The 107709-nt window shown below is 35.7% G+C and overlaps 7 protein-coding genes across 7 annotated transcripts; 5 read left to right on the top strand and 2 right to left on the bottom strand.

The window, feature by feature from the left end:
• Positions 1-5086: 5086 nt before the first annotated feature.
• Positions 5087-17412, top strand: LOC112058439 (SPRY domain-containing protein 7). Its single transcript, XM_024099282.2, has 4 exons — positions 5087-5339; positions 5941-6111; positions 6954-7280; positions 8665-17412. The coding sequence occupies exons 1-4, from the start codon at positions 5237-5239 to the stop codon at positions 8760-8762; spliced, it is 699 nt and encodes a 232-aa protein (XP_023955050.2). The 5' UTR covers positions 5087-5236; the 3' UTR covers positions 8763-17412.
• Positions 17413-26358: 8946 nt separating this feature from the next.
• LOC112058440 (esterase E4-like) lies at positions 26359-30125 on the top strand. Its single transcript, XM_024099284.2, has 3 exons — positions 26359-26989; positions 27605-28887; positions 29840-30125. The coding sequence occupies exons 1-3, from the start codon at positions 26744-26746 to the stop codon at positions 30075-30077; spliced, it is 1767 nt and encodes a 588-aa protein (XP_023955052.2). The 5' UTR covers positions 26359-26743; the 3' UTR covers positions 30078-30125.
• Positions 30126-32312: 2187 nt separating this feature from the next.
• Positions 32313-37356, top strand: LOC112058442 (carboxylic ester hydrolase-like). Its single transcript, XM_024099286.2, has 3 exons — positions 32313-32486; positions 33755-35037; positions 36994-37356. Exons 1-3 carry the CDS (start codon positions 32313-32315, stop codon positions 37346-37348), a joined length of 1812 nt encoding a protein of 603 aa, XP_023955054.2. The 3' UTR covers positions 37349-37356.
• Positions 37357-39282: 1926 nt separating this feature from the next.
• LOC112058441 (carboxylic ester hydrolase) lies at positions 39283-44198 on the top strand. The gene is made up of 3 exons (XM_024099285.2): positions 39283-39646; positions 42324-43591; positions 43942-44198. Exons 1-3 carry the CDS (start codon positions 39464-39466, stop codon positions 44141-44143), a joined length of 1653 nt encoding a protein of 550 aa, XP_023955053.2. The 5' UTR covers positions 39283-39463; the 3' UTR covers positions 44144-44198.
• Positions 44199-45643: 1445 nt separating this feature from the next.
• On the top strand, positions 45644-48940 carry LOC112058443 (cholinesterase 1). Its single transcript, XM_024099287.2, has 3 exons — positions 45644-45882; positions 47297-48576; positions 48721-48940. Exons 1-3 carry the CDS (start codon positions 45700-45702, stop codon positions 48914-48916), a joined length of 1659 nt encoding a protein of 552 aa, XP_023955055.2. The 5' UTR covers positions 45644-45699; the 3' UTR covers positions 48917-48940.
• A 2869-nt stretch (positions 48941-51809) lies between these two features.
• On the bottom strand, positions 51810-55122 carry LOC112058444 (esterase FE4). The gene is made up of 3 exons (XM_024099288.2): positions 54849-55122; positions 52393-53672; positions 51810-52036 (listed from the first exon to the last, which is right to left on the bottom strand). Exons 1-3 carry the CDS (start codon positions 55038-55040, stop codon positions 51838-51840), a joined length of 1671 nt encoding a protein of 556 aa, XP_023955056.2. The 5' UTR covers positions 55041-55122; the 3' UTR covers positions 51810-51837.
• Positions 55123-62394: 7272 nt separating this feature from the next.
• LOC112058445 (esterase FE4) lies at positions 62395-68769 on the bottom strand. Its single transcript, XM_024099289.2, has 3 exons — positions 67206-68769; positions 63438-64717; positions 62395-62776 (listed from the first exon to the last, which is right to left on the bottom strand). The coding sequence occupies exons 1-3, from the start codon at positions 67395-67397 to the stop codon at positions 62578-62580; spliced, it is 1671 nt and encodes a 556-aa protein (XP_023955057.2). The 5' UTR covers positions 67398-68769; the 3' UTR covers positions 62395-62577.
• Between the last annotated feature and the right edge of the window lie 38940 nt (positions 68770-107709).

The following is a 107709-nucleotide window of genomic DNA, read 5'->3' as shown; positions in this document are numbered from 1 at the left end:
TAGCCCTGTAGTTAATATCCTCCAACCACGCGCGTAACTGCCCTCCAGAATGGCTAAGCGTAACCATGCGCGCTCTCAAGCTGCGCACGTAACTGTCTTCAAGCCATGACTTCACCTACGCGGGCTTTGGCTGGGGATTTCAATCATGTATTGTGCCAACTACGTATTCACGTACAATTCGATCCATCCATTCCACAATCCAGTTTTTGTCATTTATTTTTTAAGACAAATAATTGCTAATTTTCGAAGCGATTTTAACCAATACAGCAATAATCCTTATCCAATTATATACCTTAAACTCATTAACGTCTTATCTATACTCGTACCTACACTAAATTGCATCTTTAAGTCAAGAGTCAATAAGGCAAGGCAAGCGCGTTTCACCATAGGCGGCATCATCGCTTACCATGAGGCGTGATTGCAGTTAGGCGCTCGCTTATACAAAATTAAAATAAAAAAAACTAGAAATGTAGTAGGTAATTTAGATTGACCCCTTTTCTATTTCTGTTTTCGTATTAGGTACCAAGCTAGTCCATTCATTTAAAACAGAAATATTGTTTCTTTCGTTGCGTGTTTCAAATATTGTCAGCTGATACAACCGTTGAAACAACGTTAGTCATGGTGAAATTTGTTTGCAAAACACCTTTAGGTAAGGCGACAGTGACTAAGGCACTGTAGAATTTGGGTGTTAAGTCCGAAAAGACAATGGCACATTGCGCAGAATGCTAAACGTTCGAGTACGCAAAAATCACTATCTGTGATCTACTCGTATGTTTGAAACATCAAAACCAAATGCAAATGATTTTGATCAATCATCGTGTTCTTCTTCGGAAGTTGGCAAGTTATTTAGTTGTAGCTATTAGTTGGCTCAAAACTGACTGAAATTTGAAATTAGATCAAAATTCGTTAACCAATCTGCCTTTTTATTGAAATCGGTTATAAATCACGAATACGCGGGTCATCACAGACCTCACAGTAATAGAGACTTAATACTTACTAGCGAACGCCCGCGACTTCGTCCGCCCTTAGACCTCTTTAATCCAGGCCTTACAATAGTATCGCTGTGAAAAAAGGTGTAACTTCTTCCATTTTTTCAACATTTTCCTTCACTGCTCAGTTCCTATTGATCGTATATAACTATAACCTGCTCAGGAGTTTGAAGAATAATTGTACCAAGTTTCGTTAAAAACCGTCGAGTAGTTATTGTTTCTTTAACGAACAGACAAAATTTTACTGATTGCATTTTTGGCATCAGTATCGATCACTATTCACCCCCTGATATTTTGGAAATATATTTCATGTATCGAATTGATCTCTCTACAGATTTATTATAAGTTTATTATATAGATGAATAAGCTAACTATTTGTTGACAGGCAATTTCTAAATGAAGCTGAGGATTACATCGAAGATCGTTTACAATCCTCAAATAACCATGTTTGGCACGTGCGTTTTCCTTTTCCCTTTACATGTTGTGTAACGTCTTAGAATTTTAATGAGTAGGTTTGTTTTCGGGTGTCATACAATGCTAATTTTACATATAAATCAATTGCATGTTTACCTGATTACAAGATCATGGTTATTTTGTGAGCTTTCTTACTTGCCTGGATTGGTTGAGAATTACGCCCCTGTGCCTCGAAGAGCAAGTTAAGCAGTCATATTCATCATCTAATAGTTATCGTCATTAGAGTTAAACAATAGGTATCATAGCCAAGCCTGGCAACCCCCATCGCCGCCGTCTTATACTAGGCTAGGGCCACTAGGGCCCTTGGGCACACAAGCATTTGGGGCCCCTTTGGAAAGTAAAAAAAGTGAATTATGCTAACTTTTTTTATTATAGGTAATTTATTACAGTAGGTAATTAAATACAGTGTGTTATTATATGTCATTAATGAGGTCTAAGATGAAGCGCGCTTGCCTAGAAGATGCCTATTCACTCTTACCTTGAAGCTTGAAGGTGCACAAATTATACGTGTCAGGAAACACAGACGCCGGAAGGGCATTCCATATTTTAGCAGTTCTTATTAGGAACGTTGCCGCAAAACGTTTCGTGCGGGTTGACTGGACATTGACAACAAAAGGATGCCATTTTTCACGGCGTCTCGCTGTTCTGTGGTAAAATGGGGAGGGAAGAACTAGATCGTAAAGTTGTTGACAGCGCAGCGGTGTAGCGCACCCTGTATCAAAAATTAGTTGGAGGGCTCGATAGACGAGCTTCTACCGAAAAATCTCTTTAGTTTTTGGTTTACTCCCACTAAACTCTTTCAACACAATGTATTGCTTTTTACTTTTGTCATTTCTGCAGTTTTTTTGTTTTTTTTTTCAGGGAAGCACCACCAAATTAAGTGATACTGTAGACAACGATAATAATACTACGTACTCGTAGGTACAGTAATTCGAGAAAACTGTTACTAAAGAGAGAGAGAGAGAGACATTGGTCGAATTGGTCTGCGGTAAAGATTACCAGAAACTATCCAATATTTCTTAAATGTGAATGAGAATAATAATCGACCCTCCATATAAAAGCTATGACAATATAAATGATTTCATTAATAACAGAAATACAGAAAGTGAGGTTGATGAACTTTTGAAAATTTACCTACCTACAAGATTTTAGTTTATTAACGATTATTTGTTGATACTGATAGGTACCTACTACCTGTTTGTTATATAAATGAGATAATAATAAAAACATTATAACTTAAAAAGTTGAAATGTAAAATATTTTTAACCGGTTAGATAAGACAGGTTCTGATAACGGTATACCTATCCTTTTATGATATTTTTCATAAAGCTAACATTTTAGAAAAACATGAATTCGAATAAGCCGTGATAGCGTGATAGATATGACCTCTGCCTTCAATTCGGAGGGCGTAGGTTCGAATCCGGTAACTGACATGCACCAACTTTTCGGTTATGTGTATTTTAAGAAATTAAATATCACGTGTCGATGAAGGAATTACGCGTTTCAAATCTTGAGGAAATCTACATTCCTGAGAATTTTGTGTATGAAGTCTGCCAATCCGCATAGGGATCTAGCGTGGTGGACTATTAGCCTAACCCCTGTTTTTTCGAGAGGAGACTCGTGTTCTCCAGTGAGCAGAATACAGGTCGTTAATGATAATGATGAGTTCAAGACGAAATTTACCAGTATAAAGGTCCAAATAATAAGTGCAAAAATTAATTACTAAAAAATTATGTAGCATTAGCCTTCCCTTTCAATTAGGTATTTTATATATTTACTCAAATCATTTACTATATGTATATGCCTGCATACAGAGAAACGGCGGGAATCGATTTTGTATGCTTAAAAAGTACGATTATTAATTCCAGTTAGTAAAATGACATTTCAGTGACAGTTGCACTTGTCATTTTACTGACTGGAATTAATAATCGTATTATGGTTCATTATAAGAAGGCGTACATACTTAAAACGTGTGTAAATCTAACTTAAAAAACAAAACCGACTTATTTTCGTCTTACCTACCTATATTGATCCAGTTACGAAATCAATGATAGGTAGGTACCTAGATAAGTATATGGAATTGGATTATTGGTCCAATATTTAATGCAAATAGAGTAATATTTGCTTAGCTAATTTAAAGTAAACTGTTTGAGTAGGTACAGAGCTATTAAGCAAATTTACTGTGGCCTCGGTAATTAGTTAAAACAGCTAAAATATTTTTTTCTCCGCACACGCTGATTCATTGCGTGTTTATCTAAGGAATCCAAAATTGTCCATGCTCTGACTGATGCCCGATAAAGTATGAATAGTCCTACACAAAATCCGGAGAATAGCTTAACTTATCCGTAACCTGCAGACGGCGCGCGAACTCCCCCTCCTACCTGTTCCCGTGGGAATACGAAGATTAAAATATAGGTATTTTCAAGTCAAGAGTGAATAGGCATCTTCTAGGCAAGCGCGTTCCACCATAGGCTGCATCATCGCTTACCATCAGGCATGATTGCAGCTAAGCGCTTGCTTATTCAGAATAAAAAAATAAAAAAAAAAGGTAAGTATAGTCTATAGATAGCACTTGGGGGTAGTGTAGTTTCCCAATAGTAAAATATTTTTTTCAAATCGATTCAGTAGTTTCAGAGTCTATTAAGGAGGTATTATAGGTAATACCTACTAGCGGACGCTCGCGACTTCGTCCGCGAAATCGATGTAAGTTTTCAGGGTGTTAAACCGTATTTAACCCCCTTCGTTTATGTTTTCGCATGTGTTATGTATACAGGGTGCTGGGGAGTAGTTACAATAACTTCAAGGTGTTGACGAGTCGACATACAGGAGCCGAACTGCATATCTAACTATTATTTGTTTAACTAATGAACTTTTTATGTTTCATACAAAGTAAGTAATTCCGACCATCCATATAATACACGCCTATAACTATCCTTGCATTTTATAATACGTAATCGTACTTAGTGGTAAGACTGTCGATATCTATGAGATATTGCAACTGGCACTCTGCACTTTACTGGTAAGCTACTTCATGATATTAATTTACCAATGAATAAGTCATAATAATTATAAGGATGCGATACAAGGGACACAACTTATGACCTATTTACAAAATAATATTTTTTACTCCGAAAATATTCATTTTAACCACACATTCCTCAATCATTTTTAATTAATTATCCTTATATAATTCCTAAAGCTATGAGAAATACTCCTGAGCATCCTGTATACTCTTTGGCTCCGCAGACAAAGTCGCGGGCGTCGAAAAGTATAAAATATTCTGCTACTGTAACGTCCAATAATTTTAGCAAAGTTTTATCGCCTATCGGAAAAAGTTCAAACTCAGGAAGGCTAGAACTCAGAGCCGTAAAGACAGTTATATAAACAGAACTATGGCGATCGTTGCATTGTTATCCGAATGCTTTTATTTAAATTGCTTAACGTCAGGAATTATTTTTAATTATTTTCTAACATTTAAACTATTTTTATTAAAATGTTGTACTTAATAAGTAATTGATGAACGCGATATTCGCAAAACGTCAACTGTGACGCAAGTGACCAATACTGACGGATATTCATAAAGTTGACATTTGACATTGACAACCCTGCCGTATGTCATTTGTCAAATCTAGTTCATTCAATTCAACAAACAAAAATTGCTAAATCGCTAAGTGAAATGAAATAGTAAATATACAATTTCTTGTATTGTGTTGTGTAGAATATTATTACACGTATCAAGTTATATTGAAAATCATACGTTGTGTTATTCAAAAATGTTTTGTTGTTTCAAAAACTGTATGAACGGTTTCACATTAACGCCTACTGTACCGATACGTATAAAGACTAATCCTGTACAGTTAGACACTTTACATATGGGTAAATGATCGCTTTTTACATTTATTTACAGTTATAAATAACTTTTTAATGATGTATTACAGTTATAACTTCGAAGCTTTGTTAGTTTGTCCGCTTCATTGATTTTTATGCAAAGTGCGTGGGTGGACTTATCGTTTAGAAACTTCGATGTTCTGAACACGAAACAAAGGTTTGCTGTCTAAATGCAGTATACCAAAATTCTACCACCTAATCATTTTTCATCTTTACTAGATTTTATCTTAATATAGACTAGATTTTATCTTAAATATAGATTATATTAATTTCTTGTACTCTTTCACATACAAAAGCTCTACGAGAAGTATGTGAGTTATTGCTTGCTTACTTATGAACTTCAGTTACTTAACTGATACTCTACCTACTGGTTTTTATTTACACAACATCAAACTGTTTTGTCAGATTAAAATCTTTTTTTGTTTTGTTTGTTCTAATATACCATATTCAGTATTATAAGAAAAGATTCTATATTCTATATTATGTTTATTATTTTAGGTGGTATAAAGTTCTCCAGATTATTGTGTATTGAACAAATAAATAAGAAAAATGAACCTTATTTTAAATTTCTTTAATTATGCATTTCCAGGACATGAAGTAGTCATTGTGAAAGGAGGCCAGCGTGTCTGTGGCTCTGGTTGTGCCCTCGGCAATGCTCCACTGGTACAAAACAAGGCATACTTTGAAGTGAAACTTCAACAGGGCGGCGTTTGGGCAGTTGGTTTGGCTACTAGAGAAGCTGACCTAAATAGAGTGCATGGTAAGATTATTAGATAACATACCATTTGACTGAATGTTAAAAAAAATAAAAATCCATTAATTAATTAAAATTATTTTTTTTAACTTAACCCTTGAGGTGTCTTGGCTTGTCACTTCATAAAATGAACAATTTTAGAGCCGATGGTTAGAATTGTAGATAACATTTTTTATAGTCTAAAAAATAAAAATCCATTACATAAAATCACAATAATGAATAAATCAAACCAACAACAAATTGTTATAAAATAAGTTACTACAAGATAGGCTTCAAATGTAAATTTAATGTCTTCAAAAAGAAGTGATTTATATTTGGTATATAAAGTTGCTTATTAAAGTTGCTGATAGTGTCCAGTAGGACTAAGATTACCTAGACAGACTTAGACCTACGTCTGATTTGAAAAATTCTTTTATGTATTAGATGATAGCCCATTTATCAAGGAAGGCTATATATAGGCTATATATTATCCCCGTATTCCTATGGAAATCGGACTCACAGGGGTGAAACCATGCGGTGTCAGCTAATATGTAGATAAATTTATCTCACACCTTAGGCCTGCAGTATAAGTTTCTGGAACACTAAATCTCTCAACTAAACAATTTTGCTTGCAGGGAAGCATTGATTTTAGCCTCCCAACAAATTGTAATAGGCAATAATTAAACAGTAAATGAAACCTGCATACCAGAGAATTTTCTTAATTCTCTGTGTGTGTGAAGTCTACCAATCCGCTTTGGGCCAGCGTGGTGGACTATTGGCCTAACCCCTCTCACTCCGAGAGGAGACTTGAGCTCTGCAGTGAGCTGAATATGGGTTGATAATGATGGTAAATCAATCGTCTATTTCAGGTGGTGTAGATAAAGAATCCTGGTGTCTAAACAGTGACAGTACTGTGAGACATGATAATGTAGAATTATATCACCTAAAACCTGCACCGCAGGATTCTCCAACCACAGAGATTCTCGTCACTACAGCGTCTCCCAACCATGACAATCAAATTGAGAATGAGAAAATAGAGAGTGAGAAGGGGAGTGATAAGGCAGCAGTGATGCCAGGAGAGGGGGATGTGATTGGAGTGGCATATGATCATGTTGAGCTTAACTTCTTCCTAAATGGAAAGAATATGGAGATACCTGTTCGGAATATAAGAGGCACAGTCTATCCTGCACTCTATGGTAAGTTTCAATAAATATTTTCAAGTTGCCATAGTTGTATGGTTAATGCTGAGAGGTTCAATAGTCGCCCTCTGAACCATTGTTGTTATCCACTCCAGCAGGCTAATTCACTAACTTTGATGTATGATAGTTACTATGTATGACATATATATGAAATTGAGGTTTTATGTCATCCGGTTCCTACTGACAACCATACAGTACAACCATACAGACAATATCATACAGTAGGTAGATGACATTTCTCAGTTGATTTGATGTTTATTTTAGTAGGTTGACCAAATTAGTGAATAGGCCAGCTGAAACAGTCTTTACAAGTATGGGAATGAAAATATATGTTTGAAGATGACAAATACAATAATTTTTTAAATGCATAATTAATTATGACATTAAAATACTGTCTGATACTGAATTATGTTTTGTGCTTTAAAAAAATGTTTTAACATTTTACATTGCATCATTTAATTTGATAATATTTACAATATTAAACAAGATAATAATTTAATCATTATAAAACAGTGAAAACCTCTTACAGAATTTATCAAGTGCATTTTATTTGCAATTATTTTTTGTACTCTTTGTTACTAAATGAAGTTGGAATTTACTTTACAAAATAAAACAAAAATAGTTGTACTAGAATAATTATTCTATTATAAGAAACAAAAATAGTTCTACTAGAATAGAACTATTATAATAGAATAGTTATTCTAGTAATATAGATAATATCTGTCTTAAATTACTGCCTTAATCAAACAGAAGAAGAAGTATAGAAAATGCATTTGTGTTTGCTTAGTACTCACACTTGTGTACTTTATCTCCAGTGTATAGAGACAATGTTTGGACCACTTTCTACAGTAGCGATGCTCCACGCGTACGACATCGTACCCGCGCTTTCCCCCCGTCGCCCGCATATCATGGGAGTGTCATCTATAAACTTTCCAAGCCCTACCCACAATTAAAATGTGTTATGGAGGAAAGGAGGGCTTTTCGCATACTGGCCACGAATTTCTATAATGAGGATGGCACCACATGATGAAGATGATAATTGAAACAGTAGAAGACAGAAACCTGTATTTCATACGGTAGATGATTAAATATCACACGTCTCAAAAAGTGACAGAAAAACATCGTAAGGAAACCTGCATATCTGAGAATTTTCTTAATTCTCTATGTGTGTGAAGTCTGCCAATTCGCATTGTGCCAGTGTGGTGGACTATTGGCTTACTCCTCTCTTTCTGAGAAGAGACTCGTGCTCAGTAGTGAACCGAATATGGGTTGATGATGATGATGTTGGCAAATGCTAGTCAATCACTAGCCAGAATTTGGTTGACATGGAAAATAAATAATGTTAGACACAATTTAATTGTTTTGCTTTGGTTTATTTTAGTTGACGACGGAGCCATTTTGGACATCATATTAGACAACTTTAGGTATCCACCACCATCAGGGTATGAGAAGATAATGGTGGAACAGTCTCTACTTTAACTGACAAATACTTAAGGAAGATGGTTGCTTGCAGTGTGTGTGAACTTTAAAGTTTGAAATCTACATAAAATACAATGTTCATATAAAAACTAGAATTTATATGTTATGCTTTCAGTGAAGAATTGCTGTAATGGCTTATGTGGAGCATCATTAACTAAAACAAAGTGATTTAACATAGACATAAATTACATAAACCTAGATATTCTTACGTTAAATTAAACTAAACCTGTTAATTATTTAAAAGAATAATTAGGGTTGTAGCTCATTAGAGCCACCCAGCAGCGTTTCGCCGGTCGGCGTCCAGACATTGTTGATAGGTGGTTTGTAGTGCTCACATTAATCAACCATTAAAGTTGAGTAGTACTCACGTTAATCAACCAGTGAACTTTGCGCGGTTAATGAATGGATATCGTGTTGATCTATAAGTTCAGTGCAATGCAATTGAGTTGATATTGTAAGCATATTACAGTGGAAGTTTATACGTACTATATTAAGAACACTAATGATATGAGGCAAGGTACAGATTGAGTGCCGGGTGGCCCTAATCTTTAACAGTTAGTAACAACCTTTTCACACGGGTATTTTTCAAATTATTGTAACTCGAAAATTACATTAACACAACGCTATCAGTGGTGAGTTTTGGGACTAGTGCGAAGGGACTGTTTTAAAAATGTAATAAATCGAATTAGTTCTTGTTTTTTAAATTAGTTGTTTGCAGAACATTGGCATAAAATTCATACTTAATACTATATGTACATTGTATTATATGCTGGTATTGTGACAACTTATCCTTGTAGCTGTCATATAACTCTAAGGACAATATGATATTCTTTTTATGTGTGTGTCTGGGAATGAATACTTAAATTTAAGACTGTTTAAATGTATATTACTCTTCTCCTGGTCCAGTATGTCTCCTGTATTCACAAACAGTATTCATCATGTATTTCACTATCATTATGTAAAACGTGATGTGCACTTCATAGCAGAAATGCACCCTGAAGATTCATTACAAACCTATATCAGAGAAGGAACTTTGAGTAGTGCCTACTGTGGTGCCTACCCTAGTTAAAAAGCTTGTGACTTCACAGTATTGTTTGTAAATATAGGAGTAATAATATTAGTATTATACCTGTATCTGTATTGTAAACTTTGTAAATATAATTTTGTGGTACATATTCATATTTATTTATTCATACTCAAATTATTTTTCAGTAATTATTTCAATTTGAAATGTTTGGACTACTCTGTTAAGTAGAATTTCTGAATGCACATCAAGTTATTGCCCACAGTACTCCATACAAAACATAGTAACCGCTTGAGGTGCTGATCAGGTGCACGTTGGATTGAATGAGCTATGCCTTAATTGTTTACATTTTACAATTCGAAAAAATTGAAATCGAATACAAAGTATGTAACATGGTATAATTATCGGCTTCTTTATATACACTCAGAGGCACAATTATCTGCCCACTTCAATATATTTGTGTCATAATAAAGTGGGCGGATAATTGTGCCTCTGAGAATATTTGGTGTTAAAACCCACCATGCTTCTCCAATGAAAGTCACAGATACATGCATACGTTTATTTACACAATTCTCATCACATAATTAGGAAATACGTTTTTAATTAATTAATATTGCTTTTGCATTGACAATGTAGTTATATTGAATTAAATTAAATGAAATTATTATATTATACCTATTAAATATGTTACTAAGTCATTCCAATAATAAATGTGTACTATAATAACTTATAACAATATTATATTTTTTTAATTAGATTTTTCTATACTTCTAAAACTTTTAGGTGCTAATTTTGGCATTATAGTGTTTTATTGAGCAATAATGTTGTTTCAGTTTTTGTTGCGTTTCACTCACTTTACATTAAATACTTGTTTTCAAATTAAATTTTGATTTTGATTATAACCAAGGTCAACGCTCCTGGCGCGCAAATTTATACAATCTGAGAATAGTATGACGTAAAAAGTACACCAGCTTTCTTTTTTGAAGTCAGTCAAAAAGAGGCGTTTGGTACGTATTATGTAGATATATAAGTTATAAAAAAATATAGTTTAACATGGGAGTTTTAAAGAAAGAAAGAAAAACATTTAAGACGTCTATGTAAAGTTATGATGTCTATTCTAGCAACATTGTCTATGTCTCTTTTGCTTGCTGAAAAAAAACGCAAGTAATAAAACATACGGAGCGCTATACCGATTTAAGAAGAAGAAGAATTGTTTATTTGAAAAAACTCAGTACATAAATTGCACAAGTAGGTACAATTACAATAATGGTGTAGTTAACATAAAATATCCAAAAGAATTTTTACAAGAATCTTAAAATTATCCTTCACACGCCAGGAGAGTTTACCCGTGTTTTGTGTATAGAATAGCATGGTAAAGTCGTATCAGCTTCATTCTATTATCCATTGTTTAGGGAGCTATCTACATCTTTTTAGCTTGAAAATTTTGGCTTAATGTAAACAAATTTGAAACATATCAGGGTGAATGTTATAAAAAACGGACAGTTAAATCCCAATTCGGATGTATACCAATCTTTTTCTACGTTTACCTGAAAACACACTTAATTGTCTCTTAATCTATCTACAACATATTTTACAAGAAAGTGACGAAAGTATTGTTATCCATTTCACGTATTTCATAACATTTCTAAGTAATTTCTGTATATCAAGATATGTTTTGAACGCTTTGTGAACTTTGTAAACGTATAATTATGCCGATATGTTTACGTATAATTATGTCTCGATTGAGCGAGCGCACAAGTTAGACGTGTTATAAAATATTTTTAAAATTCTATTAGTGCTGACAATCTAATTTCAACGTAATTACCATTTGTTAAAACTTTTAACCAAATACACAGTGCTGTGTCAATTACGTCGATCTTAATCTACGTGTCGTCAATCCGCACACTGGCCGGTCAACCTCACCCCCTCGGGGAAAAGAGACGGGCTCTGATTTTTCGACTCGCATTGACGCGCGGTAAGAAGTGAAGCGCACAGAAAAACTCGGCGCAAAAAAAAATGGATACAGAGCAATCAACTACTAGAAGCGGCAAAAATATCGAGCGTAGTGGATCTCAGCCGAATTTATCCACTAATAAAACTCAAGGTATGCCCGTTTCAGATTTATCTACTATTACCTTTCGCAATAAACGTAAATATGGCCTAGAAAATGATGTAGATGATCAACTAACATCCATACAAAAACAAATTACTGAGATGATGGCATTATTAGCGTCATCTACTAACACTCAACAGGAAAATTCCGTTAAAATGGCCAACGACATTGCAGCTATAAAAGAACAAATGACAGAAATTCAATCTGGTATTGCAAAAACGGAACAAAAACTAATAGCTATAACTACGGAACACGAAAAAATTAAAACTGATATACAAAACATCACTAGTGTAACACACACAATGGAGACAAAAATAGCTACTTTAGAATGTGACATACAGAAATTAAAGTCATTACCAAATGAAAAGTCTATGACGGCTGAAACATCCGATATACTTGCAGAAATTACAGATCAGACTATGAGAAAGAAAAATATTATCATTACCGGTATTCCAGAACCGCAATCAGCTGACTTTAAAGACCGACAGAATAAAGACAAAATTGAAGTTACGAATATTATAAAAGATATCTCAAAAGACAGTTCTGAACCCATCAAAGTCATAAGAATCGGAAAATATAGATCTGGTGAAAATCGTCCTATTAAAGTTTGCTTTGAATCTGAATACGCAACAAAGAGAATACTTCAAAATAGAAATAAATTAAAGAATAAATCATTAGCAATATTTTCGGACCAGACGCCTTTTCAACAAGCACAATTTAAAACTCTCAAAGGCGAATTGAAGCACCGGACTGCAAATGGAGAAGACAACCTACGAATCAAATATATTAAAGGTGTACCCAAAATTGTTAAGTCTATTCCAAAAAACGCCATGCTTTAAACAGTCGCAATAAAATAGATACGAGGACTACTTATCAGGTTTTGAACAATTACAATGACTTAATAATTAGCAAAAAATCATTGAAATGTCTGTATGCTAACGCACGGAGCATAGTTAAACCTGGAAAACTAGACGAGCTGCGATGTGTAGTAGCTTCCTTTAAATCTACCCTACATCTCATAATTCTATCAGAAACATGGATCAAAAGCGATGACGAGGCCAAAAAACATAATATACCGGGTTTCACGCATTACTATCATTATAGAAAAAGTACTACTGGCGGAGGAGTATCAATTTTTGCTAATAATATACTCAAACACAACTTCATTGAAGATCTTTCGCAAGAGGATAATCACTACCTATGGATACATGTGGAAAAGTTATCGTTGAACATTGGAGCTATATATAAGCCTGGTCGGACTAACGCCAAAAACTTCCTAGATACGTTTTCAAAACAACTAAATGAAAAGAAAAGAGCAATCATATTCGGAGACTTTAACTTTGACTTATTAGACCCAGACAATTCAGTAGAAGAATATAAGGACACACTCAAAGAAAATGATTATAAAATTATTAACAAGATAAGCATTAAACACTGTACTCGTGAATCGCAACACAAGAAAACTCTACTCGACCATGTATCCACAAATCTCAAGGGCCACAAGTTTCACATGGCTATCATCGAATCTTCAATGTCGGATCATAAGCAGATCTATGTAGAAATAGATCAATATCAACCAGAACCGACACGAAAAATTGAATGTGAAACTATTAATTACACTAAACTTAATGAAAACCTAGGAAATAATGTCGCCGGGAAAAGTAACTTTAGCTACGTAGTTTTTGAAAACAAATTACTAGAAAATATACAACAATGTAAGTCCAAAAAAAATATTATTGTAAACCCACCGAGAGATGGCTGGGTGAATAAAACTATAATACATAAAATTAACCATAAAAATATACTTTGGAGTCAATATAAAAAAAATCCGAAAGACGAAGATACTCAGAAAAAATTCATGATTGAAAAAAGAATAGTCTCCGAAGAAATACAAACTATGAAGAGTGGCTACTATCACAAAAAATTCTTTGAATGTAATAAAAAACCAAAAAAAATGTGGGATCTAATAAACAGCTTAACGAGCAATAATATTAGAGAAGTTTCGATACCAGCTAAACTAAAAAAAGGTGACAAGGAATTAAAAGATGGAAAGGAAATTTGCGAATATTTCAACGAATTCTTCTCAACTGTTGGCTTATTCTTAGCAGAGGCTATTGATATAAAGTATCACAATAATAAAATATATACTGATGCAACACCAATCAGTAAAAATCTTAACTTTGGTCTTTATGATCTAAACTTAACAACAACAAAAGAAATCACACAAATAATTAATAACTTAGACTCTAATACTAGTTCTGGTATCGATCGTATTAACACTAAAGTTGTAAAGTCCATTAAAAACTCAATAGCCGATGAACTTACTCGATGTGTAAATGATTGTTTAAAAAATGGTAGCTTTCCTGCATCTCTCAAGTTAGCCAAAGTGACTCCTATCTATAAATCTGGCACGAAATCAGACCCTAGTAACTACCGTCCCATTTCCGTTCTACCTGTAATGTCAAAAATATTTGAGAAAGTAATATATAATCGGCTAGAATCTTACTTGAATTCCATTAACTATCTATATCCTAAACAGTATGGATTTAGATCAAAATCAAATACGTTATCTGCTACTGTTGATCTAGTGACTAAAATAAAAAATAATATAGATGCCAAAAAAATAGCTCTAGGGATATTTATAGACCTTAAGAAAGCCTTTGACACGGTCAGTCATAAAATTCTACTAAAAAAACTACAGGATATAGGTATCACCGACAACGCATATAAAATTTTTGAATCCTACTTGACTGATCGCTTTCAAGTAGTAAAGATTGGTAGTTATCAAAGTGAACCGAAATCAATAACTTACGGAGTTCCACAGGGCTCGATTCTCGGATCCATACTGTTTTTGATTTACATAAATAATATAAGTAAACTAGGGCTTAAAGGTGAACTTTCACTCTATGCTGACGATACCACTCTGTTTTACTATGGAAATAAAATCGAAGACATAATTCGGGACGCCCAAAACGACCTGAACCTACTTAATATTTGGTTTCAATGTAATTTACTTACACTTAATGTTAACAAAACTCATTATGTAATTTTTACAGCTAAAAATAAAAAAATCAACGACTTTGAGCCACTTAAAATTAATAATATTACCATCAGTAGATCAGACTCTGAAAAATATTTAGGCTTAACTCTAGATAACAAACTCACATGGAAACCACATATTAAAAATATTAAAAATAAACTAATATCTCTAACTGGAGCCCTTCGCAGTATTGTTCGATGCCTACCTCAAAAAATTCGCTTTCTAATCTATAATTCCTTGGTAAAGCCACACGTAGATTATCTGATTCAAGTCTGGGGGTCTGCAGCTAAAACTAATCTAATGGAGCTACAAACAGCGCAAAATAAACTGATAAAAGTTCTATTTCACTATGACTTCTTAACACCAACAGAAAAAATATATAAAGAAACCAAATTAATGAACATAACAAATACCTATAAATATTATTCTTGCATCTTAATACGCAAATTGTTGACAAAAGAAATACATTCAAACATCACCTTTACAATAAAAAATAAATATCCGCAACTGCGAAATTTAAGAAGCGCCAACAACATAATTTTACGCCCACCAAGAACTAATTATGGTAAACGAAATGTTACTTATGAAAGTGCTCAATTATATAACAAGCTTCCAAAATGCATTAAAGATTGCAAAAGTATTATCCTGTTTAAAAAACTCCTGAAAGCCCACTTAAACTAATTATTATAAATTAAATAAAAAACTATATCACAGTGCCGCATCTAGTCGCACATTACTCTCTGGTAATGTCGACCGGCCGCTGTTGGTATTTTTCTTTCAATGACTACCTACAAATAGTCATTAAAAATTGAATTATTATGTATTTTTGTTTATCACGTTATAATTCTTACTGTATATTTTGTTATTATATTATTGTTTATAGTTTATTTGTTAGCACTACTATTATTACTACGTTATACTATTTCTTGTACGCTCAAACTGAAATGTACTAGCCTGTAAGTTTCACATAAGTGAATAAGTTAATTCTTAGTGAAATAATAAATATTTTAAACCCTATATGTTTGAAAATGTTTAGTTTTAGTATTTGATCTCATCGCTACAGCATCTAGAATTGTAAGGTAATTAAATGATCGTGGCAGCTGCGGCCATCAAACGGGAGAAGCGATAATTATGCTGTCTCGTTCATTATTAGGTACAGGCCTTAAGGTCTACGATGCGCCATATAAATAACTAGCTGACGGCGCGCGGTTTTACCCGCGTGATTCCCGTTCCCGTAGGAATATGGGTATAATATATAGCCTATAGCCTTTCTCGATAAATGGGCTATCTAACACTGAGAGAAGTTTTCAAATCGGACCAGTAGTTCCTGAGATTAGCGCGTTCAATCAAACAGACTCTTCAGCTTTATAATATTAGTATAGACTAGCGGAAGCCCGTGACTTTGTCTGCCCTTAGACCTCCTTAATCTGGCACTATCGCAAAATCCGTTCTTAGCGGGCACCTACTAACTATAAACTACCTCTCTGCCAAATTTCATCCTTGTACGTCAAGCGGTTTTCGAGATTTCGTGACGAATGGCCTGTTGCATTTATATAAATTAAAAAGATTATAATTAATTAATTACCTGTGATAGCCCAGTGGATATGACCTCTGCCTCCAAATCCGGAGGATGTGGGTTTGTATCCAGCCTGGGGCATGCACCTCCAACTTTTCAGTTGTGTGCATTTTAAGAAATTAAATATCACGTGTCTCAAACGGTGAAGGAAAACATCGTGAGGAAACCTGCATACCTGAGAATTTTCATAATTCTCTGCGTTTGTGAAGTCTGCTAATCCGCATTGGGCCAGCGTGGTGGACTATCTATTGGCCTGACCCCTCTCATTTTGAGAGGAGACTTGAGCTCAGCAGTGAGCCCAATATGGGTTGATAATGATGATGATGATGATGAATTACTTGTGCACTTGTATTGATGGAGAAAATTTTCAGCCTTTGTAATGGCTCTAGGTCCAGGATTTCATTCTTATCTGAGAAAGGACTTAGATAGATCTTAAAGCCACCACGCTGTTTCAATGCAGGTTTGTGGGCCAACTGGCATAGCAAAAGTGTAACCTTTTTAAAAGTTGTTCTAATTATGAGTGACATTTACCGATTGTATGACAATAAACACCTTGATGACCTTAGGCTTTTTGACTATAGAAGAAAACTGTTTAGAAACTTATAACTGTCGATAATTATTTCTCGTAGAAATGAAACTTCACTCTATCCAAAACTCGATAATGCGTCCAACCGTTTATGGCTTTGACTGCCACGAGCGTTTGCGTTTACTTTATGTTATTTTTTTGCTGTCTATCATAAATTATGCTGTACAATTTGGTAAATTTGGTTAAATTAAAATTATTAGATAGGTATTGCGCTATAATAATTTATTGGCTATGAAAGTATAGCTGAGTATAAATATAAAAAAATATGTACGTTATTTTTTGAATATAAATAAAAAAATCATAACTCTATAGCATTAATTGTTTTAATTACATCCTTAATCCTTACTAGCGGACGCCCGCGTCTTCGTCCGCGTGAAACTCGATGTAAACTTTAACTACCTCTACCCTACCCCTACCCTAAGTAGAATGTTTTCCTGAATTTTCTTTGCTAAAAACCTCACGGAGCCCGAGACCTTTCCAACGAATGCAAAACCGTGGAAATCGGTTGGTGCGTTCTGGAGTTATAGCGTCAGGAAGGAAAATCCGACTTAGGAGTGGACGATATACATCGATGTTTTAAAAACACTCGATGTATTGTATCGATGCGTCGTATTGAACCGATGTATTGTTAATACTTCAACATCGAATACATATCGATGTTTTTCATTCGATACATCGAATACGCAAATGGGGATCCACACTGCGTATTTATCCCGTCAGATAAATACGCAGTCAGGCGCATCGTCGATGGTTTGACTGACAACTGTCAATTTCATACATCATCGTGATTCTCAATCAGAATTATTAGGTTTTTTCTAATATGCCACTGTGTTAAGTACCAGGCTGTTTTAATCGTGGTAACCATATGGATGAATAGAAAATCCATTAGAAATCTGGAGAGATTATAAAATACAATTCCCGAAGCTGTATAAAACAGCTTTTAAGTATTTAATAATTTATATTTTAATAAAAAATTTAATTTAATTTAATAGTTGGCACGTCAGTCCCTTCTGAAAGACTTTTTTCACAGGCAGGGCTGGTTATGACGGAACAAAGAAACCGGTTAAAGGGAAAGAGGTTATACAAACTGTTGTTTTTACATAGCATTGAAAAAAAATATTGGAATTTATAAAGAGAAAAATGTGTTGGCTCTGTGATTTTAAATTTTAATACATATGTTTAAAAAAACATCGATGTATTTTTTTAATGTCCATCCCTAACCCGACTTATTTTTATATAGTAGAGATTTAATACTTAGTGAATAACTGAATAATATTTTCACATTTCAACAACAATACAGAATCGTCGTTTCGCAGTGGGAAATGATACACAATATACCATGAACGTATTTTGACATTAATTTACTTATACCCTTTATAACAACAAACGTTACCGAAGCATAACGGACTAGCAGCGCCATCTAGTAATACATTTTATAACTTAAATTATGATTTTACTTTAATCAAAATTAGACAACAACATTTATAAACACAAAATAATTAACATATTATGATATAATCTATACTAATATTATAAAGAGGTAAAGTTTGTAAGTTTGTAACATTCTTTAAATGGGGTAATCTTCGGAACTACTATTCCGATTTCAAAAATTCTTTCACCAGAAGAATGCTGCATTATCGGGGAGTGCCATATTTTATATAGGTATCATATATATTAGCCGAGTTATCACAGTTTTTATCATACAGGTCGGACCGAAAATCCTCTTAAACAAACTTATTCGCATGCGCTGCCTTAACTATTGTGTAAAATTGAAATTAATGTATAAGTACTTTATGTATCTTTAAAAGTTCTACAAAAAAGTCCGCGACACCATATATCTATCTATCTTCTATATAGATATTTGGTGGCAGATATAGTACCTTTTGTGTTTTAAAAATTATTAATGTTATGTACTTAGGTTTACGTCATTATTTATACAACTAAACTTTAATCCTTATTAAAATAAATTATTTAATAATCACATATTATGGAGATAAGATTTACCCTTTACAGTATGTTAATTAGTTAAATAGATTCGGAGATGATACAAAATTTCTAAAAGACTCAGAAATTCCGCTATATGACCGCCCCGCGCTTTCATTTACGTAGTTCCCGTTCCTGTATGAATATGGGGATCAAACATAGCCTATGACACTCGCGAATAACGTAGCTTTCTATTGGTAAAACAATTTTCCAAATCGGTCCAGTAGATCCAGAGAAACAATACCTACAAATAACAAACTTTACCTCTTTATATTATTAGCATAGAAGTCTCTATTTCCCTTGGTCATCGCACCACTCTCGAAGGGCTGGACCGATTTTGCTAAGGGTAGGAGTAAGATAGAGAAGTTATAGAGTAGGGTAGGGTACGGGTAGGGGACCGTCGGGGTAGGGTAGGGGGTAGGGCTGAGGTAGGGTAGGGGTAGAGGTAAGGTAGGGGTAGGAGGGTAGAGGTACGGGTAGGATAGGGAAGTGGTAGGGTAGGGGTAGGATAGGCGTGAGATAGGGGTACGGGTGGGATAGGGGTAGGAAAGGGATAGGGTAAGGGGAGGGTAGGGGTAGGGTGGCGGTAGGGGTAGGGTAGAGGTAGGGGTTGGGTAGGGTAGGGATAGGGTTGGGGTAGAGGTAGGGTAGGGTAGGGGTAGTAGTAAAGTTGACATCGAATTTTACGCGGACGAAGTCGCGGGCGTCCGCTAGTATAAAAGGCATAATTTAGTATATATAATTATGCCTTTAGAATACAAAATATTAATCAAACTTTATAAAAATAATAGCCCACCCAGTTGCGAGGCTTTTTTTCCTAGTCGTCATAATTGAAAATCCAATAAACCGTGCGTTCGTCACCGCGGCACAGTCGCGAATGTGTTCACCCTACGATCACCCTACGTTCGAGGTGCGTAGGTATAGCTCGCGTTTCGACTTCTAGTAGAGATTATAGAATTAGGAAACACTGACTTCGAAACACTTCCCTTCGAGTTCCATACCCGAATACAGTATAAGAAACGAAGAAGCAAGTTGCTTTGTACGAGTTCTAGGGATGTCAATGACAGGAAACCTACCCGGCGTCTTGCAATGCGATGGTAAAATATAATTATTAGGTAAATTGGTTTGTTATACAAAACCTTTTGGTAATCGGGCAAAAACAACATTAGGTACGTAGGGTGATTGTGGGAACAGTGAGTCACCCTTTTTTCCGAGTCATATATCTCAAAAACCATAAAAGCTATATATGTCAAACTTTAGTGGAAGAAAGGTAAACTAATTGGCTGCGTTTCGGTATACAAATATATGTATTATACTTAATAGTTTTTGAAAAATATATTTTTTTTAAAAAAATGGCTTTTGATCCACTGTGTCCTATATAGTGTATACAGTGAGTCAGTTTTCAGGTCACAGTGGGTCAGTTAGGTGTTTAACCTAAAATAAAAGGTAATATTTTTTTATCTATGTATGAAAACTGTATTTAGACTTTGTTTAATATATTATTAATCCGTTAATATTATGACAAACAGAATTTTTTAAATGTAGTATTCTTAACCAGTCAACCAAAAGTCTTCATATGTAAAATGTCAAAGTAAATGAAGTTCTTCTTCTTTATAAACATAAATATGTATTTGTTAAGTTGGTGGTGTTACGTCCTTCGCCCTGGAGAGCACGTTAAGCCATCGATCACAATATTATATAGAAATAGAAGAACCTCGCAGTTCTAATTCCCATAGGAAAAAGGTGATAATATAAAGCCTATTTTACTCCCTGATAATGTAGCTTTCTATTGAAAGAATTTTTCAAATCGGTCTAGTAGTTTGTGAGTTTATTTATTACCTACGAAAATACAAATATTTCCACTTTAAAATATGAGTTTAGAATATAGATTATTTCAATAGGTCCACAGTGGGTCGACTCACTGTGCCCACTTTGGAAACGACTCACTGTGTACTACTCACGCCATTTTAATTTAACGACGCAATAACAGAATACTTCACTGAGGAAGCTAGCTCAATTTACTATCAAATGAGACCTTAATAAGTACTTAAAACATAAAAACTTTAACTAACTTCTAACATTTGCAACTATGGAAGAAATAAAAATTAAAACTTATGTATTTTTTGTACTTTTGCAGTCACAAAACACAAACTAATTCCTGTACCGTTTAAAACGCTTCCTAGCGATCCACTGGCAAGCTTGGCGTGAATCATGTTGGAACGCGAATATAATGTGAAAGAGACGCAACTATAGACCGTCTCTTTTTCACCAATATATTGCCGACCCAGTGTTCCCACTTGACCCACTGTAGCCACAATGACCCTATAGGTATATTTTAGATTAAAAAACGATACACTGGATATGTTACAAATTCATATAAGCTCAGCATTTTCAATCAACACGATGACTATTCATTGGCGAGAACAAAACGTCCGCATTGGATACCAAAATGCAATAACGGGCTTTCACGAATTTTTTGCCCGAATGGAACTGGTATTTTCACGCACCAAATGTCTACATCCAACGATCCTATCAATGTGAAACTATTGTAAAAGCGGAGAAATTAAATTCTGCAAAACAAATATATATACAAAATTTATATAAAAAATACAAAATTTATATAAAAAATATTGGTATGGGGTAATAAAAATATAAACAAATATTTTATTTACCCCATACCAATATTTTATAGCTGTAGTTTGTAACGCTGTAAAGGGTAATTAATCTCTAGAGCTACTTCTTTCTTTGAAAAAGATTTCTATTACCAATAGATTGTCATGCTAGGCCTATTTACCTATAAGTGTTATAGGCTATAATTTATCCCCGTATTAACACGGGAATGGAAATTAGGAAGATGAAACCGCGGGGCGTGTGCTAGTGATTTATAATTTACAATTTTATAGTCAAGCCTGATTGTTCCACGAATGCGTCATGCCACAGAAAACGTATGTAGGTACAAGTTGTCATGCTTTGTTTTGCGTTCGGTGCGGTGTAGCTGCAATGAGCGATGGTCAGTTACTAGCATTAGCTGCGGCGCAGTCTACGCTAGGGCAGTGGTGTGCATAAGGTTATTAACTAGAGTATGCACCATGAGTACAAATGGTATAATTCCTTGTCTAACTACATATTATATGGTCGAACGAAGGTTTGTATGGAGTCCTTGGGGTAGGCGGTGCATTTTTGCATATATGAAGGGCTCGCCACTGCGCTAGGCGGTCAAATCAAATCAAATTTATTTATTTACTCGTATATATATTATAACAGTCCTTTGCTGGGCGCAATATAAATTGCATGCCCAACAAAGGACTGCTATAAACTTATATGAGTCTGGTTTTTGTTTATCATTAGATGCCATTTTTCAATTAAATTGATGTTTATTTTAATTTAGATGGACCAAAGATCAAAACAGTGAATAGGATACTGGTAGACTATTTACCATGTTAGCTATATATACAGGATGTCCCGTAAATTGTACAACATACTCTACAGGGGGATAGCTGACACCAAGGCCTACTAAAATAACGAAATATATTAGCCGAAATTTTATGGGTCTTAAGTTTTTTTAGTAGGTCTTGATGTCAGCTTATCACCATGTAAAGTATGTTGTAATATTTACGGGACAGCCTGTATAAGAAAGACAAATAAGGTATGAATTTGTGAGAGCGGCTATCACGTTATGTTATCGGCATATCGGTGCGGTGTGGATGCAATGAGCGATGTCTATAATTGGCTACGCGAAGCCGCGGCATAGCCGGCTAGGGACCGGCGCCGCGACGCCGTCAGTCCGATTAATATTCATTAAAACGGGAACTAATTAAATTTTTCAGCACCGGAATAAATTTATAAAGGCTGGAGTTTCTTTTGTTTGAACATTATTATTAAACATTTTTCCATTTTCGGCTGGTTTCAGTGAGTACCTAATAATTCAGAGGATTGGGGATTAAAGTTTATATTGATGCTATTATACTGCCCTGCGGGTATGTCTGTCCTAATTACAATATTCTTAATAATTTTCATCATCATTAGTTTATTAAAAGTTGTTACTAATCAAATGGATTTTTTTTTGCTGTTGAATAATTCATTAAAACAACTTAACAGCCACAATGTCGTACAAATTGCGTGGTACATTATCTCGTTCCGACGCTCATATTATTTCCTGGTAACTCAGTTAGCTACCAGAATCAAGAATTTTCGTAAATAAAAAAGTTGATCGTTTCATCGAGATGAAGCTACTCACGAAATATTAACTTGATAGTAATCAGTTGTACAAAATATTTTACTGTTCCCTGACTAATTTGTTTACTTTATTTCGCGTTTCTCAATAGGAGGTACATGTTTTCCTCACCTAAGGTTTTGCCGGAAAACTGGATCAGAAAATAGAGAAAAGGAGAAGATTTAGTTTAATATGGCATCGTAGCATAGTGTGTAGGTAGTGACCCTGCTATATGCATCCACGGCCGTGGGTTCGATTCTTTTTTTTTTTTTTATTCTTTTTTTTTTATTCTTTACAAGTTAGCTCTTGACTACAATCTCACCTGATGGTAAGTGATGATGCAGTCTAAGATGGAAACGGGCTAACTTGTTAGGAGGAGGATGAAAATCCACACCCCTTTCGGTTTCTACACGGCATCATACCGGAACGCTAAATCGCTTGGCGGTACGTCTTTGCCGGTAGGGTGGTAACTAGCCACGGCCGAAGCCTCCCACCAGCCAGACCTGGACAAATTAAGAAAATCTCAAACTGCCCAGCCGGGGATCGAACCCAGGACCTCCGTCTTGTAAATCCACCGCGCATACCACTGCGCCATGGAGGCCGTCACAAATCCCACAAATGGAGGTTTTGATAATCTGCTGCAACGTTTTCGTCGTAGCTTAACTTAGCAAACAGACAGACACAGTGATATGATTTCATTGTCGCTCGTAAGTTTTGTTTCCGATGGTTTAGGAAAAGATCTAATATGCATACATTTTTTAGTTTTCGAAGCGTTTGCGATCGTAGAAAGAGAATCGAAGTGCCAATTGGCTACAGGGCTGTACGTTTACTTTGGGGCTAGATAGTGATTGATGTAGTTATACATATATTGCTTAGTATATTTATTTATATAAAAAAAATAATATGTCGCATAATAGATCTTTTCCAAAACCAAGAGATACAAAACTTACGAGCGAAATCATATCACTATGTGTGTCTGTTTGCTAAGTAAAGCTTCGAGGAAACGTTGTGGCAGATTTTTAAAACAAACTTTATATTTTTAGCGTAAAATGCCATGGAAAGCGCCCGCTAAAGCACTCTACATGCCACTTCGCACGACAGGAAATAGGCAATAGATTTCAGTGCGGGAAATATTAAACAAAAGGTAAAAAATCACTAAAGGTCGCCATTGACGGTCAATTATTCTCACGTTCTGAAAATCAAACGGCAGTACCCACGCGGCATACTATACAAGTCATGTACGCAGTGACAAACACACGATCAATTATAGTCGTCGACTACAGAAACGTGAGAATAATTGACAGTTTGTGGCTAGCATAACATGGTACCCAACAGTGCGATGAGGTTAATAATTTTATATTTCCATTTTTGAAGTCCATTGAGCCACCAGCATCCGGTCATGGTCATCATTTCAGCATCTTGAGACCCCAATCTTGACCCTAAAACACAAAGACCCCAATCTTGTCGATCGGCTCTTCGGACTTTCTTAAGATAGCAACAATCCTTTGCGTATCGCGTACTTGTTTGTTTATTTAAGTGAAATTATGTTATTTTTCAAGTTGTTATTTTATTCATGCAACATTTTAATTTAATTAATTAAACAATAAACATTTGTATACCTATTAATGGTGAAACATTGTTACCTAATACATAAGAACATCTTTGTATAACTGAATAAATACTGAATAAATATACTTAAACAATACACATCACTATCTAGCCCCAAAGTAAGCATACAGAGTAGCTTGTGTTATGGGTGCCAAGATAGTTGATATTATAATATTAATATACAATTGTATACTACATATAAATACTTATATAATGTATAAATACAGACAGACACTGGAAAACACCCATGCTCATCACACAAATATTTTCCAGTTGTGGGAATCGAACCCACGGCCGTGGATGCAGAAAGCAGGGTAACTACCCACTGCGCCACGCGGCCGTCGAACTAAATGTAATGTTTCTTGCAAATAAATGATTCTTATTCTCATTCTTCTTAACATGCATTGCATGCCATGCGTTTACCTAGGTAGGTACTTAAAACATTCGTACCAGTTAACATTTGAAACTAAGGCAGGAACAGAGCAAAAACCATTCCTGGAACCCTGGCAGAAATAGTACTTATAGATATGCTATGTTACAAATAGTTGTGTGATATATTAAAGTAGAAGGCATGTTATGTAACTGATACAATATCTAATTAAAACATAATGTTAATGAACATAATAAAGAAATAAACAAGAAAGCGTTATACATTGATATAATACCTACTCGAAGACGCCCGCGACTAGTCCATGAGAAAATCGATGTAAACATTCATTGTACTTACGTGACTATTTTTAGAAGATAAAATGAGTACTAGATAATATAATGAGTGAGCAGTAAAAACTGCATGAAAATCCGTCCTGTAGTCTTGAGTTTATCGTAATCAAACAAAGAGACAGAGTAGATGACGACTATGAGTAAGTAGGCAGGTACCTATATAAATCGACAACAGGCAAATATAAGTACCAAGTTAATAAATCTTTTATTATATCCATAATTTTCATGAAAAAGAAATCGGATCAGATTTAATCTGGAAGCTTGAGTATTTTCCTTGGCTAAATCTATTGCAATTTCCGGTCGATCGAAGTGCCATACGGAGTGCTTGCATTTCAATTTGCTATGGTACCTACCTAAATGAGTTACTCGTAGCTATGTTGATATGCTATAACTACATTATGAGTATATTATTTTGACGACAAGTTAAGTCTCGAACCTCACTGAGAGGAGTATCATACATATTAAGTATTTTCATTTCGTACGTCTATTTTTTGAAAGGACGTACAAGTTGTGTAACTAGGGTCTTCGCTTATTCGACTTTTCTCAATTATGTCAAGATGTCGAGTATTATTTTTGCAGAAGACGAGACAATAATTGCGTTTTATTATTTGGAGCTAGGCATATTCAGAGATGGCACAGGACACTTCAATTATGCACGCACGAAGATTTTCTATCGTCACTTTATTCACTTTATTTATTTAAATAATAATAAATAAATAATAAATAAGCCGTTTATTCCATATCTAAATTTACATATCTAAAATTACGTTTCAAAAGTTGTTAGTAGTCTGTTAGCAAGTTTTCTTAAACTATGTTAGTAATATTAGTTAGTAAGTTCTTATTAAATATAGACCCCTGAAAGGGTAAAGGCCTCCTCCATCTTCTTCCACAACTCCCTGTCTTTGCCAGATTTCATCCATTCGTTTCCGGCTATCTGAATGATATCATCAGCCCACCGTCGGATTGGTCTTCCTACATTTCTTTTTCCTAATGGACCTTTCCATCGTGTTGCTTTACTTATTTGCTGCAGTGTATTTCCTGAAACATTATTATATCATTGGTTATTATATTATCAATTAAATATAAACTAGAGCGTTCGATACATACGTACCCGAGTGATGCTTCACAGGTCAATATTATATCTTTATCTACTAGAGCAATACGCACGTTTTTGTGATATGTTTTCAATAGTGTACGTTGTATTCTCCTGTTTTTGTGCTGTTACTTTATGTGAAAGTGATGAATCGCGACTGGTTCAGTTGGAGCAAGGTCTGGTGCGAGGGTACAAGGACCCCGAGCTAGGAATATACAGCTTTTACGGTATCCCATATGCTAAAGCACCGACAGGGACAGATAGGTTTAAGGTAACTGTCATGTATCATACCATCTCAATGCAGGCAGTGGTCAAGGCCTAACCTCTCTTATTCTGAGAGGATACCCGTGCAAATATGGGTTGTAAATGATGATGATGATGCTTTAGCACGGAATTCTACTGCCGGAATATAGAGAATTATCTCTTACGGACACGGAGCCGTGATAGCCCAGTGGATATGAGGAAACCTGCATACCAGAGAATTATCTTAATTCTCTGCGTGTGTGAAGTCTGCCAATCAGCATTGGGCCAGCGTGGTGGACTATTGGCCTAACCCTTCTCATTCTGAGAGGAGACTCGAGCTCAGCAGTGAGCCGAATACGGGTTGATGACGAATCTCTTACGGATATCTAAAAAACGCATTTTTCGGTCAGTGGTTTCCATGGACTGAAGTCCTGGCATAAATAAAAATCTCTTCTGCTATAACCTAAAGTTTCGTATTACGTGAGGCTTTTATTCACCCACTAAATCCCACACCGTATATGGGCACTGAAAAGATTAGATGCCTCTGTCTCCAATAACGTAAGAAAAGTAGAACTGTAAATGTATTCAATTTAGCAAAATTGTTATTAATTTTGAAATTAAAAAAAGATTTTATGTTTTTTAGGCACCTCTACCTGCTCCGGTATGGTCAGGCACTTTTGAAGCTGTCGACAATGAAACAGTGTGTCCACAAAGAAATTTGATGAACGTACTTCCGCCTTCCTATATAGCTAAAGCGGACTGCCTTATAGCGAACATCTACGTGCCTGATACGAACACCACAAACCTTCCAGTACTTATAATTATTCACGGCGGCGCCTACATAACAGGATTTGGGAATATGTTTACACCGAAGAAAATTACCGATACCAAAAAGGTTATATCAGTTACTTTTAATTATAGACTTGGGCCTTATGGATTTCTATGTTTAGGCACAAAAGATGCTCCTGGAAATGCTGGTATGAAAGACCAAGCTGCATTGATACGCTGGGTTAACAAAAATATTATTAATTTCGGGGGCGATCCTGACAATATTATCGTATCGGGCTTTAGTTCTGGTGCATCTTCAGCAGACTTTTTGATATTATCTAAAATGACAAGAGGATATGTTAAAAAACTTGTACCGGAGAGTGGTAGTGGTATTTCTCCATATAATATACAATTTGATCCCGTAGAAAATGCAAAACAGTACGCCAAATTACTAGGCTTTGATAATGTGGATGATATTGAGGCTTTAGAAAACTTCTATAAAACTATTCCTTACGATTTACTAAATTCGGCAAACGTTATAGCTATACCAAATTCCGAAGCTCTTATGGCACCGTGTATAGAACGAGATGTGGGAGAGGAAAGATTTCTTGATGATAGTCCAACCAATATATTAAAAAGGGGCGATTTCGAAAAGGTTCCTACTTTGTATGGGTTTATCGATTTGGATGGATTGATTCGATTCCGTGAGTTTGACAATTGGAAGAATAAAATGAATAATAAATTTTCCGAGTTTTTGCCAGTTGATTTGAAATTTGAAAATGAAATCGAAAAAGAAAATGTGGCAGAACGAGTAAGACACTTCTACTTCGGGGACAAGCCTGTGGGTGTAGAGACTGTGTTAGGCTTTGTTTACTATTTAACTGATGTTTTATTCGCATGGCCAATTTTGAGATCGGTTAAATATCAAGTTGCATCTGGACATGACCAGATTTACTTGTATGAGTATTTATATTTTGAAGATAGTACACCTTTCATTCAAGGCACCAATGTGAGAGGTGCAAACCATTGCGCTCAGACATTTGCAATTTTAGATGGATACTGGAATGACACAGTTGTTTATGAGAAAGATGTATCAGAAGATATAAAACAACGAAAAGTTTTCATGAAAAGTATATGGTTAAATTTCATGTTAACTGGGTGAGTACTTACCTGTGGTTGTTATATAGATAACTAGCGGACGTTCCTGATTAAGCGTTTTCATGCAAAATCAGCGGATGTCTACTATTAACTACCTCCCTGCCTAATTTCAACTTTGTACGGTCAAGCGGTTTTCAAGATCGGTATTCAGATTTTAATAAATTTAGAAATAAGTAGATACGGAATAAAACTTAATATAGGAGTCCTTTGCGTAATATTTTTGCGCACCATAAATTAATATCGTCGTCGAATCGTATTATACAGTATGTAATTTGTATAGTAAATAGTAGTCTAGAACGGATAGGACGTCACTCGATGTCGTGTTGGTTCGTGCCGACGCTAGGTAGTACGACTTGTTTCGTAAAGAGTATAGGGATTTAGTAAGGGGTAGCGATCAATTGGCGGGAACGACTTGCGATATAAAGCGCTCGTTGTCCGGTCGGCTTCAGTGTGCTCGTGGCGTTCGAGCCGTCCACATTATTTGTTGTATAATTCTCTATGGGTTACTTGGGATAGGCGGGGAGAGTGACGTGAGTGGAAAAGGGGAGTGTTGGTTAACTGTTAAAGACGTCTTTAACCCTACACACAACGTTTACAAGTGCGTGACTCCACTCAAGGTCATTCTCTGACATTCTAGGGTTTTATTTTGGTTACAGTTTGATTTTTTAATTAAGTTGTCCTGACAAATGTTGCGAATATACCATAACCTTTGTTCGACATTGGTTTTTTTATTTTTGTAATCCATTTCTGAGTCTGCTAAAAATAGACTAATAATTTCCATAGCGTTAATCGATAGAGCAACTTTTTAAATAGACTCCCACCCCTCAAAGATTATTTAAATCGATAGTCCTTCTACTGAAAATTATTATTTTCCAATGATATAAGAACGTGAGATGTATGAACCTGTAAGGGGCCGTGAAAATATTCTAATAATGATTAAATTATTTTTCAGGAAACCAATACCCGACGAGGGGTCAGACCTGCCGGCATGGCCACCAGTAGGCTTGGATTTGACCCCCGCTATGTCCATCAATAGAACTTTAGAATTAAAAGGACCTCTAATAAAAGAACGCCGCGAGCTGTGGGAAAATATTTACGAAAAACATTTCCGTCAACCCATACCGCCGACCTTGCCACCCAAATACAGGCACCTTATTGGCGAAAACAATGAATTACATATTTCAAGCTAAGTTGAGGGATTAATAAAAATACACTAACTTATCAGTTTTACAAGTTTTATTTGAAATCTTTTACTGCCTCGTAGGTCGAGTGGTTATTATGTGGTTTCGGATCACGAGGTTCTGGGTTCGAAACCTGGGTTGGGCTATAAGATACTGAGGTCTTTTTTCTCGTCAGGTCTGTTACAAATTCTATAGGGTAGGTACCAGTATAGGAGACTAATACCGTGACCGAAATTACTTCGTGAGGTCATTATTCGTTCGTTATCAACCCATATTCGGCTCACTGCTGAGCTCGAGTCTCCTCTCAGAATGAGTGGGGTTTGGCTAATAGCGGATGCAATGCGGATTTATTTTATTTTAAGAAAATTCTCTGGTATGCAGGTTTCCTCACGATGTTTTCCTTCACCATTTGAGACACGCGATAATTAATTTCTTAAAATCCAGGCAGCAAAATTTCGAAGTGCATGCTCCAGACCAGATTTGAAGGAGGAGGCAGAGGTCATATCCATTGGACTATCACATCAGGAAGTGTAAAAACTATAAATACTTAAATATATAATGTAAGTAAACACAAAAGTATGCGCTCAGTGAAGTAGCTAAATACGGTTCACTTTTTGCGGTGATTGAAAAAAGGTGCGTTGGTATAAAACTTATTAAAATTCACATAAACACGTATGAAGGGCGAAATGCGCTTAAAGCGCCTTGCATCAGAATAATAATTAGATATGACTAGATAACAGGGTCAGCTGGTGCTGATCAGCGAGTCAACTTTATATAACTTGAGCACTTAATCATTATTTTGATAATAAGGTTACTTTATTCATCTTTAATTATATCAACAGCAATTAATTTAATGCAGATTTAATGGTTCCGTAGGCTATTATTATAGGTGTATAGGCTTAATTAAAGAAATTATTATTATCTCTCATTTATTTATTAGTTCTTTTTTTTAATTTTAACAATATAAGTTTAAAATACGAAACACTATTAGAAATTTATAAAAAAAATCCACCCTCCCGGTGTGGGACATTTGAGTGCCCAAGCAACCAGTGGTCAGGGCTCCAGAGTGAGGAACCTCCTCACAATACGCGCCGTCTCAAGAATCACTGCCTTTTGTATCCGACTCTTGATCCAACAGTTAAGCGAAAGCTTCTTAAAGTCTTGGTCGAAGCTTTTCGCTATAAGACCATTGACTGAAACAACTATCGGAACAATAATAGTTGACTCAACATTCCGCTTTGCGATAATCTCGTGAGCAAAGTCCAAGTATTATAATACTTTTTCCTTCTCGGCTTATGGGTTTCTAAATCATTCATTATAATGTACCTACATAATGAAAATTGTTTTATTGTTCACCAGTAGGCATGGCAAGTTTTATGACTTCCCATAGGATAACGTGTATGTTGAGTAGCGAAAATGATTGGCACAAATAAGCACAATTGTTAAGGGATATAATGAGGAACAGAGAGGAAAGGGGAAAAGAGAATAGGGGGAAGAAAGATATAGCTTGGCAACTTCGTTCGTAACACTCCCGATGTTGCACGCGGGGCGGGGGGTGTGTTACGATGAATGAAAAACCCACAACTGATGCACGTCACTTCCCGCATGCACGATTTCACTCCCGAGCAGTTTATCCGCCCGTCACCCGCTTATCATGGGTGATGGGAGTATTATCAATGAACTTACTAGTTTGTAAGTGTGTGGCACTGCAAGACAGTCCAGAGGAGATCGTTTTAGTCCTTGCTAATTGGGTATGCTTTGTCAACAGATAAAAATCCGAAAGAATATTTTCCAAAAAAACGGCAATTGTTAAGAAATACAACAAACACTCACCAACCGGCATAATTTCAATAATGTAATCGCTATGGTGGAACTTGAATCATTACCCTCCTTTTTGCCTTTGCCGTGGTTGGGTAAAAAAATAATCTTAAAGTGTTTAACTTTAACTTTTTTACCCGACCACGAGCGTGTAGTTAAGGATAATTTTTTAACGATTTTTACGTTTACGTTAAGGTTTTCCAATTTAATTCCACACCCAAATACAAAAAAAAACACGATTATTACTTATTGATAATATGTGAACCTTGATCTCATTTTTAATTCAATCATAAACATTGATATATATAAGTTGCTTCTATTATATCGACGGTTATTATGAATTTTTCGAGTATTGGGTTTCTTTTTGCTGTCATGTTAGTAGTTTACATATCAATTCCGTAGTAATAATTAATTAAAAATTTCGTGATGTCTTCAACTTTGTCCATGTTGATGTGTCTAATGTTTCCCTGTACAATACACCCATGGATCGTGAATTTAACGCAAGGTCCGGTGCAGGGGTATTTAGAACCAGACTATGGGATCTATAGCTTTTATGGTATTCCCTATGCTACAGCGCCCAAGGGAAACGACAGGTTTAAGGTACGTACAACAAGGAGGAGGAAGGCAATTAATTTTGTATATAATCTACAGAGTAAGAATACAATAAAGAACTTAAGCTAACTTCTTTTTAGGGTTCAAAACGTACCTTGTACAAAAACGGAAGTCTTATATTATTACTCACACACATTTTAATGTCTGTCTGTTTTCTCCGAATGTACTAGACCAATCCAGTTGAAATTTGGTACTCATATCAATTTTTGTGACCCAAATACAGCGATGTATCGTGAATAGGTAAAATTTGAATATGTGTATCTTAACCCCATAAGTGCCCCCTTATGGGGTTAAGATGGAAAGTTGAAAAAAAACCTTTTTAAACTTCATCGCGTCAGTGGTATGACCAACTGCGAAGTACGTGCGACATTAGCTTTATAAAAAGCAAAAAGCCTTGGAGGTTGGACTCGCCACGCCACAATGCGAGTTGGCGGGCTTAGAATATTTAGTTTACACCTTTCTAACAATCTCTATTAGGGGTTAATTATTGTGACCAGCAGGCCAATTCACTAATTTTGTCGTGTGCTTGTAGACATATACGAAATTTATCAACTAGCTATTGTTAGTAAATCTTACGTCACGTGATTTCGTATTCAATATTTATTTAATGAATTACGAATGAGAAACATTATAAAATCCCAGTGGATGTCGCTATTTCAAGATCTAGACCAGACATTCATCCTTTTGTCCAAACAAACTAAGCGAATAGTACTGGTAGAGCTTACTGTGCACTGGGAGACTAACATTCCGAAGGACCACAATATAAAAGTAAATAAATAACCTAACAAATAAACTAACTAAAATGGCTATGTAGTTATAGTCTGTACGCCTTAGAAGTAGGTGCGAGACGATTACCAGCAAAATCTCTTTATAACTTACCTAAAGACCTTGGCCTCTCTAGAAGTGCAGCTAGATATTAGAACGAGTATCCAAAGCTGCTCTAATAGGATCTTAACAAATTTGGCTAGGTAGGGAGAACAACACGAGCAGAGAACGGGGAGTGTTGATCGATTGTCAAGGAATTCATTAACCCTACATCCTGTAGTCACAAGTTCAGGACTCTGCTCGGAGTTTTTCTCTCTACCACGTGATGGACCCGGCACCCGCACGGTGAATCCATGGAATGCTAAGGTATTCATCTCTCAACTGATCAAAAATGAGATTACATGAAGCAAATGTTATCCGGTGCTTTCTGACACTAAAATATCTATTAAATAATAATTAAATTTCTAATAATAATTAAATTTCTATTTTAGGCCCCTCTGCCTGCTCCTACATGGAATGACACTTTCGACGCTGTGGATAACGAAATAATATGTCCTCAAAATGATTTAATGCGTATCTCTAAACCAACAGAAACAATTCAAGAGGAATGTCTTATTGCAAATGTTTACGTACCCAACACAAACAGAACAAACCTTCCAGTACTTATAATTGTTCACGGCGGTGCCTATGTAGTAGGATGGGGAAATATGTTTACTCCAAAGAAATTGGTAAAGAGTAAGGAAATCATCGCGGTGACTTTTAACTATAGACTTGGACCCCAAGGCTTTCTTTGTTTAGGTACAAAGGATGTTCCTGGAAATGCTGGAATGAGAGACCAAGTGGCATTAATTAAATGGGTAAAGACAAACATAGCAAGTTTCGGTGGTAATCCTGATGATATTATAATATCAGGTTTTAGTTCCGGTGCAGCTTCTGTAGATGTCTTGATGCTATCTAAAATGACAAAAGGTTTTTTCAAGAAGGTAATATCAGAGGGTGGTGCAGGCCTCGGTCCATATGGTGTTCAATTAGATCCTATTGAGAATGCAAAAACATACGCGAGATTATTAAACTTTACGGATGTCGACGACTTGGATGCTTTAGAGCGCTTCTACAAAAGCCTTGATCCTATCACTTTGAATTCTGTCCAAGTTACACATAGGAAGGACGGTGTGACACTAATGTCACCTTGTATAGAACTAGACTTAGGAGAGGAAAGATTTCTTGAGGACAGCCCAATCAATATATTGAAGAGTGGTAATTATGAAAAATTACCTACATTGTACGGATTTACCGATATGGACGGATTGTTAAAGTTTCCGCAATTTAACGATTGGATCGATGAAATGAATACCAATTTTTCCAATTTCTTGCCCGCGGACTTACATTTTAAAGATGAATTCGAGAAGGAAGCGGTTGTGCAGAAGATAAAAAGTTTTTATTTTGGTGACAAACCAGTGAGCCCAGAATCATCGGTGGAATTCATTCATTATTACGGAGACATTATGTTTTCATGTCCGATGCTGAGGACTGTTAAATATCTAGTTGAAGCTGGACATAAACAGGTTTATTTGTATGAGTATTCTTTTGTCGAAGACAGCACGCCGGTGATACCACACTCTAACCAACGTGGTGCGAATCATTGTGCTCAGACGTTTAGCACTCTAGATGGATTTTGGAATGATACCTTAGTTGATGAACAGTATGTTTCAGCCGATATGATAAAACAAAAAGAAATAATGAGACCTATTTGGTTGAGCTTTATGACAAAAGGGTAAGTAATATTAGTAAGGGTAATATTGTATGTACTTTAGTCAAGTGGCTCTTTATGTTTTAACTTCTGGCCTGCCTAACCAAGTTATTTTTGGAGTTTATTGGAGTTTACTCCTTAAGAATCGATTTTTTATATATAAGGCGCCCGATATGAGAAAAATCCGAGGGGTAAAACCAACTGAACTAACGAAAAAGTGTCACGTTTTTGGTGCGCACCTTTAGTGCGCAAGTTTCTAATTTAGCTGTGAGTGTATTGAGACGTACATAGGGTATGCTGTATAGGTGACTATACCTATATACTATATGTTATCGGGCTTGTTTGTTTCTATTAGTGTCGATGTATTTATATTGCTATTTTTTTTTGGAGTTTACTCCTTAAGAATCGATTTTTCATATATAGCCCCCGGTATGAAAAATATATGGGCAGAAAAATTCGATGAACGAATGACAGCGTTACGTTTTTTGTGCACCTTAAACCGTGCGCTGTTGGCGGGCGCGCCGCGGACTGCTGCTCCTCGGATGCACACCTTTTACTTTTCAGGCGTAAGTATTGTGACGTACATAGTGTATGCTGCAAGGCAACATACACCTATTTAGACAGTCGATCTAAAAGAGTAAACTCCATTCATGTGTCGGAGCTGACACACACTTTTTTTTCTCTCGTTTATTTATTTGTTATATTTTTTACAGTGTTAATAAAATACAAAACACTATATAAAATGTATAAAAAAAAAATCAACCCTTCCGCTGGATATTTGAGTCCTTAAACAACCGTTGCTCTGGTCTCCAGAGTGAGGAAGTTCCGATCCAGCAGTTAAGCGAAAGCTTCTTATAGAACTCTTTCTTTTAGAAACATTTTGACTCAACATTCCACATGGCGGTAATCTTGTGAGCAAGACGTATTTTGACACTTTTTCCTTTTCAGTTTTAACCAGATTATCGTCATGTGGAACAGTATTATCAACAAATTATTGACTGATCGATCGACTAGCACTATATCAGGTCTATTGTCAACAATATACCTGTCAGTGATAATCGTTCGGGTCCAGGTAGAGCAATGCACTGATATTTTCAAGAACTGACACTGGGTCGTATCTAGTCGTCTCAAAATCGATAAGGCTAAAAGCAAGCAGTTGGTGGATTATCTTGGCTACTTGATTATGTCTGTGCAATATATTCGCCGTTAGCAAAATGAGAACACCCGGACACAATATGCCTGAGGAACACGCGCGACAGATGTCTAAAATGCCATCTTCCATAATAATTATGATTCCGGTTTCTCTTCTTTCCTTCTTCGTTTCTCCGTGCAGTCATAGACGATAAATTCGGCCATAATTAGAAAGAAAGAAAAATGCGTTTATTGCGAAATTATGCCAAACATCACAATATATCCAGTACTCCAGGTCATCCAGGACAATTCCCGGCGATGTGTGGCATAACCCAGAAAATTTCCCCACCTCAGCATATTGCTACATGACCATTTGAATTAGGACACGTAGCGCTGATTTTCAGCTGGGACCACAGATTGGGTAACGCCACGAACACATCCAACACAACCTTATAATCTAAACTAATACCTACATTGACATTAAACTGAAAAATAAACTTAATAATAAATAACAAAAAGGAACTAAAATTTTGACTGGTGGGAGGCTTCGGCCGTGGCTAGTTACCACCCTACCGGCAAGGACGTACCGCCAAGCGATTTAGCGTTCCGGTACGATGCCGTGTAGAAACCTTTGTTGTGTGGTTTGGATTTTCATCCTCCTCCTAACAAGTTAGCCCGCTTCCATCTTAGATTGCATCATCACTTACCATCAGGTGAGATTGTATTCAAGGGCTAACTTGTAAAGAATAAAAAAAAAAAAAGTTAAACTATAGACCTAATAAAAAATATTGTACTATTATTTCAATACATAATTACATTGCCAAATCCCTAATTTTTCATTATTTTTAGGTATCCTGAACTTCAGGGCTATGATCTGCCACAGTGGCCTCCAGTGAAGGATGATTGGTCTCCACATATGTCAATGAACAGGACCTTTGAATTAATAAATGATTGTCCTATAAAAGAACGCAATTCATTTTGGAGAAACATATACGATAAGTATTATCGCCGCCCTATACCACCGTCACAAACTGCATTAAATGTCGAGTTCACTGACCTGAGTAATAATACTGAGGCGAATGATTACCTCTGTGTTAATAATAATACTGGGGTTCCTGTTATACAACAAAATAATTTATTTTGTTATATATTATTATTATTTAGTATTGTACTCAGCTGTTTTATTTTACCCTACAAGTGCTAATATTTTGTAACGATGTAAGTACATTAAATAAAGTGACTATTATCAGATAAAAAATGTTTTTTTCACTACTCTTGCTCAAAAACACTGTCATATTACCACTCCACAGCGGGGCTAAACAAGCATATTAGCCTCTAGGGGCTAAAGTAATTTTGTTTTTTTAATTCTTGTCTGTTACGAGTACCTACTAGCCAAGTACTAGCTTACTATAAAACGGAGAAGGTTTTATTCGAAAATAGAATCATTATAGGTAAGGCACTGATTGTTTTGAAAAATAAATAAAAAACTTTAAATTGGAATGAAATGCAGCGTTCTTGTCTGTGGAATGCGTTTATTTTTTTATTTAATTTTTATTGAGTTGCGAATAGAGCGAGATTTGACGACATGGGACATCCTTTACGGTGTAATACCTTTGCCTTTTTCTCATATGAAAAAAAATAAATTAAAAAGCGAGAATTTAAAAAAACAATTGGCGTGAAAAATACACACTTGATTTTTTTCACAAATTCATCGTCAATTTGTGACCGTAACTTACATATTTTTCAACAATAATTGTTATTATTGTCTTTATCTAGTGAGAATGGTGATCCTAATTTGGAGATGGATGAAATTTTCAATCTGTTACCATCAAAGTCGAGACGCATTTACTTAAATAGTTACTTACCTACGAAAAATTTTATAAGTGGAGAAAACAACAACGAATGGATTCACTTAAGAAAGGAATTTTTTAAACTATTATCTCCCTCGTTTATCTTACATACTTATTATTCATCTTCACAGTAGTCGGAAATTATGTTACTGGGTAAAAGCATCTCCCTTAATATCCAAAATTGTAGACTTTGTATATTTAATTTTCAATTAAATTAAATCATTGAATATTGTACTAAACTATTTTATTTTCTCGCAATCGTAGTGAAAAGCAGAATGTAACACGTGGGGCTAAACCCATTATAAACTCGGTTTCTATTTAGGCGGCCCTCGCCTTCGTCTCGGGCCCTAAAAATACCTCGTATATAATGGGTCTTTTTAGCCCCTTGTATAACAATCTACTATTTCATCATAATATCCCAATCATGGATTTATTATAGAAGTGCTATAACAATGTTGACGGGTGGGTCAACATTGTATATAGCACTTCTATAATATGGGTGGGTTGAAGGGCTGCGTGGGTATAGTTAGTCACGCTTTTTTCTGCATCCACAGCCGTGGGTTCGATTTCCACAACTGGAAAATTGTTGTGTGATGAGCATGGATGTTTTCATCTGTCTGGGTGTATTTATATATTTATACATTATTTAAGTATTTATATTATGTAGTATTGTATATGAGAATATCGTACCCTATATCTATATCTATCTATCTTCTTCTTCTTTTAAAACCATAATACGGAGATTGTATGATACTTATTATTGTGAAAATAAAATCATAAAGGGGTGAAATAGGGGTTGAAAGTTTGTATCGAAAGTATTCCATTTTTAGAATTGCAGTTATAAACAATTGTCCAAAAATCATGAAAAAAATGCAAAATGGAATGTAATTCAAGAATTTTTAAAATTAAATTTATAGAAAAAAAATCAGCCTTTTTCAATTTTTATTTTGTATAATGTGGTCTACAAACGGTCGATAGATTATAATATACCGAAAAACAACACGTTATCTTGTAATCAGTATCTTCAGTTCACAATATGACGGCAGATTATAATATCACGAGTGAGATTATAAAGTAACGTATTTTACAATCTAACGGTGACACGTATATTTCGTCCGGATACAATGCGTCCGATACGTACGGTGCAGATTTGTGGACGCCTACCATAAAACACTCTAATTATTGGATTAGTGATATGTTATCATTTATCAATGTAATACGATAGCCGTACGACTGGACATATTTTGATTTATATTTGCTTTAAATACAGTAATAAAAATGTTACTTTATAAATAACCACGTTAAAGTCTCGACGTGTTACAACAATTGTTATACCTACCACTCTTAATACTGTGGTTACACTCTGAAGTAAGAATAAAACAAAAGAAACCGAAGACCGCCATAATTAATAATAAATACCTACAATTGGGTATTTTAAGGTGTCAAACTGTCAGTCAGTAGTCAGAAAGATGTTGTTCTGTGTAGGCGTCTTGTTTGTTGTTGTGACCTCAACAGTAGGTGAACCGACAGAATCACGACTAGTTCGTATAGACTCAGGTCCTATACGAGGTTACAAGGATGCCAGTGAGGATATATTTGTGTATTACGGCATCCCGTATGCCAAGGCACCGAGTGGATCCGACAAGTTCAAGGTAACAGTGCAATTGGTATAGCAACGATATTTTATGCTATAGATAGTTACATTGTTACGTGACTACAAAATCACCGCAAAAAGTGATCTGAATTTAGTTACACATGAACAATTTTGTGTTATATTTATGTATTTATTTATTTATTTTATATATTTATGTACCTACTTATACAGAGTGTTATCATCTATACTATAATAGCCTTTCTTGATGAGTACTGTTTACTAACAAAGAAATTAGAAATGAAGGTAGAAAACACATGTCTATGCATAACTTATTTATTTTAAATTATGTATGGTTTGTATATAAAATATATTAACCATATCTAATTGTTCTAAACTTATTAATCAAATTTATTTTCAATAATTTAAGAACAAGTTAATTGTAATTATTATTAGGTGTGAAATGACTAGTGATTTATACCCTCATTTTTAATTTGTTTGTTGTTAAACAGTACTCATCAAGAAAGGCTCTAGTATAAATATTATCTAAAACTAATTCGAATATTTTTCCAAAAATCCCTAGGGTGACCAAATTATATTTTTTTTTCGGATTTTTCAAATTTTGCTATCTTGAACCAGTTTTTTCAATGCCGTAGCTGCTGTGAAAGATGACCTGATCTTAATGAAAATATAATTATTGCACTCAAAGCTACTTCTAAAAAAGAAATAAAATATTATTTATTAAAATAGCATTATAGTACATTGGTAAATTGCTAATTTAATACGTAATGTTTGACAAATATCTGATCTTTAAAATCCTAATTACAGCATCTACAACATTCAAAAACTGATTTTAGAAAATTAGGTGATGTATCTACCATTTGTGTATCATCCATTAATTACGGGACATCCTGTATACAGTTTTTACACTTCATGAACTCACAAATAGACATTGCAGACACTATTTAGGTATTATTTATCTAAATAACTTACGTTGTTTGCTATGCGACTAAATGAAATTAAGACAATTAGCCACTTTTGTTCGCCTCAGTTTTGACATGCTAGTGTATATCTATAGTATAAAATCTTTAGTACAGTGATCGTGGGAATATTTCGCCACAGTTAATGTAAAGTATTTTTTTGCTAAAGATTAATTAAGTATTAAGTACGCTTCATGAATTTATAATAGATACAAGTAGGTAACATGATGACACAAAAGTCCTCCATCCATACAATACAATACGAGTCGAAACGAACAGTGTCAGTTTGTGTATTATTTGTGCACGATAAACTCGGGATTCCGCACTAAAATACACAGTGTTGGTCAACTTCCCACCAGGTGGACAGACGACATCAAGCGAGTCGCAGGAATTCGCTGGATGCAGGCGGCACAGGATCCTGATGTTTGGAAGTCCTTACCAAAGGCCTATGTCCTGCAGCGAACGTCCGTCGGCTGATATAATGATAATGATAAAACTCAGAAATAGCTGAACCGATTTGATTACAGCTTTTACTGATGTATTGTGTTAAGCTTAAAGAATTAGCATATGTTTGTTTCATTAAAATCAGTTCAAAGTTTGCAAAGTTACATTGAAATATCGTGATTTTCTAGAAACCAAGTGCGAGTGATACCAATCAACCATACATAATACCATGGTTAGGATAAGACAAGACAGGACGGGGAAGGGACGGGACGGGGAAGGAACAGAACAAAACAGGAATTCGGTTTTCTAATACTCGTAGTATGTATTAGAAATCCGAATTCCATGGACGAAGTCGCGGTAATGAATAAAAAACTAATGACCGAACTAAAATTTTACCTTGAGAATCATTGGGACCTTAAAACTGGTAATCAGTATTTCAGTATCGAAGTTGCTCAAACTAATAAAACTATGAGTTTAATTTAACATAATATTATAAAGTTTGATATTGACATTTGGATGTCTGTTAGGTTATCACAAAAAATCAACTAGACGCTAAAGACTAAATAAATATGGCATAGGTACATAATTTGGTGGGTGGCTATAAGCCAGACTACAAGACAAACAGAGATGACTCGATCTGTGTAGGTATCACGCTAATATCTAAACAGGTTTATGTAATTTTCACAGACTGTTATGTCTATCTTGCAACAAAAGATTGAGGTATTTGAGATTTTTAAGCAAAAAAGAACAATATTCGTCAAGTATTTAATTTTAAATATAATTGCTCTGGACATCATTTGCTTATAATGAATATCTTAGGAGATGTCACAGTTTTCTAACAATTCCGGAACAAAGTAATGCTGAAATAGGTACACGGAAGTCTAGCTCGCTCCCATCATAATATGGGAGCGAGCTAGACTTCCGCGGACGAAGTCGCGGGCGTCGGCTAGGATTATACGAGAATAATTATGTAGATTCTAGATACTATCTATATAGTTTATTTATAGATATGCTTAACTTTAGATAATGAATTCAAAATAAGAGGCCTTAATAAAACTTCATAATATGTGGGTTCCTATATACCAAACTATTATCTGAAATTACCTATTGTATCTAATCCATACTATTCCATTATAAATGCGAAAGTAAGTCAGTCTGTCTGTTTTTTTTATGGCCAGACTTTTGAACTGTTTTTTTATGCTTAAGTAGATTAATATTAAGAGTTGATGGTGGAACGTAAAGAGTTTAATTATGGAAATAGAATTAGTACTAGAAAATATTGCTTTTTAATTTGTGGTTTTTGAAAATTTTTAGGCACCTCTACCAACGCCACATTGGATAGAACCATTTGATGCCGTGGATAAAGGAATAATATGCCCACAACCTGATATTTTTGATTTAATCCACAATAAAACCATGCAAGAAGATTGTCTTATAGCAAATGTTTACGTACCCAATGTAGAAAATACTAATCTGCCTGTTATCGTCTACGTCCATGGTGGTGGATTTATAATGGGGTACGGAGATCTTGTGACACCAAAAAAAATCGTCAGTAACAAAGAAGTTATTGTGGTAAACTTTAACTATAGACTTGGAGCACATGGTTTTCTCTGTCTAGGTACTAAAGATATACCTGGTAATGCTGGAATGAAAGACCAAGTAGCATTACTTCGATGGATACAGAATAACATTGCAAATTTCGGTGGCAACCCTAATGATGTTACGATCGCCGGCTACAGTGCTGGATCCGCTTCAGTTGATTTATTGATGATGTCAAAAATAGCACAAGGTTTGTTTAAAAATGCCATTTTAGAAAGTGGCGCCAATTTGTCACCTTTTAGCGTCCAAAGTGACCCTGTGCAAAATGCTAAGGTTTATGCAAAGTTGCTTAAATTTGAAGATGAAGATGTACACTCATTAGAAGATTTTTACAAAAGTATTAGCTATGAACAATTACAATCAGGAAGTGATTTAATTAGAACTGACCTTTTGATGGCACCCTGTGTTGAGCGTGACCACGGTGATGAAATATTTTTGGAAGACAGTCCTTTTAACATTCTGAACAGTGGCAAATTTTTACCACTTCCAATGCTGTACGGATATGCTAACATGGAAGGATCAGTTAGAGTTCCTGTTTTCGAACATTGGAAAGACAAAATGAATGCAAACTTTTCAGAATTTTTACCAACTGACTTGAGATTTAAAAACAATGAAGAGAAAGAAGCTATCGCAGATAAAGTAAGACGATTTTATTTTAAAGATATGCCTGTAGATGAGAAAAACATTTTGTCATACGTTGATTACTGGTCTGACACGTATTTTGATTGCCCAACACTACGATCTGCTAGTCTTCAATTGAAGGCTGGTAATAATAAAATATACCTTTACGTGTATTCCTTCGTTGAAGACAGCACTCCTGTAGTTCCATATACAGAAGTCCGAGGAGCAGGCCATTGTTTTCAAACGGTAGCAATTTTAGATGGACTTAAATTTAATGTATCAGATGAAAGTGAGATATCGGAAGATTTAAAAGAAATGAAAGGAATAATCAGGGATCTATGGACGAGTTTTGCTAAATATAGGTAAGAAATTCTCATTACATTTTTGAAACGATATTTAAATATTTATTTATATAAAAACATATTATGTACGTTTATATAAAATCTACATTGTATGATAATAATAGATGATCTACAATTTAACAAAATAAACCTTATAAATATTGATATCTTCATCGTTACCGGTTAATCTTTACTTAAATTATAAGCAGAAGAGTTTGTTTGTTAGCTTGAACGGGATAATCCCACGAACTACTGGTCCGATTTGAAAAATTCTTTCTGTGTTAGATAGCCCATTTACCGAGGAAAGCTTCAGGCTATATATTATCCTAGTATTCTTACGTCAGCCATATTGATATTTTGTTATATTTTAGTCAACCTGAAAGTCCCGGAGCACCAAAATGGCCGCCTGCTGGAAATGATATGTCACCGTACATGGAGCTTAAAAAGAATCCCCAACTCGGGCAATCTTTACTAAATAAACGTTGCGATTTTTGGGAGGAAATTTACAAAAATCATTATAATATTCCTATTCCACCCCATATTCTTCCACCAAAAATAAAAACGGAATTATGATTATTTAATTACTGCGTGTAAATTATGACGTTAGTAATAAAATGTTCTAATTATGTTTTGTTGTTTCATATATTCCTATTCTAGTGATAGAAAGCTAACAAATCTGATGGAATTTTATTTAACTACCAAGCCTCAGCGACGTAGTGAAATACCTAAGGATGTTTTCCCCTTACGTTTGACCTTACTTATATAAAGCTTGAAGAGCACTCTAAGTTAAGCTTAATTTATCTGCAATTGTCACAAGTAAATTGGTCCATTTAATACGGTCAAAAATTTTACCAGTATTAATGTTTGTACCCGTATTAAAGTTACCAGCTAAATTGTTTTGCGCAAAGGGTTGCTGTTAAAATTGAAATAGTTTATCCACTGTTTACTTTTTGCTCAAGAAGTTTGTCAGGCACTGCATTTAAAAACAAAATACGTATTCTGCAGGTACGATTACATAGATTTGTATTTCTAACGATTAATTATAAATAGATGGATACACTCGTACCTACATTAGTGTCTTAGAAACCACTCCCATCGCCATTAAGGTTTGAGATTCTGGAAGCTGTGAATGAAGACATTATATGTCCTCAAATAAACGAGCCTACATTAAAAACCAGTACTTAGTTACATGCACGTTTGCAATGTTAGATTGACAGGCCTATTAGTCAATCTGGTTTGACTAATAGTTAAACCATTTACTGCCCTGCGCTGCGTGGTCAATTTCTTTTTTCAAACACCTAAGAACATTTGTCGAATTTAGCGATACTGTTAAACTCTATCCAACGAATTGGAAGATGCGAGGTAAAACAATATATCTACATCTATACATATATATATTCTACAGATATAGAAGATATAATATATATATAGCAACTAAATATAGAGTTATATATATATTTTTTTTATTTTTATATAATGTTTAGGTTAGGTTAGTTAGTAGTAATTTAATTTAATTTAAGTTTGTATTTAGTTGCTTATAGTATAGTCACAATTAAATTCAAATTCTTCTTAAAAAAAAATATCCAGCCATACATGATACATTACCCTTACATACTCCTATCAATAATTCTACAGATGTAAATTATTTTACCGCTAAAAAGCCAGAGTTATTTGTTTAATATATATTATATATATGTAATATAGGTGTAATATAGGTGTCTTGTGTGAATGTCATAGGCTATATTTTATTCCCTTATTTTCACGTAGTATTACAAAATATATGCGCGAAAAACAACCCTCTCTTGGCAATCAGGTAAATACTTACAGTTGAGATAATAATTATGTTATCAATTTAACAAGCTACTTGCACGCTATCATTGTAAATTACTGGGAAAATAATATTGATTTACTGTAATTTTTGCAGTATTACAATTTTTTAAGTACGACGATGTCGATAATGCCATTTTTTGTATTCTAAATCGAAGAAGTACTAAGACTATGCAAAAATAATTGACTAGTCAAACAACATTGTATTTCAAAGCGTCAATTTTAGTATTCAATTGATTCAAAGTACTCAAGCCGTTAGTCGTTACCATAGAGAACATTGAAATTACTCATTTGCCATCAGGATGTGGCTCGGTATAGTTGCTATATTTGCTGTAGTGACCTCAACAGTAGGTGAATCGACAGAATCGCGGTTAGTTCGTATAGATTCAGGTCCAGTGCGAGGCTATAAGGATGTCAGTGAGGATATATTTGTGTACTATGGCATTCCGTATGCCAAGGCACCGAGTGGATCCGATAAGTTCAAGGTGAGAGTGCTATTGGTAACACAGTGATTAGGTACAGGTTTAGTTGAGGAAGTTTGCTACTGTGTTTGTTTACCTACTACTTTGAATTATTTAGGTAGGTACCTATCATTACTTTTGAATTTAGTTTTATACTCAGGGTGTTAGTCACAATTCACTGACACACTTGACTTTACGAAATCGATTGGAGTGTTTATAGCATTTCTTCTTGAAAAATATGAATTTAAACTTTTAAATATGTAGATACCTGAAACCTTAACCAAACTAAAAAAAATAGTAACAAACATCACCTGGCGTAATTCAAAATATTAAAAAATAATGTTTGTTAGTTTTATGAGGTTGTACTGGAGGTAATCTCTGGATGTACTGAACCGATTTTGAAAATTGTATAATATTAGAAAACCACGTTATTTGGTATTGTAATTTGCTATGTTTAGTCCACGTAGTCCCATGGGAACAGGAACTACACGGGAGGACTAGCAGAAACTCTCAGTTTGACCCCTTATTCCCGTTGGCAGTCTGCTTATGAAAATTCTTAACTTTAGTTAAATTGTATTATTGATGATTTGGTCGTTCAATTATTTCTAATAATATAATGTTGTTTATCACTAATGCTGATAAGATACTCGCAAATGCAATAGGTTACGTGCAGGGGCGTACCGCCGTATCAGCTATAACAATGATACGGGGCCCCTGACTACAGGCCCCTTACGTGTAAAAGTGAAAATTAGTAAAGTGTAATCCACAATCTCACTGAATCTAATGCTTCTCGGAAAAAAGCGTTTATAAAAGCTGGCTATAGAATTTCAATTCAGAAATGACAAAAATCAAAAAAGCAATTTGTATTTCTCCCGAGTTTTAAGCGTACGCCCAACAGTTGAAACATCCTACTTATGTTAAAGTCGCTGTCACATTTATTTTAGGCAAAACATTTTTGTAAGTCGCTGTCGCATTCATTTAAGGCAAACATTTTTGTTTCTGTTTTGAGAAATTTTTGCCCTTTAAGGCTGGCACCTTTAACTTTTCAGTTGTGTGCATTTTAAGAAACTAAATATCACGTGTCTCAATCGGTGAAGGAAAACATCGTGAGGAAACCTGCATACCAGAGAATTATCTTAATTCTCTGCGTGTGTGAAGTCTGCCAATCCGCATTGGGCCAGCGTGGTGGACTATTGGCCTAACCCCTCTCATTCTGAGAGGAGACTCGAGCTCAGCAGTGAGCCGAATATTGGTTGATGACGACGAAGGCTGGCAGGCTGTGAACTTGAAAAAAGAAAGAAAAAAAAGCTCGAAATTTCATTGCCCGATCCAGGACTCAAGCCCAGGACCTTGAGCCTCATCATTCAGTCTAACCAATGAACCAGTTGAGGCAGTTAATTTGTTTGCTTAAATGTATTTAATTATTTCTTACTTTTAGGCACCACTTCCATCGCCAATATGGTTTGAGACGTTTGAAGCTGTAAATAAAGACATTGTATGCCCACAAATTATTATACCTCTATTTAATACAAGTAGTAAAACTATGCAAGAAGATTGCCTTGTCGCTAACGTGTATGTACCTGATACAGATAAGAAGAATCTTCCAGTTGTTGTTTATGTTCATGGAGGAGGATTTATTCTTGGTAATGGAAATATTGTGCTACCGAAAAAAATGGTAAGCAGTAAAAAGATAGTCGCTGTCACATTTAATTATCGACTTGGAGCGCACGGTTTTCTTTGCTTAGGCACAGAAGATGCGCCTGGAAACGCTGGCATGAAAGACCAGGTGGCGCTTTTACGTTGGGTGAAGAAAAATATTGCAAGTTTTGGAGGTAATCCTGACGATGTCACCATAGTAGGCGGTAGCGCAGGGTCGACTTCAGTGGATCTTTTGATGATATCTAAAATGGCAAAAGGATTGTTCACAAAAGTTATACCTGAGAGCGGCGCTAACCTTTCTCCATACAGCGTCCAAATAGATCCATTACAAAATGCCAAAGAGTATGCTAAATTATTGCAATATGATGGAGATGATGACTTTTATAAATTACAACACTTTTATAAAAACGCTCCGTACGAACTATTACAATCGGGGAATGTTATATACAGAACTGATTCTGTATTTCTAATGGAACCATGTGTAGAGGCAGATATAGGCCAAGAAAGATTCCTTGAAGATGATCCAGTTAATATTTTAAAGAAAGGAGATTTTGCCAAATTGCCTATGTTATATGGTTTTGCAAACATGGAAGGGCTAATGCGACTTGATATATTTGAAACGTGGAAAAATGATATGAATAATAAATTTTCTGACTTTTTGCCACCTGATTTACAATTTGAATCTGTAAAACAGAAGGAAGCGGTTTCTGAAAAAATTAAAAGGTTTTATTTCGGTAACAAGGATGTCAGTAATGATACTATATTGGATTATGTGAACTATTTCTCTGACGTTATGTTTGCTTGTCCAACTTTAAGATCAACAAAGCTTCAGTTACAAGCTGGTAATAATCAGATATACCTATACGAGTATTCCTACGTAGATGACAGTACTCCAGTAGTTCCGCATACAAATATACGTGGAGCGAGTCATTGTGCACAGACTACGGCGCTATTAGATGGAGTTTTTTTGACATCAATAGACGAAGAAGATATACCAGATGACTTAAAACTAATGAAACGTATAATGAGAGAGCTCTGGCTAAGTTTTATAACTACAGGGTAAGTACTTTAATATATAATATAGATATAAAAAAATATATATAAAATGAAGATGTATAACCTTGCTATGAAGATTGATAGATAGATAAACAATACGATACATAAAGGAGTAACTTAATGTTAAATTATATCATTTATTTACAGAAAACCCGAGAGCTCCGAAGTACCGGCGTGGCCACCAGTAGGAATGGATTGGTCGCCACATATGGCTTTAAAGAAGAATCCAGAACTCCGGGGATCCTTGTTAAAAGATAGATGTATGTTCTGGGAGGACATCTTTGATAAATATTACCGGCCGCCTGAACCACCTCGGCCGCACCAGATGCGCAATGAACTATAAATATAATATATGATATATATTGCATTTATAAGCTTTATTTATTTTTCCCATAGTCTTATAGCCGATTTTGATGCATTATTTAATATTTTTTGAATTAATTAAATTATACTTCCTACCTATACCTCTTTCCTATTTATACCTATACTCGTACATTTGCAAGCAATTTTTTCGAGTTAAAATAAATTAAAATATTTTTAAAGATTTACGTTCGTTCAAACAAACGTATAAACAAACTCTTCACCATTATAATGTTAGATAGGCAAGTGCCTCCAAACTATCGAGGAATTACTGTACCAACTCGCGCCCGCTATGTTTAAGAACATCTGACCACCAGCCAGATATAAGTAATTACACCAGCGCATTTTCTGATGACCACGCCTTTTGAATACATTCCTATGAGATCCTTTAATCCTGAAAACCCTAATTTAAAGAATCGGAAACAGTTACTCGATAGCCTCGAGTCATATTGGAAGAAATGGCGTTTGAAAAATAGCGTTTGGATTATCTGCACACTTTACAAGTCAAAGCCAAATGGTGAAACGGATAATCCAATCACCGCAGCTAAGATTGTGTTGGTAGAATTTGATGACGTACCTGGACAGGATGGTGTAATACGACGAGTCACTTTAGTTAATACTAAAATGGGTGAATATAAACGCCCAGTTGTAAAATTCTATACAGTTCCTATGCAATATTATTTTACGCAAATAATCATATTCTCTGTTTTATTATATAAGTAATAACAATAAATATTAATAATTAAAATTTAATTAATATTAATTAATAAGTATAAGTTTTTCTCTTTATAAAATATTTTAATGCTTAAATGTTTTTTCTTAGATATTTCTCATAAATAATTTATTTATGAGAAATATCTAAGAAGAAACATTCACTTTATTACTTAAGTACTTTAATAGTTTAGTATTTCTTTAGAATCCCTACTAATTGTTTCTGGGATTGTTTCGACTTCGTCAACGGGGTGCATGTTTGAGCGAATACGTTTATGTTTGTACTTTGTTTTAATTTCTAAAAACAATCTTAAATACGGTGTAGGTATACGTAAAATTGATTGACACCTATGGTTTAGCATGTAAGGTGCATTTTTGCGTGGCCTGATGCTAAGGATGCTCGCCAATCACACGCAAGAGCGATCCAATCTATACTAATATTATAAAGTTGAAGAGTTTGTTTGTTTGTTTGAACGCGCTAATCTCAGGAACTACTGGTCCGACTTGAAAAAATATTTCAGTGTTAGATAGCCCATTTATAGAGGAAGGCTGTAGGCTATTTATTATCCCCGCCTTCTTACAGGAAGATGGGCTTAATGACCACGCGGGTGAAACCGCGCGGCGTCAGCTAATATTATACAATTCAAATACAAATACAAATAGCCTTTATTACTGATAATAAGATACATTTCATAATGATTATTAGTATTTTACATTTTACATTTCATTATAATTATATTTTATAATTTAGCAAAGTAATACCTATAATGTGATTCATACTTATTTCATGCATTTAATTTTGATGTTATTAATATTATTTTTTGTAGTTATTTTATAAATCAATTTATTCTACTCTTCGACATCGGTATCAGAATTATCAATTTGCCTTTTGGCATAGGCTAATATTACCGACCATTTAAGAACAAAAATGGTCATGAATTTTTTTATACTTTTAAAGTTAGCCCTTGACTACAATTTCGAAGTTACATCAAAAATAAATAAAATCAATCAAACAACAAAAACAAAAATTTTGGATTTTTCCCTACATGCAAAGTGAAAATGAATTTTGTTATTGTCTATCCCATGGTGTATATAGTTAACAGTATTTTTGTGCATTACTTAGGCTATTAAATCTGATATCTACGGAACCCTACACTGCGCGTGGCGTGACACGCACTTGGCCACTTTATTCTGGAAAAATCCATGGAGGATTTTCACATGAACGAAGTTGCAGGCCATCCATTAGTCTTACGTATATAAAGTTATAATCGCGAGTGGCAGTAATTGCGTCTACGAAGTCTGAAAACGAGAGATGTGCTCGCGTAATTTCATATTCAAAGTTGTAGGTTATGTGCGTGCATTTCACTCGCATTATCACAGCAATTTGAGCGCCTCTGGGCCCGGAATGGGGCTGGAATGAAGTTTAAAATGCATATGAGGTTCTCGCCACTAGTTAAACGGTATGTGAATGTGGAAATGTGTTTCATAGCTTCAGAAAAGGCTATATACTTACTTACTTACAAAACTGTCCGCAAGTTTTGATAAAAATTGCATTGCCTCCCTGATGCACACCATTGACGATAAATTATTCTCACGTCTCTGCAGCACCCACGACTATAACTGATCGTGTATTGGTCGCTGCGTGCATGTCAGCTCGACTTATGAAACGTCTTCGCTGCCGTTTGTGCTGAAGAAACGTGAGAATAATTGACCGCTGACTTAAGGCTTCAGACACTAAAATATAAAAAAAAAAATATACCTACTTAAACAATGACATACATTGCTACATAGTCTTAAAATATAGGCCTGTGTTATAGGTACTAAGATAGCTGATTTTATAGTATAAATATATTGATTATACTACGTATATAAAGACATACTGTGTAACCCGTAAATATTACGACAAATTTCACAGGGTGATAGACATCAAGGCCTACTAAAATAACGCAATTTACGATCATGTGTAATAGTATAAAGTGACAGGAACAAATTTTAATACTAAATAACAATTATGACAAAGTGTTTAAAAATATTTTAAAGGACTTTTGCGTCCTTTAAAAATAACAAGTCCTTTTTGAAACTGCACACCTGCAACGTAAAGCGCAAGCTTAATTCATACAAAAATTACAATATCAGAATAGTTTAGAATAAAATAATAAACATAATATATTTTATTTATATATTTAGATTTACTTATAACTCCGTATGTACTAGAGAAGTAGGTGGCATAGGATTGGGGTAATACTTTTCATATATATCATCCCAGAATTCGGTTCTTTCTTTTAGAAGAGAGCTCTTCAGTTCTATTGTTTTACCCAGTGACATGTAAGGAGATCTATTTGCGCCGACTGGCGGCCATTTCGGCAAATCAGAACCTTCAGGTACTGGCTTACTGCAAAAAAAAACAAAAATTAAATGTTAGATACTTCTGTCATAAGCCTTATTCAAAAGGCTTATTCATGTTGGACTGATTTCTACAGTACCTATTAAGAGTCTAACGCATGGTAGTATGCCTTTTTGGTATTAGGTATAGGATAATAACTAGTTGATACAGATGATATAAACAGTCTGCTGAAAAAATAATTATGTATAATAGTAAGTCTTTGAACAGTGCGTGTTGCCAGTGAACCTTTCAGTCGCTAACTATGAACCTCATTAAAAGGCTCACACAGCAGGGGATGGAACGAGGAGATCCGCAGAAGAACCAAAATATAAATTATGTGTAACAGGTATCAAATACATAATTACCCAGTTGTCATAAAATCTAGCCAAATTTTCCTCATATTTTTGACATGTTTTTTGAACGCATCGGAATCACTTGTTCGGTTTATAAACTTATTCCATCCATCCAAAACGAACATAGTTTGTGAACAATGATTCGCACCGCGTACGTTGTTTGTATAAGGCACGGAAGGGGTTTCATCATCATAGTATGAATACTCGTATAAATATATCTGATCATTGCCAGCCTCTACTTGCAATTTAACTGATCTAATTGTTGCATATGCGAAGATAACATCCGTAAAGTAGTCTACATACGCTAACACAGTTTCCTTACTGACAGTTTTGTCTCCAAAGTAAAATCGTTTAACCCTTTCGGCCACTTGTTCCTTCTCCATTTTGCTTTTGAATTTTAAATCGATCGGTAGAAAATCGGAAAAGTTATCATTCATTAAATCTTTCCAGGTATCAAAGTATTCTATGCGTAATAAACCTTCCATATCGGTAAACCCGTATAACATTGGTACTTTTTTATAGTTACCACTTTTCAGTATGTTAACTGGACTATCATCCAGAAATACTTCTTGTCCCAAATCACGTTCTACGCATGGTACCATAAGAAACGAGGAATCTGTTCTGTTCATCACGTCCCCTGAATTTAATTGATCATATGTTATGGTCTTGAAAAACTTTTCTAAATCACGAAGGTCCTCAAATTTTTTTGTAGTTATTAATTTTGCGTATTCTTTAGCATTTTGAATAGGATCTACCTGAACACTGAACACTGCTGTATTTGCTCCGCTTTCTGGAATAACCCTTTTAAATAAGTTATCTGTTATTTTTGAGATCATCAGCAGATCTACTGACGCTGACCCCGCACTGTATCCTGCGATTGTAACATCATTAGGGTCACCGCCGAATTTTGCTATATTCTTTTGCACCCAACGCAACAGTGCTACTTGGTCTTTCATTCCTGCGTTACCAGGGACGTCATTGGTGCCTAAACAAAGAAATCCGTGAGCTCCAAGTCTATAATTAAACGTTACTGCAATCACTTTTTTACTTTTTACGAAGTTTTTGGGCGTAACCATGTTGCCCCATCCCATGACGTAAGCTCCTCCGTGCACATAAACAACAACTGGTAAGTGTTTCTGTATAGTATCGGGAACATATACAGATGCAGTTAGACAATCTTCTTGCATTGTCTTTACGTCCGGAAGGAAACGCATTAAATTGCCTTGCGGACATATTGTTACTTTGTCTACAGCTTCAAACACTTTAGACCAAGTAGGAGGCGGCAATGGACTCTAGAAAAACAGAATTATATGTGAACACACATTTAATCAGTGCCAATTGAATCTACACTAGAAATACCTATCTTAGATAAAAGTAAGTAAACATTCTGTTAATAAATTGAATTGATAATATTATGATATTAATATTGCAAAGTCATTTACTTGGTCACAATGTTCAAGGTCAAGCGCTTGTAGCTTTTAAAATACATTTTTTCAATATAATGACTAATTAAGTAAAGCATTTTTGGTATTCCTACCTGTGTGAATCCAAGGAATATCCGACTCCGATCTGGAGATTAGCTCCAAGATAAAAAGTAGCATTTGTAAAAGATGTCTCTGTATGCCAATGTTCATAGAAATCTGCTCAGTCATTTGTAATTTGATTACAATTACAAACAACCAAATAAAACTACATACGAGTATCTACTTATGTACCTACATAGATATTACGTCTTCCTTGCTTTCTTAAAATAATAAAATTATTATAAATTCAAGATTTTTGTCTGACTGAACAAGCTTAATATGATGAAGCCCATTCTAAAATGTGTTTAATTGCGACATGATATTAGTAAAACAGACACGTATCATTTAAAAATCTGATTCCACGCAGAATTAAATTAAATTGGTACTTAATTTCAAATACATTTTTCATTCATTTTAAATTAAATTGACATTCTAATTACATTTATTTGATATGTATATACATTTAAATTTATTTGTTTGAATTTGTTGCTTTTGACTTATTTCTGTAGTAATTTCATTTTTTTCTTTATTTTGTATAATTAATTTGTTTAATTTTATAATTTATTGGTATAGATTATTATTTTTCATTGTAATTATTTAACAATTTATTCAATAAGACACTTGAAGTAACTGTAATTTGTAGTTTTTAGTGTAGTTTAATTTATAAATTTAGCCGGACAACAAACAACAATGCTATACATATATACCTTTAAAAGATGGCTTCGTTTAGCACTAGAACTTTTTAAGTTTACCTATGTATAGATTATTAATGTTTCTTGTTGTCATTGTTGGTATATCAATAAATAAATAAATAAGTGCGGCACCGTTAGCATATCATTGATATTTGTATGCAGAGCGCCGCTGCAGCACTGCTCCGGCGCCGCTAGGGCACTGTGTAGCCTCTCCCTTAGTTGTTCGCGAGAAAAAATAATAATAAACATTTACCTTAAATCTATCCAATCCAGTAGGAGCTGTGGCATAAGGTATATCATAAAAGGTATAAATGTCATATTCGGTGTCTTTATACCCTTTTACAGGGCCCTGAGCAATTTCCACTAAACGTGATTCTTGTCCGGAACATAATGCAATACCCTGACAACAGAGCAATGCGATCACTACACCTAGGAAGCGACACATCGCTGAAACAACCCCGGTCACAATGATTGCACGAAAACACTTATATTATGAAGTGATTTATCGCTATCAGAATACCGCTTATGTAAACATTAGTCGACATTTGCAGGTCACTAAATAATCTAGTGTATTCAAGAAGCTGTACCTAATGATAGCAAGGTTGAGTTGCGTCGATATGTTATCGGCAATCTGTATAGTTCAGTTTTTCTAAACAATGTCTAGGCAATGTATACAATATCTGGAGCGTCTGACAATGTACGAAATATTATGAATCACAGATTAATCAATAATAGGCAGATAGAGCGTACGTAGCCGCTCCGAATAAAGAATTCAAAGACACGAAGCGTCGCATCAGAAACTTTCAATATTATTCATGAAAAATGGCGTTTTATGTTTTTAAATATTTTTAAAACTGTTTACAAAAAGTATAGAAAAAAGATGGAGTATTTTTTATTGATATTTATTGATTAATAAATTTGTTTACGTAATTGTTGTTAGTGTTAAATTTTTTAAATACTAATTATGAAAAAAATTGTATTTGTATATGCGGATGTTAATTATGGGTTTTACCGGCTTCACCACATTGCTTGTAAAGACTCATTCTGTATAATCTTTATTCTGTGTTATGGATATGATTTTTCATTACATTACATAATACCTCCATACAAGCGGGTATATTTAGATACCCGTAAACATAGAACGCGGAATATTCGAAACAACTAACGCCATCTATCGGCAGCATATTCAGTCTACTTGTGTCTCGATTAAATCTAGCCCAGATTAAAATTTGTCTACCACTGCAAACATAGTAAAATGTTAAAATTTTACCACAACCTTTGCTGTGGTAAATTTTTAACTTCGTCAGTGACGGCTGTTGTGTGGATATTCAGCTGTGTATCATATGGCATTTGACTGAGAAGAGTGTCTTGAAAATGGGCTGGACCTGCCTGGAATGCAAGAGCAAAGTTCTAAGAGGTGATAAATGCGGCGACTCCGATGCAAGGGTTATCAAGCTTTAGTCCTACCCCGAATGAAGGTTTCTCGAAAGACGGAAAAAGCTGTATATATGTTGCTCATGATAACATAATAGTTTCATCCAGTCCATAATAAACCTTGACTGAGTTTTCTTGAGTTTATTAAGGTTATACATGTAGTATAAATAAGAGTCACAGTGGAATTGCTAAGTTTTATTAAAACAATCAGAGCTAATTTACATTTTGCGTGTTCCCTATCGCAGAGCTGGCGGAAAGAGAGATTGTCACAGACAATATATTATAAACTAAGATGACATTGACAATTGACATTAATAGGTACACTATGGTTGTGAGTGCAGACAGATAATTATAAAATAATTAAGATTAGCAATATATTAATATTGCCTGCCCAATTGCAATTATCACTTTACAACACTTCCCCTCATGCGTAACATGAGAACAAATCTCTACAATGCAGGATTATACAAAATATAAAAATTAACAACTCAGGTTAATAACAAAAATAATCTCTACATTGCCCATCTCATATCTAGCATGATAGTATAAGTGGTACAACAGACTCACAATTATAAGGATACCAATACTCACAAGAACAGATGCCTATGATTCTACATCTTTCATACCCAAGTCATTAACAAAACCTAAAAATTTATGATTAGTTAAAGGTTTTGTAAACATGTCAGCTAACATTTTTTCAGTGGGTAAATAGCTGACTGTGACATCCGTTTTTCTAATAAAATCCTTAACAAAATGGTAACGAAGGTCAATGTGCTTTGTCTTCTTGTGGCAATATTCATTGGTTTCAAGCAATTTGATTGCACTTTGATTATCACTAAAGATTCGACAATTAAAATGTTTCACAAAAATTTCATACAAGAAATTTCTAAGAAAACACACTTCTTTGCATGAATCACTTAGGGCTAAGTACTCGGCTTCAGTACTTGAAAGCGCAATACATCGCTGTTTGCGCGACTCCCAATGCACAGTAGAGCCGCCAATTTTAACTATATATCCACTATAAGACCGTCTGTCTACGACATCATTGGCCCAGTCGGCATCTGCAAAAACTGTTAAATCAAAAGTACCAGATTTAACGAAAACTAATTTCTTATCTTTAGTGCCATTTAAATATCTTAATATTCTTTTTGCAGCCAGCCAATGATCTCGTGTAAATGCAGTATTAAATTGGCTTAAATGACTAAGAGCATAAGTAATATCAGGCCTTGAACATACTGACAAATACATTAAGCTTCCAATCAACTCTCGATATGGATACATACTATCCTCTACAATATTGTTACATGAGCCTTTTTCCAACTTATTAGCAACCATAGGTGTAGAGGCACTCTTACAATTTGTCATACCAAAACGCTTTAATAACTTGTTAATATAGTCTGATTCGTCAAATGTTATAGTCCCATTGGCTCTATCTCTATGTATTTTCATACCCAAACAATTTTTTAAAATGCCTAGGCGTTTAACACTAAATTCAGATTCTAGCAAGTCATACAAGTTTTCCTTATCCTTAGAACTATTACTAAAGATATAAAAGTCATCAACATATAATGCCAGAATCGTTAATTGCTTGTTATTTCTTTTTATATAAACACATGGCTCACATCTATTTTGTACATAACCATTGTTAGTCAACAAAACGTTTACACTATTATTCCACAGCCTACTTGCCTGTTTAAGGCCATATAAACATTTCTGTAACAAACAAACTTTAGTCTTATCATATGAGAACCCTAAAGGCTGTTCCATATAAATAATTTCATCAAGACTACTATGTAAGAAGGCTGTGTTTACGTCCACATGTTCTATGTCCATATTTAATTCATTAGCAATACAAAACAAAATTCTAAGAGAAGTATGACGTACTACCGGTGAAAAAGTTTCAGAGTAGTCAACACCCGGTTTTTGACTAAAACCTCTTGCCACAAGACGTGCTTTATATTTTGTACTGTTACCTGACTCATCAGATTTTAATTTATAAACCCATTTGGAACTAACTATATTGCAGTCCTTTGGTCTATCAACTAATTGCCAAACATTATGTTTTATTAAAGAATTATATTCATCACGCATTGCTGTGAGCCAACAATCTCTATTAGGACTTGCCATTGCCTCATCATAAGATTGAGGTTCATCATAGATAAACCATTGACAAAGAAAAGATACATCTGATGAATCAGATAAGTCATAATCTTTATACCTATCTGGCTTTTTATTCCGAGTGGAACGAACCAGTCGTTCGCAACTGGTACTGGGAACCTGTAGCACTAAATCTTCCCCTCGAACGATAGTCTCGTTCCATACCATTGCATCTGACTGATTACTGTCTCTTTCACTCAGCACACTCTCCTCAGCACTTTGGAAGGAAGATTCCCCTGAAACTGGAGACAAAAATTCATTATTCCGCTCAGATTGACTAGAATTAATGACCATGTCATTTTCATGATTGCATGGACTATTGCTTTGCAAATCCATGTTATTTTCATTTGGACCTATGCTTTGCATATCCACATTATTATTAATATTTCTATTTTCAGTTGGAACCATGCTTTGCAAATCCAAACCTGAATAATTTTCATTTATAGGGTTGCTTTGCATACCTATATTATTATAAATAAAATTATTATTATTACTACTATCACAGTGTATCATTGTATTATCACAGTGGTTTAAGAAATGGTTTTCAAAAAATATTACATTTCTGGAAACAATTATCTGCTTAGGGTTAGTGGGGTCAATCAATCTATAGCCCTTAGTGTTCTCACAATATCCTACAAAGATGCAAGATCTTGATTTAGAATCAAGCTTATCTCTTTTTACCTGTGGAATAAGTGTCATAGCTAGACAACCAAAAACACGTAAATGGCTCAGGTTGACTTTGTTACCTGTCCATGCCTCCTCTGGAGTTTTATTGGGAACTGCTGCTGTAGGGCTTCTGTTCTTAAGATATATAGCTGTAATTACAGCTTCTCCCCAATACTCTTTAGGAAGACTAGCTTCACGAAGCATACAGCGAACTTTCTCAAAAAGTGTCCGGTTAAGTCTCTCAGAGACACCATTTTGAGACGGACTATAAGGAGCAGTAGTTTGATGAACTATACCCTCACTCTGTAAATATTTAGAGAAATAAGCACTGCAATACTCTCCACCCCTATCAGTTCGCAGACATTTTATAGAAAACCCAGTTTGCTTTTCAACAGTTGCTTTAAAATATTTAAATTTGGACAAAACTTCGGATTTATATTTTAATAAATAGCCATATGTTTTTCTAGAAAAATCATCGGTAAACGTTACCAGATATCTAGACTCACCCAGACTACATACAGGCATCGGACCACACACATCAGAATGAACAAGCTCCAACAACTGCTTGGAACGTTTTGCTTCACCCCTAGGAAAACTTTGCACTGCTTGCTTCCCCTCAACGCATGTTACACACTTGTTAGTGATTGCACCATGCTGAGTCGAGTGAATATTAACACCAAAAGCGAGTTTACAGAGAACACTTACCCCATGATGACTCAAATGTCCAAGCCGCTTATGCCATAAGCACAAGTCAGGTGTAACTTTGGCATTTTCCGTTGTGTCAAGCGAACTTTGTGGCTGGGACACAATATTCACATTGGTTACAGCTAAAGACTGCTCCTGTGAATCATATAAAACATTGTCCAAAATATAAATACCCCCCTGTCTGGTGGCAGATACAACAAGAACTTCCCCTTTGAAAACATAACATTTAGTATTATTAAATTTAACAGACAAAGCCTTCTCACATAATTTATATACACTAATTAAATTTGTTGAGAGGTCAGGTACATATAAAACGTCTGTAACTAATTGTGTCTTGTTATTTTTCATAGGAATCTTAACACTACCGTAACCTAGACATCTTAAGGTTGTACCATCAGCAACTTGTACAGTTCTATCACAATTTGTAATATAACTAAACCACTTTATTTCTTTACACATGTGCATAGACGCGCCTGAATCCACAATCCAGTCCTTGTTCTCGAAGACACCAAAACAGTTGGCCACCAATGCTGTTGTTGTGTTGCCTCGCTGTTCTTTCTTGTATTTAAAACATTTTGATTTTTTGTGTCCACTGCGTTGGCAAAAATCACAAACAGGTACCTTTTTAGCCTTACGGTATTGTTGCTTTGACAAAAGGGCCATATCGTCTCTGCTTTCAGTCCTTCGTCGACGTTCTTCTTCTTGCAACAACCTGGTTCGTACTAAATCACTGGATATTATACCTGTGTAGGCAACCGCTTCGAGACTGGAAACTATTATATCATATTCTTGTGGAAGGCCGCTTAAAATTATCTCCGCCACTTCAGCATCCTCTATGGTACGACCAATATCTACCAATTGTTGTACAAGAGTGGTAATATGTTCAAAGTATTTCTCCATACTATTAAAATCGGCATATGAAGCGTGATGTAATAGTCTCAACAATGCGACACGCCTCCCGAATCCTTTGTCTTCAAAGACTGAGCTTAATTTGTTCCACGCTTGCTTTGCTGTAGTAACATTTCGTATATATTGCACACATATAGGTTTAACAGATAAACTTATACGAGCGAGCGCGCGTAAATCCTTTGCAGGATCGACAGGCTCAGCTCCTTCAACACAAGACCACAAATCTTCTATGATGAGTAAGTGACGCATGTTAAATTTCCAGATTACATAATTACTCACGCCTTCTAGCTTTTCATGATGCAGATATCCACTCGCAACAGGATTCGCAGAAGCCATTTTTGATGAGCTCTGGTGACAATGGGTGACAACGTGTTACCACGCGGTCCACGCAGTAGATGTATTTTCTCAAAATTTTCACCAAATCTTGTAAATCGCGTGATCGGCCTATAACCTCTTGAGTTTATTAAGGTTATACATGTAGTATAAATAAGAGTCACAGTGGAATTGCTAAGTTTTATTAAAACAATCAGAGCTAATTTACATTTTGCGTGTTCCCTATCGCAGAGCTGGCGGAAAGAGAGATTGTCACAGACAATATATTATAAACTAAGATGACATTGACAATTGACATTAATAGGTACACTATGGTTGTGAGTGCAGACAGATAATTATAAAATAATTAAGATTAGCAATATATTAATATTGCCTGCCCAATTGCAATTATCACTTTACAACAAGTTTGTTGTTGCTCTTCTCGGACCGCGCCTTGGTACGAATTTGTACCCTCGTAACTTTAATTTTGAGTTTTCTACCAATAAATTAAATTATGACGTGATTATGACATAAAACTTCAAAGTGTATTAACTAGGACTCAAAAGTGATTACAAATATAAGAAAACTAATGTCGAACAAAGGTTATGATTCACAACACTTGTCAGGACAACTTAATTAACAAATCAAACTGTAACCAAAATAAGAAAACTGTAACCCTAGAATGGCAGAGAATGACCTTGAGTGGAGTCACGCACTTGTGAACCATGTGTGTAGGGTTAAAGGATCCTTTGACTGTATACAAACACTCCCCTTTTCCACTCAAGTCACTCTCCCCGCCTATCCCTATCCAATAAAGAATTACACAACAAGAGATGTGGACGGCTCGAATGCCACGAGCACATTGAAGCCAACACGAGATCGAGCGGCGTTATATCTGTCACAGACTACTATTTCCTACACTATTTATTAACAACATGTAAATTTAAAAGCGGCCAACGCGGCGATAACAAGTGCTTGTCAACTCAGCCTAATTGAAACAAATGAAATTTGAATTTGAATTCGAATTCATCTGCTCAACTTAGTTCCCCTGAGACCGACATCATCTTAACTATATTGAATCGATTGCAGTCGAGTTAAGTACTTAACTTGGATTTGGGTCTTTATATAGGACGGTCTAAATATTATCTGGGCATGTTGGCTTATCTAGGTCACTTTACACATTCTACACGACAACGTCATTTGACACGAGTCAAATAACCTTTTGCTTTTAACACTTCTGGATCGAGGTCGTTTTTTCTCTTTTTTTTATTTTTTTTTAATTATTATTATTTTAAAGCGGATCCCATTAAGGAATATTGAGGATCTGACTTGGGTGTTTGGAATGATCAATCAAACAATCAATTAATGTACTTATTTATTATTTGCAGATATATTATGTCATGCATATGTAGATAATTACAGGTTGGTATAAAGATGCAAATATTATTATGTATCTTCCCTATTTGATAAGGGATTGAAGGTAACTAGGTACCAATCATAAGGAAATACTGTCGTGTGTATTTTCTCACACTTACCTAGTAGGTACCTATATTACACTAAAATTAAAAAAAAGAAACAAATAGTTATAATAATGTTTATTATTAATAAAAGCGCAAAACCTCGAGCCTAATCGTCCGACTGATATGAATGGTGTAGAAGAGAAACCAAAACCAAACCCAAGTACCCCTCTGGATGGCAATGTTCATAATACCTCTGGGCAAATTAAGCGCCAGCTCTTGGGTCACCTGACCCTGACCAAAGGCCTAAAGTCATATTTGTTTATAATTATATAGATTTCCTTATAATTCCACATGTGTTTGAGAAGTTGGTGGCATTGGGTAGGCATAGTATTTTTCATATATATCATCCCAGAGTTCGGTTCGTTCTTTTCTAGGAGTACCCCTTAGTTCTATTGTTTTACCCAGTGACATATGGGGAGATCTATTTGCACCGACTGGTGGCCATTTTGGGAATTCGGAATCTTCAGGTACTGGCTTTCTGTAAAAAAAACAATTGAAAGTTTGAAAAAAAAATCTGTTTTCATCGGACTACAATACGGGGATAAAACATAGCCTATGATACTCACAAATAACGCGGCTTTCTAGATTTTCCCCCCTACAGAAAAAACGTGATTCTTAAGTCACGTGATTTCGTATTCTGATAAATATATTGTTATCCGATTAATTTCAGAGTAATTACTAACTAATGTATTTGACATTGTAATTAACGTTAACAATGGGCTATAAGCGCTTGTTATTGATTTAATGATAATTATATTATAGGTTGGTAATAGAGCTATATAATAACAGCTGGTTAGCAAAGAACTGCTACATTATGGTAGGCACACAACCGCATCGTACGTATCGGGCGAATCACATCAAACGGATCGTATTCTTTGTACTCGTATATAAAGCGTCCACTGAGCATCGTGCGAATCACACGAATCTACCGTAAAATTAAAAATCTTATTGATGCAATGTGTCCAATATCTACGATGCGGATCTGTGGGCGACTACCATTAGCAACTGCTCAAAGATAATGAGGTGTTCCCACCGCGCACCTATCTGCACACGAACCTATAGGTACTATAACGTATCGAATAACAAAATAATCAAAATAAAGATTATATTCAATTCAACTCATAAAACTCAAAACATACCCAGTTGTCATAAAATTTAGCCAAATTGTCCTCATATTTTTGACATGTGTTTTGAACTCATCGGTACCACTTGTCCGGTTTATATAGCCTTTCCACCCATCCAAAACGATCACACATTGTGTACAATGATTGGCACCGCGTATGTTATTTGTATAAGGCACGGGAATTGTCTCATCATCATAGTATGAATACTCGTATAAATATATCTGATCATTGCCAGCTTCTACTTGCAATTTAACTGATCTAAGTATTGAATAGGTGAAGAGAACATCGGAAAAGTAGTCAACGTATGCTAGCACTGTTTCCTCACTGATAGCTTTGTCTCCAAAGTAAAATCGTTTGACCCTTTCTGCGACTTGTTCCTTCTCTATTTCGCTTTTGAATTTCAAATCGGCCGGTAGGAAATCAGAAAATTTTTTATTCATTAAATCTTTCCATGTGTTAAAGTTTAATAAGCGTATGAAACCTTCCATATCGCAAAACCCGTATAACATTGGTACTTTTTTATAGTCACCGCTTTTCAGTATGTTAACTGGGCTATCATCTAGAAATACTTCTTGTCCCAAATCACGTTCTACGCATGGTGTCATAACAAACGACGAATCTGGTCTGAAACCCGTGTTTCCTGAATTTAATTGATCATATGGTATGGTTTTAAAAAACCTTTCTAAATCAACTAAGTTATCAAATTTTTTTGAAGTTAATAGCTTTGCGTATTCTTTAGCATTTTGAATTGGATCTATCTGAACACTGAACGCTGCGGTATTGGCTCCGCTATCTGGGATAACCCTTTTGAACAAGTTATCTGTTGTTTTTGAGATCATCAGCAAATCTACTGACGCTGACCCCGCACTGTATCCTGCGATTGTGACATCATTAGGGTCACCGCGGAATTTCGCTATATTCTTTTGCACCCAACGCAACAGTGCTACTTGGTCTTTCATTCCTGCGTTACCAGGGACGTCATTGGTGCCTAAACAAAGAAATCCGTGAGCTCCAACTCTGTAGTTAAACGTTACTGCAATCACTTTTTTACTGTTTACGAAGTTTTTGGGCGTTACCATGTTGCCCCATCCCATGACGTAAGCTCCTCCGTGCACATAAACAACAACCGGTAAGTGTTTCTGTACAGTATCGGGAACATATACAGATGCAGTCAGACAATCTTCTTGCATTGTCTTTACGTTCGGAAGCCAACCCATGAGATCGGTTTGCGGACATATTGTTACTTTGTCTACAGCTTCAAATACTTCAGACCAAGTCGGCGGTGGCAATGGACCCTAGAAAAATTAAAATATTTTGTTATCGCCGCGTTGCAACGACTTGCGGTACGGACGACTTCAGTGAGCTCGTGGCGTTCGAGGCGTCCACATCTCTTGTTGTGTAATTCTTTATGGGTTACTTGGGATAGGCGAAGAGAGTGATTTGAGTGGAAAAGGAGAGTGTTTGTTAACAGTCAAAGGTACCTTTAACCCTACACACAACGTTCACAATTGCGTGACTTTGCTCAAGGTCATTCTCTGCCTTTATAGGGTCTTATTTTGGTTACGGTTTGATTTGTTAATTAAGTTATCCTGACATATGTTGTGAATCATAACCTTTGTTTGACATTAGTTTCTTATTTTTGTAATCAATTTTAGTCTGCTAAAAACAGAAGTGGGATAAAAAACTTGTGCTTCCATAGTGAATAAAGATATGTACTACGTAATTTAAAACCCTATTAAATACCCTAAATCGGGCTAATCGTTTATCATTTCTTTGTTAATATGGTATGAGAGCATTTTTCATAGAAAGTGGGTAACAAATGTACACAACCCTAGATACACAGGGTCCTTAGACACTCATTCGATTAAAAATGAGTCATACACGATCTTCAATAGTGGTTTATACATGTTCAAGTTGTCAGTGTAAACGCAACTGCCCCGCAACTGTCCCTGAATTGCGTCCGTGTCTGGTACATGGACGCAATCCAGGGACATAAATTGGGTATAAATTATAATGAACCCTAAATCATATAATTTTTTCGCGAGACAAAGTAATTTAATACTAAAAGGAGGTTGGCAAAAGTGGGGAGTCACAATCTGAGGTGTCGTACACTCATACATTTGTATTGATTAAAACTATTATTTTGTAAAATGCTTGTAAATAAAATATTGAGATTTTACAGAACGGGAATCAAAAGAAAAAAAAGTGCATTTTATTTACAAAAAAACTCGTCTGCAAAATCGCCATTTCGTATTTATGAAGCAACTAGCGGACGCCCGCGACTTCGTCCGCGTAAATTTCGATGTCAACTTTACTACTACCCCTACCCTACCGTACCCCTACCCTACCCCTACCCTACCCTACCCTACCCCTACCTTACCTACACCCTACCCCCATCCTACCCCTACCCCCATCTTACCCCTACCCCCATCCTACCCCTACCCCCATCCTACCCCTACCCTCCCCGTACCCTATCCCTTTCGTACCCCTATCCCACCCGTACCCCTATCTCACGCCTATCCTACCTCTACCCTACCACTTCCCTATCCTACCCGTACCTCTACCCTACCACTACCCTACCTCTACCCCTACCCTACTACTACCCTTAACCCGGCCCTAAACCTACCCTACCCCTACACTACCCCTACGCTTCCCTACCCGTACCCTACCCTACCCTGTAACTTCTCTATCTTACTCCTACCCTTAGCAAAATCGGTTCAGTCCTTCGAGAGTGGTGGTATGACCAAGAGAAATAGAGACTTCTATGCTAATAATATAAAGAGGTAAAGTTCGTGTGGTTGTAGGAGGTAATCTCTGGATCTACTGGACCGATTTGGAAAATTGTTTTACCAATAGAAAGCTACGTTATTAGCGAGTGTCATAGGCTATGTTTGATCCCAATATTCACACGGGAACGGGAACTACGTAAATGAAAGCGCCGGGCGTCATATAGCGGAATTTCTGCGTCTTTTAGAAATTTTGTATTATCTCCGAAACTATTTAAGTAATTAACATACTGCAAAGGGCAAATCTTATCTCCATAATATCCTTGTAATTATTAAATAATTTATTTTAATAAGGATTAAAGTTTAGTTGTATAAATAATGACGTAAACCTAAGTATATAAAATTAATAATTTTTAAAACACAAAAGGTACTATATCTGCTAATATATAGAAGATAGATATATGGTGTCGCGGACTTTTTTGTAGAACTTTTAAAGATACATAAAGTCTCTATACATTAATTTCAATTTTAAACAATAGTTAAGGCAGCGCATGCGAATAAGTCTGTTTAAGAGGATTTTCAGTCCGACCTGTATGACAAAAACTGTGATAACTCTGCTAATTTATATGATATCAATATAAAATATAGCCTATAGCACTTCCCGATAATGTAGCTTTCTACTGGTGAAAGAATTTTTAAAATCGGACCAGTAGTTCCGAAGATTACCCCATTTAAAAAATGTGACAAACTTACAAACTTACAAACTTTACCTCTTTATAATATTAGTATAGATATAGATTAGTATAGATATAGATTACACAGTTGTATGCCAGCGGAGGTGTTTTTTACATTTATGTATAAATAGGGTACCTACTAATTTAAGGTATATCTTTTTTCCTTGCTTTTTAAGACTTCTTACCATTTACTTATTTCTTAGTTTAATCACGATAAACAACTATTAATAGGTTTCAATAATGCACGCTACTTCTATCAGCTAGTCCCAAAATACATCTCGCAATTCTCCTTTGTAAAAACTTTAATAACAATATTTGTTTACCTTAAATCTATCCAAACCCGTAGGAGCTGTAGCATAGGGTATATCGTAAAATGTATAAATGTCAAATTCTTTGTCTTTATACCCTTTGACAGGGCCCTGAGCCAATTCCACCAAGCGTGATTCATGTCCGGAACTGAATGCATCACCCTGACACCAGAGTAATGCGAGCACAACGCATAAGAAGCGACACATCGCTGAACAACTTCTGTGACAATGATTGCGTGTAAACAGTTATAATTATGTTATATGTAGATTTAATCGCTATCGATAATTATCTCAACTCATCTTAGATACATCTTAAATTATCATTATTTCTACTAAACCGGACAAGTGCGAATTGAACTCGCGTGAGGGTTCCGAACGATATAAATTTATCATGTTTTTGAAATCTGACTAAAACTAGTAATATTTGGGTCAAACTGGGCTCATTATTTAATAAGTGCTGCAGAAACGGCTCGAAGGATTAATGATGTGTATGGCGGCGATGTCGCAAAATAAAGCACAGTGCGTTTTTGGTTCCAACGTTTTCGTTCTTTTTAGCAGACTCAGACGTGATTACAAAAATAAGAAAACTAATGTCGAACAAAGGTTTGTCAGGACAACTTAATTAACAAATCAAAGTGTAACCAAAATAAGACCCTAGAAGGGCAGAGAATGACCTTGAGTGAAGTCACCCACTTGTGAACGTTGTGTGAAGGGTTAAAGGATCTTTGACTGTTAACAAACACTCCCCTCAAGTTTCCACTCAAGTCACTCTCCCCACCTATCCCATGTAACCCATAAAGAATTACACAACAAGAGGTGTGGACGGCTCGAACGCCACGAGCACACTGAAGCCGTCCGTACCGCAAGTCGTTGGAACGCGGCGATAACATTCTGGAAATTTTGTCTTGCAGCACAAGCCTCGTAGACGTCCGCAGACCAAAGTTAATAATGAAGAATTGAAGACTATTGCGGAAGCGGATCCATCGCTAACCACGTGCGAGCTAGCTGGTAGCTTGAACTTGAAGTAAATTGGGAAGGTGAAAAAGCTTTAAAAATGGCTACCTCATGATTTAGTGCAGTAAACCGACAAACGCGCATCGAATGCTATGTTACAATACTCAACCGGCACAATAATTAAGGTATTTTACATCGAATCATCACCTGTGATGAAAAGTGGATGCTGTACGATAATCGCTGAACCCTGGCGAACCAGCCCCAAACGAAAATTTACTAAAAAAAAAATTGGTCCATGGTTGGATTCAGAAAAAAGTTACTGTGACAGACAGACCCGACACTCGAGTGATCTTATGAGGGTTCCGTTTGTCGGAACCCTAAAATAACGTCGATCTGCAATTAGTGACAATAAATCTGGTTTGTATTGCAGCCGCAATAGCAAGGTTATGAGTTGCGTTGATATATTTCATACTAGCGGATGATCGCGACTTTGTACGCGAGAAAATCGATGTAAGCTTGTAACCCCTATTATACCCCTTTTATTTACATATTCACGTGTTTTATATACAACAAAAGAAGAGTTTTAAGAAATTAAATATCACGTGTCTCAAACAAAAAAATTTAGAATATCCATACTTGAATTTTTTTTTCTTGTATTGTTAATTCAGACATACATTTTTACCAGCCATTTTGCAACTACAAAAATAAGACAATTTTATATCAATTTCCAAACCTCGATAAGTGTAGGTACAGTTTATAAAATAATGGTACCTACACTTCAGTCCCATATATTTTTTTTACAGGATTTTTTTTTTTAAACATATCACCTTATTGGAAGAAAAATAACTATCGCACTCAAAGATTTTTCTACAAAACAAATAAAACAATATTTATAAAAATAGTATTAGAGTACGTTGGTTTATTTTGTAGTATTTAACAATAATCAGATCTTTATAATCATAATTACAGCAGCTATCAAAAAACTGAATCAAGATAACAAAATTTGAAAAATCCGAAAATAAAATATAACTTGGTCAGTTGGTCACCCTAGGGATTTTTGGAAAAATATTCAAATTAGTTTTAGTTAGGTGTATCTACCGTTTGCGTTTTATCCATTGACTACGGGAGACCCTATATAGTGCAAGTGCTTCATGTTTAAACAAAATAAGTACACATTACCTACACTCCGATACAAAGCCCGCGTGTACCATGTGTGTTCATACAGGAATTGGTTTCATTGTTATGTACTTTGCTAAGCTATTTATCGCCTCGGAGCTTGGGATCGTGTTCCTCCATAAATTGTCAAGGGACGCGGGCCCCGTATAAAGTCCTTATTAAGTCGTGAAGCGTGTTTTGTATGATATTTGTTCTTGTTTTCTTTAGAAAATGTTGCTTTTACACTATCTTTGAATTTACAACGTACTAGCGGACGCCCGCGATTTCGTCCGCGTGGAATTCAGTTTCATAAATCCCGCGGGAACCATGCGGTTTTCCGGGATGAAAATTTTTCAATTTAAAAGAAAAATATACGACTGGTACAAGTAAAACCTACTAATGTCAAAGAACTATTTAAATATTTTTTTTTAGAATTTAAACTATCTTGAGTGTTATTCATATTAATTGATTTCCCGTTTGGATCGTGCCGCGATGCAAGAACCAGCTCATGACTAAGGGCCCCGTATGGGTTCGAAACTAGTCGGGCATACTCCGACCTAATATCACGTGAGTTGTGAGTTTTAGCCTTGTTTCATAATCAATTAATATTTAAATAATAATTGTGAAAACAATGAATTACGTATATTGTATTGCAATTGTAACTTAATTTCGTAATTATGACTGTTGGTGTTATTTTTTCTTTACTGTTTGTAATTTCATTTAATTTAATTTAGTAATTGTGACTGTATTTATCTTTTTCTTAATTTAATTTCATTTTATTTTGTAATTGTGACTGTTTGTATTTTTTTTTTATTTTTTTCACCATGTATAATATTTGCACACCATTAATTTAGTTTAATGTTGTAAAAAACAATAATTCTTGCAAATAAACAATTATTATTATTATTATAAAAGTAGCATATGTTTTAATCCAGAGTAAAATCTATTTCCATTCCAAATTTCCAAGCCCAGGAATGTTTGAAAAATGGTCAGTCTCATTTAAAGCACTGTCGTGATCAGTGCCGGATTAAGGAAACTTAATGTCTCCTTAAGTAAACTTCATATTATAATTTATAAAAAAAATAGTAGGTAATATTGAATTGACGGCCGTGTGGCGCAGTGGGTAGTGACCCTGCTTTCTGCATCCACGGCCGTGGGTTCGATTCCCACAACTAGAAAATATTTGTGTGATAAACGTGGGGTTTTTCCAGTGTCTGTGTGTATTTAAACATTATATAAGTATTTATATGTAGTATATAATTGTATATTAATATTATAATATCAACTATCTTAGCACCCATAACACAAGCTACTCTGTATGCTTACTTTGGGGCTAGATAGTGATGTGTATTGTTGAAGTATATTTATGTATTTAAAAAAAAAAAAAAAAATCCGCTTGGGGCCAGCGTGGTGGCCAAACCCCTCTCATTCTGAGAGATGACCATCATCGAGCTCACCAGTGAGCCGAATATGGGTTGATAATGATGATGTTTAGTTTTAGCGTATTATATGTTCTGAGGTTACACCACTGGCTGTAAGTATGCGACTTATCTAAATTGAACGGCAGCTATGTTCATACATGTTTGTAAGAACTTGTAAGTCTGTGTAATATATTGCTTCGGAGTGCTTCATAAAATTTATTTCTTTCCTTCGAGTTATCTACTGCAATAACGCTTGCTTTATACTAAGCCCTCGTACGAATATTTCATAGCAGAATCAGCGACGTTTGAGTTTTTACAGTGTTGCTATAAATCGTAAATGTACAATGACATTTGAAATTTTTGTTATTTTAGTGTAATAAAGAGTTTTCTTTCTCTCATTTATTTATTTACCTTTTTTTTAATTTATAACAATGTTAATATAAAAATATAATACAAAACATTATTATTAACCTTCCTGGTGCAGGTCATTTGAGTGCCCAAGCAACCGGTGGTCAGGGCGCCAGAGTGAGGAACTTCCTCACAATACGCGCCGTCTCAAGAATCACTGCCTTCTGTATCCGACTCTTGATCCAATAGTTGAGTGAAAGCTTCATAAGATGTTGGTCGAAGCTTTTCGCTATAAAACCATTGATTGATACAACTGTCGGAAAAGTAATAGTTGACTCAACATTCCACATGGCGGTAATCTCGTGAGCAAAGTCCAAGTATTTTGATACTTTTTCTTAATAAAGAGTTTATTATTATTATTATTATAGGCCATTCAACACTTGATTTTTTTTGTTCTTTTAGCGTAATATATAGTTTATTAATAATATGCCAGTCAAATGAGGATTTTTTCGATTTTGTTGCAAATAATGAGAGCTTAGACCCTGAAAAGTTGCTATCCCAAAGTCCGGACGAAGCTCCATAACTCTTACATTTGAGCCTCAATAGCTCAACAGTAAGAGCGGTCGGACTCATCACCAAGGAGTGGTGGTCCGATCCCCGACCCGTTGGTCTTTTGTTGTACCCACTCTTAATACAGTCTTTTCCGACTAGTTGGATGGAAACGGGATTGGTCTTAAAAGATAGGGCTAATATTCTTTTCTAAAAAAATACTCCACAGTTATTTACCGTAATTATAATTATGACAATGCGCTGAAGAACTTTCTACTTTCATAAAATCAGAGGTCTGGTTATCACAAGCTATTGTAATGAATTCGAAATTCATTTAAGTATTTCATCCCCCTTTATCTCCGAAACTACTAAACCTAAAACTGTGAAAAAAATACAGAAGTTAGCTTTCTACTTGAAAACCTGGAAAACCTCAGAAATATAAAATTTTTGAAAAAAAATCAACTGCTTCATGTGACACATGAAATGAAAGAGCTTGTTAAGAGGATCTCAAATATATGTTTTTTTGTAATTTTTAACCGACTTCCAAAAAGGAGGAGGTTCTACGTTCGGCTGTATGTATGTTTTTTTTTTTTTTTTATGTATGTCCAGCGATAACTCCGTCAATTATGGACCGATTTTGAAAATTCTTTTTTTGTTTTGTAGGGTTTACTTCCAGGGTGGTCCCATTTTTTTCATGTCAGGATCTGATGGTGGCATCCTGGAGAAATTGAGGGGAACTTTCGAAAGTTGTAGAGACGGCTAGTACGTTTGTTAGTGTTTCCATAAGATATTTTAAACCACTACAACTTTATGGAGGTTTAGAGTTGGTCTGATGATGGAGCCGAAACACAGACGATGGAACTCATCAAGGATTTACAGCAGTCACCTTTTGTTTGGGCTTGATTAATTTGTATTGATGAGTACTTTCCACCTAGATGGATTGTGACTGTATTAAGGGTCTGGTGATGAAGACGAGGGACAGTGAAGAGAACTCCTCGACGGTTCACAGTAGCTACCTTGTGTTTGGACTTGATAAATTTGTATTGATGAGAGCTTTCCACCTAGATGGATTGTGACTGTATTAAGGGTCTGATGATGAAGACGAGGGACAGTGAAGAGAACTTCTCGACGGTTCACAGTAGCTACCTTGTGTTTGGACTTGATACATTTGTATTGATGAGAACTTTCCACCTAGATGGATTGCGAATGTATTAAAGGTCTGGTGATGAAGACGAAGCACAGTGAAGAGAACTCCTCGACGGCTCACAGTAGCTACCTTGTGTTTGGACTTGATAATTTTGTATTGATAAGAACTTTTCACTTAGATAGGTTGTGACTGTACAGACGCAGAGGGTATGCTAACACTAAAAAATAAAAAATAAAAATTTTAATAAAAAAAATTCAACCGACTTCCAACTCAAAAAATAACTTTAACTAAAAAGCAAAAAATAACATCCTACCTATGTGCTACCTTCTGATCAGTTTGAAGGCGGTGCCAAGCCAGTGTCGTGTTTTAATTAAAGCTGTTTCTGGAATAACCACAGAAATTTTGTAGTTTAAACGTATTTAATTAAAACATCACTGGCTTGGCACCGCCTTCAAACTGGTCAGAAGGTAGCACATAGGTAGGATGTTATTTTTTGCTTTTTAGTTAAAGTTATTTTTTGAGTTGGAAGTCGGTTGAATTTTTTTTATTAAAATTTTTAAAACAAACATTTTCCAAGTAATGTAAAAGAACGACGAAAATTGACCATTTCCCTCTCCCTCCCCTTTTCTCCGAAACCACTAAACCTAAAATAAGATTTCCACCTAGGATTTAGCTGCTTCCGTGGCGCAGTGGTACGCGGTGGATTTACAAGACGGAGGTCCTGGGTTCGATCCCCGGCTGGGCAGATTGAGAATTTCTTAATTTGTCCAGGGCTGGTGGGAGGCTTCGGCCGTGGCTAGTTACCACCCTACCGACAAAGACGTACCGCCAAGCGATTTAGCGTTTCGGTACGATGCCGTGTTGAAATTGAAAGGGGTGGGGATTTTCATCCTCCTCCTAACAAGTTAGCCCGCTTCCATCTTAGACTGCATCATCACTTACCGTCAGGTGAGATTGTAGTCGTCACGCGAGTCAACTCGCACTTATCCGGTCTAATGACGTTGGACAGTGTAGCACAAACAAACAACATGGCATGCGTGGCATTATTATTTTCACAAATTTATCGATAAAAAAATTATCGATAAATACTCACAAATATAAATCGAAAATATGAACTTATCACAAGTATGCATTGTTATATATATAAAGAAAAAACAATTAATTGAAGTTATTGATTAACTATTGTCTTAGACAATAGACAATTGAAGTTATTGATTATCTTCAGTCTTAGACAATGGTTTGAAGAATTTTGAAATTTTTTCTTGCTTCACATCTTTTAAAAGCTTCTTTCTATTCAGAGTGATTTTAAGCAGTGGCACTCTTAAACCATCCATTCGCAATTTCGGTAATAGGTATTTGCAAGTTAAAGTTTAAATTTGCAGATTTTACGTCAGTTTCTGAAGTCAGATCCGCGAATAACGAAATATTTAGCCGCGAATAGTGAAAACGTGAATAAAGGAAGCGCGAATAATACTTTTTATTGCGAAAAAAAAATAAGAAGGGGGTGAAATAGGTGTTGAAAGTTTGTATGAAAAGTCCTTCATTTTTAGAGTTACAGTTTTAAAAATGTGTTCATAAATCATAAAAAAAGAAATACGAAATATAATGGGATTCAAAAATTTTAAAATTTTTTTAAAGTGATGAAATAGGGCTTGAAAATTTACATCGATTTCCACGCGGGTGTCCGCTAGTAATATGTTCAGTGACATTAACAGTCAGGCATCGAATCTTAGATCTTTATGATTTGAGCCTAGCCCCATAATATAAGGTATTGGAGCTTGTGCCATACGTTTGTTATTTACTTTATCTTTAGCTCCACTGCACAAATTAATTTATTTTAATCGGATTACAATGATGTGTACCTACCTGTGTACATGTTGAAATGATAATGTCGGAGATATCGTTAGGGATTTTGTCTACTCTCAAACTGTGAGATTAATTATAATTGAGATTACGACTTGAGAGTCATAATATAATAAAGACTTAAGTAACCCACGTGCATGTGTAATGAAATTAAAAAGAATTAAATCATCATAGCAACTATATCATTAATTATAGTCTGTGATTAAGCCCTCATTCGCACGGGAGTTTTTTTAACGGACGTTAAAAATGTGTTAAAAAAGCGTATAGTATGAAATTAAATGAAGGTCTATTTCCAACGCCCAAAATGGAAAATGCAACACTGATCGAAAAAAGTGTCGTGTTTAACACGACAAGGTCAGTTGACAGGGTAGAGGTAGGGGTAGGGTAAGGGTAGGGTAGGATAGGGGTAGAGTAGTGTAGAGAGTGTGGATACGGAAGAAGTCACATAAGTCCTCACACCAATTATTATTTTATAGGACCTGCCTCGCTAGACGTTACTTTTCTGTCAAAGTATATGATCAACGATCTAATGCGATTATAAAACCGTCTCTATGGTATCGATGTTAAATAGTTGTAATCGTGTTCATCGGTTAAAGAGCTCCGTAAAAATACCTTTTTGTGTAATTGAATTGTGTAAAAAACGGGCGAAAACTTCTAGTTCAGTATAAGATATATACCAAATCTAAGCTCATTTTCTTCAGAAAATGACCGACAATTTTGTTCGTGACTATGAGTGCGATACAGGTCCTTCTATAATTGGTCAGAGCATAAGTCAAAGCGAAGCCTGACCGGGTCCGCCAGTCCTAAATAAAGATATTCAGTAATCTGTGGTGTTTCTTTTTTATTTTTTTTATTCTATATACTTAAGTTAGCCCTTGAATACGATCTCACCTGCTGGTAAATGTTGATGCAATCTACTCGTAACACGGAAGTGAGCTGTTAGGAGTAGGATGAAAATCCACACATCCATTCGGTTTCTACACGACATCGTATCGGAACGCTTAATCGCTTGGCGGTACGTCTTTGCCGGTAGGGTAACTAGCCAGATTTGAACCAATTGAGATAACTAAATCGGCCGGGAATCGAATCTAGGACCTCTGTCTAGTAAATCCAATGCGCACACCACTGCGCCATGGAGACCAAGGTATTAATCCTGTAGCTCTGCAGCTTACATCGACACTCAACTCTCACTCCAAATACCTAATTGTAATCCGATTTAAATAAATTTATTTGTGCATCGAAGCGCGCGTAGTCCTATTAATTTTAATCCGCAAACAGTCCCAGACGTACAAGTCATCATGTTACTCAGACCAATTATAGAAGGACCTGTATCGCACTATTAGTCACGAACAAAATTGTCTGACATTTTCTGAGGAAAACGAACTTAGATTTGGTATATATCTTAAATTAAACTAGAAGTTTTTGCCCGTTTTTTACACAATTCAATTACACAATAAGGTATTTTTACGGAGCTCTTTAACCGACGATCACGATTACAACTGTCTAACATCGATTCTATAGAGAGTGTTTTTATAATCGCATTAGATCGTTGATCATATACTTTGACAGAAAAGTAACGTCTAGCGAGGCAGGTCCTATACAGTAATTGGTCTGAGTCATGTTAGAACAATCTCTAGTAGAATCCGCCCCACGAAAGAAGTCCCACTGCTATAACTTGAACCAAAAATGACATCTCGTCGACATCGATTCTCTTTCTACGATAGCTAACGCTTCGAAAACTGGAAGAATGTATGGGAATGATACATATTGGTCACGTGACCTGTCGATAGCAAATGTCATTCCCGTACATCTTTCTAGTTTTCGAAGCGTTAGCGATTGTAGAAAGATAATCGACGTGCCGCTTGGCTAGGGGGGCTTGTTTCGTGGCGCGGAGTCTATGCTACAAATAGGAAGATACTTGTATAGATTATACTTTTTATGGGAAGTACAAGATAAAGGTAAAACAGCATTATTACATTTATTTTATTATTCACGAAATCATTTACGTAAAATTCAGTTTTTTAACCGCGACTGCGGGATCTATGGATTTTTTGACGGCCTCCGTGGCGCAGTGGTATGCGCATGCATTTACAAGACGGAGGTCCTGGGTTCGATTCCCGGCTGAGCCGATAGAATTTTTTTTAATTGGTCCAGGTTTAACTGGTGGGAGATTTAGTGTTCCGGTACGATATTCCGCTGAAAGTTCGAGACCCTGGTGTTTAAAAGTCCATAAAATTGTTCTATCAGTATGCCCATCGGCTTAATAATTATGATTATGACGAGGATGAAAACGAATCATCATTAACAACCCATATTCAGCTCGCTGTTGAGCACGAGTCTCCTCTCAGAATAAGAGGGATTAGGCCTTAGTCCACCACGCTGGTCCTATGCGGAACGGCAGACTTTACATACGTAAATAATCAAGGTATGTAGGTTTCCTCACGATGTTTTTCCTTCACCGTTTGAGACACGTGATATTTAATTTCATAAATTGAGAGAATTGAGAGACGTGATAGCCCAGTGGATTCGGAGGGCGTAGGTTCGAATCCGGACCGGGGCATGCACCTCCATGTGGCATTTTAAGAGAAGACGAATAGATACAGTAATATAAAAGTTCATTGACCTCGCAGGTTGCTGAACTTAATTTAAAACACAAACGAATCTGTCAACAAAACATTCTCATTCATAAACGTAGTTGGTTTAAAATTTTAAAGAGCTTTCATTGCGCGGTAATTAGAGTAGCCGACCGGTCGGCCATAATTTCGTTTGACGGGCTTTGAAACGTGGACGGCGGGAAATTTATGGAATTTTTAATTATGTTTGTACAGATTAATTCTCATATTATTTGTGTAGAGCTCGCAGACTCTGAAACTGAAATGTTTGTTGAAACTGTTGTGAGTCTAAACATATTATGATATCATGCATGTATGAGTTTGTTTGTTTTGGGAAACTTTCGGCCGACCAATAAAACAATTCGGCGGTAAACGCGTAGATTAATTTATTAAAATAATAATTTACTTATTTTGTTAGTAATTTCCGCAAATTAAGAATATCACGCAGTCGGGCTATCTGTTTTTTTATAATAAAAGTTAGGTAATATTGTTTTTATTAGCGACATTTAGACATGTAGTATTTGTTACTCTTTAAAGTCGCAACTACTTAACCGGTTTAGCTGAAATTTAAAACGAATATAGATAACATCCTGGATTAATAGGTACATAGGCTACAATTCATCCCGAAAAAAACCATGGTTCCCGGGGGGTTTTTGAAAGTGAATTCCTCGCGACGAAGTCGCAGGCGTGCGCTTGTTAAGAGTAAAATATAAAATTGCATAATGCCATTCCTTTTTTAGGTCGGTTAAAAAAAAATTGTCCCGCTATTGGCCTTTACAAACAGCGCTCTTTGGTGAAGTTAATTGGCAAATATAGGTATTCACTGTGAATGGACTCCAATTGGAATGGAAAATGTTTGATTATATGGATTCACATAATAAGCAATAAGGTGGTCTTTGATCGCCGCTCGCTGTAATGAATCAGGCAGTCCATTATTTACGTAAATGCCATTGAATACTAGGTATTTACTTATGTCCAATTTAGTGATTTGTTGCAATAAACCCTCGCAGACGGGACAGATATGATGAAATTAAATGAAATTGGTAGCATTTAACATCGTTCTGGAACGCTAAATCGCTTAGCGGTACATCTTTGCCGGTAACTATCCACGGCCAAAGCCTCCAGCCAGACCTGGACCAGTTAAGAAAATCTCAACCGGCCCACTCGGGGATCGAACCCAGAACCTCCGTTTTGTAAATCCACCGCGCATACCACTGCACCACGGCGGCTGTCAAAATAATTGGTGTTAAATATTTTTGATGTGTGAGTTTGCCTCGTCAAAAAACGACACAATTTTGTTGGTGAGTTTGGGTTCGATACAAGTATGTACACATGTATTTGGTCTCAGACCAATACACATGTGTACTTGTATCGCATATTATTATTGGTATACATGTGGTATAATATGCTGTATAAATTAAGTATAGGATTGGTGGAGTTAGTTGCTTGGCAATGCACGTCCCCCTCATTTGCAATCCGTCGCATTTACATTTTTGCATCGTGGGAGCTGGAAGCGATGTTGCGGCAGATAGTATCGCCAGTTGGTTGCCAACTAACCTGACACCTACCACTATGTCGTAACTACTTCACTGATTAGGCATTTCGTGACTTTTTGTAGTAAAAACTGTTATGCTACGAGAGAAATCATCATTAACATCTGATAGTGGTTGTTAAAAAGAACATTTTTAATCCTAAGTACACGCAGTGTTGGCCGACCCCCCACCAGGTGGACTGACGACATCAAGCGAGTCGCAGGGATTCGCTGGATGCAGGTGACTCAGTATCGTGATGTTTGGAAGTCCCTACAAAAGGCCTATGTCCTGCAGTGGACGTCCATCGGCTGATATGATGATGATGACACGCATTGGCATGAACAACTGTTAAGTTTTTTGTCGGCTCTTCTCAGCAGGACCTGCCTTCCGAACCGGTGGTAGAGTCTTTACAAATAGTCAAACTTGACGTTTCAAAAGTGCTTGTAAACCTAAAAAGCCTATTTGAAATGAATGGATTGTGATTTTGAATTACAAAAAATATTCGTAACATTAATATTTATCATCATCATCATCATCATCATCATCATCATCATCATCATATCAGCCGACGGAAGGCGTTTTGTACAGACTCCAAACATTACCATCCTGAGCCGCCTGGATACAGCGAATCCCTGCGGCTCGTTTGATGTCGTCAGTCCACCTAATGGGAGGTCGACCAACACTGCGCTTTCTAGTGCGGGGTCGCCATTCCAGCACCTTGGAACCCCAACGTCTATCGGCTCTTCAACTCTAAGGCCCGTCCATTGCCCCTTCAGCTTCGCGACTCGTTATGCTATGCTTTAAAAATATTCATATAAAAGGAAAAATAAATAGAAGCGTAGTTATAAACCCAGTAAGTGTTCACTCGTACACTCCTTCCCGGCGCCTCAGCCCTCAGCCCTCAGCCCTCACTGCAGCAGGAAAGCCTCTCGGTATCGCCTCGCGAGCATTACCGCGCCGCTAACGAGCTTTCCGTTACACGCCACAGCCTAGTGAGAACAGTTGATTCAACTCATTTTATTTCATCTATTAAAGTGGATAATTCTACATGTAGAAATAGGAAGTAAAATCACATAAGTCGTCATCACCATCACGGGACGTGACATGACGTTACTAACACTATAATAATATAAGGGTCGAATACAGACGGCAGTGATTCTTGAGACGGCGCGTTTTGTGAGGAGGTTCCTCACTCTGGAGCTCTGACCTGATTTTTTTTAAAAATCTTAAATAGTGTTTTGTATTTTATTAACATTGTGACTTTATTGACTAATAAATTAATGAGAGAAAAAAAAATATGCTTTGCTATAAGTATAAGTCATTCTTTTGAGTTGGCTCACAGTTTTTATGATAATAATGCTAGTAAAACACACAAAGGGCTCAACCCCACTATGTTAAGTACGTATAAAAAAAGAAATAAACGACATAATAAGCAAAAAAGCAAAATCTCAAGACGCCGTCATATTTATAACATTTAACATACTGTTTCTCTACTAGACTGTGGCGTAAGAAAAAAATAACGATAATAACATACTACAAGTAAGATGATAACTTATGTAGATGTTTTTAAAATATACGTTAAACCGTGCCGACGTGCATTAAAGAAAATTCCCAACCATTCATAGTAAGTGTCCTATGAATGTGGTTAGCGGGAACTGTATTTTCCTTAATAGTATAAGAGCTTCCGGGAAATGGGAGATGCAATAATGACGGCTTTGCGTTCGTGAAGAGTCTGTTTTGCCTTCTAATCGGCACGAACAGTTCTAGTGCTGTTATATCCTACTTAATAATATAAACGCAAAGTTTGTATGGATGTTTGTTAACTCTTAAAGTTAAATATTATTTGGGGGGCCCAATGGACGAGCGGCAAATCTCGAACAATCTCTTTAGTTTTTTTACTCTACCCTAACTCTTTCACCTTATAGTACTTATTGCTTTTGCCATTTCTGCATTTTTTTTACGTTCTTTTTTCGAAGGAAGCACTAGATTAGGTAATATTTTAGTGTATAATATAAATAGTAGTGTCATTCGGATATGACGTCACTCGATCTCGTGTTGGCTCGTGCCGAATGGCACGACTAGGTAGGGAGTTAGAGAGGGGTACCGGTTGGGCGTTAAAGTATTCTTGTGGCGTTCGAGCCGTCCCCATTTCTTGTTGTGGAATTCTTAATGGGTTACTTGGGATAGGCGGGGAGAATAGCCTGAGCAGTGAGTGGTGAGTGTTGGCATGTCGGAAGGGATCTCTTAAACCTGTATCCGGAATCACAAAACCTGGGGCTGCTGCAGGTATTCTATGCTATTATGTGGTCTTATTGGTTATAGTTTGATTTATTTATTAAGTTGTCCTGACAAATATTGTGAATCGTAACCTATGTTCGACATTGGTTTTCTTATTTTTGTAATTTATTTCTGAGTCTGCTAAAAGTATATTAGTTTTTACAATTGTTTGCTTTCACACGTAAGGGATCCGGGGGCCCCGTATCATTTATATGGCTGATACGCCGGCAGCTACGACCCAGTGTTATGTGTTAAGCTTGTTATTTATTAATACATTAAACACAATATTATTAACACTTATTTATTCAACCAACAACAAATACATATTAAATGTATTCTTAATACATATATGTCTGACGCCTTATGAAATAAGTAGGCATTATTACTAGTCACATTCCTGTCTACATAACGCATGACATTGATTTAATTTTTTATACATTAGATATTTGAATTGTCTAGCAAGCCTGTATTTTATGTATAAAATCACATGTTCTACACTAACGAGACAGGGTCTGCTATTTAGAGAGTTAACTGCATAAAAATTCCTTCGTCCAACATAATCGTAAATACTTATAGTAGTAAATATGGTTATAATATATTAACTAGTAACTTAAATCTAAGACTAAGAATTTTCACGTATCTATCTAATTAGACTGTTTTAGTTTTCCAAAATAGCTTTGTATAAGTTATCTAAATAATTGAATAAAAAATTCTATATTTTTCTACAACTAAAAATAGTAAATAAGTTGATGCTCCAAAACTTGTTGGCGGGAAAGAAAAAAAAATAGTTTTTAGTTAGTTAAAGAGCTTTAAGTATTTTGTCATCAGCTCTCTGTTTATAACTACGTTTCACAAGTGAATTTTAATTATTTGAATATTGTCGCAATGGTTAGTAATACATGTCATGCATGCACATCTCAACTTCCTCAATGTATGAATATTATATGAATTATTTATACACATTAAGCATATGTGACAGTCAAACATTAATAAATTATATTTTTGCAAGTTTAATTATGACTTAACGCTTAACGAATTTAAAATGATCTACAGAGTATGTGATGGTCATTACGCGCATTCATACAAGAAATCTAAATTTAGAAAAACGAAAGGTCACTCATATTACGAAATCTCAAAGACTGACATGAGGCAGGGAGGTAGAAATCCGCTAAGAACGGACATTGCGATAAGGACGGAAAGCAGATCTTTGGTGATACTATAAATATAAGCAAATGGTCGTGACATACCCGACGATGGGTCTCAAGGTGCTCCAATTACATACTGGATAGCTCTAGACCGGGTTGCCAACAGTGCCTAACAGTGGACGTCCATCGGCTGATATTGATGATGATGAAAACGAATTAGTGACGTCAAAAGACTATAATCAATTGCTAAAAATGAAATGTATAGTTCCTGTCCTTGATTTAAAAATAACTTTGTTTTCTGAAGTGTTGGAACGTTTGGATTGATTTTAATGGGACTTTCACACTGGAAGTTAAAGGAGGTTGTTAAGCTACCTATCTATAGGCTACTTATTATGAGTCATACTCTGATATCAGGATAGGGCCTAGTGTCATTATTTGCAACACAGGTTTTTTACCCAGAGCAAGCTCCAGTCCCCACATCATCACATTTTCTAATTATAACCTAACACAATTATATTGTCATAATTATGTGCATATCATAATGTGGAGAAAAATAATTTTAGCAGACTCAGAGATTACCAAAATAAGAAAACTAATGCCGAACAAAAGTTAGGTTATGATTCACAACATTTGTCTTAATTAACAAATCAAACTGTAATCAAAATAAGACCCTAAAATGGCAGAGAATGAACTTGAGTGAAGTCACGCACTTGTGAACGATGTGTGTAGGGTTAAAGGCGCCTTTAACTATTAACAAACACTCCCTTTTTCCACTCAAGTCACTCTCCACTCCTATCCCAAGTAACCCATAAAGAATTACACAACAAGAGATGTGGACGGCTCGAACGTCACGAGCACACTGAAGCCGTCCGTAGTCGTTGCAACGCAGCGATAACAATAAATGAAATTTCAAACTTCAAAAATTTCAAAATTCAAATTAATTTAAAAACTGAATTGTATACGCGCGTAGTGGCGGGTGTCCGTTACTAAATAAATAAACTAACTGCAATCCTTTTCATGAATTTGCATAGTCAGCAGTAAGTGATATTTTTTTAACAAAACAGCTTTGAAAAAATGCTAGGAAGGCTTAGTCACTGGAAATCCCATTACGTCGAGCCGTTAGGGAGTTATTTTTGTGCAACATGCAACTGTAGTTTGATAGGGGTTGGAAACTGCAGCGCCATTTTGTTTTGTTCGCTCGTTTATTTAAAATTCGAACACAAGGGAACAAGTAGTGATTTTCTAAATTTAAATTACGAACATATACTAAATCTACTTTTAATCATTATTTTCACATACTGGAACATTCATTAAGTTTATTTTCATTAATACCAACCCATATTCTGTTAAGTACGAGTCCCTTCTCTGAAAGAGAGGGGTTAGTCCACACGTAGAGAATTAAGAAAATTCTCTGTTAAGCGGGTTTCCTCACGATGTTTTTCCTTCACCGTTTGAGACACGTGATATTTAATTTTTTAAAATGCACACAACTGAAAACTTTGAGGTGCATGCCAGACCGGATTCGAATCCACACCCTCCGTAATCGGAGGCAGAGGTCATATCCACTGGGCTATCACGGCTCTCATACAACATATCTATACTATAAAATATCGTTGTTAACAAAAGATTACTTAATAATACGAGTCGGTCCCTCAAGACTGAGGTTCATGACCACCTTGGCGAGTCATCTTTTGATATACAATGCTCCTCAATTGAGTACGGTCGCTGGCCATTTGGACGACACTGTAAAAGGTGCGGGCTCCCGTTTCCTTGAGAAGATCCGACCATCGGGTTGGTCTACCTCGTGGCCGTTTGCCTTCCACATTTCCCATCACACTAATTTTTTCATAGTTGTCGTTACCACGGCGGTTATATCCATAGTAATACTTATCCTAAAATAGAAATGTATCAAGTACATGATACTTTAGCGTATCCACATTTATCAGCATCATATTAGCTAATTTCTCCACTCATCGTTGCTACTCGTACTCGTACTCGTACTTGCGGGCCAAGTCCTAAAGTATCTAAAGATAAACACTTTGTATTCCATTAGTCTTGCACATGTTAACGCGGAAGCCGTGCATTAGGGTTGTACCTTGTCGTATATTTACCAAGTTATTAATTTATTTATTTACTTTCCAACAATTTTTAAAAGATTAATGAATTATTCTGAATATTAAAAGTACCGTTTTTATAGTAACGCTCGCCCGCCCGTGACTTCCTCCGCGTGAAATTTAGTTTTTTACAAATCCCTCGGAAACCACGGATTTTTCCGGGGTAAAAAGTAGCCTATGTGTTAATCCAGACTATAACATATCTCAATACCAAATTTTAGCTAATTCGGTTCAGTAGTCCAGGCGTGAAAGAGTAACAAACATTCATAACATCAAAATCATCGCTTTAGTAGTAGCGACGTTAAAGAGTAACAATCATCCAAACATACATCCAAACATCAATACAAACTTTCGCGTTTATAATATTAATAGGATTTTCCCTTGGTCTACTGCAACTAATAGTTTTTTATCCATAAACACTCTCATGATAACATACAAGTAACAATCCAGTGATTTGATACTTTACATATGTTACATGCCTACAAAATCACCACAAAAAGTGTTATAAAACAAAACTTATAATTAAATTCGATGATATTTAAATGTAAGTCCAGTGTAAAACGAGAAATGTAATATTAAATAGCAAGGAGCTGGGACACTTCAAATGACTTTGAGCATTTTGCTTGAGATAAATATTGAAATTAGTAATGATACCGTTAACTAACGTCCGTCTGTTTAAACGGCTGGATGAAATGTGATGAATTTTTAATTAATTCTAATTAAACTCTTTTCCTCCTTGTTACACAAAGAGTTTCTTGAGCGACAGTTTCTTTCTTCCTTCCTTGCGTTGTATTCCTCATTACTGAGGGTCGTGACCCCTCTTCTTCTTTCTTCTTGACGATGTCGCGCCATGTGGCTCGGCTTTTCGTGACTTGCAGAGCCTCGTGTACCTTGGTGTCGAAAGTGGCGCGGATTTGGTCTGACCATAGGGCTACGTGCTCTAATTTTTTTCAAGGCTAACTATAATCTATCTATCTAACTTCTAAAGTAGGTAAGCTTCTGTCTTTATAATAAACGCAATAAAATAGAAACTCTTCTCGGACCAAGGCGCGTTTGAAACCCTCGTAACTTTAATGTTAAGTTTTCAACCAATTATTATCATAATTTATCTAATAATATACAACCTAACGTTTTTAGAGCTTCTGATTCCGGAGGATGTGGGTTCGAATCCGGTCCGGGGCATGCACCTCTAACTTTTCAGTTGTGTGTATTTTAAAAAATTAGATATCACGTGTCTCAAACGGTGAAGGAAAACATCGTGAGGAAACCTGCATATCAGAGAATTTTCTTAATTTTTGTGTGTGAAGTCTGCCAATCCGCATTGGGCCAGCGTGGTGGACTATTGGCCTAACCCCTCTAATTCTGAGAGGAGACTCGAGTTCAGCAGTCGAATATGGGTTGATAACGACGACGTTTTAAAAGTGCTTGAACTAAAACTAGGCCTAATTGAAATAAATGAACTTTGTCTTTGAAAGAAGTGAAGCCTCTTTACAATATTTTTTTTTATTCTAAAGAAAATTTCTTGTTGAAAATTATTACACGAAAAGTTAATGTTGGCAGCCCTTAATTACAGGTCATTCTGTAGTAGCTATTCGTGAGGTAGGTATGCAGCGAGTAGTAGGTATTTAGCGTTCAAAGCGCATAATTACCCAGTCTCTGCAAGACGTTGTACGATACCAGCAATCAGCATGCCGTCTGGAGTCTGGTCATAATTTTGTCATAATCTTCTAAAACATTCTTCAAATATATAACTAAGAGATTCATTAGATGACGATTTTTACTTACATATTAGGTTATATTATTTTTCGTGAGCCTAACCTAACCTAACCTAACTTCATCTCGATGACGATCAAAAAAAAAAATCAAAAATCATTTATTTCAAGTAGGCTCAGTTTACAAGCACTTTTGACACGTCAGTTGACTATTTGTAAAGATTCTACCACCGGTTCGGAAAGCAGGTTCTGCTGAGAAGATACCGGCAAGAAACTCAACAGTTTGCTCTTTTGAAAAAGTCATACAGTATTATAATTTACAATTGATAACAATTACTGTTTACATTTCTTATAGTTTTACTTCCTGTGTGAAGGTGGAAGCTGATCCAACGGCCTCCAAGCATCTTTATTCCACGATCAACTTTATTATTTACTTCCGACGCTCAGAAATTTTCATTTCCTTGGAACTCAGTTAGCTACAAGAATCAAGAATTTTCGTAAATATAAAAGTTATTCGTCTCATCGAGATAAAGCTACTTACGAAAAATTTACTTGTTAGTAATCAGATGTAAAAAATGTTCTACGGATCCCTGAATATTACTTTTACTTTGTAAAAAAATAGTTCTTAAAATTCTTGTACAAAATGTACCTACCTAGTTATCAATTATAATTAGAATGTAGATGCAAATATAGCGTAAAAATATTACTTAGTAATTTATAACATATAAAATTAATACTAACTGCTGAGACAGTAAAAACATTACCAAAATAATAGTAATACTTAACTAAAAATCGTACGTTAACGTTGGCATGCATCGCCATTGCGGAAACTCATATTGCAAGTTTAACGGAGTTTTGACCGCACATCCTCAAGCGCCTGCATGGAAATTGCAGCAATCTATGTTTATAGCGGTTGGTTTTGCGTTTATAAACACTTGTAATATTCGTCATCAACCCATATTCCGTGATAGCCCGTGATAGCCCAGTGGACCTCTGCCTCAGATTTCGGAGGGTGGGGGTTCGAATTCGGTCCGGGGCATGCACCTCCAACTTTTCAGTTGTGTGCATTTTAAGAAATTAAATATCACGCGTCTCAAATGGTGAAGGAAAACATCGTGAGGAAACCTGCATACCAGAGAATTTTCTTAATTCTCTGCGTGTGTGAAGTCTGCCAATCCCCATTGGGCCAGCGTGGTGGACTATTGGCCTAACCCCTCTCATTCTAAGAGGAGACTCGAGCTCAGCAGTGAGCCGAATATGGGTTGATAATGATGATGATGATGTTAAAGAGTTAGGGGTATAGTTTAAAAGAAATGGCCACCGGTCTCTACAACGCCGGTCCAGGGAACCCAGGTATACCCCCGTATAAAAGTTTATGGAGATGATAATATGATGTATAATAAGGATCTGGTTAAATAATTGGCTTAATAAAAGTATGTTCTTTGATGAAAAATACTATTTTTATATCACTCTCTAGGGCAAATTGTTCGCCGGTGTACCTTGGTACCAAAGTGGCGAAGTAACATTTGAACTGTATTATTTTTTTCTATTACCAAAAAGCTTAACAAACAAGAAAACGAACAACCAAATCAATCATAAGTCTTCAAAAATATCGGAAACTTAGGTCAACGATCTTAGCCTGTCCCCGTTGTGAACATATTAAAATAGTCGTAAAACGATTTTTTTTAGATATAGGTAATATGCCGGGTGGTTAGGGGAGGTCTGGGCCGGGAATGGCCATTCCCCTTTTAGTTGTTAGTCTAAGTTGTTAGTTAGACCTTGTTAGCTCAATTAATATAGGTACTCAGAGCATGTGCGTATAAAGCGGGTAAGAATAAGTACTCATATAGGAAGAAGATCCGTAATTCAGCAGTAAATATTCGCATTTCGAGTTTCATTTATGAAGGATTCCATTGACTTTTACGGCGCATGTATGCGAGGTGGGAAATATAACATCAGCGATTTGGCTGTAACTCGTACCTGTATATTCCATTTCCTGCCGCTAAGCGAATACGCTGCGTTGAATATATGAGAGGAAACGGTATGCTGATAACGAAACTTATATTTTATTGAAATCCCTAACCCCTTTTTGTTGTATTATCTGGAATAGGAAATAGGCAATTTTTCTACATACGTAAATCCACAAAGCACAATTTAACTCTCATTTTAACGGAAAGTGCCAGATTAACAACTAGCTGGCCTATTCCCTATTTTGGTCATTATTATCAACCTAATAAAATAAACATCACATCAATTGAGAAATGTCGATTGAGAATCTTAATTTCGTACCTATATGTCAACTAGCATACGTCACAGATAGTGAATTAGCCTGCAGGACGGATACAGCGCTAATTTTAAACTGACACCTTGAGTTAAAAAAAATACTGTACTAATCTTACTTGAAACGAAACAAATTATTTTGAACTGACTTTGGTCATTGAATAATATATTCTGCTATCGATGAAAAGTCATGAATGAATAAACGAAGAATTCGTAATAGTAATTTTATTCATCAAAATGACGACATATTAGATATGTTTAGATACAATGTTGAGTCTTGTACATTTTACCATTTAAGATGTGCGAATATTCAAATTAAAATTGTTGAAAGGGATTAAATGAGTTTATGTGTTAAATATTCGAACGGAATTTGCATCTAAGCATGATCTAAGCATCAATTATATGAACTCTAAAAATAGTTTGTAAATCTGTGCAGCAGTTTGCCGTGAACTAGTTTCACCGTAAATAGCTCCGCCATTCATATTTTCTGCTTTTAAAATCGTACGCTTAGGTAGATACTAAAATGTCTGACCTGATTTAGCGTTTTAAACTCTCGTTTTCAAACGATAAAATCTTTGATAGTTTTATTTTTTCTTACGTAAAAGTACACTTAGTTTTTCTTTTTACATATCTTTTAAAGATTGTAGATATAATCCCATTTTGTGGTGAAATAATATTTTTGTTTCATTCTTTGATAATATATAAATTTCTTCTAAAGTATTCACATAAAATTATGATATTGATTCATTTGTCCAACTGCAAGTTTAATTCTTTCGCTAACGTGTGAAAATAGAATATGAATAATATAAGGTATATTATTCTATAACACACAACATATCAGATTGTACCTACCTACTCTTTTTGCAACATCAACAATTTGAAAGTTCATCAAAAGTTTTTAAGAGTACAGTTTTCTTGGTAGTTTGTACTTTATAGAAGAAACTTCAGTTATGGACATTGTTTATCATTAATATCATCATATCATATCATTAGATCATACTCGTAGATTGTTGCGCAACGTACTGGTTAGCACAAGAAGACTATGATTACGATAATTCTTCTTCTTCTTCCCCTTTTTCTTCCTAGCATGGTCCCAATACGTGGGGTCCACTTCCTGGATTTTGATTTGCTCCAGATCTTGGACATCCGATTACTTGACTTTGTTAGCTCTCAAGTCGGCATTTAGGATATCGAGTCAGCGCTTTCTGGGGCGGACTCAGGGTTTAGCTCCAGGGACTGTAGGTAATGTTGAGACATATATTACCCGCGTAACTCTACGGACGTCACGCGACGTGACCGTACCATCTAATATAGGCTTCTTCCAGCTTATCATCTCCGATGACACTGGGTCTACTGAGGATGTGTTGTCAGTCACAACGGGTGATGTTACACATTCACCGCAGCATTTTCATCTCAGTGAATCGAAGTCCCTGCTCATGCCTCATCAGCGGCCTTATTATGTAGATACATGTTTGAATGGTACACTGAGATCAGTGTACCATTCAAACAATGAGTCACTAGGTACATCGATTTTTGTTGTATTTTTCGTTTCTGTGATCATCTAATATAGTTATTTCTACGAAATTACCTTGACTACGCCATTTTACATCAAGTGGCAATGATGTTTTGTTTTAACAATAATCTAACATTAATATTTCAACAAATTAACGTAAATATCAGTTTTTCGTTAAAATAACGTTACTACCTGCTACTACCACTACTAGACTAATGTTGCTTTACATAAATGACGATTATTGTCTCATTTCGTTGAAAATACAATGTTAGATGATTGCAAAAACGAAAAAACGATGTAGTGACTGATAACTTGAATGGTACACCGAGTTACATAATAACCTGCAGGGCTGGCCAAGTATCACTACTGTACAGCAGTACGAGTCGAATTACAGTTTTGAGTATAAGTCCCTTGAGCTTTAGCGGCGTTCTGCGATAACATATAACAACAGTTAGGTCTCGCCATTTTGACCAAGCAGGATTCGATGATGATTACGATAATTACGATTTCAAAATAACCACACGTTTTCATACAGAAGCGACGACTATAACGGTAAATTTAAACGGTGTTCAGCGATGTGTTGCTACGAACTGTCGGGTGACAGAGGGTATGACTTTTCAAACCTGACCACCTGACCCAAACCCTTTCATTTGATATCCATATCATGGGGGTGGATTTCAAACAGTCCGCCATCTTGGGGAGGCCGTCATATTGGATTTGTAATGACGTTTCTTAGCTAGTCATGTTTTGTCATCAGAACTCAGAGCGTGTGCAAAATTTCATCCTAATCGAAAACCGCGATGTGGGTAAAATTAAGATTCCGAGATTTTCTTATATAGATACATAGTTACAAGCTTGGGGACGCCGCCATATTGGGTTTGTAATGACGTTTCTTAGCTAGTCATGTTTTGTCATCAGAACTCAGAGCGTGTGCAAAATTTCATGCTAATCGAAAACCGCGAAGTGGGTCAAATTAAGATTTTGTTACATACATCGTACAAGTGAAGCTAATATAAAGCGTGTAAATAAATACACTTTACTTGCACAACTAAGTGCCTGGACCTTTGTTACTTGCTACCTTCCGATGCCATCATGGCAGTACCATGGACTGCAAATCTTTTAGGTGTTATATAGTAACAAAGATAAGTCTCCACAGGGTTTCGCTCTACGACTTTATGAGCCATAGATTGAACACTATTATATATACTAATATTATAAATCTAAATCTAATTATAAAAGAGTTTGTTTGTTTACTTGAATGCCCTAATCTCAGGAACTACTCCGATTTGAAAAATTCTTTCAGTGTTAGATAGCCCATTTATCGGCGAAGGCTATAGCCTTCACCGTATTCTTACGGGAACAGGAACCACGCGGGTGAAACCACGCGGCGTCAGCTAGATATTTTAGAAATCCCTTTCAAGGAAAATTCCGTAGAAGCACGTATAATATTTTGCGAGCAAATAAATCTTGCGATTTCAGTTTATAGAATGAAGTGAGCTCGCATGTAATATCGCACCTCAAAATAGGTTCTCTACGTTATTAGCCGGCTCCATTATAGCACTTAAATGCGCTGCATAAACGTCATAATCATTGTCGTTGTTTTCCACAGAAAAACGTCCTGTATTACATTGTGTTACGTGTCATAATGGTGTGGCACAATGGAACTATATGAGGGTAGATTTAACGATGTTATTTGCGTGTACAACAAAGTTAAAACAGTTACAGTGTTTTGTAGAGGTTAGGAAATTTTATAACGCTTCCATAACATTTGAGTAAAAAGCTAGCTTCTTTATCTATACCATATACCTACATTTGAATATCAGACAGAAATTATAAAAATTGTAATAAATACGACACTATATAAATGGGGTTTGTTAAAAATGCTTGATACACGTAGATTGCCTTAAACTAAATTAAATCAAAGTAACTAAACTTGTATGTTTATTTCATAGTTAAATTATTTAAACAATCGATATCTCTATATTTTTGCAAGGAAAATGTAACTTTTCATTTGATTACTTTGGATTAGTTTCGTGTGATTACTTATTCATCATCATCATTTCAGTCGATGGACGTCCACTGCAGGATATATGCCTTTAGTAGGGATTTCCAAACATCACGATCCTGAAACGCCTGTTTTGGGGTCCCAAGGTGTTGGAAAGGCGACCCACACTAGAAAGTGTTGGTCTACTCTCCACCCGGTGGACTGACGACATCAAGCGAGTCGCAGGGATTATTTATGCTGAGCCAAAATCGTGGACATCCCAAAGTAGGTATACAGTAAAATGATTTAAAAATACACGAGGTAATAATTGTTATCTACTATAATGATTAATAATTATCTACGTCGCAATACCAGTAGCACGTGCCATTAAATCGGTAAAGCAGTATCTCAAGTACGACATAATTAAAATCATAGGCGCCATATACGGAAGCTGTTTATGTAAATATTTGTAATTAACGCCGCTATAAAACTAAAGTAATATCATGTTGTTTGAGAATGCAGACTTTTAATAGCTGTTGTAATGTAATATAAAAAGCTTTAAAGGCTTTAAACCGACTTAATAAACGAGATATTTCATTGATTTTTAAGTCATGGTTATTGCACCTACCTATGTACTGTCGTTATAGCGCAATGGATAGCCTCTGCCTCCGATTCCGGAGGGTATATATAATTCAATGTTGTAACTTTTTAGTTATGTGCATTTTAAGAAATTAAATATCATGTATTTCAAACGGTGAAGGAAAAAAATCGTGAGGAAACCTGCATACCTGAGAATTTTCTCAATTCTCTCGCGTGTGTGAAGACTGCCAATCCGCATTGGGCCAGCGTGGTGGATTAATTGACTTAACTCATCTCATTCTGGGAGGAGACTCAAGCTCAGCAATGAGCTGGATATGGGTTTATAATAATGATGGACTATTGTTGAATTTCTTATTTCTTTCTTTCCTTCTTTTTTTCTTAATGCTCAGAAGATATTTTTCATCATATTTTTTGATTTATTAAACTAACTGCTGAGTTTAATGTTGGCTCTTCTCTCTTCTTAATGTATTTTTTCTGCTTTTTGAGCAAATAATATAGCGTAGAACAACTAGTCAAAAGTCCTTGTAAATTTAACCGACATACACATAGCTAATATTAACGTATTTGATGTTCTGCAATTTACTGAAAAACTAATCCGATTTCAATGGAGCTTCAAGGTTTTAATTTATAATTTGAATTTGAAAACAGAACACCTTTTTTAAGTCATTCAGAATTAATGTTTTTCTGGCTTATAAAGTAAAAGGCTTTTCTGGCTTCCTCTTGCATTAAGTTATTTCTGCTCCAAGTAACAGCTACTTGACCCTTTAAACTTGGCCTTAGCGCTGCTTCACTCGCAATATGACCACTTTAAGCCGGTAAATGATATTTTACTTTCGCGAAAAGTCTTGCATACACAAGTGCAATCGACATAACTTTAAATATAACCTTATAATGACTAGTGTTTAATTTTAATTTATCCGAATGGATTTAAGTTTATTTTTTGTATTTTGTCTCTTATTTATTTATTACTTCTTATTTTTTTTTTAATTTTTAACAATATAAGTATAAAATACAAAACATTATTAAAAATTTATAAAAAAAAATTCACCCTCCCGCTGCGGGACATTTGAGTGTCCAAGCGGTGGTCAGGGCTCCAGAGTGAGGAACCTCCTCACAATACGCGCCGTCTCAAGAATCACTGCCTTTTTAACCGACTTCAAAAAGGAGGAGGTTCTCAATTCGGTCGGTATTTTTTTTTTTTTTTTTTTTTATGTATGTACACCGATTACTCAAAGACGCCTGGACCGATTTCAAAAATTATTTTTTTGTTTGAAACGATATAGTCCCCATTTGGTCCCATTGCCATCATGACAAGATCTGATGATGGAATCCTGGAGAAATTGAGGGGAACTTTCGAAAATTATATGTGTTTGTAAACTTTTCCATTTAGTACCTTTGAGAAATACAAAATTATGAAGGTTTAAAATCGATCTGATGATGGAGTCATAAAACAGACGAGGGAACTCCTTGGCGATTTACAGCAGTTACCTTGTGTTTGGGCTTGATTAATTTGTATTAATGAGAACTTTCCACATAGATAGGTTGTGACGGTCATTTAGGGGTTTGGTGATGAAGACCAAGGACAATTAAGGGAACTCCTTAACAGTTTACAGTAACTACCTTGTGTAAAGTGTTGGCCTTGATTAATTCGTATTGCTGAGAACTTTCTACCTAGATGAGTTGTGTCTGTTATTAGGGGTCTGATGATGAAGACCAAGGTCAATGAAGGGAACTCCTTGACGGATTACGGTAGCTACCTCGTGCTTGGGCTTGATTAATTTGTATTGCTGAGAATTTTGTACCAACATGGGTTGTGACTGTCATTAGGTGTCTGATGTATTCGTTTGAGATGAAATTTTACACTAAAAATTGAAAAATAATAAAAATTTTAATAAAAAAAATACAACCGACTTCAAAACCTAAAAACGTACCCACTAAACTAAAAAGCGAAAAATAACATCATAATATGTTCCACCTGCTGATCAGTATGAAGTCGGTGCTTAGCCGGTGTTGTCTTAATTTAAGCCATTTTTGACAGGACCACATGAAACAACACTGTCTGCAAAATCTAAATCTATAAGATATGCTCACATGGCTTGAATTAATACATCACCGGCTTAGCACCGCCTTCATACTGATCAGCAGGTAGAACATATTATGATGTTATTTTTCGCTTTTTAGTTTAGTGGGTACGTTTTTAGGTTTTGAAGTCGGTTGTATTTTTTTTATTAAAATTTTTGTATCCGACTCTTGATCCAACAGTTAAGCGAAAGCTTCTTAGTTGGTCGAAGCTTTTCGCTATAAGACCATTGACTGAAACAGCTATCGGAACAATAATAGTTAACTCAACTTTTTGTATCATCATTATTCAATATTTTTTTTCATTTCCTACTTGATACACAACAATTGCGCTATTGTCTTTAATAACAGAAATTGTTACAGCATACGCCTCCATGATAAAAAACCATCCTGCAGGGTTATTATGTATCTCGGTGTACCATTCAAATAATGATTCACTGCAACGTTTTTTATCATATTTTCGTTTATTCAACATCATTATTTCAACGAAATAATATGCGTATCTTCATTTCACATATAGTAGCAGTAATACAGAAGTAGTAAGATTATTTTAAGGAAAAACGGTTATTTACGTAATTTCGTTGAAATACCTGTAATCATGTTAGATGATCGTAAAACGAAAAAAATCATTGACACTTGATGTAAAATTACGTTAAAATTTTATGTCTATGAATGTAATGACGTTCAAATATGTATATGAATGTAGTGCACGGCTTATGGTGAACTGTACACCCTTTCTTTCTATGGGTTACAGACAGACATGCTGTCATGAGGATAGGGTACTAACTAACTGTAACTTTTAGATTTGAATAAATTTATTATCTTTCTTTTTTTTTAATAACTATGTAAAAGGATCACAGTTACGAATATACAATGAAAAACGATGTAATAACTTATTATTTGAATGGTACACCGAGTTACATAATAACCCTGCAGAACTTATAAATACGTATTCCTTTATAAGTTTATAACATTGACCAACAAACAATTTGTAACATAATATAAACTCACGGTAACCTCTAGGAATATAATTTTCAGATTGTGTTTATTTACCACTAAATAAATAAACGATCACATATAAAAGAGCTATTCATTATTGTCATCATAAAACTGGAAACATTGCTATCAGCGAAAAGAAATTTGCGAAGCACTCCCAAATCCTTTAGACAAACAAATCCATCGCAATTTAATCAGTTGGCGAACAATGAAAAGACATCTAAAGCCGCTCGTGGAAGTTCGGGGAGGAATTCTTTATCAGTTTCAATGCAGCCGAGTCTCCACAGCCCGCATAATAACTACGAATCTGTAGAAGCGATAAGGGCACAATAGCGAATACAAGGCGCGCAACACTAGACAAAGAGTGGGGACCCTCAAAATGCGACTTTCGAAAGCTTTTAGACGGAACCGAAGGTTTCTGCCGTTCCTTTGTCAAACTTCAAACGCTTAAAACAGTGAAGTGTCTCTCGTAAAACCCCTTGTACGCGAAGAAAATCCCGCAATTTTATGTATACAGTAATGTAAATGGAAAAGACGTCGAATGATTCCTTTTTACGTGTGACTACGTAAGTAGAAACTGAAGGACGACCATATAATGTTATATCTGGATATAGTACGTTCATAAACTAAATATATGCAAGGGAGTTAAATTATTTAAAGAAATTCAACGCTTTATTAGTTTAGCTGTCTTAATTGGCGGTAAACCACATTATTATGAAACATAAGTTCGCACTTGACTACAATTATGCCTGATGGAAAGCAGTAATACGGTCTAAGTTAAAGCGAGCTTGCCTAGAAGATGCCTATTAATTCTCGCTTTGAAGCTGTAATTCAGAAAACACAAACCATTTTGAAAGTTTTGCTGTGCGAATTAGAAATGAACCACATTGTCTTAAACAAGCAAGCAACCTGCAAGGTCTGTTTAGACCTTACAGAGCACATTCGCTAGGAACGCTACGCATATCCTAATATACAATTTTCATTCACCGTGTACTGTCTTTGTCTATTTGCATATGGCATTGTAAGATATACGGCCGTTTATATATTTCAGTTGATAGACGTTTTTGTGACAAGAGCTCGCCCTGGGAAGTACTACAGCTATTCCTAACCATAAACTACAACTGAGTTGCGGTCTCAAGGGTGTCGGTATAATTACAGGTACATGAGACTGGGCACATATTTTTCAGGTTAATAGACACAGGGTACTTGGTAAAGGACGTCCTCCTTGCATACCCTGCGAAGTTTTGCTGTTTTTAGACGATGAGTTTTCATTTCCCATAAAGTATAAGTTTCCCCCAATTAAAATTAAAAACTTTGAAAAACCCCGAATAATATGAAATTGACTATAATGACGACTTAAAGACCAGAAATTCTTTCCATTATAACAGAAATGTTTAAATGGTGTTGCATTAAATTAGTTGAGAGCATATTTATTTGTTTATTTTTATTATAAAATAAAAAATGCATATTTGTCATTTTTTAAAAGCTGAAATTCTTACACTACTGGACCGATATTGACCAAAACCACCGCAAAAAACTGGCTTTCAAATTAAAAAACCGCATTGAAATCGGTCCATGCATTTGAGAGCTACAATGCTACATACGGACATCCACGTCAAACTTATAACACCTCTTTTTTTGGATATCTAAATAAGTGAATGTAGGTTCCCAGATATTGCTGACAACTGACACGGTCCGCTAGACGTTAGATATATCGTAAAAGGTTTATTTCGCGAATAAAGCCATGGTCTGCTGGTACGAGACGGGGGTACAATACAATTTGGTAACGAATGAAAATCCCTCCCGCGTGTGAATTCGTTGGGAACTTTCCGACGTTTATTTTGTTAAATTGTAGAAATATACGCCGTTCCCGCTAAGCATCTGGTACAATACTAACTTGGAAATAACATTTGAGTGCGACATTCTATTTCTGTTGCAAAACAAAGAGATTTACTCAGCCTTTGTGTTTAGATAGAAAACTTTTCGTTTTGATAAAGTTGTTTCAGGTACCTACTGATGTTTTCTTAAAAGTCTTTATTTCTATTTTAAGTAGTAAATAGAACATATAAATATATATAATGCCTGCCTTCCGAACCGGTGGTAGAATCTTTACAAATAGTCAACTGACGTGTCAAAAGTGCTTGTAAACTGAACCTACTTGAAATAAATGATTTTGATTTTGATTTTGATTTTATAGCTTGGCAAGTCTTACAAATATAAATGAGAAAGTGAGTTCGTTTGATTGTTACGAGTGCGTACTGAACCGATCAAACTGTAATTTTGTATAAATATGGCAGGGATATGAATAAACATAGAATGCGTTTCGTGCACTGTTGTGAGGAAAAAATGTATATGTCTCTTATTCATTTATTTGTACTTTTTTAATTTTTAAAATACAAAAAACTATTAAATTAAAAATTAAAAAAAATTCAACCCTCCCGCTGCGGGACATTTGAGTGCCCAAGCAGCGGTGGTTAAGGCTGCAGAGTGAGGATCCTCGTCACAATACGCGCCGTCGTAAAAATCACTGCCTTCTGAATCCGACCCTAGATCCAGCTGCTAAGCCAAAGCTTCTTAAGGTGTTGATAGAAGCTTTTCGCTTTCGCCATTGACTGAAACGACTAACGGAACAATAATAAAGTTGTCTCAACATTCCACATGGTGGTAATCTCGTGAGCAAGGACCAACTATTTTGATACCTTGAAGAACTCTGAAAGACTCGCGCACGTCTTATTAATTTCCTTAGAGGCCTAGAAATTAGCTTACGTGGTTTCGGAATACAAAAGTCCCGTTTTGGATCGATCCAAAGCTTTAGAAAGCTTTTTGCGTATGAAAAGAGCGCTTTTCTTTCTTCCAAGACATTGTCATTTCTAACTCGGATCCTCAAGATCCTTTAGGACGAGCTCTCTGGCGCTGTTGGAAATGCTGTAGTTCTGAACAGAGTTCTGGTGGTAGACTTCGGCTAGTTACCACCCTACCGCAAAGACGTAACACCAAGCGATTTAGCGTTCTGGTACCGATCCGAGCTACCGCCGTATCAACCGTATCAATGATATGGGCCCCCGGACTACAGGGTCCCCTTATGTGTGAAAGCAAAAATTAGTATCTCTTTTTCTCTGAGGTTGGGTCCCAAAAACACGCTACGTCATTGTATATGATGCATTGATGCCGCGTATTTACCATCAGAGTTTGAATAAAATTACTTTGTACGCCTTCCACGTAAGCCTGCTTCTATTTTAAATCGTAACTTAACATCAGGTAAGATCGCAGAATACAAGATGTGTAACTTTGTAAGTGCACGTTCAAGATTCCCTTGCTAAATTAAGGAAGGCCTGGCCTTGTACCGGACCATAAAATAGGCTGAGAATGATGATGAATTTATTATAATAACATGTAACTGTTATTGCTGGCTCCTTGTTACAAATGAATATAGGTAGCAGTATTCTGTGAACGCAGCTACTAAGCAAGTTTCTATTAGTTTAGGACACGCTTTAGGCAACCGCAGTGGCTGTAACGTTAGATATTATGAACGTTAGTTGCGAGCACCCTTCAGCTTTGTGTTATATGCAAATATTCTGAAGCCAAACAACCACAACCGGCTTAATTATGAATTATTGTACAATTCACAACCAAACTTACCGCAAATACGTGATTAGTGGTTTGCGACGTATGTGAAATTATTTTTCAAAGAGTTGTTAATTTAAAAGGTTTACAACTTCTGTCTTTTATATTTGGTAGAACATTAAGTTGTATTTGAGTTTGAGTCTATTTTTATGATTAACAACTAAATTCAGGAGTGTTTTTTAGAAACTGGAACATGGACAGAAAGGAATGAAAATTGAGTCCAGAGTCTACTTGATCTTTAAAGATTTACAGGAGTGTGTTACTATTTCTTTCTACTCCAACCAAGCAATAAGTGTTAGGGTAGGGCACGACAATAGTCCAATAGATGTAAATTAAACTCTAGCCCTCTCGATTTAGAACCGATTGTTCAATGTTGGCTTAGAAATGGTACCTAAACCAGTGCAACGCATGAGAATTGAATCTAGTGAACGAATAGGACTCTGGCCCCCGAACCGATGGTTTTAAGACTAGTATGATGATAACGGATCTCAGCTAAAAACTCCCATGGCATTAATGCGAAGCTGTTTAGTGTCACAGACAGATATACGAATAATTATTCTGTAAAATAGGATAGGTACTGTTTGTAGCGTATAAATGAATAAATGTATTTTTATTCTTTATTTTTAATGAATAGTAAACGCTAAATATATTTTGAAGAGCTGGTGTATCCGAGGATCAAAATGCCTCCTTGCAAATCCACCGCGCATACTATTGCGCCAAGGAGGCCGTCAAAAGTCCCTAATGAAGGCCTATGTTCTCTGCAGTGTTCGTCCATCTGCTGATGTAATATGAAATGTATTGTAGCTCACATATACTCATGAGTCGTAAAAGTATAACTCAATCAGTCTATTTATACAAATGGCTATATTTCGTATGAAAAGGGGCGAAATATTGGTTTATTTCCGGACGGCGTTGACGGAAATCGTTTGGGGCAACTTGAGACGGAGACGAGCTCGGGTCGCATGTTAATGTGTTAGAGCCGACACTCGCTGGAAATTTGATAGTTTTATTATGCGGCCGCAGTAATCTGACGGATGAGGGGCTGTGGGAAAATTTTAGAAAAAATAAACAAATAAAGTCGTACCATCATTCGGGACTGCGAACGAATGGAGGATGCTTATAAAAATAAAAAAATAAAAATAGTTTATTTCAGCAACATTAATCAGTAACAAATAATATAAGCCTAGAGTCTTCTTTTAGTCTTAGAAGCTTAGTCTAGGAGTATTATCAAAATTGTTTGTTGTTTGTTTGTTATTTACGTTTTGGGGCAGCTATGGGGTTGAAGAATGCAAATGCGTATGATTTTATACTTGTTTAATAAGAAATTTTGCAATATAATAATTATTACAAAAATATTGTCGTACCCACTCCTAATACGATATTTCCCGACTAGTTGGAGGGGAATGGGAATATTGGTCATATTTAGAGGATATGGCAAATATTCTTTTTTTTTTGTTTAGAGCGCTAATCTCAGAAAATAATGATTGTAATAAAAAAAATTATAGGTACTGTTTTCGATTCCCATAAATTTAGGAAATCTAAGGATATTACGATAAGTTTTGTTACATTAGGGGTACCGTGGGGTACCACTAGTATAATTTATACATGCATAACATTTTGATTATTAATGTAGAGACGTAGACGCTCACTGGCCTATCACGCCTTTGCTTTCGAGGAGGGTGTAAGTTCGAATTTGGTCCGGGGCATGCATCTCTAATGTACGCCATTGACAATCAATTATTCTCACGTTTCTGCAGCACCCACGACTATAACTTATCATGTATCGGTCGCTGCGTGCATGACGGCTCGACTTATGAAACGTCTTCGCTGCCGTCTGCGCTGCAAAAATGTGAGAATAATTGACCGTCAATGGTTGACATAACTTTCAGTTATGTGTATTTTATGAAATTAAACATCACGTGTCTCAAACGGTGAAGGAAAAACATCGTAAGGAAACCGGCATACCTGAGAATTTTCTTAATTCTCAACGTGTGAAGTCTGCCAATCCGCATTGGACCAGCCTGGTGGACTATTAGCCTAACCCCTCTCATTCTGAGGCAGGCTCGAGCTCAGCAGTGAGCCGAACATGCGTTGTTAATGATGATCTATTTAATACATTTTTAATTTCAGATTTCCCAACATCAACATCATTGCCCCAGTTTCTGACACAGTTTGACGTGAGATCAATTGTCTTAATGCAGTCAATCGATACGTTAACCGTATCAATAGTACGTACGTTCATGCACTGAGTAATTCCTGCGACCTACATCCGTCGATGTCGAGCTATTCCTTTATTCATGGACCACGTGCGGGTCCTGAATATTTATGACAAATAAACTGCGACGAAGAATAACGGCTTTCTCGATGGGATAGGCCTTTTTAAATGACTTTATGAAAGATGCAGTCTACTTTTTTCAATACACTATAGTGTTTAGTCATTTACCCCTACAACCATAGATTTTATATATATTTGTCACTAGACAAAAGTGGGTAATTGTCTCAATTTCATTTAGTCACTTTGTAAACAACGAAAGTTATTTAAACAAATAATACTTAAATATTGTCTACGATGTCGAGTTGTGTGTTCAGGATGAAACTATATTTAAATAGATACATGTATAAAGTAAGTAAACATAAAATTGTGCATGTGTGCACTCAGTGCAGTAGCGAAATCCAAACAATTTTTTCGGTGATGTTTTAGGGATGTAACATATATAGTAGAAAATCAATTTTGCCTACAACACTTTAAGAGCGCGCAGCGCGTCGGTACGATATGGATAAAATTCGAAGCGCAAACGAGACGCCGAATTATGACTTTCACGTGAGTGAAAAGCACGGAGCGATGGACGCGCGACGCAAATTTTATGCCATGAGCGCCAAAACCATTTTTACCTAATTGCAAGTAAATTAAACAACATAACGAAAAACAAAATGGCCATGTTCAAGATATATACCTAATTTTCTATACAAAACAAGAATTTAAAAAATGTGAGCAAAACATGTACTTTTCAAAAAAAATAAACTATCGAGAAAAGTTTTACAAATTGTGTATTTTGTATAGTCATAACGAAGCTAACACTTTGAAATATCATTTACCCAAATATCAGGCTCCTAACTTTTCCAGAATCTGAGATCCAGAACCATTTGTAACCACCAAAATACATATTGCACACTCTTAAATATGCATAATAAACTAGCAAAATACTAGCGGACGGCGGAGAAAATCGATGTAAATTTTCATTTTAGATATCATTATTTCGAAGGATAGAGTGGGTAGATACTTTTAATAAGCTATCTTTAAAAGATAGATGCCATCACGGACTTTTTATAGATATATAAAAGAGAAACATCCCAGCATGCATTGTTTCGTTATATAACGGGTTCGGCATCGCGTTTGATAAAAACTGTATGACTTTTTCTGATACTTCCAACAAATGTCGTCATATTTGAACTGATTCACGCAAAACCTTAACAATTTTATCAAAACCGTCCTAATGATTCACTCTACCTATTGGTGAAAACCGCGTGAGAATCCTTTCAGTAGTTTATGGCGAACATACAGACTTTTTAATATCCGCATGATATTCGGTCCGTGATAACCTAGTGGACCTCTGCCTCCGATTCTAGAGGGTGTACGTTCGAATCCGGTCTGGTCTAAGAAATTGATTATCACGTGTGTCAAACGGTAAAAGAAAAACATCGTGAGGAAGCTTGCATACCTGACAAGTTTCTTTATTCTCTGCATGTGTGAAGTGTGCCAATTCGCATTCGGCCAGCGTGGTGGACTATCCGGCCTAACTCCTCTCATTCTGAGAGGATATTCGAGCTCAGCCATGGATCTATACCTACTGTACAGACTCGTAAACCTATGAGCTCAGCAGTGAGCCGAATATGGGTTGATGATGCATGCTTTATCTTCTCAGCAGAACCTGCCTTCCGAACCGGTGGTAGAATCTTTACAAATAGTCAACTGAAGTGCTTGAAAACTAAGCCTACTTGAAATAAATGATTTTTGATTTTTTTCTTGATGATTCGGTCCATTCGTTACTAAGCTACGGAATCACTAACAGACACGACATCTCGAATTATTATAACACCCCTCTTAACCCCACTCTAGAGGCAGTAACATCTCACGGGTTTACATTAACAAATTGAGCTTAATATCTTTTCAATTACTGTATGACGACGCGTAACGCCCATTATGTCAGCGCCTAATTGATGTCATGTTTTTTTACCAAATTTTAATTGTGCTTTCAATTTTGTTTCGGAAATTTGATCCTAAAATTAAGATAAAGGCACTTTAACCCTTTTTAGGGTACCATAGTGTAATATGAAACCTTTAAGTATGGACTACTTTTAGGTACGCAAACTCAGGAGGTATACGCTGATTGGTAAAAGCTGTAGGGAAGTTTGCTAAAAATTACTTTTTTGTCTACACTATAAAATATAATAATTCTCTGTCTACCTATTAGGTGCCTAACATGTTGGCGCTATTATCCCTCTCCTCCCTCTGTATGACAAGTATTCTTTAAGCCAAATAAGCACCAGCTCTTTGATCGCCGGACGCATAGAGCAGCAGTCAGAGACACCATCACACTAATATTATAAAATCGCAGTCGTCCGCTAGTAATAATATAATATCCAATGACACAAAGTCCAGTAGCTCAAATTCTCACACCAGTAACAAGCACTGAAAATAAAGAGTCCTTTGGCATTAACCCATTTAGACTAGAGTTTTCTTTCATATTGTACCAAAAAATATTAATATTTCATGTGATATAAATAAAGACATTGTACTAAAATTATGGAATTTATGTATACGTTTAGGCCTACCGTATCACATAGTATACGGCTCCTTCTGGGCCCCCTATGGAATTGTAATTTTTTTTATTATTTTTTATATGCTTTATGACATTATATTATGCCATTAAAATAGAAAAAAACACTTATTTTACAAAAAAATAGTTTCAGGTCTAAATGGGTTAATAGATCAACGGTAGACGCGTCAAGAGGTCATTCGTTCAACCCCACCGCTGGACTAATGTCGTATTCGTACCCTTTTACCCTTACACAGCTTTTCCGATTAATTGAAATGGCACTGGAAAATTAGTCATATTGAAAATATATGGCATATCATCATCATCATCATTATCAACCCATATTCGGCTCACTGCTGAGCTCTAGTCTCCTCTCAGAATGAGAGGGGTTAGGCCAATTGTAAGTACACCACGTAAGTAGCCCAATGCGGATTGGCATTGCATGGTTGCATGGCATGGAGGTTTCCTCACGATGTTTTTCCTTCACCGTTTGAGACACGTGATATTTAATTTCACACAACTAAAAAGTTGGAGGTGCATGCCCTAGACCGGATTCGAACCCACACCCTCTGGAATCGGAGGCAGAGGACGTATCCACTGGGCTGTCACGGCTGTCTCTCATATGGCAAATATTCGTTAAAAAATATCAAATATGGCAAGAGTATTTGTGGTGATTTTGTTTGAGATATTCAGCTCGGAACACAGATCTGTATTCTGAGATATTCAGTATAGAATATTTATATAATTTTTATGTAGGTATCCTGTATTTCTAATTGCAATAATTAACATATACAAGTGGTGTGGTATGTGGTTGCCAATCAAATAAATAAACATTTATGTAAATAGCTAACTAACTAACTAAGTAGGTAATTACGAGATATGGGATACGAATGGTTAATTTGTTAATTAATTATTATTATTCTACAACTTTTAAGGGATCTATAATAACGCGTGCAGTAACATAAGCATATATCACCTAAATCTTGCACATATATCTAGTTAATGCAAAACGTATTGCCTACTTGACAATTTTGATGCAAATAGATGAACTGAACTGGGAATGCCATAAACAAACACTTATTCGTCGTCATCAATGAATGAGAGGGATTAGGCCAATAGTCCACCACGCTGGCCCAATGCGGATTGGCAGACTTCACACATGCAGAGAATTAAGAAAATTAAGAAAGAATTAAAAAAAAAGTGATATTTAATTTCTTAAAATGTACACAACTGAAAAGTTGGAGGTGCATGGCCCGGACCGGATTCGAACCCACACCATCCGGAATCGGAGGCAGAGGTCATATCCACTGGGCTATCACGGCTCACTTATAAACACTTATTATTCTGATTATATTAGTTATATAAACTATAGTTATAAAGCTGGAGAGTTTGTTTGTATGTTTGCTTGAACGTATTAATCTCAGAAACTACTGGCCCGATTCGAAAAAATCTTTCAGTGTTAGATAGCCCACTTATCGAGGAAGACTATAGGCTATATATTATCCCCGTATTCCAACGGCAATGGGAACCACGCAGGTGAAACCGCGGGGCGTCAGCTGGTACTCCATAATCGAGTCAGTGTAGTGTCATCGGGAGTTTTGGGAGGCAGACTGTGAGTTGTGTAACTGGAAGATCGGAGATGATTAACATTAATCAATTAATATAACAACACACAATAGGGATGATGACAGTTTTTTTAATTGTGTATAAATTAAGAGTATATTAATAGTTAAGCAATTTTGTAAAAGTAACAGGGTATCTGCGATCATTACTTTCGGAGCTACAGGGATTTAAAGGGTCAGATTTGCGGCGCTACCGCGGATCCATGAAAAACGCCCAATACAAAATGGCATGAACTAATGACGTCGTAGGTATGTTTATAGATATGTTTGTATGTGCGTTCAAACAAAATTACTAATATCTTTGTTATTTGTGCGTTTATGTTTATAGTTCACATATTAAAAAAATGTCACATTTAATATAAGGAAGCTAAAACTATATGAATTTTCATCTAATTACGATAAAAGATTTTTAATAGATTTTGATATTTTATAATCTCATTTATTTTGCAAATATCCAGACAATCTTTGCTTTTTATGTATAAATTAGTTAACATTGACCTTATTTACTGGAATGTATTATAAAAATCAATATATTTGTATGTATAAATGTATTATAGAAACCTAGTCATCATCCCCATTATTGTTAGTTTACGAGACAACATTCTGAAGCTTTTTCACATGGATTGTTGTCATAATTCTCCATTGTCAAGCTAGTTTGATAACGCGGAATAATACCTGATTAATTATTGAGTTAAAACATATTTATGAAGCATGGGAAGGTTCTAAGAATGCTATTGGTGTGTTCTGTGATCTGTCCAAGGCGTTCGATTGTGTTGACCATAACACCCTTCTACTCAAGTTAAGCCACTATGGCATCAAAAGTGTTGCACTCGATCTCATTGCCTCTTATCTCAGTGATAGAACACAAAAGGTATGCATAAATGATATAAAGTCGCACGGTTCCACTACCATAATGGGCGTCCCACAGGGTTCAATTCTGGGACCTTTTCTATTTTTAGTGTACATAAACGATTTACCATACCATGTCAGCGGCATATGTGAGATTGTACTGTTTGCTGATGACACATCCTTAATTTTTAAGTCCGACAGAAATAAAGATAACTCTGACGACGTAAACCGTGCCATATCGCATGTGTCGCATTGGTTCACTGCAAATAATCTACTTTTGAATGCCAAGAAAACTAAATGTATTGAGTTTTCATTGCCAAATGTTAAAAAATTAGATAAGTCTATAATGATCGATGGTGAAACACTGGAAATGGAGAGTTCCACAGTTTTCCTGGGAGTGACCTTGGATTGTAAACTTCAGTGGGGTGCTCATATAGAAAAACTGTCTGGTAAACTTAGCTCAGCGGCATTTGCCGTGAGAAAAATAAGACAGTTTACTGATGTTGATACAGCTAGGCTTGTTTATTTTGCGTACTTTCACAGCGTAATGTCTTACGGTATTTTATTGTGGGGCAAGGCTGCCGATATACAATCTATATATGTTCTTCAAAAAAGAGCAATTCGAGCAATATATCAATTAAAATCACGCGAGTCCCTTCGTCAAAAGTTTAAAGAAATAGGTATACTAACAGTAGCCTGTCAATATATATATAACAGTATAGTATATGTAAGACAAAATATTAATTTGTACAAACGAAAAGGAGATTTAAACCCACGTCTTACTAGACACGGGCATAAGTTAGTTATTTCTGCATATCGTCTCCAAAGAGTAAAAAAATCTTTTGTAGGTTTGGGTGTACTCTTCTATAATAAGATCTGTGATGGACCTGCCAATGCATAGCTTTAAGCAATGTGTTAAAAAACATTTACTTAGTCGAGGGTACTACAACATTGATGAGTTCCTTAATGATAAAGATGCTTGGAGGCCGTTGGATCAGCTTCCACCTTCACACAGAAAGTAAAACTATAAGAAATGTAAACAGTAATTGTTATTAATTGTAAATTATAATACTGTATGACTTTTTCAAAAGAGCAACTGTTGAGTTTCTTGCCGGTATCTTCTCAGCAGAACCTGCCTTCCGAACCGGTGGTAGAATCTTTACAAATAGTCAACTGACGTGTCAAAAGTGCTTGTAAACTGAGCCTACTTGAAATAAATGATTTTTGATTTTGATTTGAGTTTTTTGGCTAGTGGGGGGCTTCGGCCGTGGCTAGTTACCACCCTACCCACAAAGACGTACCGCCAAGCAATTTAGCGTTCCGGTA

Source organism: Bicyclus anynana, chromosome 4, assembly GCF_947172395.1.
Source record: "Bicyclus anynana chromosome 4, ilBicAnyn1.1, whole genome shotgun sequence".
NCBI lineage: Eukaryota > Metazoa > Arthropoda > Insecta > Lepidoptera > Nymphalidae > Bicyclus > Bicyclus anynana.
Note: the sequence above shows the minus strand (reverse complement) of the source record. Positions and strands in the feature narration are given on the sequence as shown.

Bases quoted from the DNA above. Each gene is read 5' to 3' on its own strand.
- LOC112058439 (XM_024099282.2), top strand. From the start codon at position 5,237: ATGTTTTGTTGTTTCAAAAACTGTATGAACGGTTTCACATTAACGCCT. The intron at 5,340-5,940 runs GTAAATGATCGC...ATGCATTTCCAG, and splicing joins GTTAGACACTTTACATATGG to GACATGAAGTAGTCATTGTG. The intron at 7,281-8,664 runs GTAAGTTTCAAT...GGTTTATTTTAG, and splicing joins AGTCTATCCTGCACTCTATG to TTGACGACGGAGCCATTTTG.
- LOC112058440 (XM_024099284.2), top strand. From the start codon at position 26,744: ATGCTTCACAGGTCAATATTATATCTTTATCTACTAGAGCAATACGCA. The intron at 26,990-27,604 runs GTAACTGTCATG...TATGTTTTTTAG, and splicing joins CAGGGACAGATAGGTTTAAG to GCACCTCTACCTGCTCCGGT. The intron at 28,888-29,839 runs GTGAGTACTTAC...ATTATTTTTCAG, and splicing joins TTAAATTTCATGTTAACTGG to GAAACCAATACCCGACGAGG.
- LOC112058442 (XM_024099286.2), top strand. From the start codon at position 32,313: ATGTCTTCAACTTTGTCCATGTTGATGTGTCTAATGTTTCCCTGTACA. The intron at 32,487-33,754 runs GTACGTACAACA...TTTCTATTTTAG, and splicing joins AGGGAAACGACAGGTTTAAG to GCCCCTCTGCCTGCTCCTAC. The intron at 35,038-36,993 runs GTAAGTAATATT...CATTATTTTTAG, and splicing joins TTGAGCTTTATGACAAAAGG to GTATCCTGAACTTCAGGGCT.
- LOC112058441 (XM_024099285.2), top strand. From the start codon at position 39,464: ATGTTGTTCTGTGTAGGCGTCTTGTTTGTTGTTGTGACCTCAACAGTA. The intron at 39,647-42,323 runs GTAACAGTGCAA...GAAAATTTTTAG, and splicing joins GTGGATCCGACAAGTTCAAG to GCACCTCTACCAACGCCACA. The intron at 43,592-43,941 runs GTAAGAAATTCT...GTTATATTTTAG, and splicing joins ACGAGTTTTGCTAAATATAG to TCAACCTGAAAGTCCCGGAG.
- LOC112058443 (XM_024099287.2), top strand. From the start codon at position 45,700: ATGTGGCTCGGTATAGTTGCTATATTTGCTGTAGTGACCTCAACAGTA. The intron at 45,883-47,296 runs GTGAGAGTGCTA...TCTTACTTTTAG, and splicing joins GTGGATCCGATAAGTTCAAG to GCACCACTTCCATCGCCAAT. The intron at 48,577-48,720 runs GTAAGTACTTTA...ATTTATTTACAG, and splicing joins CTAAGTTTTATAACTACAGG to AAAACCCGAGAGCTCCGAAG.
- LOC112058444 (XM_024099288.2), bottom strand. From the start codon at position 55,040: ATGTGTCGCTTCCTAGGTGTAGTGATCGCATTGCTCTGTTGTCAGGGT. The intron at 53,673-54,848 runs GTAAATGTTTAT...CTGTTTTTCTAG, and splicing joins CTGGATTGGATAGATTTAAG to AGTCCATTGCCGCCTCCTAC. The intron at 52,037-52,392 runs GTAATTATGTAT...TTTTTTTTGCAG, and splicing joins CTAGATTTTATGACAACTGG to TAAGCCAGTACCTGAAGGTT.
- LOC112058445 (XM_024099289.2), bottom strand. From the start codon at position 67,397: ATGTGTCGCTTCTTATGCGTTGTGCTCGCATTACTCTGGTGTCAGGGT. The intron at 64,718-67,205 runs GTAAACAAATAT...TAATTTTTCTAG, and splicing joins CGGGTTTGGATAGATTTAAG to GGTCCATTGCCACCGCCGAC. The intron at 62,777-63,437 runs GTATGTTTTGAG...TTTTTTTTACAG, and splicing joins CTAAATTTTATGACAACTGG to AAAGCCAGTACCTGAAGATT.